The 144,179-nt window shown below is 37.6% G+C and overlaps 2 protein-coding genes across 2 annotated transcripts; both read left to right on the top strand.

The window, feature by feature from the left end:
- Positions 1–24,735: 24,735 nt before the first annotated feature.
- On the top strand, positions 24,736–45,078 carry LOC128861589 (odorant receptor 63a-like). The gene is made up of 10 exons (XM_054099830.1): positions 24,736–24,919; positions 28,905–29,001; positions 31,465–31,603; positions 31,663–31,854; positions 35,309–35,404; positions 35,463–35,628; positions 41,187–41,292; positions 41,357–41,458; positions 42,622–42,777; positions 44,986–45,078. Exons 1-10 carry the CDS (start codon positions 24,789–24,791, stop codon positions 45,040–45,042), a joined length of 1,242 nt encoding a protein of 413 aa, XP_053955805.1. The 5' UTR covers positions 24,736–24,788; the 3' UTR covers positions 45,043–45,078.
- A 12,096-nt stretch (positions 45,079–57,174) lies between these two features.
- Positions 57,175–77,686, top strand: LOC128861011 (odorant receptor 63a-like). The gene is made up of 10 exons (XM_054098867.1): positions 57,175–57,357; positions 58,638–58,734; positions 63,349–63,487; positions 63,557–63,748; positions 63,812–63,913; positions 63,983–64,148; positions 66,767–66,872; positions 66,961–67,062; positions 71,548–71,703; positions 77,421–77,686. Exons 1-10 carry the CDS (start codon positions 57,227–57,229, stop codon positions 77,481–77,483), a joined length of 1,254 nt encoding a protein of 417 aa, XP_053954842.1. The 5' UTR covers positions 57,175–57,226; the 3' UTR covers positions 77,484–77,686.
- Positions 77,687–144,179: the final 66,493 nt, after the last annotated feature.

A 144,179-nucleotide genomic window follows, 5' to 3' on the forward strand; every position in this document is an offset into this window, starting at 1 on the left:
TAATTAGAAGATGAGCCGATAGCATGATGCCGGCTCCAAGCCTCGCGCCCCTGGATGGAGGGAGAGTAAAAGAAGAAATCTTTATCAGAACGCCTACTCGGATCTTCTCTGTCCCCGGCGAAATGCTACCGTAAGAGAAAACGGAGCTAATTCTTCTAAGCAAAAATCACATGCAGTTAGAAGTTATCATGCAAACTTGCCTTAATACGCTAACCAAGAAAAAGGTTCGAATGTACGTACATAGGTTTAAGACTGGACTCAAGTCTAACCTTTTGAGTCCAAATAAAGCACGCAGCTGAGAAAGTCGCTAAGATGACATCCCTACTCAGTAGAAATAAAGGACGAAACGGTAAGATCGCTGGATAAATGAAACACGCAGCAGATGGACGGCCAGGCTAATAAAAGACGTCGCCACGTGGAGCAGCAGTAACTTCGGTGAAGTCAATTTTTATATAACCCAATACTTTAAGGGCACGGGCATTTCCAGAAATACTTGCTCAAAATAGGGAAATGAAAACACTCCACATTCATATATGGTGAGTCAGCCTTCTTCCAATGCATGCGTTGGGAGCTTGAACGCCGATCGTTGGAGAATGCAGTCGGTCACATAGCCATTGAAAATGTAATCGACAAGATGCTAGACAGCGATGAAATATGGGAAATCATCAGTAATTTCGCGGAAAAAATTCTCGGCATGAAAAAACGGAACCTGGACGCAGGCACAGAAGCGAAAGCTGTTCCAGAATGGGCGTCGGTTCTAAAAGAGCTGGAATTTTTTAGTCTCCGGGCATACCACTGTTGCGACGGCAGCTTTGATAATGCATTCGGAGTTTTACACCTCCTCATCCGCAAACAAACAAGGAAAAAGTTGCCATCTGTTTGTTAGATTCCAAAGATTATCAGACCAAATTAAATTATTGCTTAGTTTTGCATGGGCTAATGTGCATATTAAGTTCTGAATTTATAGATTTCTTACTTACATAATTACTTCCTATTACACTTGTAGCTACAACAATAACTCACAACGCAATAAATAAAAATAAGCCTAGCACATCTTCATTATTCAAGGAAAACAAGGTTTAATAAATATTTATTTCACTTTGTAAGCATAGAAGTGCGAGTTTGTGTGCGTGCTGATACTAGAGTGCTAGATGCATGACAATAGATTATACTGTCATTTTTCAGACAGCTGCCACACACTTAGGCAGCAATTTTTTTATACCCTCGAATATTACGGGCCAGGCTATTATAACTTTGTTCACGTAACGGTTGTATGTAACAGCATAAATGAAAGAGAATAGATATAGGCATACATAAGTACATATCGCACCCTAAATACAAAAGGGGCACAACTCAAAATTTTCCACACTCGAGGTTGACTTGTTTACAGTAGCACAGAAAACAAACTATGTGACATATCACGCTGAAATTTGCCATGTAAGCTTATAACAGTCCTACCAAAAAACAAAAAATTTATTTTTGCCATATGTCATCCGCGGACCGTTTTATTGATAACATCTCGTTCATATTTGAGCAGAAGTACATTTTGAGTTGTGACCCTTTTGTATTTAGGGTGCGATATGTACATTTATTTATATACCAGAAAGTTCAGAATGCTGAGAGCAGTCGATTAGCCATGTCTGGCCATCTCTGCTTGCAATAACTCGACCAACATTAATTCCAACCAATTGAAAATGGCTGAAATCGGTCAATAACCTACCATTCCAAAAAAAACAAAATAAATCGTATTAATTCCATTATAAATAAAGCAATATTATCATACTTACATAGGGTAGGCAAATTAATAGCCTTAAAAAAACAAAGAAAAAACAACGCAAGTACAACTGTGAAAAAATGTGCAGTGCCACCCCTCTTTTAGGCAAATGCATATCTGCATCTCGACAACCACTTAGTGAAACTCTTGCGAAGTTGGTTGCTTCTCATCTCATTTAGAGCTGACATAAAACCGATTCAAATCGGATAAAGCCATGCCTACTTTAAAACTTAATTTCCATCCGTCTCTCTGATGTCTCATTGCCTATTCATTTGTGAGATTCTAAAAATTTACAGCAGCCGAAATTACAATTTACTAAAATGCCTGCAGTTATACATACATACATTTTGGTCCGGACCGCGCATTAAGTACTACCTTACTTGTTATTTAAGCCTATTTAAGCCAATTCCAGTCTCGCAACTCAAACACGCTGAAGTGCCACTGCGGATGTACCTAAGTGAAGACTCTTGATTTGGACAGTTGTATTTATGCCAAGGATTACAAACAAAATAGGGCTCTGGTGAGTGTCCACACTTATGTAAGCTTAGCAAAAGCAAAAATGCGAAAATCATCAATCATACACGAAAAGGAAACGCGAAAGGAAACTAACAAAATGTCTTTTATTCAGTATCCTCTTAAATCTGTGTCGGCACAAACATGCTTGTATACTCACATAAATACTCTTTAAAGATTTTTACCCTCCATATTTTTTATTTATTTGTTTTATTCTTATTTTAGTTCTTAGTTCTTATGTTCTTTATCTCCTATTTTCCGCAGCTCTGCTTTAAGGACTACCTCAAGCAAAGCGTTAGAAGTGCTAATCAATTTGCTTGCACTAAATTTCGTAGTGAAACAAGTGGCCGCCGGTCGGCGTTTTGACTTAAAAGTATGGCGGCATGCAAAGACCGTTGGTTGGCCACGCCTCTATTTACTACACTCCGAAGGGTCACAAACAGGAAATCGACTATTCTATTTCTAGACTAACCTTCGCCAGACCTATCAAGACGAGTATACCGTCAAGAAGAGAGTGGCAGTCACATTTCTGTACAGATGGTTCCAAGCTAGACAATAAGGTTGCCTATAGAGAATTTTCGAAGAAATTAGGACTGGAACTATCCGTTCGACTATCAGACTACTGCAGCGTCTATCAGGCAGTAGTCCCAGCTATAAAAGAAGTGGCTACGGCTCCAAATATGCACGCCGCAGCAAAAACTACTATAAATATAGAGCTGATGGCCTCTGCAGCCAATGCTCAAACATAATTTTAGTACTGGTATTCATACCAGTAACTAAATAATTATAATAATAATAATACTATAAATATATTCTCGGATAGCCTGGCGGCCATTAAATCAATGAAGGCGGCTATACTAAGATCAAAGATTGCGGAGCTATGCCGGGCAGCCCTAAATGATATTGGTGTCAGTTTCAAGGTCAGCCTTATTTGGGTTCAGGGGCACAGAGTTATTGAAAGGAATTGTAAAGCCGATAAGCTAGACAAGAATTTACTTGATTACTTTTTAACTGCTCAGTGGTGATGTACGAAGAAAATCTCAGTCTCAGTTTTTTTCTAAAAAACCCGTTGCCCTGACCCCGGTTACGTCAGCCCACCAGCTGACTTACAAAGGGTGATCAGATTGGAAATACTTTTTCCAGGGTTTTTTTACAGATCACGCGTGACCACTGTCAAACTAAATACATAATTTTTTACAAAATTCGTATGTGTGTGAAAGAAAAACTAGAAGCCACTCAAGAACAGCCACGACACCCATTGAAAGCAACCGTTTGATGCGGCTTTTGGTCTGGAGTAATCTTCGGCCCACATTTCTTCAAAAATGAGGCTGGCGCCAATGTAACAGTGAATGGCAAACGCTAACGCGCCATGATAAACTACTTTTTGATGCCGGAAATTGAAGTCCGTGATCTCCACAACCTTTCGGTCCAACGAAATGGCGCTTGCCATACAGCCAGTGAAACAATAGATTTACTGCGTGCATGTTTCGGTGAGCAATTTATCTTATGTCTCGGACCAGTGGATTGGCCACCAAGATCATGTGATATCACGCTTTTGGACTTTTATTTGTGGATGTATGTAAAGTCTAAATGCTTTGTGGATAAACCAGCTTCGATAGAGGCATTAGAGGGCTACATTACGAGAGTTATTGACGAGAAACCGACCGCAGTCCTCCAGCTAGTCGCGAGAGATTAAAAACCGGTGTTTACGGATGGCCAATATTTGGAAGGGGTTATCTTTAAAAAATAAATGTCATGAATGGTTTCACACAAAAGTAATAAATATTGTCCAATCGATTTGTATTTTTGTTGTTTTATTTCAATTTATTGTAAAATCCCATACTTCTAATTTGATCACCCTTTATGTATAAGCACATTGGAAAGTTGGAGTATATGGAAAGAGCGTTGGGTTGCGGAGGTAAACGCGCTTCTAATTGTCCCTTTCTGATGCTCATCAAAGCGGTTGAAATTGACATTGCACTTTAAAAAAAAAAAATCCATTGACATTTTAGTGTTCGAGCTAAAGGCGGCTGTGTGCTTCAACATTCCAAAGTAGAGGTAAAATATGGCGAAAGTTGTGGGCGTGATTTTTGCTGCTATTTACATGAATTTTTTCCTTTTGCGGTAATGTGCAGAAATTGCTATGGGAGCGCACACAATACGCGGTTGTGAACTACAATTACAGCGTTCATTACGCAAATAATGGGGCTTGAAGTTCACAAAAACTAATGAGGGGCAATCAAACGCGATAAAAGTGTTTACCTTTGGTTTTATCAACTTATTTATGTACATAATTGTGGTTTATTACAGCACAGTGGATGGAAATACATGCAGACTAAGGATGTTCATATTTGTTAAAATCAGAGCAGCAATTATGATTTCAAGATGTCGCGATAATTAGTAATCTCGAGTCATCGGGATTTGTCCTGAAACATACTCCTCTTTGAGTTTGATATTTCTTTTTAAAATTAATAAGCAATCAAAAATTGTGAATATTAAAGATCAATAAGTGTCGAATATTATTTATTTATTTAAATAATTACGCGAATACTTTTCTTCTTAAAATTTATTATTTAAACTAAGAACGATAAAAATTATGTTTTTACTATACAAATCTAAATCTGCACAAACACAATTTTTATACATGCATATTTATTGTTGTAAAAAGTTTTTTTGGAAATTAAAAAAAAAATATTTTTTTAAGAAAAAAAATTGGCAGGTAGTGCAGAAAAAATTCGAGTGGGGCGTATTTGAGTTCCGAAAATTTAATTGAGTTCGTATTTTCTCGAAAGGATACAAAAAGCTTTTTTTGCAAAAGAAATTTTTGTTTTACATTTTTTTAAACATTTTTCATTTCACACAACTTTTGAAAAAAAAACTTTTTTCGAAAAAAATTTTTTCTTAACACGTTGACTGCCAAGGCCATTTTCAGAAAACTGGCCAAAAATGACATTTTGATTTTTTCACTTATATTACTAAAAACTCTATTTCTAGATCATTGGTATCATCAAAAATCAAAAATGATGTTTTTTAAAGGAGAAAAAGGACCTACGAGTCATCTCGTAGTTGGCGTCTGGGAAAGAACTCGCTACGAATTATCTCGTAGTAGGTAGGTCCATCATTTTTGCTTTCTATAGTACTTTTTTTATAGTTATTATTATTTATTATAATTATCATAATTTTATTATTATTTTCTTTCTTTTTAGATTTATAAACATTCTCTAAAATTACTGTTATAATTATCAAGAACCCAATATGGATAAGAAAAGGTCACTGAATCACAGTGAAATTGAGTACAACGCAAATCTAAGTGATTCAGAAGATAATTTCAGCGATGGTAGTAACGACATTTATGAGCCTTCTGAGAATAGTGAAGATAAAGTCATCTCCGAACCTGAAGACGTCTCCGCATCTGATAATAATGACGATGATTTTCAAGCAACAACGTCAAATGAGAATGATGATTTGTGGACAGAAGTTCAACACAATCCTGAATTATTTCTTTTCGAAGAAAATGTTGGTGTGAAATTAGATACATCAAATTTTATAGTACAAACGCTGGTGGTTTTATTTTTTTCGGATGAGTTTCTTGCATTACTAGTAGAACAAACTAATTTATATGCTGCGCAAGAAATTGCAACATTGGAAAATAGGAATCAAAAAGCTATAAAAAAATCTAAAAGGATATCAAATTGGCAAGACGTAAGTGCTACAGAGATGAAAGTTTTTATTGCACTTTTATTGCAAATGGGACCTTGTACTTTTTCAACAATAGAACATTACTGGAACACAAACAAGCTATATAATGTAAATTTTTGGCGCACACATATGAGCCGCAATCGATTCCAGTTGATACTTCATTATTTGCATTTGGTTGATAACTCACAACCATCTACCGACAGATTATACAAGGTGAGACCAATCCTAAATCATTTCAACGATGTTATGCGTGAAAACTATGTACCAAGTAAAAATATTTGTATTGACGAATCCATGATGCTATGGCGGGGAAGATTGCTTTTCCGCCAATACATAAAAAATAAAAAACACAAATATGGTGTCAAGCTATATGAACTATGTGAGTCCGACGGTCTTGTAATAAAAATAAAAATTTATAGCGGAAAATCTGAGGAAACTACCAATAATGTATGTAGGTCACACTGCTGACGTTGTTTTACATTTACTTGAGGACTATCTCGATAAAGGCTAAGCGCTTTACATGGATAATTTTTATAATTCAGTTAGTCTTACAAAAATGTTATATACACGAAAAACTTATTTGTGTGGAACCCTACGAAGTAACAGAAAAGGAAACCCCAAAGATGTGGTAAATCGTAAACTAAAAAGAGGGGAGTGTTTTTGGCAGGCAAATGGTCCTGTTACTGTATGCAAATATGCAAATATGCAAATGGAAAGACAAACGAGAAGTCCTTTCCATTTCAAACATGCACGCTATTGAAATGGTAGAGGTGCCCAATCGCAATGGAAGAATTTCTATGAAACCGAATATAATTCGAGATTACAATAATGGAATGTCCCTTTGTGTGGAAAATTATTTTAAAAACTTCCACAAACAATAATATATACAATATTATTTTATTTCTTGTATTTGTTAATTTTTCCATTATATTGAATGAATTTTTTTTAATAAAAAAAAGCTCACGGAAGCCAAACCCAACACATTTTTCATTTCCCAGAAGCCATTTATCGATACTAACACTATTATTTACTGGTAGTTACACAAAAAGTGGTAGTTTTAGGTAGTACGAGATAACTCGTAGTTTTCTTCCTGGAAGGGAAATCATACTACGAGTTATTTCGTAGTCGGCAATCAACGTGTTAAAAGTTGTTTGTGTTATTTTCGGGAAACATGTTTTTCCTCAAACATTTTTTCATAACATGCAAGTTTTTCTCTTCAATCAACGTTTTTTGCAAAACAAAATTTTTTCTTAAACATTTTTCTTAAAAGTCTTTTTTGCGAAATTTTTTTATTTTATTCAATTTTTCTTAAAATTTTTGTTGCATTAAAAGTTTTTTGTGTCATTTTCGGAAATCGTGTTTTTCCTTAATCATTTTTTCAGAACATAAACATTTTTCTTTTCAAACAACGTTTTTTGCAAAAAAAATTTTTTTCTTAAAAATTTTTTCTTAAACATTTGTCTTTAAAGTTGTTTTACTTTTTAAATTTTTCTCCAAAGTCTTTTTGCAAAAAAGTTGTTTGTGTCATTTTCGGAAAATATTGTTTTCCTTAAACATTTTTTCATAATATAAAAATTTTTCTTTTCAAACAACTTGTTTTGCAAAATACGATTTTTTTCTTAAACAACTATCTTAAAAGTTTTTTTGCGAAATTTTTTTTTTTAATTTTTTAAAAAGTGGTTCTTGCAAAAAAAGCTTTTTTTGGGATAACATTTTGTTTTTCTTAAATATTTGTTCATAAACATTTTTTTGCAAACAGTTTTTTTTTGCCAGATTGTTTTCTGTAATTGCTGCAGGCTTCCTAGTGGGATTCTCTTAACTTTGAGAAATACTCTTCTATTAATTTGGAAACGGACGTAATATTGTACAGTATGCTAGTGCGTATTCTAACGCATCGCTGGAGCAGAAATTCTCACTGATGTTTTCGATTTGTTTATGTATTTGAATAAAACTTAAAATTTATTGGAATCCTACTTGAAATTTGTGGGGATTTCTTAGCGTAGACATATGTAATTAGTTTTTGCTTAAAATTTTTGCGAAACAAATTTTTGTTTTTGTAACTTTTAAAAACCATCTAAATCTAGGTTTTCAAAAGTTACAAAAACAAAAGTTTGTTTCGCAAAAATTGTAAGCAAAAAATAATTAATTTTTTTTCAAAGCATTTTTTTTTACATTTGAGACGAAAAAACCGAAAATATTATCATCATACAAAACATAAATCTTAAAGTTAACAAATATTTATCAATGCCATTTTCTTATTGCTTATTATATCCAAGCCTTCAAAGAAACAAATTTTCAAAAATATGTAGGTGCAAAATGCGCAAAATATTCGATTCACTTGACATGGATTGAATCTTACAAACGATAGTGCCTCTAAAAGACCAAATGGACATTGTTTTTCAGATCCTAAACTTCTGCTTAACAAAACAAAAATAAAAAGGGTTTCTACTTTAAATCGCAGTTCTATTACATAAACCTTTATTCAACCATTAATTTTAGTTTTCGTTTAATTTGATCTGAAAATAAGGAAAATTATGCAGCTGTTGCTTACGAATGATATATGTTTAAAATTTCAATAACTCTTATTATTTTGTGCAAATATTCAAACATTCGTAAAGTTACAGAATAATAATGGAAAATAAAGTGCGGACCAGTTTATTGAATTTTTACTTATTTCTGTTCATATTACACTGTTACACTAGAGAGGAGGTGCCTTAAAAGCCGAAATCAAATGTATGAAATTGTATACGGAAATTACATGTGAAAATAATATAAAAATCGCATTTACTTCTATATATAGATCTCCGAGCACTGATAAAAAAGAGTTTATAAATGATCTAGACAACTATCTTTTAAAAAATAAAAAATTAAAAAATCATTTTATTATTGGGGACATAAATATTGATATTAGCCAAAAAAATTTATTACTAAGCAATAAAGACAATTTAGAACCCCTCGATTTATATATAAATTCTATGTACGCTAATGAATTTAAGCCATATATTAACGGTATAACAAGAGCAAACAAGAACGGGGGCACTTGCATAGATCATATTTTCGGTAAAATCAGTAGAAAAGTAAATGATATCTCAACCATCATATATAAAAACAATATTTCAGATCATTATTGCACTTTTCTTACTATTGGTTTAAAAATAAAAAATATTTCTGTTAATAAAGTAATCACAAACGTTTCAAATTATGAAAAACTTTATAAAATAGCTAAAAAAATTGATTGGAATCTATTTGATTATATGAATGATGCAAATGAAATGACTAATCTATTTATTTAAAATATACAATATATCATACGCAGAGCAACCAATGTTACAAAAAAAAAAATAATATTAATAATAATATTAAAAGAAGTAAATCGATAACGCAAGGTCTAGTTATTTCATGCAATACAAAAGAAATGCTCTACAATCTTTGGAAAAAAAACGCTAATGATGAAAAAAGTCATACATTATACGTAAATTATAATAAATTATTAAATAAACTATTAAAAATTGCAAAATATAATTATGAAAGAAATTGCTTAAACAATCTAAAATGTAATAAGTAATTTTGGAATTATATAAATAATAAAATAAACTCTAATAAAAAGAAAAATAGAAAAAGCTCAATTGATTACTTACTCATAAGAAATGAAAAAGTAACAGAAAAAAAAGATATAGCTGATAAGTTTAATACTTACTTTAATAATGTAGGCACAGAAATGGCAAATAAAATCAAATATACAGGTGAAAAATGTGGTAAAAAAGGGTCTTGATTAAAAATTCAATATTTTTATTTCCTACTCATCCAGATGAAATAAAAAAAATTATAAAATTATTAAAAAATGATACAGCAGCCGGAATAGATGAAATTCCAACAAGCGTACTAAAAAAACTAAGTAATTTCATTATAAAACCTCTAGCTAACATTGTCAATATATGCTTAGAAACAGGAGTTTGTCCTGATCATTGTAAAAAAGCAATTATAATACCAGTTCACAAAGCTAAAGTATTTTGAATTTAATTATAGGCCAATATCATTAATTTCTAACGTAGCAAAAATATTTGAAAAAGTAGTGCATAAAAGATTACATACTTTCCTTTCTTAACAAATATAACGTGTTAAATAAAAATCAATATGGCTTTCGCCAAGGAAAATCAACAAAAGATGCATTAGCTCATTTTGCTGAATATATATATAAAAATCTTGATAATAGTAAACCAATTATTGCAATATTTTTAGATTTAGCAAAGGCTTTTGACACGGTTGACCACAAAATTCTAATACAAAAATTAAGCGATATTGGTATCCGTGGAATCACCTTGAATCTTATAAAGAATTATCTTACTGGCAGAACACAATGTGTAAAGGTAGATGGTATTGTTAGTAGTGAAACGATTGTGGATATTGGAGTCCCTCAGGGGACAGTATTAGGACCTTTATTATTTTTGATATACATAAATGAAATATATAGTGCTGTACAATTTAGCCAAAAAAACCCTCACAATATAATATCGTATGCTGACGATACAACCATTCTTATAAGTGGCGATACTTGGGAGGATGCTGAATTAAATGCAAATTTAATTGCAAATAAAATATTTACATGGATGTGTCAAAACAAGTTATCTGTGAATATTAATAAAACGGTATTTCTAACTTTTGGAGTTTATAAAGATTCTGTACCTGGAAATATTAATATATTTATGCATAATCATGATTCTAACAGTAAATGTAACTGTATTCCAATAACACGGGTTGAAAGCACTAAATATCTCGGCATTTTAATTGATTATAAGTTAAAATGGGATTTTCAAATTAATTATTTAATAAAGCGAAATAGATATTTAATCTTTGTTTTTGCCAAATTAAAATATATATTAAACAAAGAACAATTATTAACTATTTATTATGCCCTATTTGAGTCAGTCACCTCTTACGGTATCGTAGCTTGGGGAGGTGCGTACAAATCTGAATTAAATCGGATTGAATTAGTACAAAATAAAATATTAAAAATAATATTTAAGAGTAAACAAAACTCAATAACAGATAATTCCTTAAAGATTAACAACATTCTTTCGATAAAAAAGTTGTTCTACTTTACAGCTTTAATACAAAATTACAATAACTTAAAGAATTCTTTTCTATCAAGGATAATAAATACTAGAAATAGACAAATTGAGCACATAAAATGTAAATTACGTATTGGTTCAAAATGTTACATAAACCATAGCATTAAAATATTTAATCAGCTTCCAAAGAGGTTAAAAGCCTATGATGTAATTAACGACAAAAATAAAAAAGATATTAAAATCTGGTTAACAAAAACAAATTTACACCTATGATATTTGTTAATATCGCGCTATTTCATTGTAAAAAAAAAAAAAACAAAAAAAAAAAAGAAAATTATTTTATGTTCTTCATAGAACCGATAGATATAAGTAAGTTTGTTGTTAGTTAGTTAGTACGTCAAATGTATGTTACATACAAAACTTATTTTGTTAAATGTCATATTTAGTTTGTAAGATTGTCATTATAAATGCTACTAGCCTACGAACAGACTTTTAATAGTCTCTGTAGGACTTACAGTTTATTGTAAATTATAATGTATTATTATACTAGTCTATACTAATATTATAAAGAGGAAAACTTTGTTTGTTTGTTTGTTTGTTTGTTTGTTTGTTTGTAACGAATAGGCTCAAAAACTACTGGACCGATTTTAAAAATTCTTTCACCATTCGAAAGCTACATCCTCCACGAGTAACACGGCTTACATTTTATTTTGGAAAAAAATAGGGTTCCGTAAGATATTTGGATTTTTCGGATACAAACTGAAAAAAATCTTATATATAAAATAAAGTCAACTTTTTGTGTGTGTTCGCTAACCGGCCGTGTCTGCACCGAATTAAACCAAACTTACACACATTGTTAAGAAGGTATTAAAGATGGTTTCCATATAGTTTGGATACCTATTGGTGGATAGGGCTCGAGATATAGGTCAAAACGTGGACCCGGGTAACCTTCGGATGTGTATGTACAATATGGGTATCAAATTGAAGCTGTTGGTGAATGCTTTAGTACAGAGTATTTTTCATGCCGCTCCGTGACTGGGGTCTCGAGATATAGGTCAAAACGTGGACCCGGGTAACCCTTGGGGGTGTATGTACAATATGGGTATCAAATGAAAGCTGTTGATAAGTGCTTTAATACGGGGTAATTTTCATACCTATTGATGACTAGGGTCTCAAAATATATGCCAAAACGTGGACCCGCCGTGTCTTTGAACCGAATTAAACCAAACTTACACACATTGTTAAGTATGTAATGAAGATGATTTCCGTATAGTTTGAATACCTATTGTTAGATAGGGTCTCGAGATATAGGTCAAAACGTGGACACGGGTAACCTTCGGACGTGTATGTACAATATGGGTATTAAATGGAAGCTGTTGGTGAATGCTTTAGTTCAGAGTATTTCCATCCGCTCCGTGACGAGGGTCTCGAGATAGAGACCAAAACGTGGACCCTAGAATGTGTTTGTACAATATGGATATCAAATTGAAGCTGTTGGCGAATGCTTTAGTACAGAGTATTTTTCATGCCGCTCCGTGACTGGGGTCTCGAGATATAGGTCAAAACGTGGACCCGGGTAACCTTTGGGTGTGTATGTACAATATGGGTATCAAATGAAAGCTGTTGATAAGTGCTTTAATACGGGGTAATTTTCATACCTATTGATGACTAGGGTCTCAAAATATATGCCAAAACGTAGACCCGCCGTGACTTTGCACCGAATTTAACCAAACTTACGCACATTGTTAACTAAGTATTGAAAATGGTTTTCGTAAAGTTTGGTTGTAATTCGGAGCACTGGCAACGGGTACAGCGTTCTTTTGAACTAGCCATAATGTCGCTTACTTTTTTAACGCTTGGGGTGGAACTGAACTGTCACATTGACTGTGTGAGTTACAATGGGTCTATATTTCTTTCTGATTTGGATGCCATAAGGAAAAAACGTAAGTGCAACATGTAAAAATTGTTTGTGAATTTTTTTGGAATGGATTTTGTAACAGTGAAGAATTTCTTACGAAATTTGAGAATTTAATGTGAAATCCGAATGAAATTATGTGTTCGTGAAAAAAAAATTTGTTTCGTTTTTTTTTTTTGAAAAATATAAATGGATAATGGTTAAAAAAGCTCCAATGCTTAATAAAACATATAAATTGAAACGAAAAATTCATGGATGATCAGGAAAAAAGACGATTGTTTATTCATATGCGTTGATTTGAAATTTAAAAACAATCTTCTTTTTTCCTGATTTTCAATTTATATTTCATATTTACTCAAAAACAAATAGAAAAACAAAAAATATTGTTTATGCCAAAGCGCTTGAATAAAGAATAAAGAAATAAATAATATGAAAATCATATATTTTCTGTTCTAAACCATATCTATTCTATTTTACTGTGCCCAGTGAAGGGGGCGGGGTTTGCTAGTAATAAATAAATTCAAATTCAAATTCAAATAAAAGCCAGCTACCTTCCTTTTTTGCCACTGCAGTTGATCTCATTAGATAATGAATAAGTAAACTGGGCAAATTATTAAAATCTACCTTCTTTGATTGTTGCCTGGTTTCAATTATGAAATTGTTTTGGCAAAATAGTTTGAGTCGAAATGCCAATGTGTGTGTATTTTCACGTTCTGGCAAGCCAGGCGTTGCTCTCTACTCGCTGCAACTTAATATGGCATTAGTGTATTTAGAATTATTATTGTATTCTCGCCTCACTTTAAGGTAAAATTATATTTTGCATACCTAAGATATTAGTTTCCATTTCTCTGCTTCAAATCAGTCATCTTTTCTCCTCTGCGCCATCCTCAAATTCAAATAAATTAAAGTATATGAAATGAATTGTACTTGAGAAAATAATTATCATTAAACCCAAACTGCAGCATTTCAATTAACTCTTAGCACTTGAGCTCTTTTTCGTATGCGCGAACCAACAATTCAAGATTATTTCGGCCAAATTATAGTAGGTAAACGTTTTACAGGTACTTACTTAAAGTACTTACGCAAAAACATTTATAAACAAACAAGCTTATACAAATAATAAAACTAAGGTAAGACCTTAGTGCCGTAGCAGCGTCGTTCATTTAAGACTTCAATTCATTCGGGTGCTGCAGCAGCGCGGCTCGAGTTGACACTTCAAATTGACCTGACCTCGTCTCGGTGCCGCTCGAATGCAAAGAGTTGGCCGTAGTCACCTTCGAGTGAATGATTTAACTTTTCTAGCCTGGCTAGCGATTGTCGTATCATGACAGCTGCGCATTTCATCTGAAACATACGAGTGTTGTAATAATCTTCCATACAAATTCCAATGAATTTAGGAAACTGGTGGCGCAAAAAAATGGTTAATTATATAAAAAAATGTGTTACAGCTAAGAATGCAGTTCCATTCTCGAATGAAGTTCCTAATAAGCAATTGACATTGACAACTTTCCTTCATGTCACCCTTGCAAGAAAAAAAAGATTTGAAACGTTTTGAAAACTATTTTTGGTAGTTTTTGAAAAATTATCAAAACGAAATCTGAGGAGCGGCAACCTTCACTAGAATTTAATGTTAAAAAATAAACTTTTACAAGTTTTAAATGATCACTAGTGAGCTCAACTCCCCTCAACAGGGGTGGTCTTCTTTGGTGCTTTTTGACAAGGTGAAGTACCTAGGCCCCATCTTTGACAGTAAGCTATCGTAGAAGCCTAACATTGAGGAGAGAGTAAGGAAGGCAGCAATAGCCCTGTATGGATGCAAGGGTGCCATTGGCAAAAGATAGAGCCTCTCGCCTATAATATCATAATAAAGCCAATTTTGTTGTATAGAGTCATTGTTTGGTAGAACTCACTGAAGAGGAAGACATCGGTAAAGAAACTGGAGAGAGTTCAAAGATCTGCACTCATTGGAATCAGTGAATTCGAACTACTCCTACTGTTGCGCTTAATGTAATGTTAAGTATGGTATCTGTAGGCATCTCGAGCAAAACTGGCGCTACCGGTACTGCACATAGTGTCACCGCGAAAGGACAGGATCGGGATGCCTTTGACCTGCGCTCTACTCCTGCAACGATGGGCTTCGCGTCAACTCAGCGAGCGCTGGACAAGTGTATACATAAATTTGTAAGGTCGCGAAATCCTTCTGACCACGTCTAGATCGGAGACGTTCGCGGGATATTCTGAGGATGACAAAGTCTCAGCTCCACAATTTCGTGGGCGTTCTCACGGAACACTATCCGCGACATATACATGTCGTGTGACTCCGAGTCTCGAGTCCTTTTTTACGTCAGCTGTATGGAGGTTGAGGTGGAACCATCACAGCACCTTCTCCTTAGGTGCGCCGCTCTCGCGGGTCTAAGATTTAAGCCTCTAGGTTCTCATTTCTTTCCTACACCTGCTGATATAGCATGGCTTGGTATAAAAAATCTGACGAACTTTATCAGCAGCATAAAACGGCTAACACGAGCGCAAATAAGTTACAAATACGCAACAAATACTCAATACTTCAATAAATATCAGGAAAAAGTATAAAGTAGGGGGGAATTGAAAAACGAGGAAAATAACTTAAACTTTTACTATTTTTCAGTTTCGGCGGCAACATTGGGCCGCATTTTTTCTAAAATGAGGCCGGTCAGGCAGTTACTGTGAATAGTGTTCGCTATCGTGAGATGATAACGAACTTTTTATGGCCCAAATTGGAAGATATGGATGTGGACGATATGTGGTTTCAACAAGACGCTGCCACTTGTCACACAGCTAACAAAACAATGGCTCTTTTGCGGGAAAATTTGATCTCAAGATCATGTGATTTGACACTGTCGGACTTCTTTCTTTGAAATTATTTGAAAGAAAAGGTGTACGTCGATAAGCCAGCAACAATTCAAGAGCTAAAGGATGAGATAATTCGGCACATTAACGGCATAGAACCTCTATTATGCCTCAGCGTCATCGAAAATTTGGACCATCGGATGGTGGTGTGCCGTCGAGGCCACGGCAGCCATTTGGCCAATATTTTGTTTCATACGTAATTGAGCCACACCAGTATTATTATAATAGAGAGAAATGATAATAATTTCTTAAAAAAATTGTACTTTGTTCAAAATCAACACCGGCCCTTAAAATTTAACCATCCTTTATATTAAATTTTTTATTTCTACATATCGAGCATTTTTTTAAGAGCTTGAGAAGTCTTGATAGGAACGGCGATTTTCCAGTGAAATGAAAATTAAATTCATATAGGAAAAATCCATATATTTATTAAACTTATTTACTATATCTTTAAAAGCAAGTTCCTTTATGAAAAGGTACAGCAAAAAAGTTGCAAATATATCATGTTACATTCCTTTTCTTATACAGATTTTCTTTTTTTCAAATCCAACGTAGTATCGGTTCTACTTTAGCTTGCAGTACACGGAAAGTGACGAAATACATCACTACGAGCCTTCAGGTTTTTATAAGTCACTGCCTGAGGAGCATCTACCGCATAGTTTGGCCCAAAACAATTTCGAGTTCAGATCTACTGAAAAAGGCGCAAATGGAGCCAGTCGAAATGTCCATAAAATGCCAAAAAATAGAGCCCGTCTCTATGCAAAAACGTTGCGTGCATTGCACGAAAGGCATTAAAGTGAAACCCTCTCACGAATGTTGATTGCAAGCTTGGTAGGGCTTACCTCCTAAGGAAACTTGGAGGCGGAAAGTTGGAAGGGAAACTGGAATCTTGAGAAAAAGCTGCAGTCAATTAAAGTACTCTGCCAAAAGTCGCACAAGATGGCACGCAGGCGTGGTTGTTGTACTATTTGCCGCGAGGGATTAAGCACTTGAAGAAGAAGAGTACTTTCTTTTATGGGTTGCATATACTCGACATGTCCGTATTGGAAATTTATTTTAGTGACACAAGAAATTGCTTTTAGTGCCTGCGTTTTTATTTGGCCTTATATTCGCGCACTCGGATACTTTTCTGAAGGACGTTTAATATGATGAATAACTACATTGTTGCTGTTTCTTTCATTTATAGAAGTAATATAGAATCCTGAAACTACCCTCAGAAACACTTTGTACGCAGTTTTTTTGCTTGGCCTTGAAAAAATCTCAATTATCAAAAATGGTACTACTCTTTTTGTCCATGTGAAGTCGTCCCAATATTTTCTACCATTTAGTAATTAACGCTAGAATAGATAATAGGACTATGAATAAGTCGTGCGGTTTTTTTTCGAAATTTGAAACTTTATTGACGTAAAATGGTTACAAATTTAATATTCAAAATATTGTCCATCGCTTACTACTACTTTTTCCCATCTTTCTGGCAATTCACGGATTCCCTTTGTGAAAAATTCGGTCGGTTTTGCCGCAATCCACGAATCGATCCATTTTTTGACTTCATCGTAATTACGGAAGTGCTGGTCAGCCAGGCCATGTTGCATCGATCGGAAGAGATAGTAATCGGATGGCGCAAGGTCTGGACTATACGGCGGGTGGGGTAGGACATCCCATTTGAGCGTTTCTAAGTATGTTTTGACCACTTGTGCAACATGTGGCCGAGCATTGTCATGTTGCAAAATAACTTTGTCGTGTCTATCGGCGTATTGCGGCCGTTTTTCTCGCAGTGCTCGGCTCAAACGCATCAATTGTCGTCGGTAGACATCCCCCGTAATCGTTTCATTCGGTTTCAGTAGCTCATAATACACAACACCCAGCTGGTCCCACCAGATACACAGCATAACCTTCAGGCCATGAATATTCTGCGCCGACGTCGATGTTGAAGCATGGCCAGGGTATCCATACGTTGCCCGACGTTTTGGATTGTCGTAATGGACCCACTTTTCATCGCCAGTCACAATTCGATGCAAAAAACCCTTTCTTTTGTGCCGTTGAAGCAGTTGTTCGCATGCCATAAAACGGCGTTCAACGTCTCTTGGCTTCAATTCATACGGCACCCAATGGCCTACCTTTCGGATCATTCCCATGGCTTTTAAACGTTTGGAAATGGTTGATTGATCAACTCCCAAAGTTTTTGCAACCTCTTCTTGCGTTTGAGCCGGATCTTGATCGAGCAATTCCTCCAATTCGGTATCCATGAACTTTGGCGGCGCACCCTCGCGTTCTTCGTCTTCCAAGCCAAAATCACCACTTTTAAAGCGTGCAAACCACTTCTGGCACGTTCGCTCAGATAGAGCATGCTCACCATAAACTTCCACCAAGATACGATGACTTTCGGCTGCTTTTTTCTTCATATTAAAATAATGAAGAAGAATTCCCCGCAAAAACACATTATTTGGCACGAAATTCGACATTTTCAAGTGTGGTAAAAATATTGTTGTTTACGCTTCAAATAAAAAACTTATACTGACGTTTGTGCCTTACGACAGTAGCTCTCCAATGAATGTTTGGAAATGTGGATCGATGGAATAATAATCAAGTTACGCCATCTGTTGTAAAACCGCACGAACTTATTCATAGTCCTATTAATATTGAGATAAAGGAGATGAAAACGAGAAATCTCATTAATGGTCTTTTATGTTTCGGCACTGAAGCATGCCAAATCTCAATGATAATACAAATCATAAATATTTTTGTAATGTTTTCTTTTTTATTACATCTGTTAGATAATTTCATGGTATTTATTATTTGAATATGATGTTTGGCATATGGCCGCATGGCTACAAATTGCATAGCTCATTTGAGCAGTCCAATTTTTGACTACTTTATGAGCCCAATCGGCAAAAATGCGACACAGACGTTGGTCATTTGGCTTCAATTCTTGCACCAACTGTATTTTATAGGCATAGGAGCCAAGGCCGTCATAGCTGAATGGATTGGTGCGTGACTACCTCTACCTCATTTGACTATTTTCGGTAGTGTAGTTTTTTGTAAAGACAATTCAGGAGTGAAAACATGAAATTGAAGTTGCCATATAAGAGATAAGTGCCGAAGCTTACGTAAATGTACTGAAAAATTGGATTGAAAGTATGGGCAAAACCTGACGTGGAGAAGGTATGTATTTGTAATTATGAATAATAATATTTGAAATTAAATTAAGTGATTTTGGCAAAGTAAAACAAATCATTGTCTTTTAAGTAGATTGCGAATTCAATCCCAAACGCTTGATGGACACCCTGTTTTGTCATAAAAAGCTTTTTTTCTATTTTATTATTTTTTATCAAAAAATACTAACTTAACCATGGAGTGCATAGAATTAGTGTTCACGCATAAAGAGTAATATTAGCATTCTAGGGTTAAAAGGCACACACAATTTTATAAAGTTGGTTGGATGTATTTCATTTTGAGTTTCTCCCAATTTTGTACAAGATTTTCTATCCAGCTAGACACTCCACTATGCAGTTTATGACCTACTTTGTTAATATCCCAAGCCAACTGTTAGGCATTGCTTGGGTGAGCTCAAAACAGTAATTTTTCTGCTCCTCCTCCTTCTCTTCCATTTCATCAGAATCCAGCAATATTTCTTTTATAAGTTCTTTCAATTTGCATATGGTTCTGCCGCTTGAGTTTCTTATTAATATTTACGTGAATTCATTGTACTCCCACCATACTTCACCCTTTCATTGTTTCCTGTTATTGTTTTTTTTTTGTTTTTTTTTTTTTTGGTAAACTTTTCTCGAAAACGTCGGAAATGCGCATCGAGAGCGAATGAAGTTACAATGAAAGTATAAAAACTTTCGATTTTAATATTAATTAATAATTGAATCACGATCAGAGGGAAAGAAATAACAACTTATGGTGCTGTTGCATACAAAAATATTTTGGAACTCAGAAAATGGTATTTCAGGCGAATTCAGCAAGCGTTAGGTTGCGTATACGCACTGTAGGTCAAAGAGCTCGAGTAAACGGCGAGGGCTACGAGCACCCGATCAATTTGTGTATGTGGCAAATTTTTGTAGTTTATGCCTTTAGATGATATCATTCATGTTATTCAATGTTTAGAACACTCTCGGCAAACTTTATGCTGATGGACTTTTGTCATCTTTTCTAAAAAATTTTCCAGCGATTGTCTCTACCTCAAAAGATAATTTGGGTACCTGGTCACAGTGACATTGCAGGAAACTGCGAAGCCGACGAGCTGGCCAGACAGGGCACCGGTGAGGCAATGTGTCCGCGAAAGGAGAGGATCGGTATCCCCTTGACAACCTGCGCTCTACTCCTGGAAGGATGGGCTATGCACCAACTCAGCGAACGCTGGGCAAGTACACGATCGTGTAGGGTCGCGAAGTCCTTCTGGCCACGTTTGGATAGGAGGCGTTCGAGGGATATCCTGGGGATGACAAAATGTCACCTCTCAAATTTCGTGGGCATGATCACGGGGCACTGTCCGCGAGGTACACATGCCGTGAGACTCGGAATTACTTCGAGTCATTTTTGCGTCAGCTGTATGGAGGATGAGGTGGAATCATCTCAGCACCTGCTCCTTGGCTGCCCAGCCTTCGCGGGACTAAGATTCAAGTATCTTGGTTCTCACTTCTTTTCGGCGCCTGCTGATATAGCAGGTGTTGAAAAAAATCTGATGAACTACATCAGCAGCATAATGAGGTTAACACAACCGCGGACTAATCACCGTTCGTAGTCAACAAACACTCACCACTCCCCATCCCTTCCCTTCCTCCCCCTTCTTTGTCCTTCAATGGTATCACAAAGGACGAACCAAACTATTTCGTCCAAGTGGGCCCTACTCTCTGGGCAACCATTACAACCTAACCTAACCTAACCTCTACCTCAATAAATCAATGCCTTATATACATTTTGTTGCTGATTGGAAACTCACATCAATTTCTCTGTTTTCATAAGTGGTAAGAATAATAATATTTGTGAGCATTAGGTTATGTCAAAAGTATTTTAAAACATTATCAAGGAGAAAACGACTATGCGACTAAGGGTATAACCAGTATCGTTTTGTTAAGCGAAGCTTCATTGTTTCCTGCATTGCCTTGCGGTTGAATTTCAAGTCAACTGCATTTATACGGGTTTTTCGATAATATTTGAAATTTTAATTTTGAAAACTAAATTTTGATTACAGAAACTAGCTCTGTTGGGTACTTCAGTCGATTTCTTTGCAATAGCTAAAGTCCTGTTTAATTAATCGTCGCTGTGTGGTTGCAGTTGCAAGCGTTTCATTCATTCATTGGGTCGTTCATTCCTACATCGAGAGCTCATCAAGAAAGTACATATTATCGTTCCATTACTTTTTATTTTACACATTAACCTTCGTATGCTTCTCATTGACTTCAAACAAGTACCGTTGACACCGTTAACCGAATGACTCAGCCAGCAATCTTGAAAAAAGTAAAATCACAACAAACTAATAAGGTAATAATGCTGACCCTATGAAGCACTTATTTCAAAATTATGATACAGGATAATAAATCTGAAGCTAATTACACACAGAGTGGTGTAAGACAGAGCGTTCCACTTTCATCAACATTTTTTAACTTGATGCTATGCTTTGCAATAGATGAGGTAAACGATGCCAAAAGAACTGAACATATAATGAATAGAACTACTCAATTATATAGTATGCATACCTATGCCTATGATATCGCGATAGTCAGCAAAACTAAAAGTGCACTAGTGAACCTTTTCCGAAATTGAAGCAGCGACGGCAATCATTGGACTAAAGCTAAACAACGTAATAACCAAATGCATGCTGCTCAGTACACTGAAGAGCAAATAGTATTGGAAAATACAAATTTGAAATAGTAAGCACATTCACATATCTAGACTGCAAATTGACGAGAGATAATTCGATGAGTCTTACTATAGAGGAGCGAGTTCCAGTAGCTCATACAAAACTTTTCAAATCAAAACTCCTTAACAGACCCTGCAAGCTGACACTATTTCAAACCGTAGTTCGACCGGTGCTGTGCTATGGAGCTGAAACAAGAACGTTGAGTGAAAAGGATAAGAAAAAACTGCAAACATTTCAAAGAAAAGTTCTCAGAAAAATATTTGGCGCAGTTAAAATTACATAAGATGAATGGCGCACACGATGAAATGGTGGACTAGACGAAAATCTAATCTTGGCGAAAAAATCTTCTTAATGGCGAAAATGTAGTGCGTTAAATTAAAGCGCCATGAATACGACAGGAAAAATATAACTTAAAAAATCTTCATTCAGGTAAAGAAATTAAAAGCAGCTTTCAAGTTGTGTTGAAGCGCAATTGGTTGAGCTCAATCCAAACCATTCTTTGGAAGATTGGAATATAATAGAAAAGGGCATATACACCACGGCCAAAGAGGAACTTGGTTTATTAACATAAAAAATTAAAGTTGGCGTAATTTTGTAGCATGTGGCAACCCGCAGAGCGCGACCGGAAAAATTATAAATAAAAAGAAAAGAGAGTGCATCAAAAATAAAATAAAGGAGGTAGAATTAAATACAAAGTGTTACGGTTCAGTTTTATCGGCAAATTAAAAACAAGCGACAGCATTTCAGCCCGGAATGAATATCTGCTCATCTGAAGACGGTGATTTACTACAAAGAGTCCATAAAATCTAAGAAAGATGGCGAAAACATTTTGACAGTCTCCTAAACAAAAATCATCAAGACGAGTATCCACCTTGGGAACCTACAGCTACAGCTGAAAACAATATCTCATTACCAGCATTTAACGAACTCATCGGGGCTCTCAAAAAACTGCGAAATGGAAAGGCAAGCGGTGACGACTCTGTAGCGCCCGAAGGTGGTGAGGAGCTAAATAAGTACCTCCACCACTTAATAATAGGCTGCATAATCTTTACAATACACAAGAAAGGAGATAAGAGAGTATGCGATAACTATCGTGGTATATCGCTGATTAACACGGCTTACAAGGCTTTCATAAATTTTCTCTATGGCCGAATCCACAAGCATGCAGAAAACATTATTGATGACTACCAATGCGGGTTTCGTAGAGGAAAATTAACAATCGACAAATGTTTTATTCGTTGTCAAATGTTTGAAAACCTTCACGAATACGCGCTAGATATTCACTGTCTTTTCGTTGATTTTAAACGAGCCTTCGATAGAGTTACAGGCGATAGGTTGCACCATGCACCGCTACGTTTTGGAATACCAGCCAAACTAATAAGCATAAGGCATATATCATCCGCGTAGTCCTGGTCTTGTAGTTGCCCGTTCGCATGCTGGGCATATGTTTAGATGCCTCTACACTTCGAGCAAGCTTTCCACATAACTTGGTCGTAGACTAAATTCAATAACAGCAGCGAAAGCACACAGTCTTGTCTGCCCCCGGTTTGTACTTCAATATTGACACTCAAAGCATTTTCTTGACTAACGCGGCAGCAAGCGCCAGAGTAGAAATCCTCTACAAGGTTGATCGGGCACTCCTTTGCACGCGGGAACACTTTAGTTAGCGTCACGCCTTAAAGTGTTGAACGCCTTCTCGAAATTGACCAAGCAAAGACTCCACCGACTGCTCAACAATTTCTCTTAGGGTGTTTCCGTTATTTACGTATGAGAGACGTGGAAGAAAGCCAGTTTATTCATGGCGTAAATCAGCCTTTTGTAAAGTATATGGGGCTATATTTTTTTTATAATGCTGAGTAACTATTCAGGTAAGGTTAGGGCTAAGCATGCAAGAAATGCTGCCGTTGTTGTTGTTATAAGATGAAGACTAAATATGCGAAAAATGCTGTTATTGTTGTTGTTTTAGCAGTATACTTAACTCTGTCAGTGTTATCTAGATCACTGGACATTTTCGTCTAGCTCATCTAACATTAGGCCCAGGAAACTTGCTGCTTCGACAGGTTGGGTCTAGAGGAAAAAAGATGTTAGATGAGTCGGTTTGATGAGGCATGTGAAAAGGATATATGCAGAATATATGTTTGGTATGTCTGCGTCGATTCTGGATAGGTAGGAATTTAACCTGCTACAGTATCCAGAACTTAATTGTGCCAAAGTTACGCGGATCTCTCGAGGTAGCTGAAGCTCTTCATCTACTATGGGGGGTGGTTGGACTCCGATAACGGCATTCGAGAGTCCGGAGTGTCTGCGTATGAATGCCGTTTGTAGTCTGTCTAAACACGGTCTCGTCCAGTAGTTGTCGATTTGTGTTGTCGGCGTAATTGAAGAGGTGTCTCCTGACGTGTCTGGGAGGCCGCGCAGGTTCAAGCAGGTGTCTACAAGGGTGTGACCTGTGATAGCATCCTAGCAGAAACTGCTTGTTGAGCAGTTTGTGGTGCTTGTTCACAGGGAGCATCTGTGCCTCGTTATGTAGATGTTGTAGTGGCGACATTCCCATGATAGTCGGATCTACGTTAAAGGAATGACTAGCGTTTTCCGCTACCAAGGGCTGCCGCCGCAATAAACTAGCCCTGTCTACTGTACCATACCTCACATTTTTGTTTCAGCTTCGTATTTATAGTAGTGCTCAAAGTGACTTGAAAACACTATCAGCCACAAAAAAATTTACCTTTTGTAGAGCTGAGTAATTACAGTTTTCACGTTTGCTTACTCTTCGTCAAAACATACAACTGTATAATTTTCGCTTTTATTTTTTTACAATTGCAAATAAAGAAACTAAAGTATGAATTAAATATGGAATCGATATTCCCAGTTAAATATTCGTCTTACATACAAAGTTAATTGATAGGAGCAAACAAAAAAAGAAAACAAACAAAAAGAATTGAATATGGGATTGAGCGATTTGCAACAACAATTATAAATAGTGAAATCATTGCAATTGACAGTCAGTTCAGAAGGAATTTTTAAATCAAGAGCACGAGCAGTTCAAACGAATATTCGTGCAAAGCCATGTACAGTGCAACCGAAATGGAAGAGTTAAAAACCCGTAATCGCCATGGAATAAGAGAACTATTAAGAATCGCATATATAGTGGGCGTGAATTTAACTACACAAACGTCGTATAAGAAACGTTTGTTACTGTAAGTTTTATCACAAAAAACAGAAAATGAAAAAAAAGAGAAAATTACAATTGGCAAAATAATCGTTCACGAAAAATAAGAATTTATCATTTCCACAATATTTATTTTGAATAAATAGTATTGGCAACTCTTTTTATTAAATATTTCAAAAATCGAACAAATAAAGAAACAAAAAGGTATGTGATATTTGTTATAAATTACGCAAAATTACTCAAATTTAATTTGTTGAATCCGTGAGACCGTGACACGCCAACTTTTGGATAAATGCGTGTATCTCAATTCACAGTTTAAAGCAAAAATATTAGTTTTTAAGGCAGGCAGATCCTCGAGAAAACGAGTTTTTCAATCATTTTGTGCGAAAAACTGCTACTATTTATTATCTTAAAATAAATTACATATTAATATTCATATTTCAATGAATATAGAATTTTTTTTTTAATAAAAAAAAATTTGGCGACGCCTCAGCAGCTCAACTCCGTCTCCTTTAATTTGCGCCAAGGAATGAACAGCCTCTTGTAATCAACTGACATCAACCACACAAAAATCTTTTGTTAAAATAAGTTATTCCGTTTTGCACTTACCTATTTTTAACTAAAAAAATTCAAAATTTGAAGTGAAAACGAAAAAAAAAATTCACTTAAAAATAAACAAATGTATCAAAACAATATTTTTAGTGATGATTTATATACCAGGTACCATCCATAGATGTCACTAGGAGTATTTTTAAACCTTCCCCAATGTCTTGTTTTTTTTCGTCTGTCATCTGTCAACAATATTCAGTTCATTGTTTGTTACGTTTCATACAACAATGCATTTTGTCGCTCTTAAAAATGTCGAATTTTGTGCCTTCAAACTACGATTTGCGGGCATCGTTGATTTTCTGTTATCAATTGAAGAAAAACGCTTCTCAAACTCATCAAATGCTTATAGAAGCTTATGGTGGACATGCTCTAAATAGAGCAATAGCTTCAGGTGGTTTGAAAAATTCCGAAGTGGTGATTTTAGCGTGGGAACGAGGACCGTGGCCGGCCACCGAAAAAGTTTGAGGACGCCGAATTGCAAGCATTGGTGGATGAAGATGATGGTCAAACGCAAGAAATGATGGCAGAGCAATTGGGAGTGACCCAAAAAACCATTTCCAAACGTTTTAAAGACATGGGCATGATTTTAAAGGTCGGAAGATGGGTGCCGGATGAACTGACAATGTGACAATGCACCGCCACATCGAACAAGAGCGACCCGGGAATTGGTGGAGACGTACGATTGGGCACCGCTGGTGCATGCGGTTTACTCACCAGACTTGGCGCCTTCCGGTTATCATTTGTTTGCATCGATGGGCCACGCACTTTCCGAGCAGCGCTTCAATTTTCACGAAGAAGCCAAAAAATGGCTCGATGATTGGTTTGCGGCCAATGACGGTCAATTTTTTTGGCGCGGCATCCACAAATTGCCTGAGAGATGGGGAAAATGTGTCGCTTGCGATGGCTATTATTTTGAAGATTAAATTTGTAACCACCTGGTATACCTGGTAAAGTTGGAGGTACGTGCAAAGGCCAATATGCTAAAGAATTACCATGAGAAATTTCAAGTTGATATCTTGATTACTTTTTGAGTTCTATTCAACAGCCGGAGAAAACAGTATTTCGAGAAAACCGCGACTAAATTTTTTATTCTTCACCTTTCGTTGACACTCATCACTTCACTGACTTTATAGGGACTTTTTAGGTTTTCTATTAAGCTTGAAACAATGAAAAGATATTCTACTGCCCCCTTAACTTATGGCCGCCATTTTGACTTCAGTTTTGTAAGCAGAATATCAAAAAACTAGTAGAAGCGTGATTTTAATTGATTTTGTGACCTTTTTCATATTAGTTTGGGGGAAAAACATTCATTAATTTTGCGTAAAATCTTTGCTCAAATTGTTTTCAACTGTTTTATGGTCGATCTTTAGCTCCTCGGTAATGCTACGCTTACTTACATGCCGGCCAAATTCGATTACTTCTGTGATTTTATCGACATCATTAACAACGGGCCTGTCTATAGGCGGTGCATCCTTAACACGAAAGATGTTTGAACGGAATTTACGAAACCTAAATTGCACGTAATTAGCTGTTACAATATCGGCACAAGAAACACCATTCACAATTTCAGTGGACTGGCTTGCATTTTCACCTTTATCACTGTTGCTCCAGCTTCTTTTTCGAAAAAGTAAGGTCCAATGACTCCGCCGGACCATAAACCGCACCAAACAGTCACATGTTGAGGATAGATAGGCTTTCCAACAATAACTATTGGATTTTCTGAGCCCCAAATCCCACAATTTTGCTTGTTGACGAAGCTACCGAGGTGGAAATAGGGCTCATTACTCAAGATGATTTTTCGATGGAATTCCGAATCAGTTTCATGCATTTAAACGACCCAATCAGCAAAGAAACGACTTTGTTGATGATCGGCCGGCTTGAGTTCTTGTGTTAACTGGACTTTATAAGCCCTAAAACCCAAATCTTTATGCAAAATACGGTGTAATGACGTTTGTGGAATGCTTAATGCCAAAGAATGACGAGGAATTGACAAACGTGGGTTTTCTTTAACAAATTCGGCTGTTCTTGAGCGACGTGTACGGGTTTTATTCTTCACATCACTAACTTGTCCCAACAGCTCGAATTTTTTCACCTATTTCTGTATTGCGGTCCGACAAGTCGCTTCACGATGACCCAAAATTGTTCGAGTTTTACAAACCGTCCCTGCCTAATTTTTACTATTTTTATAGTGAGTTTTAATAATTTTAATCCATTGTTTAAGCGTGTATCGTTTCATTTTTATTAATGGCGCAGTTTCTACTTGTCAAATATCAAAAAATTACAGATTCAAAAGTGACATCTACCGAAATTTTTTTTTTGTTGAAAGTAACATTTTGTGAAAGCTTTTAATATCATCGACTGTATGCAATTCAGAATTGGCCACCGAGATCTTGTGATTTAACACCTTGTGACTTTTTTCTTTGGGGCCACGTGAAAGAGAAGGTCTACGCCAACAGCCCAGTGTCAATTCAAGACCTCAAAGATGGAATTCGTGAGGCTATCGAGGACATGGGCAGCCACTTTGCAATTCGGTTATGGAAAATTTCATGAAAAGTCGTTTGCCTGATGTTATTTTTCACTATTAACGGCATACCTTCCTCTTTATAATGAAATAAAAATCCGATCATTTATATTAAAAAATATAGTTTTTCTTTGAATATCAAAATCATACCTCTTATTGAAAAACCCTTTATAAAAACCAGCTGTAAAGTATGGAGAGCGGTTGAAAAGCTAAAAAATTATTATCCGTTAAAAAAAATGATTCTATCGACTCCATGAAATAATTTAATTTTTAGCAAAACTATGTACTTAATATACATTTTACTCTGTTATCGTTCTTTGAAAATTAATCACGCGCACTTCAAAATTGCTTTTTCACCCACTTGCACAAAAGTTAGGTTATTTCGAAATGTCAAAATCATACACAATTTTTTTGTATTTCAGTATTGCTAAAAAGTAAATATTTTGGCATAAAATAGCTTGAATTATTTTTTAATATTTAATTTGGAAATAAAAATGAAACGAAATTGCAATGCCATAAATGGGCCCAAATGCTGAAAATGGTTGAAATAATAACACAAAACAGAAATATGGAAATATTTGGAGTAATTTCGTTTTTACTAAATCTATAAGATAATTTCATGGCATTCCTCTCTTAGTATGATACCCGGTCAATCGGTCCACTAAACAGATTTATTTTTCTAAAGTAAATTTACACAAGGTGGAAGCGTTGTTCTGGCGTTAAGTCGTCTTTGCGTTTGTTGGTTATGATCACGGATATGTAAATATATATCTATACAGAATTTGATTGGGTGAACTGAACATATTTTGCTCTGTTACATGAAAACATTTAAAATTTTAATCTATTGAACCATAATCATAATATATTTTTTTTGTGTCGTTAGTATCAATGTTTTGCTGATAATTGCAAGTTCCATTGGGTTGTATCCTCACTGGATATTGATACAGAAAGCAGAAGGCAATATACCACTCATAGCAGAGGTAAGTATGTGTATGCGCATATACAATATTAGGTATTAGCGATTAAGGTTTCGACATAATATTTTCCAAATAATATTTTCGTTTTTGAAGTGAAACTTCTTAGGCGTCGATGGACAAGCGAGAATGGAAAGTAAAATCTCAAGGCCATGCAACGTTTTGGACATTTTCGTTCCGCGAGAGAAAAAAAAGATATAACGTAGAGGAAAAGGAGAAAGAGAGCTTTGCCTTATATATATCTTAGATACACTTTAGGCTATTTTTCCTGAGTTTTTCCTTGAGATTGCTAATTTATAGTGAGAAATAACACTGCCTACTTTTTGGCGCTTGTTTGTTGGTTCAAATTTGTAGGAAATATATTTTTGGTGCCTACTTTTTGACGTTACATTTCCTTGGTGCCTACTGTTGGGGCGTTTTTTGGACCCAATTTTTGTGGCGTTTTGTTTTGGTACCTACTTTTTGGCGCTTATTTTATATACTTATACTATAAAGTGCTATATATTCCGGTGTGGGATTTATTGGTATTGCCTTGCAGTAAATTGTGTCGTTGTGCGGGTGATAAACGCTCGGAGTAGTGCGCGTTGTTGCCACGGTTTGTGTCCGGCGTTTACCTACACCAGTTGACCCTTCTCCGTTTTTTGTAAATTTTGTCTATTTGTATTCTCTGCAAATGTTGTGAACTTATTTAGATATATATTCTGTTTCTCACTCTCTCTCTCTCTCTCTCTCTCTCTCATTCTCTCTCGGGGCTCTCCCTCTTTCTTTGTCTGCCTTGAAAGTTTCACTTCTGTTATGTGTACTACGCAACACGCATTTTTTTTGTTTTTTTTTTCATATTTAGAAAATACGATTCTCTTTCTCAGCACAACACATTTGTATACGAGCGCACTTTTTTCCAAGGATAATATTTTGTTTTGGCTTTTAGAGCTTTTCAATAGTGGAAAAATAATTCCTTAAACTCGTTACATAAAAGTTACGAATAATAATTATTGTAATAGGGCGCAGTACCTATCAGGAAGGCCAGGAAGAAGTTATGAAGTTTGTTAGACTCGTTAATATTTATTTGTTTGTTAAATTTTGGAATCTTTCATTAAAACATATAAAAAAGAAGCAGCGATAGCAACATATAGAATGATAGTAAATGATTGTGAATTTCATGAAATATGAAATAAAATAAAGGTTGCAAGAGTTTTGAATAGCTAATGCTTAAAGACAAAAAGAAAGAGTATTTAGATCTATTTTAAGGAGTTGGGGGTAGTCAGAATTTTCAAAACATTGTTTTTTACATTTTCTTAAAGCACAATATCTTAGAAATATTGTGTGAAAATTTTAAATAAATCCGACAAATACTTTTCGAGTTATTCAACAATTAACAAGGGGCGCTCGAGCGCTCCGGAGCGTTCGAAAGCAAGCAGCTAGCAGCAGCTGCAAGCAACCGACTTCTCAGGGCTTATTGTTATGAATGTCCATGTAGGTCTTCCGTTGTGGGAAGTGTCATCGACGTTAAAGTCGGCACGTTTGAACTTTGCAAACCATTTCCGTGCTGTAAACTCACCTATGACATCTGCTCCATACGCATCGCAAATGTGCTGGGCTATTTCGACAGCTTTTTGACCTCGATGAAAGGTACAAAAGCAAAGAAGAGCAGGTGTCAAAAATATTTATGTTTGCCTCCTGGGTATTTAATTTCTAAACTTCAAAACTAATAAAGAAATAAATAACTGAAAAATACAATTAACATAGTTTTGTAAAGCAGAAGGTGTCGAATGAATACTTAACGAATACCTCTGCTAAACAGCAAACAATTCGATCAGCCAGCATTACTTTACCTAACAGTTGTTTTTAGCTTAGTGTTTTGCTTTCCCTCTGTTCCGCCCTTTCAACTGCATAAAACGTACGTGAATAAAGAAGCTGTACAAATATTAATTTTAAATACGAAATAAAAAATAGTGTAGAAAAATAGTTATCTTTTCTTTTTAAAAACATATATCTGCTACTTAAAAGTCTAAAAATTACTATTTACGAAATTGTGTTGAGATATCCACAGTCACTTCTTAGATCACTTCCATGCCCAATTCCCTTGCCCATGTGCTAGTGCTGTTCGTCAGTTATTCGTTTTTTTCGTTCAACCTGGTTTACTTTCTGCCATACAAATTTAAAGCCATTATTCGCATGTGTTACAGTTGTTATTAGTTTTTTTATAGTCAGTCATTTTCAAATATTGTAATATAGATGTTAAGAGTATTTATTTAAATACATAAAGCGATATGCGGAGAAATTCTAGCAAGTGCTTTTGCCATATTTAATGGTCATGGAAACTCAATTGTTGAGCATTTCAACATTTAATATACAAAAGAATTGTACAACCGCAGTAGATACGTATGCTCGTTGACTAACTTTTGTGAAACTCAAATAAATTCATAAACCAACAGTTATAACACACATTCATACCACTTTTTCCCGCAGACAGCTACCACCGCACTACAAACAACAACAATTATTGTTAGAATGGTTTACTACCTCTTCGCCCAGCATAAATTTCAAAACTTGCTTCATAAAGCTGAAACACATGAAATTCTTCAGAGTTGTGAAATATTCAAGACAGGTGAGTACATAAAAATTGTTCGAATAGGAGTTTTCAACATTTTAAATATTTCTTTGCAGATATGCCCATTAGAATCCAGTTGAAGCAAGAAGTTAATGCAATTATGAGTACAGCTTGGCAAGAAGCCAGATGGCAACTTTTATTATGCATATCCTGTACTTGTTGTATACTTAGTAACTATTTCTTCTGTGCACTCCTCAAAAATTTATATCATCAAATAATGGGACCACCGGACTATGTTTATATTTTGCGTAAATATTCATAATCATTTATACCTATACATGTACACAAGTAGTACTAGTGGTCTAGTCGCTGGCGTCAAACCTATTAGTTCTTATGCTGAAAACAGTGAACACCGCACGGAATCCCTTACCGCAGTCCCTTACCGTGCACAAAAACTCACCACCGAGAACAACTGCGTTCTTTTAATTACATATTTACACAATACATCGGTTTGTGTGTGTATGTGTTTGGTTGTATCTACACAATGTTGCAACTGATATTTTTGCTTACACACTTTTTCACACATCCGCGTTATCAGTTACAATTTTTCATTGATTAATAAACCAAAGCCAAAAACCAACAAATGCAAATAGTTCATTTATCTATAATTAACATTATTCAACAGTATTTTTAAGCGATTTTAACAAAAATTATAATTTTTCTAAGTTTATTTTGTAAATGATTTCGAAATGTACTGCTTGGCAACACTGTGTGGTGAGAGACAATCAGCTGAGTCGGTATTACGGGACTTACGGATAATCGTGAAATAAAATCTACGGTACTACGATACGGAAGGAAGGAACTTTTCGTTTACATGAGCTTAGCATGACAAATACTTTATAGAATGCGTTAACATCTTGCAGTTCAGCCAAACCCTTGCTTTGCTCATATAATGCAAAAATCACTCGCTAACACTCTCAAAGTTAGATAGTTGATTATTGGTTGGGGCACTTACGAGAAACATTCCTACAACAGCTCACGTGGCAAGAATAGAGATGGTGCAGAGCTAAAACGAGTCTGAAGCGCCTTCTGTATGGCTGTCCAAAATACCAAATCGACACTAAACTTTCTTGGTTCCGCGTTTCTACCCTAATTGAGGAAGCCCTCAGATCTGAGCAAAAGCTGATAGGCAAATCTAGGGATCAGATCTGGTCTATGCGAAACCATTGTTTAGCAGCCACGTTAATGAATCTATTGAAAATAGGAATGCACTCGCATTTTTTGCACGCATAGACACAAAAATTCATATTGAACCTTTTGTGAGCTGAATTAAATAGTTTTCATTTTGGGAAAAGGAAATCCATTATTTTTTTTGTAGATGGCTGTAGTGATCGATAACTCATAAAGTACCAATCAAAGAATTCAAAGTTAATGCTCGTTCCCAAAGTGATATCTTACACTAAACAACTCTTTTGTTGCTTTTTGTTTCCTTCATTCATTCGATGTGAGCTACAGGGTGTTAATAATGGAAGTCAACAAATAGATTTTACACATTTTCGTTGATAAAGGAAAATGTGATACTGCCAACAGCTAACTACGTTCAATTTTAGTTTCGTCGATTCGCTTCAGGCATTTTTGGTGTTAAAGATGCACCTCATACAGGCAGGCCCGTCGTTGATGATTTTGATAAAATCACAGAAGTAATCGAAGTTAGCCGGCATTTTAGCAGCCGTAGTATCGTCCAAGAGTTTAAGATAGACCATAAAACAGTTTTAAACCGTGTGCTCAAAGCTTCATTCCAAAAGAAACTCGATGTTTGGGTGCCACACCAATTAACACCAAAAACCATAATAGATCGTCTTTTCATCTGCGAAGCCTTGGACAAATGGAATAAAACCAACCCCTTATCGGATGTTGAATTGAGATTAGAAATGGGTCACATAGGTCAATATTGTGCCAAAACGATCGTGGTCAGAGCGTGATAAAGCAGATCAAGCGGTGACCAAACCTGGACTAACGGCAGGAAGGTACTACTGTGTATTTTGTCGGACTGCAAAAGAATAATTTATTGTGAGTTGCCATAAGGCCAAACACTAAATTCAGATCTCTATTGTCAACAACTGAATCGTTTGAAGCTAGCGATTGACCAGAAATGGCCAGAACTGGCCCACAGAAAAGGTGTTGTTCTCCATCACAACAGCGCCGAGAGCTTCGTTGGGGAGGTGTTCCACCATATAGTTCGGAACTGGCACCAAGCGATTAACACCTTTTTCTCTCATTGCAAAACTTCCTGATTGTTAAGAAATTAGTATCGGGAAAAGATTCAGAAAATCCATTACTAGAGTATTTCGCCAATAAAGACTAAGACTTCTATGAGAGGGGCATTATGAAGCTACCTTGGCAACAAAATGCCAACAAATTATGCAACAAAAGGGATTTGATCCAAATTCGACAATCCGAAACATCTTAAATAAAGTTTTGAATTTTACGCAAAAATGATGGGTTTCTTTTTCCCCAAACCGATACATTGCTTCACTAGTTCAGAAATAGGGTTTTCAACTGACTTGGCGGTGATAATTGAAGCCTCAATCCTGAAACTTGCCTTCATTGAACCCTGCTGGCGGTAGTATGGGGAATCTTGCTAAACTGCAAAGCCAAGTGCAAAGCACTGGAGGCTGTGCAACAGCGGCACTCAGAGTTGCCTCAGCCTACCGCACTGTCTCAAGCGCAGTAGTTTTTGTGATAAGCGGACAGATACCCGTCGACCTAATGGTCCGTGAACGATTGGATGTCTGGGGCCCCAAGAAGAAACACGCCATCACTAGCTGCTCAGAATTGGATGACAAACCATGCTGTGGGAGAAAGTCGATAGGACACTGAACCTAGTAGCATAAGGACGGCGAAACTTATTCCGTTAATTGACAAATCGGTCCAAAGGAACTTCGGGGAAGTGAACTACTTCTTAACTCAGCTCCTCTCGGGCCACGGATACTACAGGGTTTTTAGTTGTGCCAGATGGCTCGCGTAATTAAATGCTCTGAGGGAACAGATTGGTAACATTGCGCCGAGCAACTTAACCAACTAAATGCTCGAACGCGAGGACAGCTAGAGCGCAGTAAAGAGATACATCGAGAACGTACTACGGAAAAAAGATTGACCACGACACAGTGCAACAAAGCGAAGCCGCACAGAGATACCAGAAGACGAGCCTATAGCATGAATGCTGGCTACAAATATGGTGGACCCAGACGTGGGTGCATAGAATTGGTCCTTTGTGGATGCCGTTCTGGGCTCTCGCGAAGTAATATAGAAAGCAGTCCCGGGAAGGGTGTCTCCCCAGAAGGAGATAAGGGATCGTTTTAGTGGCCACACCACACGACGCAGTAGAGGACGGTCGCTGTAAGTGCGAATGCATTTTGAACCCTTCCTCACCTACCAAACAAAAAATAAATAAATAAAATAAATGGTAATCTATATAGGCAAGTCTCCATTTTTCACTGAATAAGTTTATTATATATAAAATACATTCCTTACACGTGCAATTGCTATTGATTAGGAAATAAACAAAAATTTCTCAAAATCGGCAAAATGGGTAAAGCAATGCGAATCTTTAAAAATTTCGGAAAACAGGCACCTGGTATACGTGTAATATTCGGTACTGTCCGCACTAAAATCCTTTTTTTTCTTCTTCTTTCTACACTTTTGCTCGCATTGGATATTCATAAAAACGAATATATTAATAATGAAATATCTGACATACAGCCTTTACCGGTTATCCCATGTTTCTGGACAAGGGCGTTTTTTGCTATGCAATGGATATGTTTTTCGGCGCTTGCTGTCTTATTGTTGCTGGTATGGGTGAGTTATGAAATTTCAACTTAAAAAGAGATCCTTTGCATGAAAACTTAATTTTCAGGTGGCGTGGCCCTTTATTGTCCTTTTTTGATACTTTGCAAGAATGCTTGTGGACTTGTGCGAAGCTTGAGCATGCTTTTGGAGAGATCCACCGCCCCACTGGTGCCGAAACATCGACGTGATGAGTATTTGCGTTATTGTGTGATTCAACACCAACGCACGCTTGAGTAAATATATGTAGATACATACAGGGTGCGTACGGTATTTGAGGACAACTTGAGGTGTAAAACTAATTAGCTTTTATTTTGAACAAAATTTAATGAAAATTTACGATTTTTTTACACAACATTAACTTATTATATTGTATATTCCTAAAACCGTTAATTAAAATTTGCATTAGCTACAATAACCCCCTCGAAAACCATTGCGTGCCAAAATGAAATGCTCCTTATTCATATTGCCCATTACGGTATTAATTGCAGTCTTCAGAGAAGAATTGGTGTTATAGGGATTCTTATTGGATTCATACTCACCTACAGGTAATCCAGGGGATTAAGGTCTAGGGAGTTAGGTGGCCATAAGTTCAGTGGTCATGGAAATTTTCAGCCATTCAATCTTGTGTCGCCAACGCTTTGTGTGCAAAGCAACAGGAACCTCTGTAGAATTGGAACATAGCCATCTATCATTTTGGCAATTTCTGCCCTTGGCATTTTGATCTTGGTAGAAGTGTTTTTCGTCCGGAAAAAAGCCGTAACTCTCAGCCGCTTCAGTGGGTTTAATTTTGTTTAGAGGACACTTTGATCCAATAACTCACTGTTCTCTTATTTGCTCTGACCTAAGCTGTCTTCTCCGCATAACGTAGGAGATTTGCCAGAGATTTTCATGGACAACTCGACGGATAAGACCTCAGAAACATTACGCTCCATCGAAAAGATCTCATTGGTTTTGAAGGGTATTTTTCAATGATCGCTTCCACTTGTTGAATAGATTCTACAGATCGGAAAGTGTCAGAACGGTTCTCTGGTTTTTTGCGATTTACAACAGATTCTGCATCGCCGCGTGTTGTTCCCATTCACGGCGAACCTTATGAAGCAACAAACGGACGCACTCGAGATGATTACAGATTTCTAAATCGGGGTGATTTGCTTATATAGCGAAGATAACTGCATGGCCCTTCATTTCTTGAGTGAGCAAAAGGATGAGTATTGGCTTGGGAATGTTATAGTCACATATATGCATGTCCTCACATACCTTATGTACCCTGTATATTAAATCTAATTATTTGCACAATTTTAAAAAATTTTAATATCAACTATGAGTAAAGTCTTACATTGGGCGCTTTTAACCCTCAGTATTTTTTTTATTTTCTGACAAATATTTTTCTTAGTCTTAGTCCTTTACCTGCAAAAATGAGAGCTAAAGCATTAAAAAGCTCCGCAAAAATCATGCTCGCGAGGTTTCACTAAAGAAAATTGGTGATAATATAATATTTCAACTGGAAATTAGCTTATACGCCTTTTTTACACGTAGCAGAATTGTATGCCTCATCAGAATTGCATGTTTAATTAAATTTGTAAAATTTGTCGCACTTTAAAAAACAAAAACTGAGTCGTGCTGGATTATAACTTTTTTAAACGAAAGTGATATTCTAAAAATGTATTTTTAGGATTATATGGTTTTTTTTTTTGTACTAAAAATTCTGCTGCATGGTATAAGTATTAACACTTTGGGGACGAAGCCGGTCGATGGGCGAGCGTCGCTGAGGACTAGAGGTATTGAAGTGGGCAGTAAAGAAAATAAATACATTGAACGTTATAAAAGCTAAGGCTTTATCTAACACAAGACAAATTTTTCATAAAACCAAAAAATAATTAAAAATTGAAATGCTTGAGTGGATTCCTTATTTCCCGGCTTTCACTTCCTCTTAACGAAGTGATGCCATCATCTTCCGTCCTATCAGATTCAAAGTAATATTCGTCAGAACTGTCACTATCTAACGTATCATCTCTAAATCTAGCGTAGCCTTCGTACGATAGATAAAATATATAAAAAGCCTGCTGGTTCCTCAGGCAGTGACACTGAGAGACTAAAACGAAGAACTGAAACACGTTCCGACTCTACCGTCGTCTCACATCGTAAGTTTACATTATAAGGAGGATAAGACTTCATCGCTAATGGCTCCTAATGTCTTTGAATGAAAACGTGACTCTTTTACTATACCTATGGGTATCTTATAGCTCAGAATGACAGACGTCGCGAGCCTTGCAGCTACGAACTAATTTGGGCGGCTATATGCCGACACGCGTCCGGAACTCTAAAACGGTTTGGGCCGACGGCTTGCCGACACTCGTCCCCAAAGGTTTGATAAGACAAGTTTTGATAATTTTTTGGTTTCTTACTTACTTGTCATAATTTTTCATGAAAACAAAGTTCGTTCTCCCCCAAAACCAAAAAAAAAAGCCTGAATTTGAAAAATTTAAAAATCAAGAAATAAAACAATTCAATAAATTTTTAACGAAACTTCTAATTTTTTTTATTTAATTAAAATTTTTTGTTTTAATTTTTACAACAAATTAGAGTATGCTGAGTTATAGTTCAATAAATTTTAGTATAACGAAGTGTGGCCGCTCTAGCCACATGAGATGGTGCGTGACTACCACTCGGGAGAGCATAGGTTCGGTTTTATGTTTTCTTTTTTTATAATCAAGTGCAGGTTTCATGTAGCGTGCAAATCTCATTCGTTTTTGGCAATGTTTTTGCCAGCGATGTTGTGTGATTTTTTATCATACATATACAAAAAATATCGAGCACTCGTTTTATGGAGAAAATAATTCAAAACATCAAAAATTGAGCCCTTGCAGCTTGCTCTTCGTGATTACTAAAACTCAATGGGCTATAAAACTGCATTCTCACAGTTTTATGAAAATTCTGCTTAAGCCTAGAATGGTAAACATACTTTTTATCCCCTTAATAGTAAGCATTGCCTGACAGGGACGTTTATAAAAATGCTTTATTTCACTTTTCTAAAAACAAAGATTTACTAAAACATCAACACAAAGCATATTTATTGTATCCTTCGTAACAAAAATAAATGAAAAAGAAATTCAATTTTTCAATATCTAAAATATTTGACAGTTATTTTATGAAATCACACCTTTTTATTTGACGGCATGCAGAGATCGTTTGAAAAAAAAATTTAAAAAATATTTGCGTCCGAGATATTTTTGTAAGACTTCTTTGGACTATAAATTTTATATCAAATTAACATATTAAAAATAATTTGAAGTTTGTGGCTTAGAAAAAATTGTGCACAGCAAAATGAATTTTATGGTTTTCCACCTATACTTTTTTGGTCGCATTAGTGATCTCTGCCCTGTGCAGTAAGTTTTTCTGCACTTTGCCCATAGCTACCGCTTCCTGAGTATAAGTCGGTGTAGATTATTTGCTGGCATCACTTTTATTCAGTGTTTGTATTAACTGCTTCGTAGCAGTAGCGAAAGCCTTGTAGCAGTAGCGATATACTAGCTACTGCTCTGAACTTCAGCAGAGCAGAAAGGGACTAATCTATTGATATTTTCACTACTCTTTTGACGATTTACTTATTTATATACATACATGTGTCTATAATTTGGAATGTAGCGCTATTTCACATTGTTTGAAGTGAAGGACCGAAAAAGAAGTGATCGCCCCCGCGTTGTTCGAACCAGTGCAGCCATAAAAGCTTTCGAGAAATAATTCACAGGAGTCCCCTTAAAAACAGCAAATCATCTGCAGCGAAATAAATGCATCGATCAGATCCATGTCAAGACTAATTAGAGATAATATCTACATACGAGGGGGTTCAATAAATAGAAGATTTAAAAATGAAGGCAACATTTTTTCAAAATTTCCTTTTTTATTTTTCGACGTAGTCCCCTTGGGAGACAATGCTCCGACCATTTTTTAAAAGGATTTGTGCAACTATTCAAAAAACGTATCTATCTTGACGTAACGCCATTCATGCAGTTTAGGGGCGACAAATCCGGCTGAATGTGCTGGTGCGTTATCGTTCTTTTTCGCCAAATGCGGCCGGCTCTCTTTCAATTTTTGCAATAAGTCACTGTAGTATTGCCCAGTGATCGTTCTTCCTTTTTCAAAAAAATCCATGAGGAGACGCCGTTCGCATCCCAAAAATGCGTCACCATGACCTTCCGGCCGATGGGACTGTCTGCGCCTTATTTGGAGCAGATTCATCGGGATAAATCCATTGTTTTGATGATTGCTTAGTTTCAGGTGTGCAATGATGAATCCAGGTTTCATCAGCGGAGACAACACGCAACGCAAAAATTCCTTCTGATCTCACTTAAATTGCTCAAAACATTGCTTCGAAGTTAACAGCCGCATCTGCTTGTTGTCCAACGTGCGCAAACGCGGCAGCTATCGGGCCTAAAATTTTTTCATTCCCATCTTATCATGTAAAATATTAATTAACGTTCCCGGTCGACACATCTATGACCTTCGCGCACTTTCGTTCGCCGATCAATACGAATCAAGTCGTGGACTTTTTGAATGGTTTTCTCGGTAACCACGTCTGCAAGGCGTCCTTATCGCTCCTCATCAAAAACAGATGTTCGCTTTCGTTTAAATTCGTTGAACAAACATGTAACTGTGGTCAGAAATAGCGAAGCGTCTTCATAGGCAGTATCCAACTTTGATTTTATCTCCTCGCGTTTTTTCCCATCCACAAACGAAAAGAGAATTACCAAACGATACTGTTCTCTTTCCACCTTAGCGAAAATTACGAAAAAGGTCTTACTACATAGAATAGCTGCTCATCAACTAGTCTGAAATTTTTTTGACGTCGTTTGATAGATGGCAGCAATACCAACTTCTCTCGGGAACGCACCCTGTTACCAAACAAGGATACTTATTGAACCGCCCTCGTAAAACACATCCGTCGCTCAACTTGTCATCTTTTAACAACGCGCTTGAAGAAAATTAGGTTTGACAGATGCAAGCAGTTTCTTCGGTGGCACGCGGTTTTTAATATAATATTACAAAAATCAAAACGACAAAATCTATGCTAAAACTTCTAAGGACGCAATTGTTGTTCCAAGGGTTCAGCGTGGCCACCATCCAGCCACCGTAACGGTTTGGTGGCGAGTGTCTTACATCTCCTCATTTCTGCAAAGAAGGAATTAAGACCGGGGCAAAAGTGTACCAGGAGGATGTCTTAGAAGGCATTGTGAAGAAGTTGGGCAGCACTCTTCAATGGAGAGAGCACCTTGCGTGCTGCAATAGCTGAATGGCCTAATCGTTTAAAGATTTGTGTAATAGTAAATGTTGAACATTTCGAATGAAAATATAAAATTTATTTTCTTTAATATTTAGATGGCTAAATAAACCTAGAGGTGGCCGCCGTGACTGAATGGGTCGGCGCGTGACTACCATTCGGAATTTTCAGAGAGAACGTAGATTCTAATCTCATTGAAAGACCAAAATGAAAAAATCCTGCCACATACGCACTGGTACAACACGTACCTGAGTTGGCACGAACGCACGCTTTCATAGGAGTGGGCGATCTGGAAATGTCGCAAAACAAGTTGCTGCGCATGACATGCGATGTTTACCATTTTAGGGGCAAAAAGTTTGAAATATTGAAGGAAATTGTTACAGTTTTTTTTTAATTTCCAAAGAAGTTGAATACTTCGATTTTATGTTTTTTATAGGCGGATGAAGGAACATTCATAAAAAAAAGTTCTTACGTTATATTTATTTAACGCAATATACTTTAACGATTTTGCAGTTTCATCAATGACGTCAATCAGCTCTTTAAGCACATCAGTCTCTCACAATTTCTACATAGCCTAGTTATTTATGGCCTCGTGCTTTACGAAATGAATTTTGGTTTGGTAAGTAGGAAAACCTGCTCTTAAATTTAATCGCTTACTTAATAATTCATTTCTGTATTTATAGGAATCGAATAAAGTAATATTTGTTCGCATGATTATGTACATTTGCGCTGCTCTTACCGGAGATTGCATGTATTACATAAATGGCCAGCAGTTAGCTACAGAGGTGTGGCCATATATTTACTATTTATATTTATTTAATGGCTTCAATTTTAATTTCGTAACTGAATTACAGGGGGAGCTTTTTTTAAGATTGCCAGGATCTTTTTTTGTTTGGGCGGGGTGGCCCTCTCTGAAAATTCTTAATGTCTCGCTTAAAATATAAATTGTGTGTAGCAAACGTCGCAGTTTTCTCGCAGATTATTGCTATATTGCCCATACCAGCATATAACGCCAATTGCTGAAAATTCTTGCAGTGACGTTAGCATCACAAATCCTAAGAAACTTGTAATAGTACGTTGGGGAATTAGTTCGTAAAAGAAAAACAAAATTAAATCAATAAGTTAGTCAATTATATATTAGCCGTAGCTTTACACAACGTCTTTCCACCCATCGACCAATTTGTTGATGCCGTTCCAGCAAAAATCGCCTGGTCTGGTGTCATACGAGTAGAAGTGTTTCAGCCAGTTTTTAAATACCTCTTTGTTATCGTAGGTTGTTGAGCCGGTTTTTAAGAACCTCTTTGTTATCGAAGGTAACGCCCTTCATATGGTTTGCCAGGGAGCACAAAAAATGGTAATCGGTGGCTGCAAGGTCCGGGGAATACGGCGGAAGCTGAATTACCTCTCATTCTAGCTCTTGGAGTGCGGCTTTGACGACTTGTGCAACATGGGGATTGGCATTGTCGTAAAGGGGTATGGTCTGACCATGCCGATCAAGTATTTTCAGTCGAATAGCCTCATTCACGCGGTGTAGCTGGGCAATGTAGAGCTTCTTGTTGACCATGGCATTCTTTTCGAGGATTTCCCAGTGCACCATGCCCTCTCAGTCCCATCAAACAAATATGGTGATTTTTTTTGGATGAAGAACTGGCATGTCTCTCGGCTTTGGCGTATCTCCTGCAGCCACCCACTCCTTTCTTTGCTTCATATTGATGTACTCGTATACGCACCATTTCTCATCTCCTTTGACGATTCGGTACAAAATGTGTTCTTTATGACCGCGTGTTGCTCGATGGCGAGCGAGATGCTGAGAAGCAATTTGAAGGCGACTTGAGCTACCGTTTTTTTTTTTTTTGTTATATCTTATATCGTTACGTGTACGTCTTATTATGTAGAAGAGCAAAATAAGTGCAATATTTTAGACATTAATTTTTCAATATATTTTCAGCTCGAAGCTATTCCGGTTGCCTGTTACAGATGCGAATGGTATAATGAGTCAGAGGAGTTTAAGAAAACTTTGCAGATGATAATTATGCGTTCCAATAAAAGTTTTTTCTTTGAAATATCCTGGTTCGGAATAATGTCCTTGACTACATTGCTGGGTGTAAGTTCATAAAAATATTGTATACAAAGTATATATCCTATTAGCCTTGTGAAAGTTAGACTCTCAGCTCACACAGTGGGCAAAAATTAAAAATACTGCAAAAATCACAAGCACTCGTTATTTGGAGGCATATACGTACTATTTTGAAAATCAATTTTTACCTAGACTATTTTAATAATACCTGTGTTGAAGTTAAAAGGAAAAAGTTTATTTATACCGATGAAAAAGTTTCCACATGAAGATCCCCAAATTACCGATATGACAAACCTAAGACACAAGGAAAGATAATTCAAGTTTTTATTTCGAAGGTGGTTTCATCCCCGCTTGAGCAGCCAATGGCGTAATGAGTAGGATATCTGTGTACAGTTTGTCACGAAAGTGTTGATACAAAAATAAAAAGAAAAACAAGTCAAATTTATGTAGAAACTAAAATATTAGCAATCAATATACAATAAATTAAATACGTAGATTCATTTACTTTTCACAAAAAATCTTAAACAAATTTTTAAAATATTTTCTGCTTCTTTTAAATGAATATACGGTAATGTCCTTGAAAGTTGTCTGGTGCAAAAATTAGATTAGACACTTCTTTTGTTTTGTTTTTTGTGCAGATGAGGGGGCTTAAAATGACTAATGCATCATCAAAGCTGGCGTCGCAGCAATGGTATGTCCGGGGACTAAAAAACTCCCCATCGTTTGGAACCGTCATTTACCCTGGAACCGCTTTCTCATTACTTCATCCATCTTTCTTATACGAAACCACTGAAGATCTCCCACTTTTCCTCGCTGCTTAGCGTCTTGTCTCTTACATTTGCAGGGGTTATGTAATGGGGATTCGAGTTGCCCTTCCCCTTGTTTATTAGCACGAACTACTGCTTTTTCCAGATTTCTGGGAAAGTTCCGTCTTTTAGACAGGCGTTGTACAAGTCTAGTAAGACTTGTGGTCGCATTTTTGCGATATCCTTGAGGAGTTCTGCTTGTACTCCATCCGGTCCTGGTGCCTCGTTTTTTTTTCAGCTTGCTCTCAGCTGACTGGAGTTTCTCACTGGTGAATATTGGAGGTTCTTCTGTCACGTTTATTTAACACAATACCTTCTCTGGACTTGTAACTTGGAATGAGTTCTTTCACGATGTAGTGCATCGCGTTCGAGCTTAGTTCCGGTGTAGGTATCTTGGCTCGCAGTCTTTTCACCACAATCTTGTACCTAAGTACGTTTTCTATTTAGGTCGTCCCGGAGTTCCTCCTATTTTTCTTTCTTGTTATTTGCAATAGCGACTTTGAGCTGCCTCTTTCCACTCTTGCACAGCGGCTTGCCCGGCAAAATCCAGCAGGTTGTAATTGGATAATGAATTACAGTCTCGAAGTACGCAAGCAATAGGTGCATTACTCGCAATTTTGTTTTAAAGTTTTCCCTATTAAAAAGGCAATGCGAAGACTTGTGGAACATGCAAGCTTATCCGCTCAAGTAGAATTGAACAGTCGACGATGAACTGAAAATAAATGAAAGTGGAGGCACTGGCCTTCTCTTTTCTAGAGATTTTAGATTAATTAGCTTTAGCCGGCAATTATAGGATGGAACAGGGGCCTCAAATCGTTGCCCGCCTAAGAAATATTATCCGAACACGCTCAATTTGGTTTATCGGCAGTAATAGCTAAGTGAGAACGAACAAAAGCAATAAACACCAGTTTATAAGTATACGCATCAGAAAATTCAGAAGCATTGCGATGAACGAAGTCTAGCACCGAGTACGATTTTAAGAGAATAAAATTAGTGTGACCACTGAAGGAAAGTTTCGAACCAAGTAAAAGTCCAAGATCCTTAAATTTCGAGGCACATTTTAACATAAAAAAGTCTGCTAATAAGTTAGCTGCTGCTAGCTGTTAGGTGCAAATTTATCATCCACCACACTGAGGCAGGTATACTCGAAGTCGACTTTTTAGCTTTGATAAAATTCTAAAAAGACTTCGGATTAACTTTTAATATTGTCTGTTACAAAGACTGGATTTTAGTTTAAAAATTCGCAATTTGGTTGTTCAATTTAAAAAAGGAAAATATATACTTAATATTTTATCGTACTTTTTGAGATACATAAATAAATAGTAAACCTAAATAAATAAAACCTAGTTAAAACTTATTTGAACTTACACAAAATGCTCAAAAAGCTCTACCATACCAAGTAGCTCATATTAAATATTATTATTTTCAGATTGCAAGAGCGAGTTTTTCATACTTTGTACTTCTTCAAGATATTGAAGAAAAATGAGCGAACAAATGCGTATACGAGCATATGAGTACCTGCTTCGATTTTTTTAAATTAAGAAATGCTTAAAATTCTGTAATCTGCTTGTTTGTATAAATAAAGTAATAAAAAGATATCCGTAGATATATACATTAAACTAATTGAAACTAGAGTTTTTATTAAGTTTATTTTAATTTTATTCTATTTAGTGTTAAAGTTGCTCATGGAGTACATAGGGTTATCCAATGAGGGCGTTTCGAAATGAAAAAAAGGCATTTGTTTTTAAGACAATAATAAATCTCTTTTTTATTTGGAAAACCCGTGTATGCCTTAATCCATGGAATATGACAGCGTTTAAATGTATAAATGTTTCTTGGGCGCCAACGCAATGCATCGACGAAACGCAATAGATCACATGACGTGATCGAGCAGGCACCAAAGAGACCTAAGGTATCCGTTTAATTTTGGGAGAATAAAGTCTGGTTTCTTAGTGAATACTTGAAAAGGGTAAAATAATAACCGTTTTACGCAAGGTTACTAATTCGATGTCTATCTAACGATTCGATGCGTATTTTAGTCAGACATTGGTCGACGATGTTTTTGTGCTTCTCCCATAAATTTGTTATTTTATGAATGAAAGTTAAATAATGTCTTTTTATTCATTTAATGTGATGTGTGGCTGCCTATAGAGCCACGCTGCGATCGGGCGCAACGCGAGCCATATGGGATCGCTACCGCGAGCTAAAATAGGAAGAGAGACGTATTATCAGATAGACAAAACGAGAGGCCGAAATACGTGAGTGTGAGAAGCTACTGGCTAATAGGAACAACGCTCGAAAATTCTGCCAGTAAATTCGGCGGCTTACAGAAGGTTTGAAGAACGGGGCGTTTTCCTGTAAGAACAAGACGGCGATCTGGTGACTGACATCCAGAGCAATCTTAAATTATGGAGGGAACACTTCTCGAAACTGTTAAATAGTGACAACTGCGCATGTCTCAGAGAATGTGAAGATCTCGATGCCCCACTCGTTGACGACGGAATTGCGACTAAAGAACAACAAAGCCGTGGGCGCCGACAGACTGCCGGCTGAGCTATTCAAATATGATGACGAGGAGCTGGTAAGGTGCGTGCATCAGTTTCTTTACAAAATATGGTCGGATGAAAGCATGCCTGCCGATTGGGACTTAAGTGTACTCTGCCCAATCCATAAGAAGGGTGATTCTGCAATCTGGGCCAATTACCGCCGGATTAGACTTCTAAATATCGAGCGAACGTATTGTGTGAAAGCCTGAAGTCCACCATCAACCAACTGGTTGGACTTTATCAGTGTGGCTTTAGACCTGGAAGTCCAGAATCGCCAAATATTCACAATACGCCAGCTATCCACGCAAAACTAATACGGCTATGCAAGACTACGTTGCTCACCACCAGCAGCGCCATCTGAATCGGGAAGGACCTCTCCGAGCGGTTTGATATCAAATTGAGTAGTAAAGCCCTTTCTCGACGAACGAAACTAATACTCTATAAGGCTCTCATCATTCCCTTCCTAACGTATGGCGCAGAAGTGTGGACGATAACAACATCCGATCCTTGGAGTACTTGAGAGAAAGATTCTGCCCGAGATTTTTGGACCTTTGCACGTTGGCAACGGCGAATATCGCAGGCGATGGAACGGTGAGCTGTATGAGCTTTACGACGACATAGACATAGCGCAGCGAATAAAGCTCCAGCGGCTATGCTGGCTGGATCACGTCGTCCGAATGGATACAAACGCTTCGGCTCGGAAAACTATTCGATGCGGTATCAGCTGGTGGTAGCAGAGGAAGAGGAAGGCCTCCTTTGCGTTGGAAAGATCAGGTGGAGAAGGACTTGTTTTCATTTGGTGTGTCCAACTGGCGCCGGTTAGCACGAGAAAGAAACGTCTGACGTGCTTTGTTAAACTTGGCCAAACTCGCGTAAGCGGTTATAGCGCCAATTAAAAAGAAGAAGAAGAACGGAATTAGTAAAAGGTTTGCACTTAAACTGTATTAACACATTTTTCAATAAACTTTTTGAACTTTCAAACTAGGGGTATATGCAACCTTTTGTCCGTCACAAAGCACGACTTAAACTGTGCTGCTTTCACGCGTACATTAGCATACTCTACGAAGCAGTGGTGCCGACACTTATACTCGTAGTCTGGACAGACGGTGGGGTTAATTGGGATTAGCGATTTAATTCGGAATTATCTCAGGAATTAAGTGCAACTAATGTCGACTGACAATTGGATCTTATCAGGGGCATTTTTTAAGAATTCGTAAGGAATTCTATCGATACCTGGAGCTTTGCTTAATTGAACCTTGTTTAGCACAGACTATTATGGTCTTGTGGTTTGAGGCAACGCTCACTCGGTACGCCACTTCGACTGCTTTTATTAATTCAGAGATGGACATATAAGTATAGTATGTATTTGCATATTATGCCAAGGCAATGCAATGCCTTGCAAAATAAATGCAAAATATTAAATATCTATTTATGCATGTATAGCGTTTTTCAATAGGTGCGCTTAAACTTTTTTCCGATAGGGAGGGCGAACGACGCAATATTTTTTATTTTTCGCTTGACATTTGTAAACTTCATTAGTATACATTTCATCATGGAACGCTACACACTTGTGCAACGATTGCAAATCGTGCAAATTTTTTATGAAAATGATCGTTCTGTTGCTGCTACTTTAAATAAAAATAGTCCCAAAAAATCATCTTCAGTGATGAAGTTCACTTTTGGCTCAATGGCTTTGTCAACAAGCAAAATATGCGTTACTGGGCAGAAAGCAATCCACACGTGATTCATGAGGCACCGTTGCATCCCGAAAAAATCACTGTTTGGTGCGGTTTACATGCCGGCGGCGTAATTGGCCCATATTTTTTCGTTGACGAGAACGATCGCCACGTTACTGTGAATGGAAATCGATACCGCGACATGATAAACGCTTTACATTGGCCAGCTACACCGCGTGAATGATACTATTCGACAGAAAATACCTGATCGACATGCTCAAACCATAACCCTTCACGACAACACCAGGCTTCATGACACAAAAGTCATCAAAGCCGCTCTCCAAGAACTCGACTAAGAGGTCCTTCAGCATCCGCCGTATCTCCGGACCTTGTACCGACCGATTACCATTTTTTCTCCGCTCCCTGTCAAACTATATGAAGGGCGTTACCTTCGATAACAAAGAGGTTCTTAAAAACCAGCTCAACAACCTTCGATAACAAAGAGGTTCTTAAAAACTGGCTCAACAACCTTCGACAACAACGACGTTCTTAAAAACTACCTCAAGAACCATCGATAACAAAGAGGCCCTTCAAAAGTGGAAACAAATCTTTGTATGCAAATGTTGGTATTTATTATTTTTTTTTAATGAAACACTAAAATTGATTTACATGGACATATTATAACAGTGGGTTAACCACAAGGTCCAGTGGTTTGTTCCTTTCAGGTTTCCTGTATACTCTCGTTAAAAAGAGTAGAAATCTCAACAATGCGGTGCTGTTGTATTCTTTAGCATCCTTGGCAGCGAAAAAGTTGAATGAGTTGTTGTCCATGTGCACCTGCAGATCCCTCTGTATGTCGCCATTTCGAACAAACCAAGGTGATTGAACAATATTTCAGAGCACCTAATTTTGGAAACGTTGTATCATCTGAACATTACTTTTCGCTGTGCATCCACACAGCTTTAGATCCAAGCACCTGATTGTAAATTAAGAGTTTATTTTGACACTCAGCTTTGAGTTCCTGCCGATAAACCAATTAAGTTTATTGTATTTTATATTCAGCTCAGCTGTTTTAATTTTAAAATGCTTCTTCCATTTCAGCCTGGCGCCTGGCGTCATGTCGTAGTATTATGCGGTGCAAGCGTGTGGAACGTTTATTGAAAATATATTGGCGAGCAAATCAGCTAGATGCGTCAAATGTGCTGGTCGACATCATACACAAGAATGCAACAAAACAAAAGAACAAGCGCCAAAATGTGTTCACTGCGGAGGAGATCATCCGGCCAACTACAGAGGATGTATTGTAGCAAAAGAGTTGCAAAAAGTGAGAAACAGCAAGATCCAAAAACCTAAAACTAATAGTAATAATAAAGCCAATAAAATTATCCTTAAGCAAGCCCCAGTTATGCAAACTGAAAATAAAATTAAGGGCACACAAAATAAATTGTCATATGCTGCTGTCGCTAAGTTGAATACAGCAGAAAAAAATGTGACTGACAATCAAAACAATAATATCAGCCAAAGTCTACAACTCATTCTGAACAAAATGACTATACTTGAAAAATCATTTTCAAACATGAATGAGAGAGTGATCAAATTGGAAAGTAGTAACAAAAAAACTACTTCCAAACCTAAAAGGAGATAATGGCCAATACAATTAAAATTATGTCATGGAATGCAAATGGACTGCTTAAACGTCAAGCTGAGTTACAAGCAATCCTAGACATAAATAAAGTAGATGTGTGCCTAATATCAGAAACACATCTAACTAATCAATCGTACATTAAATTTCGAGGTTATAAAACATATCGCACAATTCACCCAGAAAATACTGCAAAGGGTGGAAGTGCAATAATTATAAAAGAAAATATATATCATCACGAAGAAAACAAATTTCAAGCAGAAGATATACAAGCAACTATGTTAAGTATTAAAACCAAAAATCAAAGTATTACCATAGCTAGCTTATATAGTCCCCCAAAACACAATATCAAACAAGAACGTTACTTTGAACTATTCAGAGCTGTTGGAAATCGATTCATCATAGGTGGTGATTATAACGCTAAACACACACATTGGGGATCGAGACTCACAACAACAAAAGGAAAAGAATTGCTAAATGCAATACAAACATACAAGTGTGACGTAATTTCTACAGGGAAGCCCACCTACTGGCCCACTGATCCTGACAAAGTTCCGGATCTAATAGACTTTTTCGTCACCAAAAACCTAGGAAGTAATTATATGCAAATAGATGAAATCTTAGAGTTAAACTCAGACCATTCGGCAATAGTATTAACACTAAGCGAAACTATAATTTCTAAGCCAACAAATCCAACTTTAGTCAACAAAAAAACGGACTGGGAAAGCTTTAGAATAACATTGGAAAATAGAATTGAACTAGCGGTTCCACTACAAACCGAAGAACAACTGGACCTTGAGGTGGAAAAACTAGTCAACGATATACAGTATTCAGCATGGGAAAATACACCTGAAGTCAAAAGAAAACTGAAAGGCAATTGCTATCCTAAAGAAATAGTAGAGCTTATCTCAGAAAAAACAAAAGCGAGAAAAAAATGGCATCAAACCAGAAACCCGCGGGATAAAACAATACTGAATAATTTAACATCACAATTAACAAATGAAATTAGACAGTTAAAAAATGACTCTATAAGTGACTTTCTTCGTGAGCTTACTAACGACTCCAGTACTGAATATTCGCTTTGGAAGACTACAAAAAATCTAAAGAGACCAATCATACAAACACCTCCAATTAAAAATGTGGATGGAAGCTGGGCCAGAAATAATGAGCAAAAAGCAACAATATTTGCAAATCATCTTGAAAACATATTTCAACCAAATGCAGCTAATGACATTAATCCCTTACCATATATTGCAGAACAAATGGACGGGATAATACCATTCGTCACTCCGGCTGAAGTCAAAAAAGAGATCAAGAGTAATATCAACCCTAAGAAAGCACCTGGCTTTGATCTTATCACTGGCCAAATACTAAAAGAAATTCCAAAAAAAGCGTTAATGAAAATAACCAACATAATTAATGCATCACTTCGGTTACAATATGTTCCACAACTTTGGAAAGTTGCCGAAGTTATAATGATACCAAAGCCAGGGAAGCCGCCACATGAAACAACCTCATATCGACCAATATCATTGCTGCCGATTATGTCAAAGTTGTTCGAGAAACTTCTCTTGAAAAGGTTAAAACCAATTATCGAAGAGAAACACCTCATTCCTGATCATCAGTTTGGTTTCCGAAATCAGCACTCTACAATTGATCAGGTACACCGAATCGCCGACATAATTGAAAAGGCGATAGAAGAGAAAAAAGTTTGTTCGACAATATTTCTGGATGTTGCACAAGCTTTTGACAAGGTTTGACATGAAGGATTAAATCATAAATTACAAATACTTCTTCCTGATCAATACTCAAAAATTTTAAAATCATACATAACAGAACGTTACTTCAGAATAAAACAAGAAGACACCTATTCTGATCTGAAAAAAATTCAAGCGGGAGTACCACAAGGAAGTGTACTAGGACCAATCCTATATCTCCTATACACTAGTGATATCCCTACATTTACAAATAATACCGTTGCTACGTTTGCTGATGACACTGCAATAATGGCCACTGGTGAAAACAACATTGAATTAACAGAAAAATTACAAACAGCCATTACTGAGATACAGCGCTGGACAGTCGAATGGCGTATAAAACTCAACGAAACCAAATCTGTGCACGTCGACTTCACTAATAAAAGAATCGACCATAAACCAGTATACATCAATAAACAAATCATTCCGTACGAGAATTCAGCGAAATATCTTGGCATGACCCTTGACGCAAAACTCAGGTGGAAACCGCATGTCAAGAAAAAACAAGAAGAGTTGAAAATAAAGTACAGAAAGATGTACTGGCTATTGGATAGACATTCTGCCTTGTCAACATACAACAAGCTGCTCTTGTATCAGCAAGTCCTTAAGCCAATCTGGACTTATGGTATTCAGCTCTGGGGATGTACCAGTCAAAGCAACAGAATGATCATTCAACGATTTCAAAATAAAGTGCTCCGTGCTATTGTTAATGCTCCGTGGTACATCAGAAATGACAACTTACATAAGGATTTGGATGTTGAAATTGTCGACAACGTTATCAAAAAGTTTGCGCAAAGTCATGAACAACGACTTCAACAACATGTCAACATTGAGGCCCTCCAGCTCCTCGAAAACGATGACTTAACCAGAAGATTAAAACGAGTGAAACCATTTGAACTTGTGTAAAAAATAGTGAACTATCTATAAACAATACATAATAAATAAACCAGTCACAAACAAAAGTAGTGACCAAAACATTTACAGAAACAAAAAGTGCATATATCATAGGATAAGTACTTTGTAATTTTAACCGTATCAAATTAAGTCAAATTCAAATAGCTTATTAGTATTTGTGCTAGATTGCTATATAATAAATACACCAATAGGTGTTTTAAAAAAAAAAAAAAAAAAAAAAAAATGTATGTGTGCGCTATTTATTCTATCATTCTTGGCTTTGCACTCACTTTCGCTTAATCTTCCCCTTCTTTTTGTTTGTTTAGTTGCTGTACTGCCCCACGTCACGGCCTTGGAATGCACAATCTTCCATTCTATCACTCTTGGCAGTGAACGAATGGTGATCGATTTTTGTTGCGTTAGTTTTTGACTGAACCAAATACGATTCAACGGTTTTTGTGCTTGCTTTTGCCGGTTGCTCTTTCAAACAGCCGGTGTTTGTTCCAAGCGGGCCAAGGTGAGCCAACTGAGCTACAGGATGCGCACCCCTGCTCTAAAACACTACCCAGGGAACACCAGAAGTCTCCACGTAAAATACAAAAAAGTGTCCACTCATTTCATAGTAATTAAAAAAAAAAAAAAAAAAAAAAAAAAAGCAACTTACTGTGAATTCACGCCGCAGCTTAAATGACACAGTTAAAAACGAATAGCTATTTATTTCTAATTTTATAATTTTAAGGTATTAAGGTACTTTGTTGGGTTGCCTTTATTATCAATTACAGCGGCCAGTTCTTTTGTGTATTCTGGACTAATTTAGTTGTACTCTTCAAGTATTTGTTATAAATGTCATATTTGCCTTAAAAACCGACCATACATTTTCGGAGACGTCTGGATGGCAAGTCTGACCTAAGACCGTTTTGGTCATTTCAGTGAACTTTGAAGCACTTGTTGCTGGCTTTTCCTTCACTAGGCGCACTAAACACTGACACTTTTTCTCTGTGAAAGTTTTATTTTGAGCCTCTCGTCCCTTATTTATCACACGATATTCATACATAGAGCGTTCAATAATATGCTGAACTGTTGGCAAGCTTAAACGTACTATTTCAGCTATTTTACGATACGAAATATATGCAATTTCGGCAATGCGACTGTACGGCGAGAGATTTTTCATCACCAAATGTGGTAAATTTTGCTTTTAAGTTTGTAGCATTTTTACCGAAAATTTTGATTCAATCAAAAAACAATAATTATATTTATAAGTAAATCAGTTATATATTTGCCGTTGCTGTTTTCAACCTCTTCTCGTCTCTCGACCAATTTGTTGATGCCATTTCGCCAAATATCGTCTGGTCTGGTGTCAAAGAAGTTGTTGAGGCAGTTTTAAGGGCCTCTTTGTTATCGAAGGTAACGCCCTTCATATGGTTTGACAGGGAGCGGAAAAGATGGTAATCGGTCGGTTCAAGGTCCGGAGAATACGGTGGATGCCGAAAGATCTCCCATTCGAGTTCTTGGAGTGCACCTTTGACGACTTGTGCAACATTGGGCCTGGCGTTGTTGAGAAGGAGTATGGTTTGACCATGTCGATCAGGTATTTTCAGTCGAATAGCCTCATTCACTTGGTGTAGCTGAGCAATCTAGAGCTCCTTGCCGTGCCCTCCCAGTCCCACCAAACACATATCGTGATCTTCTTTGGATGAAGGTCCCGCTTGACTCTCGGCTTTGGCGTATATCGTGGTGCCACCTACTCCTTTCTTTGCTTCATATTGATGTATAGGCACCATTTCTTATCTACTGTGACGATTCGGTACAAAAAGCGCTGTTAAAGTACGCGTGTTTTTCGATGACGAGCGAGATGCTGAGAAGCAATTGGAAGGCGACTTTCTTTTTTTTTCGCTGAACTCGCGAGACCGACAGGCTCCTAGTTTTACGGTATATCTCATTGAACGCAGGTAATTGAGAATCCTTTTATGTTCCCAATAAGTTTTTTCCACCAATTGACTAGTGGTTTCCATTTTTTTCTACTTCAAAAGTAATTTGAAACGTTCTTCATCGAATTCAGAAGACCTTCTGCTGCGGGACGTGTCTTCAACGTCAAAGTCAAATTTTTTGAACTTTGTAAATCATTTCCGGGCTGTAGACTCGCCTATGGTACCTTCTCATACACGACGCATTCGCAAATGTCCAAGGCTTCTTCGGCAGCTTTTTGACAACGGTGAAAATCAAAGAAGAGCAGGTGTCGAAAATGTGGTCCTATGAACTTATTCCCCAACTCAATACTTACTATAAACATATTTATATATTTGCTTTAAGTAATCTATGTTGATGACTTGAAAAACTACACAGCAATAACAAGTTACTCAGAATCTATTAATTTTCAACCAGATAATGATGTTGTCTATAATATATGCCATATATGTATGTCACACATGGGCTGAAAAGTCTTGGGTCTAACTTGGGCCTTTTTTCGCTTTATTCATCAACGTAATTTCCATCAAGAACAACGCAATCATTCTAGCACCGCTTTAACATTTCAATACTACGAGTACTTTTGTAGAACGATTTATCTTTTGTCTCAAATTAGCCTCAGTTTAAGCCTAACTCACGCAATTTTACTTTTCGATCACTCAAAACGAGTTTGTGGATTTTTTTTTTATATTTGCTGGTGTTATCGCCTCATTTGGACGTCCACTGCGTTGAGCATCATCGGACATTTGAAGTCAAGTAACCCGCGTTTTCCTGTTGTTTCTGATGTAGCGGGGCCCCCATAATACTTTCTATCTTGATCGGTATTTTCCCCATCAAGAAACAGTGAAAAATTAGAATACGAAAGTCTTTTTGAAAATAACAAAAGTATCGTCACTCTTAGCACAACACAGGTAACGATATCATGAACGAATGAATAGAATGTCATGCATTTTAAACAGTTGTCTTTTTAAGGTTTCTATTCACTGAAAAAGAAGTGAATGCAATAAGACTAGAGCCATCTATATATTATATTAAGCCCGAGACTATTCAGCCCATATGTCATAATCATCCCCCAAAACCAAAGTCACAAAATATCTCGGCATACAACTTGATAGCAAACTTACCATATTTTACCAAACAGAAGGGTCTAGGAAAAAAACTCAGAATTCTGTATCGGTTACTACATCGAATTTCTCATGTTTCTCTGGAAAGTAAAGTAAGAGCTACTCAGCTATCTTGAAGCCAATATGGACATATGGCCTGCGACTTTGGTGCACTGCAGCTAACTCAAACATCGAAATACTTTAAGCATTCCATCGAAAACACTCAGAATGATCTCAAACTCGTCTTATGATTTGTGATATAAATGCACAAATTCATTGGGATCTTAAAATATCCACAATAATTGAAGAAATATGAAAATATACCACACCACACAACACTCAACTCCAGTCGCGCTTAAAACCGCTTGTCTCAGGGATAATTGCAAATCCCATAACCTTCACCAGACTCATGAGAAAGTCTACAATAGACCTCATTTCCTAATAAATTAGCCTATTTTATTATTTATCATAAAATTAATTAATGGTTGCATCAATAGGTGCATTCCCTAAATGTCTCTTAAATGAATTTAAGAGATTTGAGCAAAAATGTCGCTTAATGTTTAAAAAACACATCGCAATATCGAAAGGCATAAAAAAACGAACAAAGTTGATTGTGCGATAAATAAAAATATGTATTTTGTAAAAAAATTTTTTTTTAATTTTTTTAATTTTTTTTTATAGAAACTAGGTAAGTTTGGAAAAGTGCGAGGACCGTGCTTTACGAGGGATTCGAAATCACAACCTCTGGGATGGCAAGCTAGTGCACTTACGCTAGACTACCGAGGCGCAAAAAAACAAATTAATTCCTCAACCCCAACAACCTTACAGGTATCCTTCCAATCCTTACTCCCGCACAAAAAGGCAGCGCATTACTTGTATTTTGGCTGCTAAAACAATAAAAACAATAAAGAAAAAGACACAGTTACACATTGCATCAGTGGCGCCAGCTAGAGGAAGCGGGCGCACACACAACAAACTTGGCGAAGTCCTCAACCATGTGTGTGATCCTTCTGCCAAAAAAATTTGAAACACAATTGGCGCTCCCAGCATTAAGAAGGCGTTGTTCCTAAGCAACGACAAGTGGGCATTTCCATTACTTAGGACTGGTGGCGGCAGGCTAATCATCTACCCAGTCAGAAATCAAAACAGTTTAACGAAACCAATGTAAGACTAAGTCTTGTCGAGGCCCTATGCCCCCGAATGGAGTGAACAAGGTAAAAATAAAAAAAAAAGTTGTAAAAAACCAACACGAAATGTTTGATTTTTAGCCGTAATTGCCTTGCAGAAACATTTTCCTCTGTTTATGTCGAGTAACACAGCTTTGCTGGAAAGCAATTAAGCAGGTAGACACAATTTTTCTAAAGCAATTTAGCAGCCCTGAGCTAATCCAAAAACCTCGCTTTCGGCTTAGTTGAATTCGTTGAGGGGGAATACCCCTCACACTGGTAGGTATTTGTTTATCAAACTTAAATATTTGCACAGATGAATTGGAGATTACTTTTCTTTAAATTGTGTTCGATTTAAAATGTGCTGGAATTGGCTATCCGCTCCTGCACATTTAAATAGGTACATATGTACATTTATTGCAACATTCGACATGGAAGCTTAAGGGATCAGGAGCGAAGGTTAGGGATTTAAGTAAAAAGCCAGAACTAATTATGTTGACGTAACCTTTTATAACGAATTGGCAACAATACCATATGGGAAGGTACTGTAAATGGTATTATGTGACTTCACAAGTGATAAATAATAATAGGTTTCGCTGCTGTCTTCAGTTCTCGTATTATCGTGAATTTCGTATTATTCGTATTATCCATTCGACCTTTTTTTTTGCAACAGCAAACGTAGAAACTTGCAGAGGAATTAAATTTGAAATCGATACCCTCAGGCATAATTTTCCACTTATAAATGTAATAATATGCAAATTATGTGCGCATAACAAAACAGAAATGGAAAATAATCCACGAGTGCAATGCACAACCAATATAAGCAGTGGAATTATAGTTTCAATAACCAGTTAAACTGAGATCCGTATACCAAACGTAACTCCTAGTCTTAGTGGCTTAGGCAACCTTCTTTCGAAAGTAATGTATAGCGCTAATGAATTCAAACAGCTGGAAATTCGGAATAGCTATAGATTGAGAGAGCTAAGAAGAACCGCATATATAATAGGTGTAAACTTAAGTGCGCCAACTGCGCGCAAAAGATGGCTGTGCGTGTGAGTCTAGCACGCAGAAAATATAATTAAACACTTACGCATTTTTATAAATATTTAATTCTAAAATTAAACTTATACTCAAAAAGATTTTTAATGGATGCATTTTAAAAATTTACCGCTATTGCATACGAACTAATATATTTCATGTACGTACGAGATGTGTTAAAAAAGTATCGCGAATTTTGAATTTTCGCAGGTTACGTATATTCGAATTTCGATTTTTTTGTGGCGATATATTGGTACTCATGTCTTCCACTCATGCCGACGAGTTCGTCCATTTTGTTGTTAATTGTCGACAGCTGCTGTGCTTGTACGTGTTTCGGCTCGTCTTCGATTTTTACCTATTCAAAAAGATGAATCAAAGAACCTGTAAAATTTTATGTGAAAAATGAAATTAAGTGCGCGGATGCATTCCGAATGTGGACTGTGTCATACGGAGAAGCTGCTTTTGACCAAAGCAACGTTTATCGGTGGTACAAAATGTTCTCAGAGGGCCGAGAAGATGTGAACGACGAAAAGCGTGCCGGTGCCGGACGCCCGAGCACTTCAACAACAGACGAAAAAATTGATGAAGTGAAGAAAATGGTATTGACCAATCGTCGAATCACCGTTAGAGAAGTTGCTGAGAACCCAGACATATCGACTGGCTCATGCCATTCGATTTTTGCCCAATGATTTGGGCATGAGACGGGTCGCCGCAAAATTCGTACCAAAACTGCTCAGTTTCGACCAAAAGCAGCATCGCTTGGACACTGCTAATGAGATGCCATCATATGTCCTCGACGACCCAAATTTGCTCCAGAAACGCCCGGATTTGGGAAGAACAAAAATTGGCTCGATAACGCCCCTGCTCACACATCGTTGCTTGTGCGCGACTACGAGTATTTTGCCGAAAATAACACACTGATGATGCCACAACCACCGTATTGCCCAGATCTGGCCCCTGTGACCTTTTCTTATTCCCGAAAATGAAGAAGAAGGACGACGCTACTCTAGATTGACGAGATAAAGACGACATCGAGGGAGGAGCTGAACAAAATAAAAAAAAATGATTTTTCGAAGTGCTTCGAAGATTGGAAAAAACGTTGACACAAGTGCATAATATCTCATGGGGATTACTTTGGAGGCGACAAAATAGATATTAATGAATAAATAAATAATTTTTGAAAAAACACAAAATTCGTGATAATTTTTGAACACACCTCGTACATAAACATCTCTAAATCATATAACATAAATTAGTCCCGCGATAAACAAAAACTCTTGTTTTCTGTTGCTAGTATCACTTTGCTGCTGCTCATTTTGAGTTTCATCGGTTTGTACCCACGTTGGTTGATGCTACAGCACGCCGAAGGCGATATTCCGCTCATAGCAGAGGTACGTATATATTCATATACAGTGGTCACACAATTATTTGCACACTAAGAGTTTATAAACAGCTACACTTGATAAAGGGTTGTTCAATAGGTGCGCTTCAACTTTTTTCCGATAGGGAGGGCGAACGACGCAATATTTTTTATTTTTCGCTTGACATTTGTAAACTTCATTAGTATACATTTCATCATGGAACGCTACAAACTTGAGCAACGATTGCAAATCGTGCAAATTTTTTATGAAAATAATCGTTCTGTTGCTGCTACTTTAAGAGCATTACGGCCATTTTACGGTCCATTTAACAAGCCGTCCCGTTTTGGGGTTATGTGAAGTCATTGGTCTAAAGTAACAAGCCGGCGACGATTTGTGAGCTCAGAGCCAATATTGAACGCGAAATTGCTGGAATTTCGGCCGATTTATGCAAACGAGTGGTCGAAAATTGGGTTCAACGATTGGACTTCGTAAAACGTGCACGCGGTGGTCATGCAAAAGAAATCGAATTTCATACTTAAATGTATATGTTCAAACTCGATAATAAAAAAAAAATTAATTAAAAAAGTCAAACCGTTTGTGTTTTATTCAAAAAAGTTCAAAAGTTGAAGCGCTCTGACTGAAAAACCCTATACGATTTATACAATAGAGCAAAATTTGGATATATTCGTAAAAAATAGCAATTTTATTTCTGGAATTAGAGAACTTAAGGCAACAACGAAATAAGGTGCAACCACACAGATTTCGTTAAAGTATTGATAAATCTAGTAACTATTCGAAGGAATAAGCAAAATATTTTTTTTTAAATGGTGGTTTCTCAAAACAAAAAAATCGATTTTTGACCAAAAATTCGGCCTTAAATTTTTTATATAGGGTTTTCCAATAATAGGTGTTACAGGTGAATGGATTGCGCTATCGAGAGATGATTAACGATTTTTTATGGTCGGAATTGGATGGTATTGATCTGGACAACGATTATTTTCAACAAGACACACAAGCAACGAAACCATTGATCTTTCACGGGAAAAGTTTCCTAACCGTGTTAACTCTCGAACCGTGTTATCTCTCTCACAATGGGCCACCGAGATCTTGTAATTTAACACCTTGTGACTTTTTTCTTTGGGGCCACGTAAAAGAGAAGGTCTATGCCAACAGACTAGGGTCGATTCAAGACTTCAAAGATGAAATTCGTGAAGCTATCGAGGACATGGGGCAACCGCTTTTCAATTCGGTTATGGAAAATTTAATGGAAAGGATATTGTCCTGGAAGCATGGTCGAGAAGGCCATTTGTCTGATGTTATTTTCCACTATTAACGGCATACCTTCCTTTTTATAATGCAATAAACATCCGATTTATATTAAACACTAGCATTTTTCTTTGAATAACAAAATAAAAACTCTGTTTGGAAAGCCCTATAAAAAATATTTATCGGTGCGTCAAAATCTTTGATTAATTACAAAAAAAAAATTTAAGAAGCTCGTGTTAAAATTTCGATTTCTAGAGTTTTCGAACCGGCCGCAATAATGTTGTTTTGTTTTGGTTAAACCACTTACACACATTTCTAATAAATGCTCACTGCTGAGATCTGTATAAATTGGAAGTATAGCCTCAGCAACATCTAATTGGCGGTTGCAGCCCTCTGCCAGCTGCACGATGAATCGGGTATCTTTATTGCGCTGCCGCTCCTGCCTTATACATTCAAGCACTCTGAAACTCCTTTTCAAATTTGCATGTAACTTCGGAAGCACTCACCGAAACGATATTAAATTTTCTGTGTATATTCTTAAATATATGTACATTAAGAAAATAAAATAAAAAAAATCGAGTTTTTGATAATTCTAACTGTATGTAACCCCTTAATGGTAGGAATAAGATTTTTTTCATTCAGTTCTGTGTTTTCTTTTCGCCAAATCTGATGGAGGGCCATCTAATCCAAAAACATTAAATTTTGACTCATCACTGAATATGACGTTTCTCAAAAAGAATCTGGCTCATTTATATGGCATTTGGTGAACTCCAATCTCTTCTTTCTGTTAATATCTGAAATGTAGAGCTTGCGCGTGCCACTCTGCTATGATAACCAGCGATTTGCAGACAGTAACGGGCTGTTTGTGGGCTTACTTTTTTATGCAACAACTCGTAGAGGTTATTTTTGGATTTTGTGCGAGTGATGCCACTATATTGCGTTCCTAAAGTGGAGTCAAAATTGTTCACCTTCTGGGTTGGTGGTGATTAGCTTCCAATTTACCAGTACTAACGTAATTAGCAAGAAAACCTGCAATTTACCAATTGTTCTGCCAGATCTATGTCAAGACTAATTAGTGATGATCTCTACATGAAAGCCTTCCGTCGCTCAAATGATCATGTTTTGACAAGGCACTTGGAAAAAATTAGACTCGACAGATGCAAGCAGCTTTCTCGGTGGCATGCGGTCAATGGCCACGAAAATATTCTTTTCACAGATCATAAAATGTTCACTGTTGAAGAAGTTTTTAATAAGCAAAACGCAAAAGGACAAAATGTATGCTAAAACTTCAAAAGACGTAAAAAATATTGATTGAAGGGTTCGGCGTGGCTACCATCCAGCCTCCGTTGTGGTTTGGTGGGTAGTGTCTTGAAAAGGAGTTACATCTCCTCATTTGTGCGAAAAATGGGTTAAGACCGGGGCAAAAGTGTACCAGGATGTATTAGAAGGCGTGGTGAAGCAGTTGAGCTGTACTCTCTTCAATGGACCGCCATGGATATTCCAGTAAGATATCGCTCCCACCCATTATCCAAAAAACAACTCAGCAGTGGCTAAAAAACAATATTCCTGTGTTCATAGCCGCAGAAGATTGGCCATCTGGAAGTCAAGATCTGAATCTATTGAGCTACAGTTCGTGGTCAAAATTGGGAAACATGGCCTTTCAAAGGCCTCACAGAAATTTGGAGAGTCTCAAACAATCTTTGGCTGAATGGCCAAATCGTTTGAAGACTTATGTAAAACCATTTGCTGACCATTTCGAATATAAATTAATGGATTTCATCAGCCGATTCTCTCAAGTTCACTGAAAGCCGAATCGAAAGCTGTTATTGGCCACACCTTCTCAATTCTCTTTATAAGAAAACGGATCCTATTTTTTCATTGCTTCCAGTTAGAATCCATTGGTTAGTCTTGAGTCCTGTCTTATACCTAGGTAAATAAGAATTTTTTTTTGTGGTTAGCGTATTTGAGTAAGTTCTTGGTTAGAAATATTAGCTCCGTTTTCTCTCTCTAATTGGAGGTCACATGAATCTAGCCACGCTTGTGTTCCTGTCATTACTTGGTTCAGTTTTCCTCATGCTGTGGTGTCTGCTGTGATATCGTCTGTATATCCGACTGTCGGGCATTTCTATATTGAATATCTCGTCATAACTAATGTTCCATAAGTCGGCACCGAGAATTGATCCTTGAGCCGCTCGGATGTGACGTCTATATAACAAGAACCCTCTGGGGTTTGAAGATTAGTTTGCGGTGTCGTAATTACTTCCTTATTATACGTTGAATTCTGAACCTTAGCCCTAAGGCGGCCAATATGTCCGCCCATCTTACACTATTGAAAGCATTCCTTCCATCTACGGTGGAAGTAGGACTATACTTCTGGATTGTATACTGCCCTGTTGCGCTGCTCCTACGCTATTGATGACAGTTTCAATTGCTCCTATTGTAGACTTTCCCCGCCTAAAGCTGTGCTGTCTTGCTGATAGTCCTCGAAGTTTGATCAATATTTCAAGAAGCTTGCCTAATGTGTAGAGCATGCATAATGGCCGATATGCTGATGGAAGGTTCGTTTCCTTAAGCCTTTCCCCTTGCTTATTAGCACGAGCTGCTACTTTTTCCAGATTTCTGGGAAAGCTCCCTCTTTTAGACAGGCGTTGTACAAGTCTAGTAAGACTTATGGCCGCATTTATGCGATATCCTTGAGGACATCTACGGTGCTCCATCCGGTACTGGTGTCTAGTTGTTCTTCAGCTTGTTTGTAACTGACTGGAGTATCTAATTGGTGAATATTGGAGGTTCTTCTGTCACGTTCTTCAGTTGCTTTACACAATACCTTCTCTGGATTCGTGATTTGGAAAAAGTTCTTTTACGATGTAGTGCATCGCGCTCGAGCTTAGTTCCGGTGTAGGTATCCTGGCTCCCAATCCTTTCACCACAATCTTGTACCTAAGTCCCCAGCGATCCCTATTTAGATCGTCCCGGAGTTCCTCCTATTTTTCTTTCTTGTTATTTGCAATAGCGGCCTTGAGTTGCCTCTTTCCTCTCTTGTATGCCTCTGCGCCCACAGTGGCTTGACCGGTTCGTCTGGCTCTGGTGTATTTCCGTCTGAGGCGACGACAGTCAGGTCTCAGTTCGGTTATTTCCTCCGTACACCAATAAAAATTAAAATTATAAATTTATTAAAATTACAAAATCAAAACCAGAAAAGATTATTTTCTACTTCTTAGTCCATTTATAGCAACGAGAAATTAAAAAAAAATGGTTTAATTCGATGTTTTTCTTATTTCGATCCACAAAACGAGCGTTTGAAAGCATCAGATTTTGTTCTGCTGAAATTACAAAGTTTTCCTGTACTTTTGATAATAACATCACTTTCACTTGCAGACCACTACCACGGCATTACAAACAACAACAACTATGGTTAAGATTACTTACTTTCTAATTATGCAACATCAATGCCAGTTTTTGCTTCATAAAGTTGAAACTCATGAGCTTCTTCAAAGTATTGAAATTTTTACGACAGGTCAGTAAAAGTTATTACAATCTAAATATGTATGTGTGTATATGTGAATGTGGGTATGCATGTCTGCAGATATGCCCATTAAAATGCAGTTGAAGCAAGAAATTGATGCAGTTATGGATACTTCATGGAGGGAAGCACGTCGACAACTTTTAGGCTCTCTCATAACTTGTGCCAGCATAGTTAGCAATTACTTCTTCAACGCGCTCTTCACAAATTTATATAATCAAATACGAGGAACGCCGGACTATGTACATATTTTACGTAAGTGTTTCTATGTATTTGTGTATACTCGCAGATATTGATTTAAATTTATATAATTTACAGCTTTCACCGGCTATCCTATGTTTCTAGACAAGGGTATGACTTCATTTTACTATGCAGCCGAAATGTTTATTGGTGGATGCTCTCTTTTGGCCGCTGGCATGTGTAAGCCAATACATTTTTGATTTAAAGCGAATGTTTGCATATAAAAAATAATTAACATAAATGACTTAGGTTCTGTCAGTTTCCATTGCATTTTTATGGTACTTAGCAAGCATGCTTGTGGGCTTGTCCAGGTATTGTGTGCGTTACTAGAAAAATCGACATCACCGCTGGTGCCGAAACATCGACGCGATGAGTATTTGCGTTATTGCGTGATTCAACACCAACGCACACTTGAGTATATATTGAATGCATTTGTATATAAGTATATATGTATGTACATACCCAGTACACAAAGGTTTTTGTCTTGGCAGCCTCCGAACGCAATGCTGATTAACGAACTGATTTCTAATAAATGGAAAAAATATGTACCCGTAATTAGGTAAAAATCACCAGCAGTTGAATGCCATTTTTGATAAATAAAAGCTCTCTTTAAATTGATTATTTGGCGTAGAACGATTTGATTCTAATACAACTTTTATTAATTAATTTAATCACCAAAACGCAGCCAATTTAATAACGCTTGAGCTATTCAGGCCAAATGATGGGCTACAGTTTTGTGTTTGTATCTTATAAGTATCAGTCCTGCCAAAAGTTCTGATTTTTTTTTAATTTTCTTTCACAATGGTCACCATTTGATTTTACACAAGCCTTCAAACGATTAGGCCACTGACGTTACTGCTCGAACTAAAGATTATTTAAGACTCTCCAGATTTCTGTGAGGTCTTTGAAAGGCCATGTTTCCCAATTTTGACCACAAACTGTAGCCCACTAGACTCAGATCTTGACTTCCAGATGACCAATCTTCTGCGGCTATAAACTCAAGAATATTGTTTTTATCTGTTGGAGGGTTTTTGCCTATGCGCTGGAGCGGAATTTTCCTGGCAGGTCCATGGCTCTCCATTGAAGAGAGTACAGCCCAACTGCTTCACCACGTATTCTAATACATCCTTTGCCCCGGTCTTAACTCCTTTTTCGCAGAAATGAAGAGATGTAACGTCTTTACAAGGTACATCCCACAAAACTACTACGATGACGTCGTGGTGGCCACGCCGAACCCTTCGAACAACATACACAGTATGTTCAATAAATAACATAACTTTTCAGATGTAAAATAAAACACGTATCGTACTGCGTTTGAAAGTTATTTTTTATTCAAAATAGTCTCCATTTAACTCGATACAACGTTCAGAACGATCAACCAATTTCTGCATGGATTTTTTTATGTCATCTAAGGGAATGTTCTTTAACACCTGTGTCACGGCTGCTTGAATGGCTGGAATATCATCATAAAACGCCCCTTTCATGACAGTTTTCAATTTAGGGAACAGAAAATAGCCGCATGGTGATAGATCAGGAGAATATGGAGGATGGTCGATGACACAAATATGTTTTTGCATCAAAAATCCACGAACTTTTTTGGTTTTGTGAGGTGGTGCATTATCATGCAATAAAAACAGCTGAATATTCAAGTCTTACACGAACAATTCTTGACCACAAACGATGTAAAACTTGTAAATAGAATTCTCCATTAATAGTTTGACCTTCTGCAACAAATTCGTTGTGTACAATGCCCTTGGAATCGTAAAACGTGATCAACATTTGTTTGATTTGATTCTTGACTTCTGAAAACGAAATTTCTTTGCTTTTGGCTCCCCTTTCGTCTTCCATTCTGCAGATTGACGCTTAGTTTTAGGGTCATATTTGAAGCAACATGTTTCGTCACCAGTTATGATCGAATCAAGAAAATCTGTATCGTTTTCAGCTGTTCAAATGATGTCTTTACAATGCTCTACATCAGCGATTTTTTGATCTTGATTTGATTGGTGTGGAACAAAGCGTGCCTTAAACCTTTCTTTTACCTAAATCGTCAGCTAAAATTTATTAAATAGTACTGTAGATGAATTTAATTCTTCAGCCAACATTTTTACAGTGAAATTTCCGTCAACAGCAATGATTTCGCGGACTTTTTCCACCAATTCAGCACGATTACTTGCTTCTGGACGACCAGGTCTTTCATCATCATTCAAATCTTCACGACCATTTTTAAATCGTTTAAGCCAATTATATACATTTGGACGAGCTAAACAATCATCACCATAAACTTTTTGCACCAATTCGTACGTCTGACTAAATGTTTTCCAAGTTTAACACAGAATTTAATATTTGCTCTTTGCTCCATTGTATTTTTACGACACAAGCTCGAAATATACTGGCAATAAAAGGCGCGTAACTTTTTAACCTGTCAAACGATTTACATGAAGTTGGCTGCGGTTGAAAGCTGACGCTTGTACCTTTTCAATATGATCAAAGTTTAATAGAAAGCTGTACGTGTTCCATGATTTAAATAAAAAGTTCTGTTATTTATTGAACATACTGTGTATTTTACATCTTTAGAAGTTTTGGCATAGATTTTTTCGTTTTGCTTATTAAAAACTTCTCATCTGTGAAAAGAATATTTTCATGGACGTTGACCGCGTTCCACCGAAGGAGCTGCTCGCATCTGTCGAGTCTAATTTTTTGAAAGTTCGTTGTCAAAAGATGACCAGTTGAGCGACGGACGATTTCCATGTGGAGATCATCACTAATTAGATTAAACATGGATCTGATCAATACATTCACATGATTTTCTGCTTTCTAAGAGGATTTCTGCGAATTCTTCCTCAAACATTGGTATATTTGTAACTGGTGCAATTCTAGTCACTTTTGAACTACTATGTCTTTTTCGATCAAATGCCAGTTCATGAATTATATAAAATGTTTGCTCAGTAGTTTCGAATTTCACTGCGGGGTATGCGCATAAATATGTTTATCTAATAACTTTTGATTTTGATAATGATTGATAATGCTTTTTAGGTTCATCAATGATATCAATGAGCTGTTCAAGCACATCACTCTCTCACATTTTCTGCATAGCTTGGCAATTTATGGTTTCGTATTGTTCGAAATGAATTTTGGTTTGGTTAGTAACAATAGCTATTGAAATATTACGTACTTGCGTGTATGTATATGTGTATGTAAGTGCTATTAATGTATGTTTTATTATTTAGGAAACAAATAAGATTACCTTTGTGCGTATGTTGATGTATATTGGCGCTGCTCTCACCGTGGATTCTATGTATTACGTGAATGGCCAATTCTTAGCAACAGAGGTATTTATTTACGGCTTTGTTTTGCCCATTTATTTAATTTATGATTTATATATACGCAAATTTTTGCAGACAATAATTCAAAAAGAATATGAAAGCCCACCAATTAAGTCACTAAAATATGCTTTAAATAAGTTATATAAAAGAAATGTATTTAAAATTTACTTGTTGAAGTTAATTTTGGAAATCCTAAACATAGATAACAAAGGGCTCGAAAAAAACTGTTTTGATAATTTTAGCTCATTTATTTAGGAGAATAATTTCGTAGCGTTTTTACCGAAAACTTTAACTTAAATAAAAAACAATAATTTTATCAATAATTTAATCAATTATATATTCGCCGTTTCTGTTTACAACCTCTTCCCATCTCTCAACAAATTTGTTGATGCCGTTCCAGGAAAAATCGTCTGGTCTGGTGTCAAAGAAGTTGTTGAGCCATTTTTAAGTGCCTCTTTGTTATCGAAGGTAACGTGATTCATATGGTTTCACAAGGAGAGGAACAGGTGGTAATCGGGCGGTACAAGGTCCAGAGAATACGGCGGATGCCGAAACATCTCCCATTCGAGTTCTTAGAGTGCAGCTTTGACTACTGGCGTTGTCGTGAAGGAATATGGTTTGACCATGGCGATCAGGTATTTTCAGTCGAATAGCCTCATTCACTTGGTGTAGCAGGGCAATGTAGAGCTCCATAATCGTCGGTGTCGCAAGTATTCCGGGCAACTTCGGCAGCTTTTTAAAATACAATTAACATAGTTTTGTAGAGCAGAAAGAGTTCTATCAAACCAATCGTTGGTAAATAATGGAAAATATGAAAACGCTATGAACTTCCAATCCAATAAATAGTTTGTGATGCCCAAAATGAATAAAATTTTGCCGTAACACGTCACGTTCCCAGATTGGTTATCTGTTTTTCCCAATAGTGTTGCTCGAAACAGATATTAGGAGTGAATTTAAAAATATTTGGTGATTTACTTTAAGATTTATTTTCGAAATCAAATGATCATGAGAACTTTATTAAAAGAGTTGTTTTTTTAGTGTGATGCTGCTCTGGGTGCATTTTCACTTTTGGATAACATCTACAAAGCCCCTCTACGGCATCCAGCATCCATGATATGCCGATGACAAGGTTTTCTTTTTTTCGTGATTCAAGGCCTTTACAGTCTTAGCGAAATAGTCCACTTTACTTTGGAGAAAATGTATCCTTTAGCATTATTTTTACTATTTTTTTGTAATATGGGTATTTATTTTTGCCCAAAAATTTCTCCATAAAATCCATAAATGCAGACCATCCTTCTCTCTGGGGGAATGTCATGGCGTTGGCATACTCTTCATACACTGGACGCGTTCTGATAGGTAGGTGAAATGGTTGAACTACCACACTGACACTCCCCAAATAGCACTAAAGCGCCGATTTGATACCATTATGAGACTTCCAACAGGCAGATATCTACATCCAACCAGAGCTGTTCAAGATTTATGGGATTTAGATTCATGCACTGGCCCAGGCTGCCGAAGAAAGGAGCATCCAGTGATCTTAGCCATCTACCTGTCAAGCCCGTACATTTAGAGATAATCTGCTCAACAGTTTCCTTCTCTGAAAGGTCCCCACAGCTTCTGCAACGGGGGTTAAATGAAAAATCTGGCTTTTCCGCGTGTGTTGAATGATTATGAAACCCCCAAAACTATCTGTGTCCTGCGTCCATTGTACTGGGGCCAAAGGTTTTTCGAAATAGCACACGAAGAAATGGAGCTCTGTATCTCTTCTGCGTTTTTCTGAGAAATACGTTTTACAATTCTATTTTAACAGCAGTCAGGAAGATGCCGATGACCGGTTAGGAGATCTCTGAGACCTTTCAATCGACCCCTTCCTGGCAAACTCATCAGCAATTTCATTTCCCTCTAGGTTCTTATGTCCTTAATCCCAGATAAAAGAAATGTTATCTGTTAAGAGATTTGATCTCTTCCTTACAGGAGTTTACTAGGTTGGATCTACACCAGGGCGTCGTTGGATCCATGATTTCGGGCTGACTACCGCTCCTCGTTTTTTAAGCAGTATCGCAGATTTGGCAATTTGAAGGATATAGATAAATTTGCTGATTTAGAGAAAATCCCTGCTCCATCTCCCAATTCTTTCTCGGAGCCGTCAGTAAAGTCAGAGGTCCAAGCTTCGATGCAGATTTTCGCCTCGTCCCAATCCTACCTATTTCGAAAGGTTGGCCGAGCACGACCCTCAAACTTTCTAATATCTGTATCAACAAATATACGTACCCTCAATGTCGCCGCCGAAGGACCAAACCTTTTAGTCAAGTATGTGAAACATTCTTAACCTTTTAGTAGAAATTTATTTCATAAGGATAATTTCTTCTAGAGATATCAGGTTATCTTGTAGAAGATTATTTTATTCAACTGGTTCAAACGAGTTACTTTAACGATCAGATAATTACTCTTCATATTTGAGATATGAAGAATAACTTACAAATTCTCATAGGTCTCTTTCAAGAACGCTGAATATCCAACATGAATGATTGCGTACAAGATTAGATTAGGTAGTGATGGCTGATCTATCTCACTTAGACCTCTAGGGTCTATTGAGTTATTAGTGCTAAGTATGCATAAGATGAAAAACATGTTGTCCCTAGGCTCATTTGTCGAGTCCTACAGAAAGCAGGCAAAGTAGGTGTTCCAAAGTACCCTTAGCATTTGCTTCGTTGCATGTTGCAATGACACGTATATGTTCCGGTTTCACTTTCAGATAGGAGAGTGATGAGTATATGTCTGATGCGCTCATTCTCGTCAAGTGAATACCTGCCTTAGCGAGCTCTTCGCCTCTCTCATTTCATTCTATTCCTTTGTGTCCTGGGATTCAATAATAAATACCTGCCCATTTCCGCAGAATTCCTCTATTTTGGATGCGCACTGTTGAACACATTTCGATTTAGTCCAAATGCCATAATTGCTTTAATAGCCACTTTGCTATCAATGAAAATGTTTGTCCAACATATTAGGAGAGGTTAATTCCAGAACCAATTTAGCTGCTTTTGTTGCGGCATAGATTTCAGCTTGAAATATACCTCAGTAATTAGAGAGTCTGAAGGAGTTTTGGAAATAAAATTGCGTCTCCTAGCATTTTGGGCTGATCTGTAAAGAAACTGTATGAATGGTATGTGGACTGTAGACCTTTCTGCCATCCATTTTGTTCTATAATGGCGCTGGGATTTTTTGCCATATTTAACATGTGGAATTACGTAGTCTGACCTTCCGTTTGAATCCCGAATGTTGGTGTTACCAGAAAGCTTTTGCGGGAGCATACAAACCACCGTTTAAAATACTCTGTTTTTAAGCTGCGCTTCGATGAGTAAATAAAGGAATGCCATAGAGTGCATTTATTTTGGATTTTAAATTGAACCATCAAACTTTTAATGCCACTAGAATAAACTATATTTTCTGCCTGGGTCTCTTGCGTCGTAATCTAAGCAATTCAGCACCAGCACTTGTCTCTTCTTCAAAAATCGATTTTTTTATAAATATGATTAGTATTTAAAAAAATGTTTTTCCACAATTTACCTCACAAAACTATAAACTAGAAAGGACTGCATTAACTCCTTTGGACTCCTCGCCATTCAATTTCTAAACTTGTAGCGGTGTTCACCGGTCACTGGACGATCGGCACACACGCTGAAAAGCTAGGGTTGCCATTTAACCCCCATTGCAGAAGCCGTAGAGACCTTTCAGAGAAGGAGACTGTTGAACACTTTCTCTGTGAATGTCCGAGTTTGGCAGCTACACGACTAAGGTCACTAGGTGCTCCTTTCTTCGACAGCCTGGGGCAGTGCGCCAACCTAAATCCCATAAATGTTCAACAGCTCTGGCTGGCTGTAGATATCTTCCTGTTGGAGGACTCATAATGGTATCAAATCGGCGCTTTTGCGCTACTTGAAGAGTGCCAGACTGGCACTTCAACCATTTCACCTACCCTATTGCATAAAATTGTTTCGAAATTCTATCAGCGGAATCAAAATAATATTAGCACTAAGTCAGTAGTGAATTAGAACTTTTGTTTTTGTAACTAAAAATTAAATAAATTAAATTTTGAATGCAATCTTTGACTTTTTGAATACAGGTTTAACGAAAACTTGACAAACTCCACTCTAACTAACTTGATTTAGACTACTAAAGTATCATAAATCAGTCTGGCAGAGTTAGTCATAGTCTGAGGTATCATCGGAAAGCCATTTTCTCCTCATTTTGATGTCTTCCAATTTTTTCTCACGAATATCAACACAGCTTCGGTCCGTTTATTCCGCTGAGAAATTTAAAATGAAAACATGCTCAAAAACGTGTTCAAAAATTATTTAAAATATACAAATTCTTATGAAAAATGTTATAATTAAAATTTAATTTTAAGCCACCAAAAAAGTGGCTCAAAACAAAGAAAAAAAAGTAAAAGTAAAAGTAAGTTATTGAATGAATTATGCCATTTATTTTCAGCTCGAAGCTATTCCAGCGGCCTGCTACAACTGCCAGTGGTACAATGAGTCAGAGGACTTTAAAAAAACTTTGAAATTGATAATTATGCGTTCCAACAAGGAGTTCTGTTTCCAAATATCGTGGTTCGGAGTAATGTCTTTGACAACGTTGTTGGGCGTAAGTAGAAAATAATTGTCCTCATAATTTTGAAAGTGGTTCAACTTACTAAGTAAAAACAAAACTTTGATTACCATTCACTTGGCATTACGTTGCCTTAATCTAACTACGTTTATTAAATTTTGTTTGCCTAACTTTCTTAAATGAAGCCGGGGACAGTTCTCTTTTTACTGTTTATTGTTACTTATGAAAATAGTGCAATATAATTGAATAAAATTCAAAATAGCTGCTAAGTTACAGAAATCTGCAAATTCTTTTGAAAGCGCAAAATCAAGTGCAAGAACGATTTCGAAAATAATAAAGTCGCTCAGATTCGTTGGTCCCTCGATAACCTCAAACACCAATATACAAAAAAAGTCTGCGCACACGGAACCAACAAAAATAATTCGTTAAAAAAAAACTTTTATTTTTTTGAAAGGTCGAGCCAAGAAGTATCGAGAGATTTGGTATCTCCTAAAACACTCACGCTAAAAAGCCCATTGTATTTAAAGCTCTGGAAAGTGAAAGGGTAGATAGTCAAGGAGGAAGCGAGAGAAGTAACAGAAGAAAAAAGATGGAATAGAATAGAGGAATAGAGGTAGCTAGACCTGTGAGAATTTTTCAAACTCTTTAATAAATCGGAAAATATCCTCCAGTTTGATAGAACGAATTTTACTCGTTCTCATAACATCGGAACCTAAAATTCGCAGCCTTACTCTGGCAAATGCAGGACACTCACAGAGAAAATGCTCAGTGCCATCCGCCTCCTCTAAGCAAGACAGGCAAATCGCGCCCCCAATAATTAAAATGGTGACCTTATGTTGACCCCATGGATTGTGTCCTGTAATAATACCGACCATCAATCGAACGTCTTTTCTTCAAAGTTTTAGAATTAAGCCCGTCATTTTTCTGTTCGGGGTTTCCGCAAAATACTTTGCAGTTCTGCAGCGTTCTAGACCGGACCATCGCTCTTTATCTAAATTGCATACATAACCGCTGATCCGCTTCTTGATTCCTGCAGAATTGATTCCGATTATCGGCTCTAGTCCCTGTAGTCGCTCTTTATAGTTTTTATAAAATCGAATTTATTTTAAATTCATTCAGGGATATTTAGCTTTCAATTTTATGAAAATAAAAGACATGAATATTCCATCAATAACATACAAACAAAACAAAGCATGCATTCTTCTTAGAAATTCATCGGAAAAAGTCTTTGTACAAGGTACATATTGTTACAACGGCGCAATTTCGCGACCCGATAGGCAATAATAGTGAACGAGCGGCCAAAACAAAAACATGAATTAGCCTTGATGGCGTCAGGAGATAGCAGCGAGACAGTGCACGCTTCCTGAGTCTACCGCTCGATAAATCAGACCAAGACGACAGGTGACAGGTGACTAGTAAGCTGCTGCTACAACAGAACTCGCCAGAAGATACGAGCTGCCAGATCTAGAAATTACGATAGTTATTAAGCACTGTACGAGCACATATATACATATATAACTAGCGAAAACCCGCCCGTTCTGCTGGTCGTCTTTAAAAAAATCTAGATTAATTAATTAAATGAAGCCGAAAAATACTGTGTGTATTTTATAAAAATTCTCGCGCATGAATAGTAATGAAAGAAGTTTTAAATAGTAGTAGTAATTAAAAAACGTTTGATGTGATTTACTTTATTACTTTTTTTATTGTAATGCTCTTTGGTATACAATATTCTTCGTTTTTCCATGCGTTGTTGAATAAATGAACAATACCGATGGCTTACCAACTCTTGAGCATGAAACATAAAGTTGGCCATGAGAAAAACATGGGTATTCTAAATCAATACCACAAATTGATAAAGTTTGGCCTTGTGACTTATTAATAGTAATCGCGAATGCAAGGCGAACAGGAAATTGAAGACGTTTGAATTCAAATGGCATATCCGATGGTATCATTGGTATTCGCGCTATTAAAACGTCTTCATCAGAGTATTTTCCATTCAAAATTGTTGCTTCAATGACGTTGTTCATCAATCTCTTAACTGTTAATCGAGCGCCATTACATAGTCGTGGTTGATTTATGTTTCTTAACATAATAATCGGTGCTCCTATTTTCAAGTTTAGCATGTGTGGCGGTAATCCAGGTAAATCAAGGGAATTCAAAAATTCAGTGGGATAATTTACAATATCATCTTGATTTGTAACAGTGTCAACGGATCGATATGTTTGTTCTGGACTTGGTATGTTAGCCAAAATAGCCGCATTCATTTCATTCACATCTTTATTTTTGCCAGCCATGGTGACTCGTTCACTAAGCCAATCATGATTTTTGTAATTTTGAGGCAAATTTGGGAAAATACTTTGAATTAACTGTTCTTTCGTTTGACTTATTTGACAAAAGTTTGGTTGTAAAGTTATTAAGCCAGTTAAATTATCAACAGGAACTTTGCCATTTCCAATATCCAATAATTGCTTTGAAAATTCAGCAGCTGATGGATCATTTTGCATTAGAACACGTACATTTGTAGTTAGTTTGGGTGTTTGAACATGTCTCCACAAATATGATGATTTCAAACATGCAGCCAATTCATCTGCTACAGTTGCTCGAGGAATAACAGGCAGTGTTTGTCTAAAATCACCTGCCAGCAGCACTAAGGCACGACCAAACATTTCATTTTTACCACGTAAATCTCGTAATGTCCTATCAAGCGCTTCCAGTGACTTTTTATGTGCCATCGTGCACTCATCCCATACAATTACTTGTGCGAAAAAGCGGAGAAGGAGAAGAGAACTGTTCTATTCCCCCCCCGCTTTAACCCAGCTATGTGTTCAGGTGCAAATGACTTTTTTGCGTGAAGTCTGATATAAAATAAGTGCTATTTACTCTTCTTAAATTTATATAAACTTTTCCAGGCGAAAAACTGGCATATATTTGCTTCAGCCGTATATTTGTGAGTACACAGGTAATACGTAAATATATCAATGATATAGGTAATATCTCATATTAGCATAACCTTTCTGCAAAAAATTAAGGAAACGATCACCAATCACACCGGCAATGATACAATGAATTTTTCACTATAACTGACTTCAGATTAACGTTTATAATATATAATAAGCGTATACCTATGTAACATTTTAAAATTTTTTTAGAATTTTTTTTTAATTTTTAATAATAAATGGTCTTCCTCTTCCTCTTCCTCTTCCTGTATTCCTTTTCCTCTTCCATCTCCAGCTCCATCTCCTTTCTTTATCCCGGAAACGGGCAGTAAAAATTACTTCACTTAAAAGCTTTCATCAACAGCTTCCATCTGATACCCATATTGTACAAACACATCCAACGGTACCTTGGTCCACCTTTTCGGCTATATCTCGAGACGCTGGTCACTCAGAGATCTAAAAAATACTCTGTATTAAAGCACTCATCAATAGCTTTGATTTGATACCCACAATGTAAAAACACATCCTAGGGTTACCCGGGTCTTCGTTTTGGCCTTCGACAGCGCCACCTGGTGGCGAGTGGAATCAATAAGCATATTATACTAACCTTCACCGTGGAAAAATATATATATATACCAATTTTCATAATAATCGGCCCAGACACACACGACCAAAATGTATTCAATTCTAATGAATGCTATGTGCGGTACAAAAAATACGTGCGGCAAATAGCAAAAACACACTCACTTAACCGACGCACCGCACACACACGCGTTATCAGATTTCAACCAAACTTCACAGAAACCTTTGCCAAAAAAACACCAACAATGTGTGAAACTTTCATTGTTTTCCTTATACGCGTTGCTGAGATTACCCCGGACAAATGCACACTTTTTTTCGGCTTAATTTTTATTTATATAGATATAAGCCGAGTTGCATGCGCATGGGATATTCAGATGGAAATTAAACTTGTGAGCGAATAAGCGAAAAGTAATAGTGTGATTCTTAAGTTGAACGTGTACATTCAAAATAAAGTGTTGGAATTAAAGTAAAGCCAATGCATTACCATTGATTTGTGTGTTTTATTCGACAATGCAGTGATCGAATTTAGCGGGTTATTTTAAGAGATTTACTTGAATTTTAACGTAAGAAAATTCGTAGAAACTTGTGAAACGAAATTGCTTTGCGTTCCAATTTAAATTAAAATTTAATAAGAAGTCGGATATCCCCTATGTTTGAAAACTTCCGCCAGCCGTTTCGGCATGAAATTGACAAGCTTAGAGGTTTTCGTCAAAGAGATTTCTGCCTATTCCTCGCGCAGTACTTCCTTGAGTATAGCCATTGAGGTAATTGTGCGCTGGCGGATTTTGCGTTCGCGTAAATCCCATAGGTGCGCAATAGGATTAAAATCTGTTGATTGTGGAGGTATTCGAAACTGATGAGGAACGTTATAGAATAACCAAAGCTTAACTATATCAGTAATATGCTTCCGTTCGTTATGTTGCTGAAAGTAGGAGCCATTTCCGAGAACTATTTCCTCAGCGCTTTGTTTGAAATTTCTTGTCCAGATATTACGGTATGCATGTTAGTCAATAGTGGAATGTTCAATGAACTCTATTCTTGCCACACCTTTACTAGCCATGCATCCTCATATCATTGCTCCACCACCACCACTATGCTTCAGAGTAGGCATTAAATTGCACTTATCGAGTGCCGTACCCTTTTTTCGCCACACAACCATATGCCCTTTGATTCCAAAGACACAAAACTTGATCTCATCGGACAAAATAACCTTCTCCTAAAACTCCCCAGATCTTACTTATATACTCGCTTGTGAAAGCAAAACGCTTTCGCCTAGTAACGGACGATATGAAGGGATCTTTGCTCGCGATATGACCAACGGTACCCTGCTTTCTTTAAAATTTTGGGAATTGTGTCAGTACAGACGGTCTTTTTAAAACTTCGTTGTACATTTTGGGCAATTTTGGATACTGATAGTTGAGAATTTTACTGGGCACTTTGCAAAAAGTAAGGAGTTTCACGTTGTGTTAATATTTTCGGGCGTTCCCAACGCGGACGAGAAACAAAAACACCGGTAGCTTTGTGATTTTATATCACTTTTTGTAGAAGAATATGTTCTTTGAACAATCAGGCCCATTCCACGATATTTTGTTTCCTTCTTTGAAAAGTTTAACCAGAATTTTCCTTTTCAGAGGGGCTTATTTCCTAAATATATTCTAAAATTGAAAACAAATTGAATAGAACACAATTCGTCTATTATAATATATTGTTGCTTTTACGAAAACAAGTAAGAATATAACTTTCCGACTCTTTTACACTATTTAATCACACGGGGAATACCCGTTTTCCTACACGTACATAGACTTCTTCTACGCTACTGAATGAGTCTTAGAACAATAACTTGATCGATGAAAAAATGTTGACAGCTTTCCATTGCTTTAAATGCTGTGAGATTCTGCAAGAGACTACCAATAAAGAAAATAATGTGATTTTTCTCGAAGATTTGGTAAAAATAAGTCATTTTTGGATGAAAGGAAATAAAGCGGAAGCATGTAAGCAGACTTTTGCCGCCGAGTGTATATGAGAAGAAATCGTAGGAGAACATATTAATACAATTTAATTATTAACAAATATATTAATAGTGGGTGGGTGAAAAAATATAGGATAATATACTTTAGTATGTTTCTAAATATAAGACTTTTTAATAAAACATCGAGTCCCTCGTGAAATGAGGCTCTTTACTTCTCCATCATTAAACGTGAAACCAATCAATAATATTGTTTTTAACAATTCCAGATTTTAAAGGCCAGTTTCTCGTACTTTCTAATACTTCAAGACATAACAGATGAAGAAGACTAAGTGTTGCTGGGACTAAATTCTACCAAAAAATGGAACATAATGAGATAAGGGCTTTACGAACACACACACACACTATGGCAAATCAAATACGTTTAATTCTGGCACCTTCTGTAGTTCGCATTTAAGTATTTTAAACCACTTATGCATAGAGTGCACAGCATAAATCTTGATATCCTACCATTTCTAAGTATAATTTTAAGAAATTTCACACATTACTAAAGATTCTGAAAAACTTTATTAATATATGAATAACACACTTTGTACTCATTCGTAATCAAAAAAAAAAAAAAACAATCAACTTTGCTGCCTCCACAAAAGCAAGCTAAAATGTAAAGTCCTTCGCACACGGGTCGCATCGTCATCGTAGCGTAAGCGACAAAATATACGCGAGGCGTACGCTTTGTTGTCGCACACGGGTCATCATCTACTCGTACGCGTCACATCAAGCTCACAGCAGAGTCGTCCAATATCCTGCACGTTTGTAGTTTATTTTTGATTTTCAGTGTTGGTATTTTGTTTTTGAATAGTCCGGCTTCAAAATTTCTACAATCTCCTTATAATTACTGGATGCACGGGCATCTGTTAGCGCGCGGAAACATATTGCCGAGAGTAAACGCGAAAAAAGAAAATCCGTAATGGATTTTAAACGTAAAATATTTGGCTGGAAGATAACAACCAGCGATTGTTCGTGAGCTCGAGCACTTTAAAGTAAATAAAGTTTTTTTTTATCATACCATTACTCGTTACAATGACACTGGTAGCATCGCGAAATGTCATGGAGGTGGTCATCAAAAGACTGCAACGTCAGGTGGAATGGTGCAAAAAGTGAAGAAGCGACTTGAGCGAAATCCCCGACGTAGTGCCAATCAAATGGCGAAAGAACTGAAAATATCTGAGTGTAGTATCCGCGGCATACTGAAAAATGATCTCAAAGTCAAGCCTTACCAGATCCAAAAGGCGCATGATCTCACACCAAAGCAGCAACAAGTCAGACTTGAGCGAGCGAAGGAGTTGCTATGCTTGGCTGAAAGCGGTCAATTTCCAAGCATTGTGTTTTTTGACGAGAAAATGTTTCAAATTGAGCCATTCGTAAACTCCCAAAACGATAGGGTTTATGAGCCCAACCCTTCCTACAAGAGTTTGAGTCATCGATTAGCCACTAGGAGGCAGCACCCGCCACAGGTAATGGTTTGGGCCGCTGTAACTACAGATGAGCGCTCTCCCATCGTTTTCATCGAGCCTGGGGTCAAGGTAAATGCGAAATATTATCGGAAAAGTATTTTGAAAGTTGCTTTGAAACCGTGGGCAGACAAACATTTCAGTGACGCGAGTCCGATGGATTATTCTCTTTGGGCCGTTTTGGAGCGCAAAGTACGAACTAAAAGATTCACCCGTCTCGAGGCGCTGAAAAAAGCAATTGTCCGCGATTGGGCCAAAACACCTGCAAGTCACATTCGGCCTGCTTGCGATTCATTTCTGGACCACCTCAAGGCCATAGTCAAGGTAAAAGGTGGTCATATCGCGCAAAAATAAATTGGTTCTTAATTTTGTTTTATTTTCACACATTTTTTACTTTGAGTTGAATAAAAGTAATTTTCCAAGCTAAATTTATGAACTTATTAATTGGTTACACTTCGAGTGCCGGACCCTGTATTGTAATCATTTGTGTAAGCAGAAGTTTGAAATTTGTAATCATCCTCTTGTAGCTCCCTTGTGGCAATGAATAATCTGCTATTTGAGTTATTCCTACTGTAGGGATGCACTCAGTGCCTCCTTTTTCTTTTATTTCTCCTCCGATGGAGAAGATAATACAAGAAAAAATAAAATTAGTTCCTCTTCATCGCTCGACATATTGGCAATTTGTACTTGTACGATAGTAACTGCATTGTGTGCGGACGCGCAAGCGTATCATAATGGTTGCTACAAAAAAAAAAATGTAGTGCCGCTGACGATACGATGACGATACGATCCGTGTGCGGAGGCCCTAAGTAAGAAATTCGCACAGCAAAAGTATTGATACGGTCGCACTTAAGTAGCCAATGCGCGAAATAACGGTAGTTTTGATTTGCGATGATGGAAAATCGCACTCAGAAATCGGTAAAACGATCAGCAGGAGTAAGGCAACAGTGCAAAAGGTAATACAAAGATTCAAAAAGAAGAAAAGTATCGAAAACAAGCAGAGATCAGACCGCCCCAGAAATGAACGCCTTATCAAGAGAACAATAGAAAAAAATCCTTTCAAAATTGCTCCGAATGTAACTTCTGTATTGCAAAGATCTCTACACACCATTGTTTCATCGGATACAATGCGAAGGTCAATAAAGAGAAATGGATATAAGGCATGTATTGCTAGAAAAAAGCTCTTTGTCAGTGATACTAATAGAAATAAAAGGCTCAAACTTGTCAGGACTCATTAACTCAAAGAATTTGACTTGTTGACAAAGTAATTTTCTCCGACGAATCGAAATAAAATCTTTTCGGATATGATGAGCGACTTAAAGTGTGGAGGAGACAAAATGGAGAATTGAATCCAAAAACTAAAATTAAAACGGTCAAGCATGGAGGTGGCGGCGTCATGGTTTGGGGCTGCATGTTCACATCAGGTGTTGGCAATCTTGTTTTTATTGATGAAATAATGAAAAAAGAAGTAGATTTAAAAATCCTTCAAGAAAACTTGTTACAAAGCACTGAAAAAATGGGATTGTCTGGTGGATTTTATTTCCTGCAGGACAACGCTCCCAAAAACATCCCGCACATTAGTGAAGATGTAGCTAATAAAGTACCTCATTTGTTATCAACGCCTCCACAGCGCCCAGATATGAGCCCTTATAGCATTTATGTGATTGTTTGCAAAAACGATTAAGGAAACTCCTCATAACTTCCAAAAATCAATTTAAAAGCTTGCTACAAGTCGAATGCCTAAATATAAATTCGGATTATACAAGAAACTTGATTTGCTCAACGCCTGACCGATTAAAAGAGGTTATTCGACTACGGTGATATCCTACTAGATATTAAATGTAATTTTTCTCCAATTGTTATTAAACTTTCTCATACATAAATACTTTATTGCAATAGCAACAATACTTTTGCTGGACGAATTTTCAGATTTTCTATGCTTTTTTCCTTCTTATTTCAGAATGAGATAGGATATATTTTATGTTTTCTTATATTTCACACGGAACAATTGAATTTGTTTAATTTTTAATAAAATATTTAAATACTCAAAAACTTTCGTGATATTTTTTATAAATCTGTACACAGTATCTCTAAGGATCAAAAGGTCTATGCGTGGCTTATTGCCAACCAGGCTAACCTAACCTAACCCAACTGTACATGCAAGGTGAATCTGCGTTGAATACCTCCAAAACATTGATTTCTCGTATTTTAACTGATGATTTGGGCTTCCGAAAGGTCTGCCCACGTTTCATTCCGCGCAAGTTAACTGAGGACCAAAAATTGCTCAGAATTCAACATTCGAAAGACCTCATTACAGAGGCGAGAAAAGTCGAAAACTTCCTTTACAACATTGTAACTGGTAATGAAACGTGGTGTTTCTAACATGAACCTAAAACTGCGAGTGCTGAGAACTTAAAACTAGCAAACAAGCTATTCCATGAAAAGCGGGTACAATGGGCGATATCAACGTTCAGCCCATACAAACCTCCTGGTCCTGATGGGATATTCCCCTGTCTTTCACAGCAGGGTCCACACCATATTATCCCTAATTTGACCAGACTATACAAAGCAAGCTTACTGCTAGGATATTTGCCTACAAAATGGGCTGAGGTTAAGGTCGTATTTATTTTAAAGGTAGGGAAAAAACCCGAACAATTGCACGAACAGCAAACGAATTAAGCAAACTGCATCGCCTGGTATGTGTTGGTATTACAGGGGCTATGAAAACATGTCCCACGGATGCATTGGGTGTGCTCCTGAACATACCACCGCTTCCAATTCTAATTGAAAGGGAAGCTCGCTCGAGTGCCTTAAGATTAAAAGGTATATCTGAACTTAAAAGTGGGGATATGAAAGGACATTTAAAGATCTTGGAAGACTTCCTACATAGTCCCATTCTTCATAGGGATGATATACTATCACCCAAACCCATACTCTTCAGGAACTTAAAATGTTATAATTAATGAACGATCAGACTGGAGAACTAACTCTATCACCTTCAAACCAGGCTCCCAGCTATGGTTTACTGATGTTCCAAATTGGAAAATGGTAGAACAGGGGCAGGAATCAATGGGCCCAAATTCAAAAAACCGATTCCGATGGGATCCTACCCAACTATATTCCAGGCAGAAATACATGATATTGAAATATGTGTGAGAGAATGCCTTAGAAGGAAAATGAGAGGTACTCACATCTAAATACTTTCAGATAGCCAAGCGGCTCTAAAAGCCCTTCTATCAACAACTATCACCTCTAAATTGGTAAATGATTGCCTAAACCTTCTAAACACGTTAGGAAACCTCAACATAGTAACACTATGCTGGATTCCGGGACATGAAGGACATGAGGGAAATGAAATGGCTGATGACCTTGCAAAACAAGGAGCAAATATGCAACTTACTGGTCCTGAGCCTTTCTGTGGACTGACAAAAGGCCACATTAATGAATTCCTAAGAAAATGGGAAGAAAGAAACCTTGCCGCACACTGACTAAACTGTGCCGGTCAGCGTCAAGCCAAACTATTCCTAAGTCCCAACAAAGGAATATCTGACAAACTGCTCCCACTAAACAGAGTAGATCTGCGTCTTTTAACAGGATACCTTACAGGTCACTGCAGCCTGAAGTACCATCTAAATAATATTGGTCTATCCGAGACCAATGTCTGCCGCTTTTGCGAAACGGACATAGAAAGCTCTGAACATGTGCTTTGTGAATGTCCTGCGTTGGGCAGACAGAGACTTCACCACCTTGGTGGTATCGTAGTATCTCCATGCAATCTTTGGAACAACAAACCCAAAACTGTGCTAAAATTTTTAAAAAGCCTAAAACTCTAGGGTTACAAAATAGGCCTTTCACAATAGATCAGCTCTGGTCGCAGTGCGTAATGGCCTTCTAATAATAATAATAATAAGTGTGAATGTGCCGAATGGAAGACCTCAGACGAGCCACCACCCAAAAAATTGAGTTTGGAGAGGTCAAAAATAAAGTCAATGTATTTACGATTCCAAGGGAATTGTGCTCAAGGAGTTCTTGCCAATGGACCAAACCGTCAATTAAATTTTCTATCTTGGCGTTTTGAAGCGTTTGTTGCATCGCATTCGTCGAATTCGCCCTGAATACCGCGAAGGAGGTAGCAGACGCTTATTGAATGATAATGCACCATCTCATCGATCCATTTTTGTGACTGATTTTTTGACTAGAAATCGGATTTTAAGCATCAATCACTCACTGCATTCTCCTGATATGGCTCCATGTGACTTCTACCTATTCGGAAAATTGCATTTGGCCATGAAAGGAAAACGGTTTGCGTCCGTAGAGGCCATCCAAAAGGTTTTTACCGAAGGGCATTCCGGTCAATGACCTGAAACACTCTTTCGAAAAGTTTTTAGATCGCGCAAAAAAGTGTATCGATGCCAGAGGGGACTATTTAGAATAAATAAACTCGAAGTTATCAGAGCTAAGCTCCAGTCGTTTATATTTTAGCTCAGCCTTGTTTATTTTGGACTTCGCCTTGTATGTAAAAGCTTTAAAAATAAAACTAATAAAGCATTATATATGTAAATACCACCTAATTTTATATTTTAACAAAGTCACACATATTAAGTAATGCATGTTCGGGTTCGAGTTTTTTAGTAGTGCTTATTCTTGACAGCTGACAGCTAGCTGACGTCACCTTTGAAATTATACAATTTCAGCTATGAATATTCGCCCCGGTCATTTAATTTAAAGTACAGATGCTGTAAAAGAAAAATTAATCAATTGAGCAGTATTCATAGCAATCGGGTCTATCAGCAACTACTACACGGCGAGTTTCCCTTGAGCGAATTTTTCCCCTACGAGGCTCTGTTTCGATAAGAATTGAAGCCACACCACCACTGAAAATGTCAATAATTCGTTAAATCAATAAACAAAAAAAAAACAACTTCTCGGCTGTGAGGTGTCGTTGGGTAATTTTTCTTCAATACAGCAGCTGGTTGTTTGCCATTATTCGTACTCGTCAACGGCAGGCGATATCCCTATATGCTAACAGCACTTCAACAAGATGCTGCAACATGCCACAAGCCCATTCAACACACAATCAATTTATTGCAAACGATATTCTCATAAGAATAATTGCGCAATATTATGCAGCCATTTGACCATCAACACCTCCCGATTAAATCCTTTAGACGATTTCTGTGTGTGCAACTCACACGTACAGAGAATTCAATGTTCGAAAGTAAGCATTTATCAGTCATAAATTGTAGGATTTTTCCTTCCATGTGTACCTTAGGGTGTCGGTTAAATTTCTAGTACAATATTTTTTTACGCAAAGTTTCATAGTAACCCTATATTGCCTAAAAAAAATATTAGCTTGTTATATAAGTGATAACTCATGCCGACTTGCGATTTAAACTTGGCCATACAAGCTGCATGAGTACTGCGATGTGACTTGTAACTCCATGCTTCATTTGTCACTTCATACGAGATTTTTGAGATTATTAGTCCTCCATTGTTTAGTACGTAAATATTTCCATGGAATAACGGAGTGATAAACAAAATATTTTCCTCATCGTATTGCCTAGATATCAAATAAATTCTGCAAAATCATCATCAAATCGGAAAGTTATTTTAGTCCTATTTTACGATATTCATCAGGTTAGTATTAAATTTCTTTTGACATTTTTTTATTGTCATTCATTGAATTGTTTACAGTTACAAAGTATCGAGGAATTCTGTTCTGTGATAGTTTTGATAGTGTGAGTCATTTATTTGCTGTTAATGCTTTAACATTCTCTGGTAAAACTGTTCGTTCTTTCTATTTTTCTCTGAAAAATATTGCAGTCGGTGGTCTGACTGCTAAATGCTCAATTCAATTCAATTAAATTTAAAACGAAGTGCATTAAATCCGTTGGCGTGTTAAAGAATTTGTTGTTTTCTTTCCATCGAATGCCATGATTCCTTGAAATACTATTTTATTGTGAACGCAAACACAGAGGCAATTCAAAATACGCAAAAGCAAGGAGAATTCAGTAGAGATGACTTCGGTGGAACAACGACAACTTTCGCTCTTATGTATGTACTATATTTATTTTGCTTTACAGTAATGTGGATCTCGAACTTAATGAGGTTTTGCTGTAATGACTTCCTTTCTTAATCTGTTGAGCGATTAGTTTTTCTTAGACAGCTCGTTTTACTGTGCTGAATTAATTTCAAGCGAAGACCGGGATGCAAAACCGGTTTTCAGGCAAATATTGGATTCACAGTGCGCGTTGGCTGAACGATTATCAGGAAATTCAGCGTTCATGCTTACTTTTTATAATATAGCAAGGAAATTTTCGTTTTTTTCTTAACTTTTAATTTCTTAGCAAATGCAATTTCCTTTTTCGGCATGACGCATATGTACGGCATTAACTAAGAAATGAACTTTTGAAATTGACGCATATATACGACATAATCACTTAACAGATTAACTGCTTCACCAAACGTCCTCGGGATATATTGGCATCGCAAGCAATAAATAATTTGCCGGGCTGTAACGAATTTGCTTTTCCTTTCCATTTTGGTCGATGTACTGATGACCGGTTAAACACCAAAATGAAGAAAGGGTTTTTCTAATAGCGGTCGCCCCTCGGCTGGCAATGAAAAACCTCCGAGTGTATTTCTGCAAAAAAAAGCTCCTCATCAAAAATATCGGCCTTCGAAATCGGCTTGAAACTGTAGGCCCCTCTATTTCTGGAACAGCATCCAGACGCACCCCAGAAATAGGAAGAGGAGCTCGGCCAAACACCCAGAAAGGGTGTAGGTTTTTGATGGTATTTTTAAGAAGAACTAAATAACTAAAAGTGTAAAATCGGGTAAAATAATTTGCGTAAGAAAACAAAAATAAAAAAATGCAAATTTTCAAATGAAATTACTTTTTTTTTATTCAATATAATCCCATTGCACTTTCATACACTTCTCCCAATCATCTTCTATTAACTATTGGTGGGGTCAACAAAAATTTCTCTAAAAAATACAAAAATTAAAAATTTATGAAAAAAGGAGATTCCCATAACTTAAATAATATATGCTAGTATGTGTTTGTTCAATGCCCATGACAGAAAATTCATTTGAAAATCAAATTTGGCAGTGCTCAGACATAAAAAAAGTAATTCATGGAAACAATGATTTTTATAGAAAGAAGAAATATAGTTAATTTCATCGTACAGAGCTAAAAAAAAAAATACTGGTGCTTAGGAAATTTAAAATATCATATTTATTAGGAGATGAAAAATATACTGACATTTAGCGAATTAAGTGTATTAAAATGAAACTGCCGAAAGGCGAAACTCGAAATGTGCGGTCATTATGTGCTCTCAAGTTTTCGCTTGTTTCTCAGTAATTTCGCTTAGAAAAATTAGCAATTTGTCTGAAAAAGAGATCTTAGTGATGATAAGTGGACTTCCAACCGATGAAGGAATTACAACAAGTAAAGAAAATGCATTTCCGATGGTGACGATGAAGAGGCTGCAAATGACTCAATTTTTGCTAAGGGCATCAAGGAATATCTCAACTCGGCTGATGCATTAATTAATGCAATAAATTTAAGTAATGGATAATTCTAAATCACATGCAACTTCATGCCGCTACTTCTGTTGCTCCTCTCCCTCAGCTTGGATTTGAGTAAGGCGAACCTGCTGTTTCCACCAGTGGTGTTGTTTTGTTGGTAATTCAAATGAATTAACAAACAATTCACCCACTCTCAAATCAATTACTTGGAAGGAGAAGCATTTGCGTCCACATGCGGGTCAGGTCGTTTTCCAAGACGATAAGGAAGTGCTAGCAGAATTCAGAATCGTTTGATTGCTTTAAATATTTCTTAGCAGAAGAGTTTCTAAATGTACGGGTAGTTTAGTAATCACTCACTTCTTTGAAAACTTCATATACATATATATTTTTTCGTGTTTAGTCCTTGGCCGTGCAAATAAAGTTGTATGCTCATCAAACAGATGTCGAAATGCGATACGTAACAAATGAAACTGAACTTGAAAAATTTATTGACATCACGTTCTTCATGTCAGTCTATTGATATCCAAATGCTCGTTCGTATTGCAGAGAATATTCATTTGAAATATTAAGGATTACGATGTGAATGTGTGAGTTTTTCGTGTGCCAAACTACAAGTTGTCTTCTGATGCTACAAAAAATGCTTTGCGTGGCTATTTCGAAGTGTTTGTAGGTATAGCTTTCGGTGTTCCCATCTCTAATATTATATCGCGCAACACAAAAACATTGCGTTGGTATTCAACAATTTTTGACTCAAAATATATATACGCAATTAACCCTTATGTTGCCTCCCAAAAAATCTACATACTCTGCCACCCGGGTACCCCGACGACAATTTTTGAGCATAAGCATATCCCGAAATAGTTGTATATGGTACATTCGATAAATATTTATTTATTTATGTTGTAAGAACATATGATCTCTGATTTAGCACATCAAAAACCAGAAATGATTTTGTTTTACAATAAAACCAAAGCCGGCGTTGATACCAAGGATCAAATGTGCATGAGACACTCTACGCAACGGCAAACTTGCAGATGGCCGCTAGCTTTCTTCTACAATATGTTGTATAATGCTTGTGTTCTTGCTTACGCCATTTATTATGAAAATAATAATATGCCTTGCAACAACAGCAATCGACACAGAATCTTTTTGCGCCAGCTTTCAGAAAAGTTAGCTATGCCGGTGATTCAAGAGTGATTCAAGAGCGCGCCTTCCAACCAGCAGGTTATGCGAAACCACGCAACGAGGCTTGCAATCGAAAGTACTTCGAAAACCCAGTAGCGGTGGTAGTACCTGCTAACAACCAACGTAGAGACGTCACTGGCGCAAAAGTTGTAGTTGGTCATGCTACATTGGCAACGAGCAGCCTATTCGTAAGCGAAGAAAGACAAGGAAGTGTTGTGCCGAGTGCGAGAAGCCCGTTTGTGATGAGCACTCAGTAAAGATCAATAAATGTTTACATTCTGATCAGTAATTTTGAATTACGCTAAAGATTAATCATTAAGATTTAATTATTTATATGCATTTCTCTATTTATTACTTTTATTCTTTACTTTTATTAATTTTTCACGTATTACTGACTGTGCAATCATATTGCAAAATGTAATAATTATTATTATATACAGTATATCTATTCAATAAACAACTTAAAAAGAATATAATTTATAATTAATTACTAATAATACTTATTTACTTTTTATTTGTATAACTAAAGATATTTTCATGACATAATAAAGGGTGGTTAAATTTCAAGGGCCGATGTTGAATGTAAACCAAACCTAAACGCCAAGTTTTTTTCTCATTTCATTTGACAGTTTTCAATTTCAGACTAATTCAATTTGAACCATGGAAAGATACACAATCGAGCAACGCGTTAAAGTTATTCAGGCTTATTATGAAAACGGGCGTTCAAATCAAAATGCATATCGCGCATATCGAAGAAAATCCTGTTCAGTGATGAGGCACATTTTCACCTCAGTGGATTCGTCAATAAGCAGAATTGCCACATTTAGGCAAATGATAATCCAAGAGTGATTGCCGAAAAACCAATGCACCCACAAAGAGTGACTGTTTGGTGTGGTTTATGGGCCGGCGGCATCATTGGGCCGTATTTTTTCCAAAATGAGACCGGTCAGGCAGTTACTGTGAATAGTGTTCGCTATCGTGAGATGATAACGAACTTTATATGGCCCGAATTGGAAGATATGGATGTGGACGATATGTGGTTTCAACAGGACGGTGCCACTTATCACTCAGCTAACGAAACAATGGCACTTTTGCGCGAAAAATTTAATGGGCGAATAATCTCAAGTCGCGGCGATGTCAATTGGCCGCCAAGATCATGTGATTTGACACCGTTGGACTTTTTTCTTTGGGGTTATTTGAAAGAAAAGGTGTACGTCGATAAGCCAGCAACAATTCAAGAGCTAAAGGATGAGATAATTCGACACATTAACGGCATAGAACCTCAATTATGCGTCATCGAAAATTTGGACCATCGGATGGAGGTGTGCCGCCGAAGCCGCGGTGGCCATTTGGCCAATATTTTGTTCTCTACGTAATTGAGCTATACCAATATTATCATAATAAAGAGAAATGATAATAATTTCCTAAAAAAATTGTATTTTATTCAAAATCAACACCGGCACTTGAAACTTAACCACCCTTTACATGAATATTGTGTTTTCTGTATAGCGGTACCCGGGGACTCGGGTGGCTTATACATTTACTTTTTTTTAAATGCAAAAATTTTGTATGTCAAACAATTTTTCAAAATATGTTTAACTCATATGTCGATACAAAATTAGTAAAATCATGCGAATCCATGAGGAAGTTGGCCTATCCCTCTTAGTAAAAAAGTTATTCAACAAAATATACTCCGACGGGCACCCGGGTATCCGGGTGGCAACACAAGGGCTAAGCAAAGTGAGTCCATGGGATCAAAAAAATTAAGAAAATATCCAGATAAATTGCCCAGATGTTATAATAGAATATAATCGCCATGCGGGCGGCGTGAATTTACTGAGCCCTTTCAGTTGGTCGTTACCATACACCTATGAAGACTACAATGTGCACAAATCGCATATTTACAATATCTCGGATATACAATAATACAAGAGACCAATATCTGGACTATTTAAACGGGCTAGGAAGTCGATATATCGCTGGAGGTGACTACAATGCGAAAAATTCTATTTGGGGATCAAGGTTAACAACTTGGAAAGTCCGAAATTACTACGTTCCCACGACAGTCGGTTCTACGCACCCGGAACGACCCGGATTTATATCCGGCCAAGGACTGTCACTTCAGCAGCATTCCTCGTATATGCACGGGGAATGTTTATGCTGCTACAACAACAACCGAAATTACTAGACGCTATAAGAGAAAATAATAGACATTTCATAAGCACCGGAGAGCCGACATACATACATACAGATATCAAGAAACAACTGCATAGATTGATGTATGCATTCTTAGAAATATTCCCCAAACCCATCGGACCATTAAGTAATCTTTGGAGCATTCGTCGCGTCTTTAAAGGTTAATTTCATACCATCTCTGTAATGACTTTCCGCAAGCTCTGAAAAATACTTTGAACATTTCTCGGTTACCTGAGATGCCTGTAAAGTGTATAAATAAAAGATGCAATTATGGAAAAGCAAATATAATTACATATGTATTTTGATTTCTCTACTAGATTGGTTGTCGCTTCCAATGTTTACTTTTCAAAAATTCTGTGAAAATTTAGCATCACAATGAATTTCTTCTGCGTCGTTGCATTTGCAATAGAAAGTCAATTCCATCTAACAACTGGAGCTTGTGGAGCTTTTCTATGAATTCTATTCATGCCCTAAGAATTAATGAAGCCAAGGACTTTCCCAAAAGAAATTAGAAACCGAATCCAGTTACTATTCATTATTTATAGTTTCTCCAGAAATGAAACACAAAATTAACAAAAAAGTTTTCAAATCGGAATTGTAAAATTGTAATGAAAAATTAGAAATGGAATACCCAGGAGGCAAAAATCAACACTTTCGGCACCTGCTCTTCTCTATTTTTCATCGAGGTCAAAACGCTGCCGAAGCAGGCCGGGCTATTTGCGAATGCGACGTGTATGAGAAGGTGTCATAGGCGAGTCTACAGCACCGGAAATGATTTACAAAGTTTTAAAATGGCAATTTTGGCGTCGATGACACATTCCGCAGCGGAAGGCCTTCTGAATTCGAAGAAGAACATCGCAAATCTCTTTTGAAAGAGAAAGAAAGTCGAAACCAGTCATGAATTGGCGGGAAAAATAATGAATCACCTGAATCATTCAATGGGATTTACCGAACAATTGGGAGAATGGGTGCCTCACGAGCTCAACGAAAAAAAAAACAAAGAAAGTCATCTTCAATTGGCTTCTCAGCACCTTGCTTAAAACGCGGTCTTAAAAAGCGCTTTTTGTAGCGAATCGTCACGGGAGATGAGAAATGGTGACTATACGAGTATATCAATATGAAGCAAAGAAAGAAGTCAAACCGGATTTTCATCCAAAGAAGGTCATGATAAGCATTTGGTGGCACCAGGAGACCATGGTGCACTGGGAAAAGAATGTCAAGGTCAACAAGAAGCTCTACATTGCCCAGATACACCCCGTGAAAAGACCTGATCGACATGGTCAAACCATACTCCTACACGAAAACGCCAGGCCCCATGTTGCACAAGTCGTCAAAGAGCTAGAATGGAAGGGCCTTCAGCATCTGCCGTATTCTCCGGACCTTGCACCGACCGATTACCATCTTTTCTGCTCCCTGCCAAACCATGTGAAGGGCGTTACCTTCGATAACAAAGAGGCCCTTAAAAATTGGCTCAATAATTTCTTTGACGCCCGACCAGGCAATTTTTGGGGGAACGGCATCAACAAATTAGTCGACAGGTGGGTGGAGGTTGTAAACAGGAACGGCGAATATATACTGATATAATTATTGTCTTGTCACTCAGTAAACATTTTGTTATGATAAGCTCTTCTTTTTAACAAGGTTCCTCATAACAAAGTTTCACTTCATACCAAAATGCGCACAGATACAAAAGGAGTCGATTTAGCCATATATGACCCTCCCCCGTGCGGACGATAAATAGAGCAAAAATAAGTAAAATATAAATTCGGTTAAAGTTGCCACACACATCACTTGTTGCCTTTGAAAAAGGGCAAACTCGGTCAATAACAATAACATCAGGCACATAATAATAATTTTCAAAAAAGCCGGAAAACAGAATATTTCTGTTATGAAGCACAAGCAGATAAATATGACGCTAGTACAACTTAGCGAAATGGGCGGTGCCACACAAATTTTGAGTAAATGCATGTGCCTTGATAACGTCTTAATAAAATTCGAACAAGCTTCACTTTACGTACGGACTTTTGCATAATTTAAATGTTCTTTTTCGAAAGTATGATTTTCACTCCTCAAAGCTCCTTATTCAAAACCGTCTGGCGTTGGGAGGCGGCATACAACTCTAGATCCCTCCTTTTGCAGAAAAACATCAAGACGCACATTACAAATAGGGGGATGAGCTTAGCCAAATACGCAAATACTGGGTGGAAACGCCAATGGTACACGCCTTGTTTGTAATTAGGAGCGGCGCAGAAAACTTGTTGCCAGATGCAACAACGATTTCTCGTAACGCAAAAAAGTATGCAGAAAAAAAAACACCAGTCTAACGGTTAGACGCGATAGAAGTGAAACCTTCCGTAAAACAAACTGAGAGAGAATAAGACGAAAGCAGAATTAGGAGCAAGATAATTATAGGTTCATTATAATATTGCTATAAAGTTCATATTTTATTTTCTTCATTTTATTATTATTCATCCTCAATGTTTTCAATTTCAACAAATGATACGAGTGGCTTATGATAGCTAAAATATGATACAAATGCTTTGGTTTCGATGTTGTCAACATGTCTTTGAAATACCGCGTCAATGGTTGTTTTTGATCGTGTTGTCGATTCAGTGCGATTGTTACACATTTTTAAATTGAATGTTGTATTGAGAACGTCAATTAAAGGAACCGCTGTGTCCAATGCAAAATTTACGTTAAAATCGCCACTTAAAATCATTGGAACTTTATTGTAATCTTTTCTAAGTATCCGCGATACTTCTGGTGTATACTTTATTAAATTTTCGTGAATGAATTCCGTGATGCTATTTATTGATTTTTTTTTTCTGTCGATATTCACGACACTTTTCTGCATTATTTTTCGGCATAATTGCGGTAAATATTTAAAAATGAAAATATTTACGAATATAAAAATACACACGCGGTTGCTATTATGAGCGTCCCCAGCAAAACCTGCGTGACCGAAACTCTAACACAATTACATTTTTTTGAATGTTACAAACACATATGCACGCAGGTTTTGCTGGGGCGTGACCGAAACTCTAACACAATTACACATATGCACTCGTATTTGTTTGAAAATCGACTTTTTTTTTTGGTTCTCCGTCACCTTTGGAAAATGTGTAAACAGTAAGCAAACTTTATTCATATATTTTTCCTCATTTTTGCATCAGTAAAATTAAACAAACGCCGTAGCCGAATGGGTTGGTGCGTGACTACTATTCAGAATTCACAGAGAGAACGTCAGTTCGAATCTCGGTGAAAACACCAAAATTAAGGAAAACTATTTTTCTAATAGCGCTCACCCCTCAGCAGGCAATGGCAAACCACCGAGTGTATTTCTGCCATGAAAAAAAGCTCCTCATAAACATATCATAAAATAAAAAAATAAAATAACTGTATAAAAAAAATTTTTTTCTTGTGATTCGAACCAAGGATTTTGGATCGGAAGCTCACATTGCTAGCCGCTCGGCTATCGCGTCATGCTGTCGGTGCTGGCCTAAAAGTTATTTAGTTCGTCGCTACGTGTATATGTAATATTCGTAGCCAAGAGTGTCGCTTTTTTCGTTTCACTTTTTCTCAAATCACTCCCAACGATTCTAAAGAAGTTTTCACTTCAAAAACTGCCTGAAAAATAAAGGTTCGAAACCTTTTGTGGCGCGAGTATTGTAAACGTTTATGCATGCACTAGTTGAACAGATGCTAGGTGTCGTAGTATTCTTTGCATGCATTCCGAACGAGCCGCCACCAAATCAGCAATTATGCCAACTACACAAACTCGAAAATAGGACGTTGCGTCTCGTATCTGCCTGCATAGCCGGCGACGATTGTGTTTATTAATACTCGATGCCGGTCTCTGGTGTCCACTTTAACCATTCTATTCAATTCGCACACGTCTGCGCCGAATTTTCGGTCAATTTCCAGGAGCTTAACACTGGTCCGTCTATTTGTTTTGTATCGGTGATTTCGTACGTGCAAACATTTTGTAATGGAAAGGTTTGAGTGAGTGAAGCACAATCGATGGAGTGAAATTTAAACACTTGACTGCACAGGAAGCATGAGCAACTTGACTTTACTTACGTGGACGTGGACAATGTCCTGGAGATTCACGATTTCTAATAAAATGAATCACATTTCCGCCATGTCACAAAATCGGTGCAGGGATATACGGAGTTAAGGTGGAAATTTATTTATTTTAATTAGAATAATTAAACTAAATATGTTTATCAGCAGTCAGCTTTTTTTCATAAATACATATGCCAATTTATTTACATCTATACTTACTTTTTGAATGATATTCACCCAATACGAGCTCATACTGGGTATGCCAAAGAAGCCAACGCCGCTAGGGAAGTGAGTAGGACCGTGAAATAGGGTTTATCGCTTCGATGCCGTTCTAAAAGCCTTGGAGTCTCCTATCCGTAGATTTGAAAAATATCCTGCCATAAATCCTTTTTAAGACTCAACTGCGGCAGGAATGCGTTCAACTATAAGATGAATAGGAATTTTAAAATTGTTGTAGAAAGCCTGTGGCGAGTGTGTTTTATCAAAAGCACGGGTCTACGAATGGTATAAGGCATTTGCAGAGGGCCGAGAAGTCGTGGAAGATTTGCCCCGATCTGGTCGCCCATCAACGTCTTCAACGGTTGAAAAAGTCGACAAAGTCAAGGAAATGGTGTGGAAACCCATCATTTAAGTTTGAGAGGGGTAGCTTGTGACCTAAGTGTGTCTCACGAATCAATTCGAAACATTTTACACCATCAATTGAGCTTGAGATGCATGGCTGCTCGACTCGTTCCAAGAGAGTGGAAGTTCTTTCAATTCATCGGAAGAACGTGGCTGAAGACATGCTTGAGCAAGTGATTTCGGACCCAACGTTTATCCTGCGCATCATAACAGGTGATGCGACGTGGGTATATGAGTTTGACATGCAAAGCATTTAACAAGCAGCTGAATGGCGCTAGCCACATGAGCTGAAACCCAAAAAACCACGTCAAAGTCGGTCAAAAGTGAAAGTCATGCCACTCGTTTGTTTTTTATTAACATAGTGCGGTGCACTCGGAATACGTTCGAAATGGTTCTACGGTAAATAAAGACTATTATTTGGAAGTTATGCTGCATTTTACAATTTGTGGAAAGAAAGCTCATGGAGTTTGCACCATGATAACGCACCGTCTCACAAGGCTCATATTGTGAACATTTTTTTTACCAAAAACTCGACAAATATCATCGAACAACCACCGTATTCACTGGACTACGCCCCTGTGACTTTTTCCTTTTTCCAAAGCTTAAATTGCGACTTCGCGGACACCGCTTTGCGTCGGTAGAGGCCGTTAAGGAGAAGTCGCCGAAGGAGCTGAAGAAGATCACTTCAAATGCGTTTAAAAGATGCTTTGATGACTGCACTAATCATTGGCATATGGAATACGGCAATGATGGGAGGCTTTTGTTGGCTTTCCCTTCGAGGAGAAGTGGTGTATCTAAAGGTATACTTCTGATTGTTTTATTTTTTCTTTTGTTTAAAAATTCTATAATACAAAAAATGATAGAATTTTCATTATTTCTCTTACAACATTGTAATTTTTCATCCGATTATGGCTTACGTTTCATATTTGGACTTAGCACAAAATTTTAAGTGAGGCTGATGTATCGAATGGTAACGGAATGGCAGATGAACGAGCCGAGAAAGGGGCAGCTTCCCCATTCATAGGCCCAGGGCCATTTTGTGGTCCATCTCTTTTACAGGAATTAGAGTAAAAACAAAAAGAATGAAGTAAAACTAATTTGTACAGAATTAAATAAAAATAATTATAGAACCATTACAGGAATTTTAACAGAGAGTTACAGATTAAATTATAATCTTACTACCCTGCGAATTTACTCGTACTTGAATGGAATTTACCGGTTCTGTAGGAGAGAAGATGACACCGCGCCCAGCACTAATGCAAAAGTATCAAATGCGACAAGTACTAAAATTTCTTGAAGAAGTTGTGCTGAGAGAAATACTTTGAATCCATGAAGGGGCACAATGGAGCTTTCTGGTTACCATGCCAAGCCCACTCATTAGAATAAGGACCTAGCAAATGCCGTGGTTATGAAAATTTTCAATAGTTTCTTGCCTTGTGTAATTTATTCATCATTATTCAATTCATTCAACTGCACATTAAACGAAACCGACTACATCATCTCTGCATCATTAATTAATTGCTTCAATTTGTCACCGTTTAGTTTAGCCCACACAGCGTACGAGTATACAGAGTGCCAAGTAATGACAATTCAGCTTTCACATACCCATAGATGATAAATGTTTGTAAGTTAGAGTTTACATTTTAAAGTTTGCTGACACTTTCATTTGATATTTCGAATTTTTTATACACACATGCTGTGGGCCCCAATTATTATATATAAAGAGTCATCAGATTGGAGGTACTTTTTTAATAGACTTTTTCGACAGATCACACGTGACTGTCAAACTAAATACATCATTTTTTTCCGTATTCATTGACATTTCATCATGGAAAGGCTTACTTTGATGTCGAATAAGACCGCGTTAATTGCCATACAGCCCGCGAAAGAATGGATTTGGCTTTGACTGCTTTGTCGTGCCGGTGAGAGATCTCTCTCTCTTCTCGGATCAGTGGGTTGACCACCAATATGCTTTGTGGATAAATCAACTTGGATTGAAGCATTGGAAGCCAACATTACTAAAGGTATTTACGACATACCGACCGAAGTCCTCCAGCGAGTCGCGAGTCATTAAAAATTGCTGTTCACGCATGGCCGAATTGCGGCGCAGTTGTGGCCAACATTTGAAGGGAATTAAATTGGGAGTATCAGAATGCTCTTTTGAAAAGGTGCTCAATGCGGACATATGGCCAGAGAGTGTAAAAATCCGACCTTTTCATTTTTTTCAAAAAAACGATTCACCAATGCATCAGCAATAAAAAATTGTGCTCTCAATAATGGCCAAAAAAATTTAAAAATGTACTTTCAAAATGTTTCTGGATTGAGAACTAAATCTAATCAACTTTTAGCGTTTAGTTCGCACATGGACTATGATATTTTTGTTCTCATCGAGACATGGTTAAATGAGAACTTTTTCGATAATGAGTTTTTTGATCCAAATTTATACCATGTCTATCGTAAAGACCGTGATGTCGAGAAAACTGGTCTCTGCAGAGGTGGAGGGGTTTTAATAGCTGTTCAACGGAAGTATAGCTCATCACTAGTATCTCTGAAAAACAATGATACACTCCTGGATCAGCTGTGTGTCTCTGTGCATGGTGCTTCAAATATATTGATTTGTGCGTCATATATTCCTCCGTCAAGTATTGATACACTGTATAAAGCACATGTGGATAATGTTTTAGCTCTAACCTCAAATAATGGCAACTTTTGTGTTCTTGGGGACTTCAATCTGAGTAATATTGAATGGTCTAGTTTAGATGATAGTACTGCATTATGTCCTAACAATGTTAGTAGTATATCTGAAATTTATTTGATTGATAATTTTTTAAGTTTTGGACTGGTTCAGATAAATAATTTCTCAAATAGTCTTTCTTGAATTCTCGATCTCATTTTCATTAATGACAATATAAATTTTTCTTTATTAGAATGTGTAGACCCTCTGTCTACTCCTGGTCTGCATCATGTACCACTTGTCCTTCATATAGAATTCTATGAGTTTAATGATTTTTATTTTGAGAATGTGACTTCCAATTTTTGTTTTAAAAACTTTGATTTTAATATAATTAATTCAGCAGTTGATATTATAGACTGGGATTCTTTATTTACTGGGGTTGAAGTTGCCAATTGTTATGATATTTTCAAGCATAATATAAATGATATCTGTAAAAATAATATACCAGTGATAAATAGGACTAGTTATAGAGTACCGTGGCATACCAAGGAACTGAGAAAACTAAAAAATTTGAGAAGTAAATATTTCAAAAAGTTTAAGTTTTCTCATTCCTTCACAGATAAAGATAAATATCTACAGTTCTCTAGAGAACTTAAATCTTTGGATAGGGACTTAAAGCGAAATTATATTCTCAAGTTCGAATCGGACATTAAATCAAATCTTAGTTCCTTCTGGCGTTATGTTAGATCTAGGAAATCATGCTCAAGTATTCCTTCGGTTGTCTTCTATAACGAAACTCAAGCACAACAGATGCAGCCAATCTTTTCGCAGATTTTTTTTGTTCAAATTTTCAAGTAGACTCTGATTTAATTGATGAGTTTCATTCGAGCATGAATTCCTCAATCAATATTGGCTCGTTAACTTTTACGCTTTCTGATATCGAAGATGGAATTCGGCAACTCAAAACATCAACAAAAACTGATGTAGATGGGCTATCTTCGTATCTTCTTAAAAACTGCTCTGTAATTGCCTATCCACTTTTGTTAATGTTTAACAAATCCCTTGATCGAGGAGAATTCATAGATGCCTGGAAAGTAACAACCATTAATCCAGTATTCAAAAGTGGAAATAAAAACAATATTGCTAATTATAGACCAATTGCCAAATTATCCACGGTATCAAAATTATTTGAATTAATAGTGAAAGATAAAATCTATTTCGTAGTTAGTCGTTATATTTCAGTAGACCAACATGGCTTCATGAAAGGTAGATCTACTGTTTCAAATCTTGCTGTGTTCTCTGAATATTGTATATCATCGTTTAAAAAAAAACGCAAGTTGATGCTGTGTACACAGACTTTTCAAAAGCATTTGATAAGGTTAATCACAGGGTTTTAATTTCCAAATTGAGTGCTATAGGATTCCATTCCACTCTTTTAAAATGGATTAAATCCTATCTCTCCTCTCGGAAATGTGTGTTGTTAATGTTGATGGTGTGTCATCTATTTCTTTCATTGCGTCCTCTGGTGTACCTCAGGGAAGTATACTGGGCCCCTTACTTTTTATACTTTTTATTAATGACATTTCTAGTTGTTTTAATAACGCAAATTTTCTCTTGTATGCCGATGATTTAAAGATATACTAGAGGATTGCAAGTACAGTGGACTCTTTAAACCTTCAATCTGATCTAGATAACGTTGATTCTTGGTGTAAAAGAAATAAGTTAGATTTAAATATAAGCAAGTGTTTTTATATTTCTTATTCTAAATCTTGTTCTCTTATACCCACTTCCTACCACATTTGTGGTTCTAGCTTATCTCATCGAAGTGAAATTACTGATCTTGGTGTGGTATTTGATTCTAAATTCTCTTTTCAAAAACATTTAAATCACACTATTTCAAAGTCTTATTCCGTACTTGCGTTTATTCGACGTTTTAGTTCAGACTTTGTTGATCCATATACTCTAAAGTTGTTGTATACGTCTCTGGTGCGTTCCAAGTTGGAATATGCCGTCTTTATTTGGAGACCATATTATGCTTGTCATATTAGTAGGCTTGAACGTGTCCAGAAAGCTTTTGTGCGTTATGCATTGCGTTCTTTAAATTTCACTGATCCAATTCCATCCTATAAAAGTCGGTGCTTGCTTATAAATCTAAAATCACTAGATATTAGAAGGACTATTCTCTCCATTACTTTCCTCTTCGATTTGATAAATGGGGTTATTGACTCCCCATCGCTACTCGAGAAAATCAATTTCAATATTCCTCAGCGAAGTTTACGGAATCATGATTTTTTCCGGTTAGGGATGGCACGAGCTAATTATGCTTCCAATGCTCCGATTTCTAGAACTCTGGGTGATTTTAATTCGCTTTCAAATCATACTGGCCTGGATTTCTGTTCCACAAAGAATCACTTCAAATTGGTTCTAAATGAATTGTTGAACTAAATTCTTAGTATTAATCTAATATTCTTCTGTAAATTATAAAAAAAATGTATTCTTTTTCTTTCACTCATTACAATTGAAACTAGTTAATTATAAGTTTAATTTTACTTTGATTAATTTATTCAGCATTAATCTGTTTTCATAGTCTGTAAGAAATACTGTATTTTTAGACTATTAATTAATTAAATAAATAAATAAATAAATAAATTACCTTTAAGAAATAAATGTCATGAATGGTTCTACATAAAAATACTTTATTAGCAGTATTGTTCATTTTCAGAGTTCATTGTTTCTCAGATGTATAGAGTTTTTAATAAGAGGTGTTATTTTGATATTCAAAGAAAAATGCTATTTTTTAATATAAATGATCGCATGTTTATTTCATTATAAAGAGGAAGGTATGCCATTAATAGTGGAAAATGTCATCAGGCAAATGACCACCACGACCACGCTTACAGGACAATATCCTTTTCATGAAATTTTCCGTAACCGAATTGCAAAGTGGCTGCCCCATGTCCTCGATAGCCTTACGAATTCCGTCTTTGAGGTCTTGAATCGACCATGGGCTGTTGACGTAGACTTTCTCTTTCACGTGGTCCCAAAGAAGAAGTCACAAGCTGTTAAATCACAAGATCTCTTATAAAATCGAATTAAGTCCGTAAGCTCTATATTCAACTCCGCGGTCGATTGCGTACACCTCACCCAGTTCACAACTCCGTTCTTATTATGCGTGGATTCCTTAAATTCGCTGTTTTTTTGTTCTATTAGGGTTGTTGCACAATGACGCATTTTATCCTACATATAGATTCCAATCATCAGTTTGCCAAGCAAAATTCCTTATTCCTGAAAGAAATTTGTAAAAACATAAAAGGCGTAATTGATTCGGTTTCCAACATTTTCCTTCTACTCTTTCTTTTTTAGGTTTATCGCTCTTACCAAATGTGGAATAACACAGATATACAGTTTTTTCTGTTTTGAAACTTACCGCTATATGGGAGGTGGGCATGGTTATTGCCAGACTCAGCCCATTTCCAACACCAATCTACCTCGGATAAAGAAATAATAAAATGCGTAGTAAATTTCATTGAAATATATTGATTTTTGCTCGATGGCGCACGGGCAGTTATGAGCATTTGGGTATACTCGTATATGTATGTACATATATGTCCATATCTACAAAAACAATTTCATCAGTTTAGTTTAAAAGTTTCCACTTAATTTTAAATAATTAATTTAATTTTTCCCAATTAATTAAATAATATTCACGTCAAATCAAATATGTCATACACCTAAAACAATATTTGTGTGTTTATCGTTAATCATAGATAATTACAAATGAACGATCCGATAAGCAAACACTAGAGAAAATTATTGTAAATTTTGGTAAAATTCGGGCACAGTGACTATTCGCGGCAAAATAAAGAGTAGTTCATGGATATTTCCCAGGGGGACAGCTGGCTGAGGTGGGACGAGAAGACTGTCAAAGATATTATAAATTCCATATCCGCACAATTTTCATTCATCATCAAAATTTATTTGGCGCCTCCCGAGTACCCGAAGCACAAATGCAATGCCTACGCATTTTCCAAACTGTTGTTTTGTTTGCGCTTTCCGGTGACGTTGCCAACGAATTTAATTTTATAGCTTCAATAGCCACACTGAGCTGGTAAATTCTGCTTTTGCTTCAAATTTATTCAGAATGTTAGCTTAATGTGGAATTTGGTTATTATCGTACAGCATCGCCCATTGATTTCCGCAATTTCTGTCGTTTCACACAGTTGCGTTTATGGCAGATGCCTGAATATGGCCAAATAATAGAGGGTGTAAAATGTTCCCAATATTTCCTTTTTTTATTGCAACAATGAAATTGACATGGTAAAAAAGTAAAAAAAAAAAACAATAACTGGCGCTTAACCCCTCTTTGGGTGTTTGGCCGAGCTCCTTCTCCTATTTGTGGTGTGCGTCTTGATGTTATTCCACAAATGGAGGGACCTACAATTTCAAGCAGACCCTGCAGAGCAAATGATTTTTATGAGGAGTTTTTTCATGGCAGAAATGCTTTCAAAGGTTTGCCGTTGCCTGCCCAGGGACAACAACTATTAGAAAAACTTTTTCTATCATTTTTTGTTTCATGCTCGGAGATTCGATCCGATGCACTTCCCAATGGTAGCCACGCGTCAACCCATTCTGCTACGGCACCCAAAATTTATATAGTTCCAACTTAAGTGCTCTCCCGCCGTCCGACTAGACGTTTTCCGTTGTTTTTTTTTTCAACATTTTCGTCTATTGGCCTACCAACGAAATTTGTCTTGGAATTCAATACTACATTGAGTCCACACACCGTACACACTTTTTCCAATATTGAACCACTTTTTCACCTTGGTTTTAGTGGTACACTATAATGTATAACATTTTCTCTCTTTTTTACGCAAATTGTTGAACGCTGTAACAACTGGCTCGACAAAACATACAGTCTGTCTAATAGACGCGTGACCGGAAAAATTCAAACTTAGAGCTCCGTTGTAAAAAATCAATCAAATGCATTGACGACTTCCTGGACGAAGCCCAAAAAAAAACAACAAATACTTATCGTTGCATCAAGCTGAAACAGTTTAAGTGGAAAATGGTGTTATTGTATCCAAGGACACGATTCGATGACCTTTGTGAACGGAAGGGTCAAATTCCAGAGCTCATTGAGAGAATCCTCGCATTATCACACATTGAAAAAGTCGTTAAAATCGAATTGACCAAATAGTTTCTTAGCATGATCCCCATATGCTTTTATTAGACAGACTGCCAAACAACTTTGTTTGAAGTATGAGCGAGGCAACCGCCGTAGGCGAATGGATTGGTCGTGATTACCATTCGGGAGTACGTAGGATGGACTCTTCGTGCATGAAACAGAAAATTGAAGAAGTTGTTTTTTACTAGCGGTCACCCCTCGTCAATCAATCATTAGCCTCCGAGTCCATTTCTGCCATGAAGAGGTTCGTCATAAAAAACCATTTGCTGTTCGGAGCCGGCTGAAGGAGTTAGGGGTAGTCAAAATTTAAAAAAAACTCGTTTTTTTTGCTTAAAGTATAATATCTTAAATACTTTTCGAGTTATTAAACGATTAACAAAGGGCGCTCGAGCGCTCCGGAGCGTTCGAGAAAAAGTAGCTAACAGCAGCGGCAAGCAACCGTTTCCTCGGATTTTATTGTTATGAATGTCTATTTTGATGTGTATATAAGAATATATATATATTAGGCCGGGTCGATTTGTGGGGAGGCAAAAAAATCGCCCATTGCTCTGTGAAAATCATATTCTAGGGATCAAAATAAGAAACTTTGCCTAAAGAACCATACCTCTAAAACGAATTCTGATGTCCCCCAATTTGGTTCGAACTTTTTAGTTTCTTTTCTCATGTAAAGGCCAAAAATGGTGATATTTTCAAATGATTGTATGGGGAATCCCCCAGGGGAGTTCCAGGGGGTATGCCACTGGCATGGGTGGATCGGCCGTCCAAAGTTAGTGGGGGTCGGTCATACATTTGGACTCGATTTGAGCACTCTAAATGGGTCAAAGTGGGATTTTTCGTTCGACCTAAATTTTGGGACATCAGAATTCGTTTTAGAGGTATGGTTCCTTAGGCAAAGTTTCTTATTTTGATCCCTAGAATACGATTTTCACAGAGCAATGAGCGATTTTTAAACCGACCCGCCCTAAATATATATATATATAATTGGTGCGCACACCCTCTTTGGGTATTTGGCCGAGCTCCTCCTCCTATTTGTGGTGTGCGTCTTGATGTAGTTCCACAAATGCAGGGACCTACAGTTTTAAGCCGACTCCAAACGGCAGATATTTTTTATGTGGAGCTTTTTCATGGCAGAAATACGCTCGGAGGTTTGCCATTGCCTGCCGAGGGACGACCGCTATTAGAAAAAAACTTTTTCTTAATTTTGACCTTACACCGAGATTCGAACCTACGTTGTCTCTGTGAATTCCGAATGGTAGTCACGCACCAACTCATTCGGCCAAAGCGGAAATATATATGATATACTAGCAAACCCGGCCCGCTTCGCTGGGCACACTAAAATAAAATAGATATGGTTTAGAACAGAAAAGATATGGTTTTCATATTATTTATTTCTTTATTCTGATACTATTTATTTATTTATTCAATACCACGTTTTGGTCTCTATCTCGAGACCCCAGTCACGGAGCGGCATGAAAAATACTCTGAACTAAAGCATTCACCAACAGCTTCAATTTGATATCCATATTGTACAAACACATTCTAGGCTCCATGTTTTTTTCTCTATCTCGAGACCCTAGTCACGGAGCGGCATGAAAAATACTCTGAACTAAAGCATTCACTAACAGCTTCCATTTGATACCCATATTGTACATACACATCCGAAGGTTACCCGGGTCCACGTTTTGACCTATATCTCGAGACCCTAGTCACGGAGCGGCATGAAAAATACACTGCACTAAAGCATTCACCAACAGCTTCCAATTGATATCCATATTGTACAAACACATTCTAGGCTCCATGTTTTTTTCTCTATCTCGAGACCCTAGTCACGGAGCGGCATGAAAAATACTCTGAACTAAAGCATTCACTAACAGCTTCCATTTGATACCCATATTGTACATACACATCCGAAGGTTACCCGGGTCCACGTTTTGACCTATATCTCGAGACCCTAGTCAGGGAGCGGCATGAAAAATACACTGCACTAAAGCATTCACCAACAGCTTCCAATTGATATCCATATTGTACAAACACATTCTAAGGTCCACGTGTTGGTCTCTATCTCGAGGCCCTAGTCACGGAGCGGCATGAAAACTACTCTGTACTAAAGCTTTCACCAACAGCTTCCATTTGATACCCATATTGTACATACACATCCGAAGGTTACCCGGGTCCACGTGTTGGTCTCTATCTCGAGGTCCTAGACACGGAGCGGCATGAAAACTACTCTGTACTAAAGCTTTCACCAACAGCTTCCATTTGATACCCATATTGTACATACACATCCGAAGGTTACCCGGGTCCACGTTTTGACCTATCTCTCGAGACCCTAGTCACGGAGCGGCATGAAAAATACCCTGTACTAAAGCATTCACCAACAGCTTCGAATTGATATCCATATTGTACAAACACATTCTAGGGTCCACGTGTTGGTCTCTATCTCGAGGCCCTAGTCACGGAGCGGCATGAAAAATACTCTGAACTAAAGCATTCACCAACAGCTTCAATTTGATATCCATATTGTACAAACACATTCTAGGCTCCATGTTTTTTTCTCTATCTCGAGACCCTAGTCACGGAGCGGCATGAAAAATACTCTGAACTAAAGCATTCACTAACAGCTTCCATTTGATACCCATATTGTACATACACATCCGAAGGTTACCCGGGTCCACGTTTTGACCTATATCTCGAGACCCTAGTCACGGAGCGGCATGAAAAATACACTGCACTAAAGCATTCACCAACAGCTTCCAATTGATATCCATATTGTACCAACACATTCTAAGGTCCACGTGTTGGTCTCTATCTCGAGGCCCTAGTCACGGAGCGGCATGAAAACTACTCTGTACTAAAGCTTTCACCAACAGCTTCCATTTGATACCCATATTGTACATACACATCCGAAGGTTACCCGGGTCCACGTGTTGGTCTCTATCTCGAGGTCCTAGACACGGAGCGGCATGAAAACTACTCTGTACTAAAGCTTTCACCAACAGCTTCCATTTGATACCCATATTGTACATACACATCCGAAGGTTACCCGGGTCCACGTTTTGACCTATCTCTCGAGACCCTAGTCACGGAGCGGCATGAAAAATACTCTGTACTAAAGCATTCACCAACAGCTTCGAATTGATATCCATATTGTACAAACACATTCTAGGGTCCACGTGTTGGTCTCTATCTCGAGGCCCTAGTCACGGAGCGGCATGAAAAATACTCTGAACTAAAGCATTCACTAGCAGCTTCCAATTGATATCCATATTGTACAAACACATTCTAGGGTCCAAGTGTTGGTCTCTATCTCGAGACCCTAGTCACGGAGCGGCATGAAAAATACTCTGAACTAAAGCATTCACTAACAGCTTCCATTTGATACCCATATTGTACATACACATCCGAAGGTTACCCGGGTCCACGTTTTGACCTATATCTCGAGACCCTAGTCACGGAGCGGCATGAAAAATACACTGCACTAAAGCATTCACCAACAGCTTCCAATTGATATCCATATTGTACAAACACATTCTAAGGTCCACGTGTTGGTCTCTATCTCGGGACCCTAGTCACGGAGCCGCATGAAAAATACTCTGAACTAAAGCATTCACCAACAGCTTCCATTTGATACCCATATTGTATATACACATCCGAAGGTTACCCGGGCCCACGTTTTGACCTATATCTCGAGACCCCAGTCTCGGAGCGGCATGAAAAATACTCTGTACTAAAGCATTCACCAACAGCTTCAATTTGATATTCATATTGTACAAACACATTCTAGGGTCCACGTTTTGACCTATCTCTCCACGTGTTGGTCTCTATCTCGGGACCCTAGTCACGGAGCCGCATGAAAAATACTCTGAACTAAAGCATTCACCAACAGCTTCCATTTGATACCCATATTGTATATACACATCCGAAGGTTACCCGGGTCCACGTTTTGACCTATATCTCGAGACCCCAGTCACGGAGCGGCATGAGAAATACTCTGTACTAAAGCATTCACCAACAGCTTCCAATTGATATCCATATTGTACAAACACATTCTAGGGTCCACGTGTTGGTCTCTATCTCGAGACCCTAGTCACGGAGCCGCATGAAAAATACTCTGAACTAAAGCATTCACTAACAGCTTCCATTTGATACCCATATTGTACATACACATCCGAAGGTTACCCGGGTCCACGTTTTGACCTATATCTCGAGACCCTAGTCACGGAGCGGCATGAAAAATACACTGCACTAAAGCATTCACCAACAGCTTCCAATTGATATCCATATTGTACAAACACATTCTAAGGTCCACGTGTTGGTCTCTATCTCGGGACCCTAGTCACGGAGCCGCATGAAAAACACTCTGAACTAAAGCATTCACCAACAGCTTCGAATTGATATCCATATTGTACAAACACATTCTAGGGTCCACGTGTTGGTCTCTATCTCGAGGCCCTAGTCACGGAGCGGCATGAAAAATACTCTGAACTAAAGCATTCACTAGCAGCTTCCAATTGATATCCATATTGTACAAACACATTCTAGGGTCCAAGTGTTGGTCTCTATCTCGAGACCCTAGTCACGGAGCGGCATGAAAAATACTCTGTACTAAAGCATTCACCAACAGCTTCGAATTGATATCCATATTGTACAAACACATTCTAGGGTCCACGTGTTGGTCTCTATCTCGAGGCCCTAGTCACGGAGCGGCATGAAAAATACTCTGAACTAAAGCATTCACTAGCAGCTTCCAATTGATATCCATATTGTACAAACACATTCTAGGGTCCAAGTGTTGGTCTCTATCTCGAGACCCTAGTCACGGAGCGGCATGAAAAATACTCTGAACTAAAGCATTCACTAACAGCTTCCATTTGATACCCATATTGTACATACACATCCGAAGGTTACCCGGGTCCACGTTTTGACCTATATCTCGAGACCCTAGTCACGGAGCGGCATGAAAAATACACTGCACTAAAGCATTCACCAACAGCTTCCAATTGATATCCATATTGTACAAACACATTCTAAGGTCCACGTGTTGGTCTCTATCTCGGGACCCTAGTCACGGAGCCGCATGAAAAACACTCTGAACTAAAGCATTCACCAACAGCTTCCATTTGATACCCATATTGTATATACACATCCGAAGGTTACCCGGGCCCACGTTTTGACCTATATCTCGAGACCCCAGTCTCGGAGCGGCATGAAAAATACTCTGTACTAAAGCATTCACCAACAACTTCAATTTGATATTCATATTGTACAAACACATTCTTGGGTCCACGTTTTGGTCTCTATCTCGAGACCCTAGTCACGGAGCGGCATGAAAAATACTCTGAACTAAAGCATTCACCAACAGCTTTCATTTGATACCCATATTGTATATACACATCCGAAGGTTACCCGGGTCCACGTTTTGACCATTTTCCCGGCAATTATTCGAATTTTTCTCACCTTTTAAACCTTCCCTAGACCTCCACGAATAATTCAAGACCAAGATAAGATAAATCCGTTCAGCCATTCTCGAGTTATAAGCGAACATAGGGACAGATTTTCACATTTATATATATAGATTACCTATGTATATACGCTACAATATCTATTTACAATTTCTAGCGGGTGCCAGTATGCCATAGTGGTAGTCGCCGCACTGAGCAGCCCATTGCTGTGCATTAAAATAAATTATTTTTTAACAAATTTACCATCGAATTGATGGCAAATGGATATTTGGGAAGCTGCTATGACGGCCGAGGAACTAAATATTTTATGGCCCAGGAATAGATGACACAGTGTAAGTAATTAAATAATTCGTATAACTCCAGATAAATCTATAACAGATCTTTAAATACGTTTTTCTCAAAACTTTGTGTTTTGAAATGGTGATCAGAGGATTTCAATAAAATGTATACTGCTTTTGAAAAACATAAAAAACTCGTTCCTGATAGAAGGATTTTTTCAAAATTTCGATTTTTTTAAACAATTAATTCTTGGTTTTTTTCTCGAAAATCTCAAAAATATTATATTTCCTGTTTTGAAAAAACAGGTCCGATCAGCCAAAAGATTATCTGTTAATAAAACTAATTTCTCTTGTCCGATTGATTTTAGATGAATCTCCAAGGACTTGTGATGATCACCGCAAGGGACTTCTGGAGAAACGGGCTCCACACAAACAGCGATAACTTTTACAATTATAATATTTTTTTTTTTTGAAATTTTGCTAAAGTCAAGTAGAAACATGATGTATAAATGCTATGTTTTTATTTTTGTAAAATAAAGCAACTGTCTAGCAAACAAAAATTATTGAAAATTTTTTAAAACTGTAGGTTATCCATTTGTGGAACAATAACAAGAAACACGCATAAATAGGAGGAAAGTTCAACCCAATAGAAGTGTATGCGCCATCTAAAGGGTTTTTCAATAACAGGTGTTATTGGTGAATGGATTGCGCTATAGAGAGATGATTAACGATTTTTTATGGCCGGAATTGGATGGTATTGATCTGGACAACGATTATTTTCGACAAGACGGCGCTGCGGGCCACACAAGAACGAAACCATTGATCTTTTACGAGTAAAGTTTCCGGACCGTGTTATCTCTCGAACAGGTGATGACAATTGGCCACCGAAATCTTGTGATTTGACACCTTGTGACTTTTTTCTTTGGGGCCACGTGAAAGAGAAGGTCTACGTCAACAGCCCAGGGTCGATTCAAGACCTCAAAGATGGAATTCGTGAGGCTATCGGGAACATAAGGCAGACACTTTGCAATTCGGTTATGGAAAATTTCATGAAAAGGATATTGTCCTGTAAGCGTGGTCGTCGTGGCATTTGCCTTATGTTATTTTCCACTATTAACGGCATACCTTCCTCTTTATAATGAAATAAACATAAACAGTTATATTAAAAAATAGCATTTTTCTTTGAATATCAAAATAGCACCTCTTAATAAATTACCCTATATTTATTTTATTTATTTATGAGCGAGGCAGCGAAATTTAATATGGATGATTAGAGACGTTACACTCTTTTGACTCTTTTGCTTCCCAAAAATTATTTCTTTGGTAGGTAAATCGTACATATGGATGTGTTTTGCGAAGGGAAAGGTTGATGTTGTAGGCCGGGGCAAGTGAATAAGAAACATTATTCTTGTGTACTGCAATGTGACAACTCCATAAAATGACTTTTGCCACTAGGATCCGGTGTAAAGTCCCTCATAAGGCTTATATAAGATTTAGCGAGATGAAGAGATGTGCTGATCACATTTCTTCTAGTTCAACACATTAATTGGTTGTAAGTTGTAAAATGCATTATTCAAAATTACTTTTGAATAAAATTGGATCATAAAACAGTTAACATAGCACCGTGTGACAAAAATCACATACTTGTTCGTAGGTTGGGCTAAAAAGGTCAGCTCTCAAAAATAATTCAGTTTATGGTTATTGGCAAATTTTTTCAGCTTCTACAGCGCAACTGCAACCAAATTCTCCAGATCCCTCAAGAAGGAGTACTGAAGCAAATTAATCCAAAAGTGGGTCATTTGCAAAGATAATGGCAGATATATAGAATCTCTCTCTTCCTCATCCCAATGGGTGAGTGAGCTTGTGAGCTTTTTTTACTGTCCAGAAAAAGTGTCATATGCACGTGCATCTCTAGATTTTATATAGTAATGCTGCATCCTCTTTCGTTTAATATCCATATTAATATCATAGAGTGAGTCTGGGTATGAAAAGCCCTTTTTTGAAGAATTTAGTTCTTTTGAAACTTTAAAGCCATTAAATATAAATAAATACACTAAATTTTTCCTGTATAACTTTTACTGGTACGCGGTGTAATTTCATAAAAATCTTTTTTGAAAACAGTTTGTCAATGTTTATCCAACTTTTTAGGTCAATGCATTTCTGCTAAGAGAATTTCCGCTTCTATGGACACAATTTAGTATAATTTCGTACGTAAACACCGACACGGGTTTATTTTTTGCAGTAATATTATAATGACTTGCAAAAAGAAAAACAAACAAAAAAACTTAATCGCACTACGGCTTTTTGAATGTGCCGTGAATGTGGCAGATGAATTTTCCAAATTGCTTAAATGGCATATTTAAATAGTCTCGTACACGCAAAAAAGCGCACAAATAATGTCAACAGTGAAACTTAATAGATATTTCAGGCATTTGAGCACTAGGAAGGAAAGTTGACACAAAAAGAATATAAAATTATTGGCCAATTTCGCATGGACACAAAATGCTTTTTAACGCACTGAAGAGGATGGCGCAATGAAATAGGATGCACAGTTCGATTACGTGTAACCTTAGCTCAATATTATATTTTGGAAGTACAAAAAAACAGGAAGAAAACGAGTAATGAGGTGTGTTCAAAAAATAAGATGGATGTCAATTTTTCTCAAAAACTATTTATTTATTCATCAATTTCTATTTTATCTCCTTCAAAATAGTCCCCTTCCGATATAATTCACTTGTGCCAGCGTTTTTCCAATCCTTGAAGCAGTTCTGACATGAACTCTTTGGTATGTCCTTGAGCTCTTTTAGCGTTTCGGGTTTTATCTCCTCAATCGTCGCAAAATGCCGTCCTCCCATGGGTCTCTTCGGTCTTGGGAACAAGAAGAAGGGTGTTATTTCTGGCCAAATAATCTCTCACAAGCAAAGATCAGTGAGCAGGTGCATTGTCATGATGCAAAAGCTTGCCTTTTCCACAATACCTGACGCTTTTTTCGTATTACTTCACGCAAACGGCGCATAACTTCAAGGGAATACTGCTTATTTACCGTATGACCTTGTGGTAAGAACTCCTGATGCACTACGCCATGGTAATCGAAGAAAACAGTGATCAACACCTTGACATTTGATCGAACTTGGTGTGATTTTTTTTTGCTCTTGGCTCTCATGGACTCTTCCATTGCGACGATTGGGCTTTGGTTTCGATGTCATAACCATATACCCATGATTCGTCACCCGTTATGACCCTTTTAAGCAAATCTGGATCATCGTTGACGTCATTCAACAATTCCTGAGCGATGCTCATGCGATGTTCTTTTTGGTCAAAATTCAGCAATTTTGTAAGGAACTTCGATGCCACACGCTTCATGCCCAAGATTTCCGTAAATATTGCATGGAATGAGCCAACCGGTCTGCCGATATACTCATTAACTTCTCTAATTGTGATTCGACGATTCTCCATAACAATTTTCATCACTTTCTCAACATTTTCATCGGTTGTTGATGTGCTGAGACGTACAGAGCGAGCGTCGTCATTCACATCTTCTCGACCTTCTGTGAAAAGCTTGTACCACTTGTAAACATTTTTTTGACTCAGAGTACATTATAGGAATCAAAGAACTTAGTGGCATTCCGTCTGACGAGGCCCAACATCGAGAAAGATTTTGAAGTAATACAATGGTTATTAAAAGAGAATTCGTTTTCAAAGATAACGGTTCTTAAACTCGCTAACACACTGCGGTACACAAGTTAAGATATTGTGATTAGTAAAATGTTTTCGAGTAAGATATTTGAAAGCACTTGGATATGTTCAGTGAAAGACGTGAATTCTAGCACCACAAGTAAAGCCTATCCACATCGGTTTGAAGTTTAATGGCATCCTCTTGAGCCTTGATCAGTGAGAAGATCTGAAAGTATAAAAAATGCAAAGCAACTTTTGGTGTCATTAATAAATAGCTCAAATAAGAGCGTCGCCAAGATACTTCCTTGAGGAACACCAGAGGTGAGAACAAAGGGAGTATATGAGATACCATCAATTATTACACCAATCGTCTATTGTGCAAGTAAGAATTTATCCTTTGCAGAAAAGCGGAATGAAAGCCAAAACAAGCTAATTTTTTAATTAGGATTCTGTGAGAAACTTTGCCGAAGGCTTTCGAAAAGTCAGTGTAAATACAGTCGATCTAGAAACCTGCCGAGAAAGAATCAATGCAGTATTCACTAAAAACATCCAGATTAGATACTGTAGATCTATTAGCAAAAACCCCATGTTGATTTGATCAAATTAGAGATTTTACCGCAAAGCTCAGTTTTGCATTATCGCGTGCTTAAAAATTTTGGAAATAGTCGATAGCTTCGAAATAGGCCTAGAACTGAAGGGCGAAATGGAACGGAACTTCTATGCTTCAATTTAACCCCCGACGATAAAGATTTGTTGAATATAAATTTCAGGGGATAGAGCAAGGCCGGACAATATTTTATCAAAACTGCTGAAAGCCCATCAGCACCAGTTTGAGAGGAAGATTTCAGTTTAAGTAAAGCATTACTAATATCTTCAGCTCTATAGTCGAAGGCATAATCTATGTCAGAAGAAAAGTCGCACACAAGATCAAATTCTTCATCAACAAAATTAGACTTTAAAAAACGCTTCACTTGAACTTTGCGCTTGACTATTCTCTAAAACGATACCAGTGGGAGCACTGGCATACTCCTTCTAGTTTTATATACTTCCAGAAGGTTTTTCGGTTTGATTTAATAATCAATTCTGTGTTATTAATATAGGCATTACAGAGAGATTTATTTAAGTCGTTGAAATCCTTTAATATATATTTATTTTAACGAAGTACAAATGATTCTTAGTATTGAGTTGAGGAATAAGTTCGTAGCGTTTTTGCCGAAGACTTTTATTTAAAGAAAAAATAATAATCATATCAACAAGTTAGTCAATTATATATTCGCCGTTGCTGTTTTTATCCTCTTCCCACAGCTTGGACAATTTGTTGATGCCATTCCGCAAAAATTGTCTGGTCTGGTGTCATAGAAGTTGTTGAGCCAGTTTTTAAGAACCCTTTCTACCTCAATCGAAGGTAAAACCCTTCATATGGTTTCACATGGAGCGGACAAAATGGTAATCGGTCGATGGAAGGTCTGGAGAATACGGCCGATGCTTTTCGCTGTTTAAGACTGCGTACTGCTCGATGGTACACGAGATGCTGAGAAGCGATTTGAAGGCGACGTTCCTTGTTTTTTTTTTCGTTGAATTCGCGAGACACGCAGGCTCCCAATTTTTCGGTAAATCTCATTGAAAGAAGGCTATTGAGCATCGTTTTATGATCTCAGTCATATGTTTCCACCAATTCACGACTGGTTTCCACTTTCTTTCTGCTTCAAAATTTAGTTGAAACGTTCTTCATCGAATTCAGAAGGAATTCCACTACCGGACGTGTCATCCAACTCAAAGTCGCCTTTTTTGAACTTTGCAAATGTGCCGAGTTGCTTCGGCAGCTTCTTGACCTCGATGAAAAGCAGAAAAGCAACGAAGAGCAGGTGTCGAAAAAGTTGTTTTTTGCCTCCGGGCATTCCATTTAAAAGCCTCAAAACTAATAAAAAATTAAGTAATTCAATGAATCGAATGAATACTTACCCTTTGCCGAACAGCAAACAAATCGTTGTAAATAAAAGAAAATATAAGAACGCTATGAACTTATTCCCCAACCCAGTAATTTGAATTACAAACGAATTTCGTTTAATCCCCAAATAAAATGCATGCACAGTACGGTCAATATTGTCGACTTCATTGAATTGGAATGAGAAGGTTGATTGGGACCTATAATCGCTTAGTCAATTCAATTTTTGGTGGTAGGAGTTTTATATGGCACTGCTAGTTATTTGTAGAGTAAAAATTAATAATTATAAAGTAGAATTGCTTCTAAAAGCAACAGCATTAGCCGCTCTGCCCTTCCACGATTAATGGTATGTCAAGTTGCTAAATGCTTCTTTCAAAAAGTTTTAGTGCAGAAAGCATTTCACCATTTAATACTCGAACCCTGTAACTTTTTTTCTTTAATTACATTTTTCTTTTATTATAGGGAATTAAAAGTAAAATGTTTTAATTTGCTAAGTTTTTCACTTATAATTTGTTTGATTATTTCCTTACAAGCATCAAGAACAAGTTCTAAGTCAATTTTAAGAAAATTACTCAATTGCAAAATATGTACATATATACGCTTGCCTCCTTGCCTTGGCCTTTGCGACTATGATTGTAAGCAGGATTATTGATATTTTTGTATCAGATATTGGCGAAAATTATTGGCTACTAATTTCCATTTGGGGAACAACACCAAAACGCACTCTAGAAATAGAAGGAGGAGCTCGGCCAATAACTTAACAGAAGTTTACACGCCAATTATTTATATTTTTATGTAATTCCTGCTTAATATGTATATGGCCCATTCCAATGTTTTTTTTTCGCACCTTTCCCGGAACTGCTTTCTATATTTTCTGGGTCCACCATATTTGTAGCCAGCTTTCATGCTATAGGCTCGTCTTCTTGTGTCTCTATCTGTGCGGCTTTATTTTGTTGCACTGTGTCGAGGTCAATCTTTTTTTTTCGTAGTACGTTCTCGATGTATTTAATGATGTTTTGCTGATTATGTAGCTCGGTGCGATGTCGCCAATCTGCTCCCTCAGAGCATTTCTTTCCGCGAGCCATCTGTCACAACTAATAAAATGTGTTCAGCGTCATCGCTCGGTGCTTCGCAGTATTTGCACTTGGAATCGATTACCTTGCCCTTGCTCCGGAAGAATCCGTGGCCCGAGAGTAGCTGAGTTAAGAAGTTCCTTTGGACCCATTTGTCAATTGATGGAATAAGTTTCCCCGTCCATCTGCCACTCGGTTCAGTGTTCCATCGGCTTTGCCACCGCAGCATGGTTTGGCGTCTCCGTTCTGGAAAGCTAGTGGTGACGTGTTTCTTTTTGGAGTCCCACGCATCCATTCGTTCCCGGACCATGAGATTGATGGGTATCTGCCCGCTGATCACGGTAATTGCAACGCCTGAGACAGTGCGCTAGGCTGAGGAAACTGTGAGTGGCGCTGTTCGTTGCACAGCCTCCAGAGCTTGCGCTTGGCTTTGCAGTTTAGCAAAATTCCCCATAGTTCGCTGCCGTACAGGAGAATTGAGCTTGTGACCGCCATAATTAGCTTTCTTTTGCTCTGTGTTGGCCCACCAATGTTTGCCATTAATCTACTTAGCATACCCGTGACCTTTGCTGCTTTGGTAGCCGCATACCGTATCTGGGCCCAGAAAAAGAGCTTGTAGTCAAGTTGAACACTTAAGCATTTTACTACTTTTTGGCATGTGACCTCGTGTCATAAGGATGACTTCGGCTTTATGTTTGGCAAGTTCCAGGCCGTGATCCTGAAGCTATATTTGCGTTCTTATCATGAATTGGTTCAGTTTCCTTCTAACGTCTTCAGTGTCCCGAACTGGTATGACCGCCACTATATCGTTCGCGTATCCCACTAAATATGTATCTTCTGGCATTTCTATGCTCAATACATCATCGTAGCTCAAATTCCAGAGATCGGGGCCGAGAATAGATTCTTGAGCAGCGCCAGACATTATCGCTTTTTTTCTGACCATCTAGGGTGTCGTACAGCAGTTCGCGCTCGCTCAGGTAGCTCTGGAGAATCCTTAGCAGGTATGCAGCTATTCGAAACCTTTCTCGCAGTGCATTTATAATGTCTGTCCATCGTAGGCTGTTAAAGTCGTTTCGTACATCAAGCGTTGAAAGGACGGTGTAGCGGTTCGGGTAGTAGCGTCTGCGTTGAGCGCTGCTTACCACCTCCTCTATTACACAAAGGACTCATTTTCCGCGTCAGAAACCGTATTGCCTTGCTGACAGTCCTCCTGCTCTCTCAACAAACTCTGCAAGGCTACGCTGTGGACGCCAAGCTGACGGTTGCGCTGGGTCACCCCTACCCTTACTGATCAGCATCAGTTTCTATATTTTCCCTAGCTTAGGGAAGATGCTTTGAGTAATGCATGCATTGTAAACGTCGAGCATCACATCTGGTCGGCTTTCAGCCACAAGTTTGAGTGCTTCAGCTGGAATACCATCTGGACTTGGAGCTTTTTTTCTTTTGACGCTTCTTGCCGCGGTTTTAAGCTCTTCCTCGGTGAAAAGTGGGAGCATCTCGTAACCTTGGGGGTCTCGGTCCCCGCACAGCATAGGGTGCGTGGAACAGTCTGTCCACTGTTTTGCAGATAGCATACTGTCTAGATGTACGGTTGTGAAGTTGGCGTTTAGCTTCCCGGTTACAATTTTATAGCCCAGACTCAAGGGTTGTTATTGTTATTCCAATTCAAATCGGGAAGACTGAAAACTTTTTAATACTTATAGGAAGACTATTATTATTTTTTGTTAGGAAAATGTGTTTCAGCATGTTAACATTGGCATGTGACATTGTTCAAAAAACTTTCGTACATAAAACAACATATATATTGTATATTTTTTAAACTCTTATTTACATGAGCCCAGATTATAAATTCTTTTGTTTGGCTAAAAGTGTTGATATTTGATCTCACTTACTTGGAGCTTCTAAATCAAACGACGACCTCCGTTTTGTCAGGTTGACTACAGCTTTCGAGATAACGGAAGTTGCAAATATGTATTGGGCCACTGAAATAAAGTGATTCGATCTTAATGATTTTCAGAAATAACCGAGGTTATATTAAAAGAACAATCCCAAAGAAAATTTTAGCAAAAAATTAAAATTTTAGCAAATTTATTCAAATAAAACACAAAAATGAGATGAGAAGAAAATTTATTTTCTTCAAAGCGCTAATTTCAAAAATAAAAAATATGTATCTTCCACAAGACTCCAAAATGAAATTCCTATAAGTATTGTTACAAAACAAATTTTGGATTTCAAATGAATTAACCCATATGTGTATTTTGCTTCGAAAACTTGACAAAAATGAGATATCTACTAGAGTGGATCCTATCAGTGTGGCTTTAGAGCTGGAAAATCCACAGAAAAATTATTTAAAAATTTTCACAATATGCCGAGTCTTGCAAAAGGCCAGTAAAAAAAATCGACACCCACCATCTTTTTGTTGATTTTAAAGCTGCATTCGACAGTACGAAAAGGAGTTACCCATATCCCGTGATGTCTGAATTTGGTATCCCCACAAAACTAATACGACTATGGAAGAAGGCTTTGCTCAACACCAGCAGCGCTGCCAGAATTGGGAAGGACCTCTCCGAGCGTTCAGATAGAGTGACTTACTGTCGTGTGATGCTGGAAAAGATCGTGCGCGCCGCAGAAATTAATCGCTTAGACACAACGCGTAATAGATTCGACTAAGGGGTCCCGGTAGCCTAAAGCTCGAAAATTTAGAGTATTTTCAGGAAATTTTTTTCTTTTACAATAAAAAAAATTGTAACAGTATAACTGTAACTATGTCTCTAGACTAGTATAAAAAAATAACAAAAATTGAATGGTGCGATTTTGAATTTCACACTCTAAAAATCGGGAGTTTTTTTCTGTTTTTTAATCAAAAAAATACGAAATAATTAAAATAATACTATGATTCTTATACGGCCGATAGCCATTGATGTAGTGAACAACATATTAAAATTTCAAACGATTCTGTTGAACAGCTTTTTTTTATTGACAACACCAGGCCAAAACAAAGTAGTTTCGAGATAACTCAGTTTAAAGTTTTGAGAGTGGCCGCGTGACGAATCTGCCTCCTTCCAAAAATTTGACAGTATATTCTTAAAAGCATATACCTTCTGCTCAAATATGAACGAGACGGTATCAATAAAACGGTCCGCGGATGACATATGGCAAAAATAATTTTTTTATTTTTTGGTAGGACTGTTATAAGCTTACATGGCAAATTTCAGCGTGATATGTCACATAGTTTGTATTCTGTGCTACTGTAAACAAGTCAGGCTCGAGTGTGTTCTGCGAATTTAACGATGGAAATTCAAGTTGAACAAAGAATTTGTTTGAAAATTTGTTATTCCAACAAAATTTCGGCTTCAGACGCCTTTAAAATGTTGCAGACAACCTATGAGGACTCTGCTCTATCGCGTGCTCGTGTTTTCCAGTGGTACAAATCGTTCAAAGAGGGCCGTACATCGGTTGAACACTTGCCTCATGAACGTGGTCCAGCAAAATCAGTAAACGAGGAAAACATCGGAAAAGTAAAGGAAATTGTGCTTGAAAATCGCACAAATCGCAAAATCGGTTAACGCTGAATATTATTTAGACGTTTTAAAGCGTTTGCGCGAGAACATTCGTCTTAAACGGAAGGAATTGTGGGACAACAAGTCATGGTTCTTGCATCACATATAATGCACCAGCTCACACATCACGTCTTGTTCGCGATTATTTGAACAAAAATAATGTTAATATCGTTCCGCAAGCACCGTATTCCTGTTTCCCAAGCTCAAGTTACCGCTCCGTGGAAAACATTTTGAGACAATAGAAGTCATAAAAGAGAATTCGAAGAACACACTCGAGCTTGACTTGTTTACAGTAGCACAGAAAACAAACTATGTGACATATCACGCTGAAATATTCATCAAATGAATAAAAAAAAACAAAAATAAGTGTTTTAGTTAAGACCATGCTTGAGCGAAGGAAAGAAAAACAAAGTAAAAATTGGAATGTTGGCAGGCATTTTTCCAAAAAAATGAAAACTTTCGGTCAAATTTGCTTGACATTTGGTTTTTTTTTCAAAATAGTTGTAAAAAAAAACCTTCGTTCAAACCTGTGCAAAATTTTATCAAGATCGGTTGAGTAGTTTTCGAGAACATTTGACAACCGACTTTCAAAACACGGTTCCGGGAAAAACGCGTTTAAAGTTTTGAGTAACAATAAAAGTGGCTTGGAGCGCACACCTTCCAAAGGCTGTATCTCCGCAACTGTTATTTGGATCGACTTCAAAATTTAGGATAATATTCTTGAGATGTTGAAGAAATTAATAACATTAATAATAATAAGCAAAACAAATCGATTTTTTGAACCCACGAAACCCATGCAACCCCTTAATACTTGCCCTGATTTCAAGATTGATCCACATTTAGATTAATTTTAGCTGTGTAGTCTGTTGGAATGTTTTTTACTGCAAGACTTGACTTTTAATTTTGGAAATACGGACTCGAACAATATTTTGAAGCGATCGGCGTTCATCTTTTGTCGAGAAAAATCAAGTTAATTGTTCCATAAAACGTGATAGCACCCCACACCATTATTCGCCCTTCTCGGCTATGGTGGCGACTTAAATATAGCTCATCTTTCCGCAAATCGTGATAATAATATTGAAATCCATCAGGACCATCTAAATTAAAACGTTTTTCATCAGTAAATACAACTGAACGCCAATCATTTAGTCGAGTGTCATATTGGACAGTCCACGTCATGTATTCTTTCGCGAATTGAAGCCGGTTTTCTTTGCGTATTGCATTCACAGGGGGTTTTTTCTTGATTTTTAGATGCTTCAGGTGTTCTGCATTTCTGATCGTACGGTGAACAGTTGATAGGCTTGCTTTTACTCCGGCCAATTCCTTGATCTTAGCAGCAGATTAAGTCGAATCCGAAGCAATTCTAACATTTTGGCGTACTGCTTGTTTTGGTAGTGCCTTTTTTCCCCCTTTGAAGTTATTTCCATATGCCCCTGGATCCTTCAAATATCTGTCAACAGTTCTGGAGCTGCGATTTATTTGTTTGGCAATGTTCCGATTGGACAGTCTTTGCGAGTGAAGAAAGTCTACTTTTTGACGTTCCAATAAGCTCATAACAGCAGCTTTTCCCATTTTTTTCTTCAAATGTAGCTCGAAAACACTTTATTTGTTTATTTTTGATATTTTTTCAATACGAAAGTTTACACTTGTCCACGCAATACGAAGAAATTTAAGCTGCGTCTAATTCAATGACCAACCGAAAACACGTGTGACCAGCTGTCAGCATTTTTTTTTTTCGAACAAGATTCGCACTTTGATAAGAAAAGCATTTTGGACAATTAGAACAAGCATGATAATAAATAATCGATTTTGTTTAAAAAAAACGATGGTGCGTCTAACCTAAGACCAGCAGTGTAAGTACCTGGTCTGTAAAGAGCACACAAATCTTTAATACTGAGTACAGATACTATAATTTTCAATGCGGTGCTTTTCGTCATAATAGAAACAGTGGAAATCGTATTCAAAACGGGGTTCGAAAAAGTAAGAATTAAAATACATTCCGACAGTCAATCAATCACAAATACCTTAAACAACCATTTTTCGGCTTTACAAAAAAACAACCTGAAACGGAAAACCAAAAAATTGATCCAAATAATAACCGAGAAATACTCAAACGGCGCAAATGGCCTCAATCCCCAAAAAGTAAGTGAACTATCAATAATAACAGATCAAACTCTGCTCAAAAAGAGCCTCAGTTACTCGGTGGATCACTTACGGAACACTTTGCCTGCAATAAACATTTAAATACAATAGAACTATCTAGCACTAGTTTACGCAGGCTCTGCTGTGATGAAGAAGAGTACTCGTACGTGGAAGACTTAATCCCCAATTGTGAAGCAGGATACACAGAATCCTGAACTCGTACCTACTTGAAGATAAATACTTACAAATGATCCCTTCTATGGAACTGGTTCATTCCCTCCCAATACTAAGGCCCTAAGTGCCGCACAATAAATAAATAATAATTTAAAAAAAAGTTCCAATAGGAATATTTAAAAATTATATATCTGAAGTTTAGATATGGGCAATTTTTAGAGCCTATTTTTTCATTTCCCAATGGTAGTAAAGGGTTAAGGTATGGGCCCTTAGCACTGCGACCATATTGATCTATTGTGCATTAACATTAACATTCATTTCACAAAGAAACTTTTTTAATTTCAGGAATGGTCTTTATGTATTTTTTTAATATGTATTTAGAGTATATAAGGTGTTTGGGTATTTGGCTGAGCTCCTTCTCCTATTTAATGTTTTCCAGAAACGGAAGGGCCTACAATTTTAAGCCGCCTTCGAACGGCAGAAGGTTTTTAGAAGGTTTTTAGTTTAAGAAGAGCTGTCTCGCGGCAGTAATACATTTGGGGCTTGCCATTATCTGCCGAGGAGCTGACGCTATTAGAAAATACATTTTTCTCCCCCTTGATTTTGAAACCCCGAACACTACCGAATAGTAGTCACGCACAGACGCTTTCGGCTACGGGGGGCCTTTTGCAATTGGGAGTATATATGTTGGAGTTACGTATAGACCACAACAACACGTGATGCGTGGTGTTTTTTGGTCTTCCAGCTTAGAAATCCGTCTGAGATTATTGGCATACACCCGAAACAAAGAAATCCAATGGTGCCAAATTTTAAGCCCCTAGCGGCGACTGGAACTGCGGCACAAAGTAGCGACATTCTTTAAACCATTTTCACAAATGTTTCACGACATTGGTAGAGAATTTCCAGTTCCGAATGATTGTTCGTAAGCAAACGTGAATGGCCCAAATTTATATATCCGCAGTACTTTTTCCAAAATTCTTTGGAGCAACGAATACAAATTCTTAATATTACTTACTACTTAAAAAATCGTCTAAAATGTAGAGATCATTTATCAGAATTAGCATTTATACCAAACTTCTTTAAGATATCTAAATTACTGTTCGAGTTAGCGCATATGCAAGAAAACAGAGGGAGGGATACGAGTATCATTTTTTTATGATCGCAGACAGATTCTCTGCCCCTTTATCAGTATAAATATTCTATCTTGGTGGTGTACTAAGTGTCGCAGAATTTATTTAGAGAATTACTGGAGGAATGCGGTACCATGCCCATTTCTCAAAGTACTCAAGATATATACACATAATTGGCGCGTACACCCTTTTTGGGTGTTTGGCCGAGCTCCTCCTCCTATTTGTGGTGTGCGTCTTGGTGTTGTTCCACAAATGGAGGGACCTACAATTTTAAACCGATTCCGAACGGCAGATATTTTTATGAGGAGCTTTTTCATGGCAGAAATACACTCGGAGGTTTGCCATTGCCTGCCGAGGAGCAACCGCTATTAGAAAAAACTTTTTCTTAATTTTGGTGTTTCGCCGAGATTCGAACCTAAGTTCTTTCTGTGAATTGCCAATGTTAGTCACGCACCAACCCATTCGGCTACGGCGGCCGCCAAAGTACTCAATAGTTCATATTTAATTATTTAGCGCATTTCACAAAGATTTTAGCAAATTTTTCTTAATAAGTTACTTAATTGCTCAGTTCAGGAATTTTTCAAAATTAACGTTGCCCAAATCCAGTAACAACCATCTTCATTTAATATTATTTAAGGCCGGCGGGCCAATTAAAAGGTCAAAAAAATCGATTTTTTTTTTCCTGAAATCAATAGCTTAGATATTCAAGAACATGAGACACAAATTTTCAGAGTTAAATTCCAAGTATTTGCAGAGCTACAGAGCCGAGCGTAGTGCGGCGTCGAGCAACCGTGCGCTTATTGTTGTAGTGCTCCGCCCATTGACCATTGACTTTGAAGCGTGTTTTCTCGGCTTTTCATTTTCACGATTTTACCTAATTTATGTACACGATTGCAAAAAAACTAAACGAGCTATCCATTTCATTCAAAATGCGTTATCTTCAGTATTGTTTTCTCTTCTATGTGAACTAAAAAAAACATCCAAAAACTTTTTTTAAGCGACTTTTTTACCCAGTTGAAGAGTTTTTTTTCCTTGAAAAACCACTTTTTTTTCTACCTTCCCCAAAAATTCGAATTTTACGTGTTTCTCCCAATTTTCTTAGTTCACATTGAAGATAATTACATCAAAATTAATAATCTTTTTTTTTTTTGTTTTCAGATGAAAATTGCACGTTGTTGCTTGTACAGAAGTTGGATACTTCAGTGGCAAGGCGCTCTGGGAATCTATTGATAACTCGGCTTACAATATATTGTTGGAGATTGTACAAATTTTTTTTTTTTAGTTCAAATATATATTAAACTATCCCCAAAACTTCATTTGGCTAATTGTTTTTTTTTCTCATCCTACAACGCTTCGCGAAAACTACTGAATTTAGGACATCTAATTGGCCCGCCGGCCTTAAGACGAAATCACAAACAAAATTAAATCTTAACCGCCTCTAAACAAATAATCGCCTTACAAACTCAAACGAACTTTTCATTTATTCACACAAAAAATCCGAACTTCCTTAAATTAATTTCCTTCTTCATGGCTGCTCTTCAGTTTTGCATTGCGAAAAATAAATTAATTACAAAGCCGACAAATGCCTCTTCCAAATTAACTTAAACATCCGGTCGCAAAGATTCCTAAAGTGTTTTATTTCACACCAAAAGTGTCATGTAGAACTACGTCACTTCGTAGTCAATTTAATTTTCGAGAATTCGGGTAGGCTTGTTTGTGTTTTGTGGGATTATCATCCCTACTTTTTGCTCTTATATTTATTTTATTTTGCAAAGTTGAATTGAAAAATAAGAGAAAAAAAGTCTGAAAAAAAGTTTCAAAAATCAAGCAAGCGGCTGAATTCCTGAGGGTGGTGTCTGCTTTGTTTATTGTTCGCCAACGGAGGCTACATTCAAGTGTGCCTGTGCGTGACATAATAGTTAGCTACAAATTTTACGCTGGCTTTCTTGCAATGAGCTAACTGCTCACCATCTACCGTGCGGAGGTGGAAAAAAAGAGAAAGATTCTGACCAGCATTGATAAAGTTTGTAGGCGTCACAGAAATTGTATTATACCGGCGTGCACTTGAGCTCAATGGTATTTCTTACTTAGTAAAACAGTGATTCAAAAAAAGAAAGTTGAATGATTAAGTTTCAGATATTGCTCTCACCACAAGGTTGGTATTGACATGGAGCAAAATTGTTTAATAATCCATATAATGGGCATTTTCATAAAACCAAAAAAAGTATATATCTGTTATCAACAAAGCAAAATTACTCAAATTTGGTGCAAGTGATGAACCCGAATCAAGAAATGCGACGCGGTGACAGCGCCAAATTGATTTTGCGAAAACGTGCGCGGGTATATAAAGTGCTGTCCGAACGTATTTTAGCCTTCTTAGTTGCTTTTTTCCGTGGTTTATGTGTGTGTGCTTGTTCGTACCAGATACTGCTAATACATCTGTCATGAGCACACATAAGCGCAGTCATACGCACAATGCAACGCAAGTTCGTGATTATACACCTTAAATTTTTCAAGCCTACATATTTCATGGTTTTAGACACTTACAAGCAGAATATTATTGTACATTAAGGTATACATATACATCGCACCTACATTAACCCTCGAGAAGGGGCGCCTTAATAAGTTACACGAATTGGCGCACGTGAGCATTTTGCTCACACCACTTTCACATAAACATATTATGCTCCTAGGTTAGGTAGATTAGTAAGATAAAGTGTTTTTTTGTATAGGTTAATGGTTTATTTTTATTAAGATATATGCATTTTTGAGTTTTAAACTCTTAGAAACAATTTTTGATAACATAAAAAAGATAAAACGAAAATTCAATAAATTTTTTTTCACGAGCAACAAAAAAAAATTTAAATTAGTAGCAATACACATTAATAAAAATTCAATATTTAGCCAGATCTTTGTTAAAGGAGCAATCGAAACAAGTTGGACATATAGTTCTTGCGTGCTTGGTGCAGAGTAATTTGTTGCACAAAAAACATCCTTTTTTGGTGCGTCTATTTTTTCGCCTGGGACACAATGCGCAAAGTCCATTATTTTCAGAAACTTCTAAATGTTCATTGTTTGGCACTATATGAGATATAATTTCTTTTAATGAGCTTGCGGGTGTTTTGATAGTCTGACGACGTACAATATTTGGCTTTATAAGCTCCAAAGCAATTTCTTTCAAAAATAACCTTCTCTGTGTCATGTATTGCATTTATAAATTGTTGCATTATAAATGTTACAAATTTTTCAAGTAAAGTATCTTTCAAAAATAGTGCGAGGCATTGTGAAGGGGTTATAGCGTCTTTCGCTGTGCCCTTAACTCCTGGAAGATGTGTAACTATTATGTTACAGCGTCTAGTACGTATATTGCAAGTGGGTACATCCATAGCCCATTTTGTACACATATCTTTTCCCAAATAAAACTGCCGCCTTCCTCGCGGCATTTCGACGTTTTCATCTTGATCAAAGCCTGCGTCGGTATCAGAAGATTGTTCTGTGTCTGTGTGTGTTGGTGATCAGTGTGTTCACTTTCACAATCACTTTCCTCAAAATCTTCTTCCACGTCGTCCTCGTCATCCAAAATTTCGTCCAACCAAGATGCAATTTGTGAGGTGTCATTTGCCAGACGACGACGTTTGCTATTAGTTTCCATTATTTTGTTAAAAAATTTACCTAAATAATTATAAAGAGAAATTGTACGCGTTTATTGCAAAAAAAAAAAAATAGATATTAAAATACTTACGTAGTTAGGCGCGCAGTGAGCAAAATGCCGCACATATAAAGTAAACCAATATCTTCGATCTCTATTCGCACACTACACACTTCGAATGCTTCTTATTGCAAAGACAAATCATTTACTTAGAGGTACTGAACGCCGTTATTCTAGGACTAACGGTAAACATTGAAAATTTGGCAGTATTAAAATTGCGTGAGCAAATTGCTCATAGCGCGCCTTCTGAAGGGTTAAGGAGCATCACTATTCATACAAAAAAGTCGGTATTGCTTTTCTTTGGAATTATAAAAGATTATTTAAAAATCAGTCCAGTTCAAGTAAACTTTAGTATTTCCCAAAGAAATTTTTTGGCGCATGCAATAATTGTTTTGACTGCAGATTTTTTTGCCGAGGCACCATACTGCACATGCCAGGTTGCTCAATAAGTTTTGCGGTTCAGTATGAATAACACAATTTACGATTTGAAATACACTTCATTTTTCAGTAGAGGCTCCCTGAACAGCCATACAGTTGTTCAAACGAGATCCCAACTTATGAATTCCATCCGTGAAGAATCTGGATGGGCTGCAAAATACGATTCCGCAGCTGTTTTGAACTCATCATCATCATCATCATCATTAGCATTATAGTCTTGTGCAGACCATTGCTTCCACAACTACGGTTCTCCACTCCTCATCATTTGATGTAAAACACTTTCCACGCATGAACTCTTTTAGGTCTGGAAACAGACAGAAGTCACTAGGGGCCAAATCTGATGATGAATTCGCACTTTATTTCACGGATTTTAGTTATTGTCAAAATGCTCAAGTGACACGGTGCATTCTCCTGATGAAACAGAATGATTTTCTTTTGCAAACTGGGTCTTCTTTCACGATTTTTTTTTTCAGTTGGGCTAAAAGGCAATAACGTTCAGATGTTTATTGCTTTACCAGTTTGCAAATACAGTAGAGCGCCGATTATCCGAAACAATTGGTGCAGAGGGTGTTCGGATAATCGATTTTTCGAATAAACGAACATTTGCGAAATTCCAGTTCTTTGTTGAGGGTAGGGTAATAAAACATGTCGTTGGACTAGGAATACATATAATATTATGTATGTAATGCTTTTTAATGATACACTAGAGTACAGTACAGGCGTATGCCGATGATATTGACATCATCGGCCTTAACAACCGCGCTGTTAGTTCTGCCTTCTCCAAACTGGATAAAGAGGCAAATCGAATGGGTTTGGTGGTGAACGAGGACAAAACGAAGTACCTCCTGTCTTCAAACAAACAGTCGGCGCACTCGCGTGTCGGCACCCACGTCACTGTAGACAGTTATAATTTCGAGGTTGCAAAAGACTTCGTTTATTTAGGAACCAGCATTAACACCAATAACAATGTCAGCATTGAAATCCAACGTAGAATCTATCTTGCCAACAAGTGCTACTTTGGATTAAGTAGGCAACTGAGCAATAAAGTCCTCTCTCGACGAACAAAACTAACACTCTACGAGACTCTCATCATGCCCGTCCTAACGTATGGCGCAGAAGCTTGGACGATGACAACATCCGATGAAGCGACTCTTGGAGTGTTCGAGAGAAAGATTCTGCGTAAGATTTTTGGACCTTTGCACGTTGGCAACGGCGAATATCGCAGACGATGGAACAATGAGCTGTATGAGCTTTACGACGACATAGACATAGCGCAGCGAATAAAGATCCAGCGGCTTCGTTGGCTGGGTCATGTCGTCCGAATGGATACAAACGCTCCGGCTTTGAAAGTATTCGATGCGGTACCAGCTGGTGGTAGCAGAGGAATAGGAAGGCCTCCTCTGCGTTGGAAAGATCAGGTGGAGAAGGACTTGGCTTCACTTGGTGTGTCCAATTGGCGCCGGTTAGCACGAGAAAGAAACGACTGGCGCGCTTTGTTAAACTCGGCCAAAATCGCGTAAGCGGTTATCGCGCCAATTAAGAAGAAGAAGAGTACAGTACATATTATGTATAGTCACATACACATTTAAGTAGGGATTGCACACACGGTACATAAATACATATGTCTAAATATTTTTTAATAGTACAAAACTAATCTAAAAAAAAAGTCGAACATATTTGTTTGCTTAAGTTTTAAGACTCGTTTTTTTACCGCCAAATCTCTTAGGCGTTTTAAAGACTGCACAGAATCGCATTCGTCTTGGTGTCCCAACCATTTAATAGCAGTCTCAAATCATTTAAAGGCTTCTTCATTGGACGGACATTGTCATCACTAATTTCATCTTCATCGTCGTCATCTTCAGGAACTTGAACTTGTGCTATTATATCGTCGTCTGTCAACAATTCGTAGCCAGGATCATCCTCGTCAAATTCTAGCCATTCATGCACGTTTTCTTGGTCACATTCTTCAAATCATGAAACCTCTTTCATCAACTCAACCATTTCTGAAACAAAGTTTTCATTTGTTGGTTCTTCAGACGTAAGGCTAGCTTCGGATTCAACTGCTGGACAAAGCTTGTTCCAGGATTTCTTTGGAGTAGTCGCTTTGACATAAGCCCACGTTTCGGATGACCGGCTTTCGGATAATCGACGCTCTACTGTAATCCACAAACGAAAATCCTGTCGCATCCCAAAAGCCTGATGCTCGTTTCGGAACTGAAAAACCAGGTTCACCTAGCCTCTTCTTTTAATTTAGGATCTTGGTTATAGACCTAAGTCTCATCCATTGTAATGAACCGATGCGCAAAATCCACTTTAGCCTTTCAAAAGCGCCATAAATGTTGCAGAGAAAGTCGCGTTGGAATGTGATTTTATTACATTGTTACCGAATGTGCACCGAAATACATCGCCCAGTGAATTGTTTAGGACTTCTACTAAATCTCTTTCAGTCACTCGACGATTTTCCAATACGATTTCTTGTATTTTTTCTATGAATTTTGAAATCCCTATTTCTATTGGACTAATTGATGGCGAAAAGTTCGTGCACACTTTCAAATTGTAGAAAACACTGTGACACGTCGGTACTAAATGGCTTATAAGCATGAATTGACTGATTGAAACGCAACTTCAGATACGTGTATACAATAGAAAAAGAGTACCAACATAATACAAAAAAATGCCCTCTTTTATCGAACCGCAAAGCTTATTGAACAACCTGGTGCATATGTATAGTACGTTTGTATATATCCCCTCAAAACTTCGAATATGTATGTATGTATATGTAAATAAGTACATCCCTTAGCCACATGCCAAGTAATTTCCTGGTAATATTTAATAGCGAAAGCGCTGAGTATTTGCAGAATGCAGCTTCTTCTATGTACTCAAAATTAATTCCACAAAATTTTACGAGAGCTTAGCAAGGCTCTACCAAAATGTGTATGCTTGGATAAGCCGAAATTATTTAATTGAGCGCAAAGCAAATTTGTATACGCTCTTCTTTGCTTCGCCTGTAGTCTGACAATTTCAACGCAATTTGTAGTTTTAGGAATCAAAATGTGTACATGCATACATAAATATGTAATTGCAATTATATAAAAAAGCAAAATTGTAAATGTTTTTTATTTTCAATTTAATGTTATATTACTATTGGTCTAAGGTAGCTTAGCACTGAAAATGGGCAACAGCTATACACGTACATGCATATGTAATACTTCTATATTCCTCGCACAATGAGCTCGCAATGTGTTTAGAATTGAAAATCCAAAGGAAACAAACTACTATACATCAATTTCTGAGCTTGTAATAGAATGCGCGCATATTTGTAAACTACAGCATTAGTTGAAAAGTCAGATACTTACAGGAGCGGTTCAAGCATTTATCTGTACAAGTAAGTGCCAATACTGTAGAATTAAAACTGTCTATCGCTATTTTCTCCTCTAATATATATATATATATAATACTAGCAAACCCGGCCCCCTTCGCTGGGCACACTAAAATAGAATAGATATGGTTTAGAACAGAAAATATATGATTTTCATATTATTTATTTCTTTATTTTTTATTCAAGCGCTTTAGCATAAACAATATTTTTTGTTTTTCTATTTGTTTTTGAGTAAATATAAAATAAAAATTGAAAATCAGGAAAAAAGAAGATTGTTTTTAAATTTCAAATCAACGCATATGAATAACTAAGAAACAATCGTCTTTTTTCCTGATCATCCATGAATTTTTCGTTTCAATTTATATGTTTTATTAAGCATTGGAGCTTTTTTAACCATTATCCATTTATAGTCTAAGATCCGGCCATAGAATGACCTTCACCCATCACGTTACGGGATGAAACATATTGTTTTATAACATTTAATATGTCACAAAATATATTTCGCAAAAGTTGCCTAGAAATTCCTGTGCAAAGTATAATTAATTAATAATTAAAAAATTAATTTTTTTTAAACTTTGCACCTATTCCGTTACGTATTAAAATGTATACTAGTCGTAAGTATGTAACTTGTGTAACATGCAGCCACCGGGTTGCCTTATTTTTTCTTGTGCAGGTATAAGGTAGCCAGGTGTATACAGGTAAGTCGCAGTAGTAATTTGCACCCATCGAGTTACGCAATGAAATTTATGTCAAATTAAAGTTAATTTTATTTCAAATTTTATGGTATAGGGTTGACTGCGGAAAACTTGTGCAAAGTTCCGGTTGTCGATTTTTAAAAATCTAAATTTTCGTGTGACTGTGTATGCGATAAATTCGCGTGTTTCGAATTAGAACGAGTGCACATGCTCTTTTTACGTGAATTTGAGAAAGATAGCGACAAGCTATAGTATATGCATTATTTCAGAGCAACTGACAATGTTTTATTCAATTAACTGATAAATAATTAAATGAAATTAACTGCGCGATAAATGAGTAAATAAATAAGTAAATAAATAAAAAGATGATTTGTATACATATATTTATATATGTATTATTGTATAAAATTAATATATATATCTATATCATAATTTTTATAAACAAATAAATAATATTAAGTATACTTATCTTAAAAATTTTCATGTTGTATTAGGAGACTAATGTCTAATGAAATTAATAATAATCTTATATCAGGAGACGGAATTAAATTAAACAATCTAGAAAATTGCAATTTTTCCAAAAAATAAAATTCAATGACACTATGAAACATGATTTTTAGGTTTTGTATTAAAATTTAATTTATTAAAAGTACAAAATTATTTGAATTTAAAAACTTTACATTGCATATAAATTATTCAAAATCCGATTCATCGGAAGAAAAGTGTTGATCTTCAAATTCAGATGATTTGTCATCATTTTCTTCCTCTGTCATTGCCATAATATCTTGTACTGTTAAAGGTGTTTGGTCTCCAATGAAACCTGTTGGTCTCATTAAGCTGCTTAATGGTCTCAAACTGCCGACCATTCCCATAAATTTGGTTGGGAAGCATCTGCTACAAGTCTTCAATTTATATCCGGACTGATCCCTTGGTTGGTTGGTTGGTTGGTTTAAGGGTGACCCCGCATCGGAGTGCCACATAGACCGCAAGTTGGGTCCGTCGCGTTGCCCTAGAGCTCATTATGTTATATGATTTCCCCACCTAACCGAGATTTTTATTGTAGATTTTGGTCAAATATATTAATTCGTTTCGAGGATTTGATGAGAGATTCGATTTTCAGGTTCGAGAGTACTGAAAGATTGTCAATTGTTGGAGAGCCTAGAAGAGCGAGACCGGGACAACTGCACAGCAAATGTCTGCTCGATACTTCCTCATCTCCGTCCTCGCAGTATCTGCACAGGTCGTTTTGAGGAACCCCGAGCCGACGTGCGTGAGTGCCCAAAAGGCAGTGACCGGTGATAAGAGATATTATATGCCTTAGTTCGTGTTTCGAAAGACTTATAAGGGTTTTTGCCTGTTTCAGATAGTAGGATGGCCAGATTTGTCTGGTCGTAACGCAAGTAGTTTCCACTCGCCACCTCCGATCAGCAATGCTGTGAAATTCTCGATCAATGAGCATTTTACATGTTGAGAGCGGAATGTGGATTGTGGGTAAGTTACTAATATTTGATTGCGCAGCTCCAGCCCTTGCGAGCTCATCAGCTTTGCAGTTACCTTCGAATCCACTGTGACCCGGTATCCAGATAACTTGGACAGAATTCTGAACATTTATCTCGTTATGAGGAGCTGAGTGCTCGAACGGCCGCTTGACTGTGGGTGTAAAAGCGGATATCCTCTAGTGATATTCTATTTTCTAAGAGAGTTTTTGAAGCATACCAGATAGCGCATACTTCCGCTTGGAATACGCTACAGTAGTCGGGTAATCTAAATGATAGATTGATGTGAGGGGAATTGGAAAAATTCCAAATCCCACTTTGCCGTCTTGTTTTGAACCATCTGTATATATAATCAGACCGATTTCGGTAAGATTTGTCTTCCATTCTTCCCTAGTTGGGAGTGAACAGGAGAATAGCAAGGGTGGTGATGGAAGACTTACATGATAGTCTATGTCGGAAGAGATAACAGTGTTCCAGTTCAGTATGGCCGAATGGCCAAGATACTTATTCCATTTCGATATAGCATTCATGCGTGTCGCTGCTTTCGCTGCAATCGCTTTGGCAGCCAGATCGATAGGGAACAAGTGAAGCAACGTATTTAGAGCCTTAGTAGGTGTTGTACTTAAGCATCCTGTTATCAGGAGGCAGGCTGTTCTTTGGACTCGATCAATTGTGACTACTCTACACCGTTTTTCGAGTGCTGTCCACCATACAACCACACCGTAGAAGAGTATCGGTTTGATGATCGAGGTATATATCCAATAAATGATCCGAGGTGAAAAACCCCAGGTTTTGCCTATAGCTTTCTTACAAGTATAAAGAGCTATGAAAGCTTTTTTACATCTGTTTTCGATGTTCAATTTCCAACTCAACTTCCTATCTAGAATAACTCCTAGATATTTAGCTGAATCAGATAGGAGTAATGATTCCCCTTTTAAAGTTATTGTTTGCAGTGGAGGAGATTGTTGTTTCCTATTGAAGAGAACAAGATCTGTCTTTGCTGGATTCGCATTTAGTCCGCATTCGGTGCACCATTTTGACAGAATATTGATTGAGCGTTGCATGAGCTCAGTGAGGGTATTCAGGTGTTTGCCTGACACGCAGAGAGCAATGTTATCTGCATAGGCTATAACCTTGCAGCCTGCTTTTTCGAGATTTCGAAGCAAACTGTTTACAGCGATATTCCAGAGAAGGGGTGAAAGTACTCCGCCTTGAGGAGTGCCTTTGACGGCGTACATTCTCATGCGGCTTAACCCAAGCTCTGAAGTGATTATTCTATTTTGGAGCATTTGTTCGATCATCTTTCGGATGGAGTAATTAATACCCAATTTGGCAATTTCAGACAAAATAGCGTTGGGTTCAATATTATTAAAAGCACCTTCTATGTCCATAAATGCGACAAGAGAGTACTCCTTATTGTGAAGGGAAGTTTCCACTGTTAGCACCGGTGAATGAAGTGCCGTTTCAGTCGCTTTCCCTTTAGTGTAGGCATGTTGTGCCTCAGAGAGCAACTTAGTATCAAGTTGGGTTTTGATTAGATTTTAGATGAGCAGACTTTTTCAAAAGCCTTTAAGCAAAAAGAGGTTAGGCAATGGGCCTGAAGTTGTTTGGTTTGCAGTGTGAAGGCTTCCCCGTTTTCGGAATGAATACTACCTTCGATTTCTTCCAAATTGTCGGAAGGTAAGAGAGATTTAAGCACTTGTTAAAGATCCTCGTTAACCAACTTAAAACTTAATATTGCTGTAGAGATGCTATTAGAGCTGATTAGATCTGATCTATTCCCCTAATTACTCTGAAGAGTGCTGGGAAGTGCAGGTAAGTTGGCAACACAGCCTGGAAAGTGAGATTCTAGAAGTATTCTAAGAGTCTGGTCAATTGAAGTAGTCCAAGTTCCATCTTGAGTCATGATAAAACTGGGAGAGACTGGGTTTGATGCAAGAATCTTGCGTAGTCTGCTTACTTCTGAAGTGTTCTCTAATTCTTGAGTGTATGATCGCCACGATGTGCGTTTTGCACTTCTGACAGCTTTCTTAAAGTCTTTGAGACATTGTCGATATTCTTCCCATTCTATTATTATTTTAGATTGATTAAAGAGTTTCCGAGTTCGATTGCCAAGTTCTGAGATTTCTGGAGTCCACCAAAAAGGTTTATGCTTACCTCCTGTTTTTGTCAGGGGACAAGATTGTCGTGCTACGCTTTGACACGTCTTCGTTATCATGTTGACAGCCTTTTCTATGTCGTTTTTATTTGCCATTTCAAACTGCCTGATATCAGGAAGTTCATTGGCAAGATGTTCTTTATATTTGATCCAATTCATACGTTTTTTGTTAAGGTACTTCATGGGTTTTGCCGTTTCGGCCTTTAAAGTGAATGTTATATATTGGGGGTCGGAAAAAGAGTGCTGTTTATCAACGCTCCAGTCCTGCACCAGTTGTGTACATGATTCGCTAGCAAGAGTAATATCGAGTACCTCTCTTCTAGACGAATTAAGAAACGTAGGGACGTCACCTCTATTACATATATCAAGCTTATTCACTAGAATATAATCAAAGAGTTGCTCACCTCGTGTGTTGTTCTTTGTACTACCCCAAACAATATGATGTGCATTAGCGTCTGCTCCAACGATGATGCGTTTCTGGTTCAGATGCGCCGTATTGACGAGCCTTCTCACTGCTTCAGGAGGAGGCGCCTCCGCTGCGTCGTAAGGCATGTAAGCCGACACAATCCAAATCGGGCCGTGGACAGCTTCAACCTCTATGGCAGTGGTGTCAGCATTGCTAAAGGGAAGAAAAAAAGCATTAATATGTTTTCGAATGAGAATACAAGAGCGCGATCTGACGTTAGCCTCACCTTGAAACAAGGTGTAGGGCCTATCTTTCAGGCCGCATATCTTGTCGTTTGATATCCAAGGTTCTTGGATGAGAATGATGTCTTCTCTGAGGTCAGAGAGACGAAGAATGAGGGCTGCTGAGGCAGCCTTAGAGTAGTGCAGATTAATCTGCAGCACTTTTAGACGAACATTCAATGACTGTGGCGTTCGCGTCATCACCGCTATCTAAAAGTCTATCCTCGTCCTCGAGTTGAATGTTGAATAAGTTTCCCACTAGTTCGCTGTTTGATTCCGAGTCGGACTCAATCGTCGAAGCTTGTGAGAGAGGCTTATCGACATCCATCTCGGGGGCCGCCGTACTCTCTTCGCTGGGTGCGAGGAGATTTTTCGGCTGATAGGTCCAGATGGTAGTGGTGATGAACCCGAATGCCACAATCACCTTGCGGTTGTCCAGTGCTTGAATGCTTTCCTGGTCCAGGAGCAGCGTGACATGTCTGGAGTTTCCTGAAGGCTCTTCCACCTTAACTACCCTCCAGTTTTCGGTGGGTAGGTTCGGGTTTCCGATCTTCAGTAGCTCCAGGATGGTTTCCGGATCGGATGGCTCTACGGGTATTCTTGCTCTGCCGCGTGGCTTGTTGGGAATTTCGCTCTTTTTGATGAGCTGAAGATTCGCCCCGGGCCATACCTCGCGGAGTCGGTCGAGGGCCTTGCCGTACAAGCTGATAGAGCGTTGATCTGAGCACGCGATCAACTTGACCCTTGCTTGGAACCATCCCGCGTCAGAGCAGAAAGGAGGGGGCCCTGGGTTCTGCTTCAGAACTTCCAGGTATCCCAACTGAAGTTTTCTCTCCACAATCTTCCAGTTTGATGGAGAGATGAAACCGTCAGGGTGGCTCTTATCCACCACCGCCATGACCAGACTATCTCTGGCAGCTTCGCAGAACTTGCGTAATTTGACCTCAGAGGAAGCTTTATGCTTCTTGGGGTCGTTGGAGCTAGATCCTCTGAAGACCGCTGCCGCTTAGCTGCACTCGGTTTCTCTTTGGACGCCTCATACTTGCGAAGGAATTCCCGGGCCCAATCGAGAGTTGTCTTTTGTTGGTCGGGCAGCTCCTCTTCAGGGGTTTTGCCGAGCTTTTCCATAAGGAAAGTGGCGCGTCTTCGATCTCTGTATCGACGGAAATGAGGAGGGATGGGTTTTCTGGAGACTTCTGTCCGACTTGTTTTCCCAGTTTCTGGCAAGACAGATTTGGTGATCAATTGGTTCTCCGCAGCCGAGTCGGTTTTGGAGGAAGTAGAAGCCACAAGGGAATGCGGTGGTGTCTCCTTGACGGTATTGCTCTTAGTGAGCACTTTAGCCACCGAAGGGGTGGTTTTTGACCCCGCCATGAGTTTGGTGGAGCCAAGAGGTCTTCCGCGTCGGGAAGGAATTTGTTGTTTTTGTTGTGTTGTTTGTTTTTTGTTTGTTGTTATATACATTATTTTGCGGTGCGCTTACTCAGCTGCCGTGTCAGCAGTCGTGACCTGGGATTTAGATAGGGAAATAATGGGGTCCGCCACGCCAAAGCCCTATGCCGTGGTAAGTCGAATTGAAACTGGGGTGCGACAGGTGCCATACTAGCAACTTAGCTCACCCTAAGCCATGCATCCCTCGGCGTGTGCTGTTCCACCTTGGATTGGTAGCCTTTGATATAAGGAAGTGGCATTCTCCCCGTGAGTCCATGTTTACTCCATTCGTATTAGCAGAGACATGACCTACTAATACGAGTGGCTTCTCGCCATCCACCGAAGTGGATATGGGTCACTGCCAGCAATTATGGCAGTTACGGCACGCGTGCAGTAACACTGCACAGCATGTAGTTCCCCTACCATAGTTGTGGGTTGACGAGAACTAGGCTGGTTCGTGAGTAGGCTTTTACCAAGGCTATGACCTACTTAACCACGGAAGATAACTGTGGCGTACCCTATCCACCACGTGGGACGCGCCGCAATAGGTGCCCAACCAAAGGACTAATCCCTTGCTACTCAAAAACCGGTATCATTCTGGATGAAAGAAACTCCTTTGCAATAAGGAAAATATGAATTGATCGTTGCCCTGCTGAATGATCTAGGAATCTCCGTAGAGATTCCCTTTAAATTCCACTAGTACAACATCCAGCAGATTCACTTCCTTGCATACACACATTTGTCTTGGTCAGTGAGAAGTAAACCGAAGCCTATCAAAAAGTTGTTCAAATCATCACCACTGTGATTTCGTTTATGGTAAAATTAGCGCTGTTGCCGTATCAGTACATATGGCAGCCACCCAGATCGGCAAAATTTAAACTTTTTACTTCAGAAAAAATAACAGACCAAACTTTAATTTTTTCGCCAAAGACCAATTAGCGCTTCTGTGCTAGTGCATTGTAAAGAATCTCTTTGCTTCATCCCCGGTTGTAAATTTATTTCATTCACTAGTATCGATGTGAAATGTTTAATAAATTTTCGAAATGAATGGAATGTCACAGCATGTGGTCGTAATAACCTTTCGTCATGTCATTGGTAGGCACGTAATTATGTACATACACAAACACATGTAAATAGAGGATTGTGACAGCCATATTCTACATATAAGAACATAAAGGGACTTACAAATAAAAAAAAGTAATTGGAAATGCCTATGTGTACATCCACATTTCATATGAAAACTTCCGAATAAAGGAATTCTTCAAATATTAAGCTCCAATCCCGTAGCGAGAAACTCAATCAGTGCTCAATGCGCATGCAACTAAAAAAATCAGTTGCGTTTTTGGCTCAGCTCATTTTTGGAGTGAGCACAAAACGCAGCCAATAAAACAACTATGGCTAAATTATAACAGAGAGTGGAATAAATACAAGAATCTTTTGACGAAATAAAATTGATGGTGTACGAGTATATAAAAAGTAATCACTATCCCACACCAGAATAGCTGAAGCTCTGGTGGGAAACATAACGACACAGCTATACGATTGTAGGACGGCATACCCGTCGACGGCATCACCCCTCCTACAAAACCAATAAACATAGACACTACGTCACGAGGGAGATATGAAAGCATTTATGTTGGCGCGCTGGTGTTCGGTTCAATATGGAAGGAAGGTACAGCAGCTAGCAACTTTCGTCCTAGAACAAAGATGTATGTACGTGGCGAGGGATAAACTTCCAAGTATTAGGTTGGATAATAAGTTCGTAGTGTTTTCATATTCTCTTTTATTTTACAACGATTTGTTTGCTGTTTGGCATAGAACTCTTTTTGCCCTTAAGTGCATTTTTGAGTTATTTCAATTTTTATTAGTTTTGAGGCTTGGAAATGGAATAGTCAGGAGGCAAAAATCAACATTTTCGACACCTGCTCTTCTTTGCTTTTCATCGAGGTCAAAAGCTGCCGAAGCAGCCCGCGATATTTGCGACGTGTATAAAGAAGGTGTCATAGCCGAGTCTACAGCCCGGAAATGGTTTACAATGTTCAAAAAATGGCGACTTTGACGTCGATGACACTTCCCGCAGCGGAAGGCTTTGTGAATTGGATGAAGAACAGTCGCCAAACCAGTCGTGAATTGGCAGAAAAAATGAGCTGCGATCATAAAACGATTCTCAATCGCCGTCATTCAATGGGATTTGATTACCTGATAGGTAAGACCTATCGTATTATATGCGACTTTGGTATGGTGGGGTGGGTTAAAACAAATCGAACTACTTCTATATAAAAACTGTGTAAACTGCAAATGCTGGCGTGCCTAAGCATAACAGGGGCCATGAGAACTACCCCACCTGCTGGCATGAAAACGCTTTTAAATTTACCACCGCTACATTTAGCAATACAAGCGGAAGCTACTAAGTAATCAATCTCTTTTCATATAAAAAAAAACTTAAACCAGGAGACACAGCGGGTCCACGTTTTGGCATATATTTCCAGACCCTAGTCATCAATAGGTATGAAAATTACCCCGTATTAAAGCACTTATCAACAGCTTTCATTTGATACCCATATTGTACATACACAACGAAAGGTTACCCGGGTCCACGTTTTGACCTATATCTCGAGACTCCAGTCACGGAGCGGCATGAAAAATACTCTGAACTAAAGCATTCACTAACAGCTTCCATTTGATACCCATATTGTACATACACATCCGAAGGTTACCCGGGTCCACGTTTTGACCTATATCTCGAGACCCTAGTCACGGAGCGGCATGAAAAATACTCTGGACTAAAGCATTCATCAACAGCTTCCATTTGATATCGATATTGTACATACACATCCAAAGGTTACCCGGGTCCACGTTTTGACCTATATCTCGAGCCCTACTTCCAAAATAAAATATAATCCATGTTACTCGTGGATGATGTAGCTTTCGAATGGTGAAAGAATTTTTAAAATCGGTCCAGTAGTTTTTGAGCCTATTCATTACAACCAAACAAACAAACAAACAAAGTTTTCCTCTTTATAATATTAGTATAGATATATATAATATATATACGTACAGCGCACGCTCGATAACGTGAACTAATTCAAACCAAGGCAGTTCACGTTAACAAAAGAGTTCACCTTTTGGAATGCCCAAAAAGACTAAGTAAATATATTTTTTCACATTTAAATTCGCATTTTATTCTTGTTTTCGTTACATATTAATTGAAAATTAAGTTCTACGATGGTTTTATTTAAAAAATCAGTCATCTTTTTTTGTATCTTCTGTTTTTCTAAAACTTGAGGCACAGCTTTCTCCCTTAACCGTCTTAGCACACTCATATCATTTTGATCGACGTTTTCATGACCAGCCCATATTAACGCCTTGTTGAAAATTTCAACTGCTTCGATACGCTGTCATCATCGTATTCATCCTCTTGTTGATGATCGTCATCTGCATTGCCCTCCTCGACATCTTCGTTCCATTCATGAATGTGAATTCAATCTGAAATTAAAAAAAAAAAAAGTTTTTTCAATAACCCATATACATACAAACATATCTTTGAGCATATCTGCGAACACGAACGAACCTCAGGATTTAAACTACTAAGGAGATCGACGGTGTTGCTCATCAAGGTGCGAAGTTCAGCTTCTCATTTTTCTTTTAAAACCGCCAACGGAACATTATCTTCGGGATCATCATTGTTTACCGCAAAACCTAAAATACTGTTCCAGCACTTAACCAATGCTGCTTCACCAACACGAAACCAAGCCGCATCCAAAAGATTTATAGCTGTTTTTACGTTAATTTTTTTCAACGACTCGAGCAAATCAGACTTAGTCGCTGTTATTGAAGCTAGAAGGCTGTTTCTGTAATGCAACTTAGTGATTTTTATTGCATTCTGATCCATCGGTCGAATGAGGGGAGTAACGTTTGGTGGCATAAACATTGCCGAAATTTGCCCATTCTCCGTTGTCAGTTCAGCTTCATTTGGGTGAGAAGGAGCGTTGTCGATTAGGAGGAGAGCTTTAATTGGTAAGGTTTTCTCCTTTAAAAACGATGTAACTTTAAAAAACAACCAGTTAACCTTAAAAATCGGACAAAACTTAAAAGGAATATTCACCTGTGGAAAAAATGACTCATGAAACCATTGCTTAAAAATAACCGACGTCATCCAGGCGGATTCGAGCTCTTATAGTCTTATAGATCGCAGTGTTTTTCTATTTCCAGGTCCACAATACGTGTTCTTTACGCATTTTAAAATCACTTGCTTTCTCGCTTTATTGTTACAAATTGTTGATTTAGCAACATTATATTTCTTTGCTAAAATCGTCATAGATGAACCTTTTTCAAAAAGCCGAGAATTTAGGCTTTTGTTTTAATGTCAAGCACACGGGTTTTTTAGAACTCATGTTCACCAGGAAACATAAGACGAAACACTCTTTGCAAAACCAAAACCGCGACTGAAATATTTTACTCCTTACATGCAATTACGAATAAAATGTCTATTTTATAAATAGGGGATTCTCCAATTTCAGAATTACTTGGGATCAATGTAAACTTCATTCAAATAATTGTTACGTTTATTGTTCATGTTATAGAGCTTTTTGGATTTGTTCACGTTTTAGAGTAGTCAATGCACAAAAATGTCTGTTCACGTTTCGGACTGTTCACTCTTTGGAGCGTTCACGTTATCGTTGTGCGTGCGCTGTATTTAAAATTTCATCAAAACCTTAAAATTTGTAACCACAATTTTTCTGGGTATGTACGAGGTGTATTCAAATAAGGTGAATTTTCAGTTTTCACAAAAAATATTTATTTGTTCATCAATTTCTAATTTATCTCCTTCAATAGTCCCCTTCAGATATAATACACTTGTGCCAGCGTTTTTTCCAATCCTCGAAGCAGTTCAGATATGCACTTTTTCGATTCTGTTTTTAACTCCTCAATCGTCGCAAAACGCCATCCTTTCTTGGGTCTCTTCAGTCTTGGGAACAGGAAAAATGCATGAATACAGTGACTGAGGCATGATAACGGTGCTGTTTTTTTGGCCAAATAATCTCTCACAAGCAAAGATGAGTGAGCAGGTGCATTGTCACGTTGCGAAGGCCATGAATTTTTTTTCCACAATTCCGGGCGTTTTTTTTTCCTATTACTTCATGCAAATAACACAGGCAATAGTCCTTTTTAACCGTATGACCTTGATGCACTGCGCCTTGGTAATCGACGAAAACAGTGAGCAACACCTTGACATTAAAACTAAAAAAAAAAATAATAATGGAAAGTCGAATGCACGTAGCCCCCGAAACTTGTAAATTAACCTTATTTTTTCAACAAATCTCTTATGTTGGGTATAGAAAGTTGGCTTTGACGTGAATTCGGACACTTCCTCACTTGTTCTGTTCGCATAAATCTAGCGTAAAACGTTGATTCCCAGATTTCCTGTTTATTTATTTTATTTTTTATTTTCAATTCTCTACTAACTCTTTTCTTAGAGGCAATGGAATGTTTAAGAGTCTTAATCTAATAGAAAAGAGTTCCATCGACGTGTAGAATGAATAATAAATTGACCGATATTTCGGTATCACAATCGATATTACAAGCAAGGTAAGCAAGGCGAATTGAGTACTATGGTTGCGCCATTAAAAAACAGTTACTTTATTTTTTCACGATTTTGACAAGTCTGACGTCAGTTCCTTTTGCAATACAAAAAGAACGGACAAAACAAACAAAAGGAGTAGAAATTTCACGTTTGTGAAAATTCTGTGAATGGCTGAGTAGTCTTGTGGCTTGCGAGATTTAAACTCACTTAATTAAACTAATGAAAACGAAGTGCCGTGTGTTAAACTGTGAAACCACAAATTAATCTAAAGCCTCCAAATGCAGTTTGTTTGCGTTTTTATGCGGAAAACGCCGTGGCAAGAAAGGGTGTGCGTGTGTGTCTGTATAATTTCTTGTGCTTGATTGTTTCCAATGCTTTGGACTACTCTTCTTCTTCACAAACAAGTAATTCCCTTCCGTTTGCTTGTTTATTCATCAGATCTTACGATACGGCGAATTTGGAGGGCGCAATCTGCTTCTCGGCGAGCCCGAAAAAACAATTGGTACGACGAGGAATGTCATGCTGCCGCAGAAAGAAAGGATGCCGCCTATAGAGCCACGCTGCGATCGGGCGCAACGCGAGCCATGTGGGATCGCTACAGAGAGTTGAAAAAGCAAGAGAGACGTATTATCCGAAAGAAGAAACGAGAGGCCGAAATACGTGAGTGCGAAGAGCTTGAGATGCTGGCCAACAGGAACAACGCCCGAAAATTCTACCAGAAAGTTCGGCGGCTTACAGAAGGTTTTAAGACCGGGGCGTTTTCCTGTAAGAACAAAGACGGCGAACTGGTGACTGACGTACAGAGCAATCTTAAATTATGGAGGGAACACTTCTCGAACTTATTAAACAGTGACAGCTGCGCATGTCACCGAGAAAGTGAAGATCCCGATACCCCAATCGTTGACGACGGAATTGTCGTTCCGCTACCCGACCATGACGAGGTGAGAATAGCGATAACGCGGCTAAAGAACAACAAAGCCGCGGGCGCCGACGGACTGCCGGCTGAGCTATTCAAACATGGCGGCGAGGAGCTGGTAAGGTGCATGCATCAGCTCCTATGCAAAATATGGTCGGATGAAAGCATGCCTGCCGATTGGAATTTAAGTGTGCTCTGCCCAATCCATAAGAAGGGCGATCCTGCAATTTGTGCCAATTACCGCGGGATTAGTCTTCTAAATATCGCCTATAAGGTTCTAGCGAGCGTATTGTGTGAAAGGCTGAAGCCCACCGTCAACCAACTGATTGGACCTTATCAGTGTGGCTTCAGACCTGGAAAGTCTACCATCGACCAAATATTCTCAATACGCCAAATCTTGGAAAAGACCCATGAAAGGAGAATCGACACACACCATCTTTTCGTCGACTTCAAAGCTGCATTCGACAGTACGGAAAGGAGTTACCTGTATGCCGCGATGTCTGAATTTGGTATCCCCGCAAAACTAATACGGCTATGTAAGATGACGTTGCTCAACACCAGCAGCGCCGTCAGAATTGGGAAGGACCTCTCCGAGCCGTTTGATACCAAACGAGGTTTCAGACAGGGTGACTCGCTGTCGTGTGACTTCTTTAACCTGATGTTGGAGAGCATCGTACGAGCCGCAGAACTTAATCGCTCAGGCACAATTTTTTATAAGAGCGTACAATTGTTGGCGTATGCCGATGATATTGACATCGTCGGCCTTAACAACCGCGCTGTTAGTTCTGCCTTCTCCAAACTGGACAAAGAGGCAAAGCGAATGGGTCTGGTGGTGAACGAGGACAAAACGAAGTACCTCCTGTCTTCAAACAAACAGTCGGCGCACTCGCGTATCGGCACCCACGTCACTGTAGACAGTTATAATTTCGAGGTTGTAAAAGACTTCGTCTATTTAGGAACCAGCATTAACACCGATAACAATGTCAGCCTTGAAATCCAACGTAGAATCTCTCTTGCCAACAAGTGCTACTTTGGACTAAGTAGGCAACTGAGCAGTAAAGTCCTCTCTCGACGAACAAAACTAACACTCTACAAGACTCTCATCATGCCCGTCCTAACGTATGGCGCAGAAGCGTGGACGATGACAACATCCGATGAAGCGACGCTTGGAGTGTTCGAGAGAAAGATTCTACGTAAGATTTTTGGACCTTTGCACGTTGGCAATGGCGAATATCGCAGACGATGGAACGATGAGCTGTATGAGCTTTACGACGACATAGACATAGCGCAGCGAATAAAGATCCAGCGGCTACGTTGGCTGGGTCATGTCGTCCGAATGGATACAAACGCTCCGGCTTTGAAAGTATTCGATGCGGTACCAGCTGGTGGTAGCAGAGGAAGGGGGCGGCCTCCTCTGCGTTGGAAAGATCAGGTGGAGAAGGACTTGGCTTCACTTGGTGTGTCCAACTGGCGCCGGTTAGCACGAGAAAGAAACGACTGGCGCGCTTTGCTAAACTCGGCCAAAATCGCGTAAGCGGTTATAGCGCCAATTAAGAAGAAGAAGAATCTGCTTCTCTGCCATTCTAGGTATGGTATTTCCTAAGAAAAATATTATTAAATGCTCGTATTAGTTATGAATAATTTGCCTGATTGCTGATTGCAATTATCTGATTTGTCAATTGAAACGAAATTCTGCAATTCTGCTGCATTATTCGTTCATGCATTCGTGCATATTCCAGTAAGTATACAATATTACATACTTATGCATATATTATATTTACTTTTCCATACATACGTACACTACGAGTAAGTGCCATTAAGTCTAGCGCATTTTCCACAAGAAACGCCGGCATTTTGGCAGCATGCAATTTTGGCAAATTTTCAATGCCGAATATTTGTTGGAATTCTATTGCTTTCTGAAAATATTTGTACATTTTATTTCTATTTTTTCCATATTTTTACGTCTAACTTGCCACAAATCGGCTGGCAGTGAGCACTTAGTGGCAGACAAATAGATTTTTGTGCAGCAGCGCTTTCATTCAATAAAGTGAACAAAAACGCAAATTAAAAACTAAAAACTTATGGTATGCCAAGCAAAGGGAAGTAAATTTCTATAGTACTCCTACACA

Source organism: Anastrepha ludens, chromosome 4, assembly GCF_028408465.1.
Source record: "Anastrepha ludens isolate Willacy chromosome 4, idAnaLude1.1, whole genome shotgun sequence".
Taxonomy (NCBI): Eukaryota; Metazoa; Arthropoda; class Insecta; order Diptera; family Tephritidae; genus Anastrepha; species Anastrepha ludens.

Coding starts and splice junctions, on each gene's coding strand:
- LOC128861589 (XM_054099830.1), top strand. CDS start 24,789: ATGTACAGTGCAACCGAAATGGAAGAGTTAAAAACCCGTAATCGCCAT. Junction 35,405..35,462: donor TCTTATTGTTGCTGGTATGG/GTGAGTTATGAA, acceptor CTTAATTTTCAG/GTGGCGTGGCCCTTTATTGT. Junction 42,778..44,985: donor CCTTGACTACATTGCTGGGT/GTAAGTTCATAA, acceptor TATTATTTTCAG/ATTGCAAGAGCGAGTTTTTC.
- LOC128861011 (XM_054098867.1), top strand. CDS start 57,227: ATGTATAGCGCTAATGAATTCAAACAGCTGGAAATTCGGAATAGCTAT. Junction 63,749..63,811: donor GGACTATGTACATATTTTAC/GTAAGTGTTTCT, acceptor TATAATTTACAG/CTTTCACCGGCTATCCTATG. Junction 67,063..71,547: donor GCCAATTCTTAGCAACAGAG/GTATTTATTTAC, acceptor ATTTATTTTCAG/CTCGAAGCTATTCCAGCGGC.